Source organism: Delphinapterus leucas, chromosome 16 (assembly GCF_059928025.1).
Source record: "Delphinapterus leucas isolate spDelLeu-1000000601 "Yukka" chromosome 16, BTC_Dleu_Yukka2, whole genome shotgun sequence".
Lineage (NCBI taxonomy): Eukaryota > Metazoa > Chordata > Mammalia > Artiodactyla > Monodontidae > Delphinapterus > Delphinapterus leucas.
In genome coordinates this window covers 25,292,416-25,436,212 of record NC_143144.1, presented here as the reverse complement: position 1 = coordinate 25,436,212, position 143,797 = coordinate 25,292,416, and the positions used below count along the sequence as shown (strand labels likewise).

The window sequence follows — 143,797 nt, the reverse complement described above, 5'->3', positions numbered from 1 at the left end:
AAAAGATGCTCTTTTATATACAGGCTGGATCTTCTCTTCCATACCTATCATTTTCTCTCATATCTTTTCTCCCCCCATTCTCCAGTTTATTTTTATTTCTTTTTCCTTCTTTTCATCTTCTATTTCTCTTATGATATTATTTGTGTTATTTATTCACTCTGGTATTCACTCTAGTTTTCATTTCTGAGATCGTTTTTCTTTTTAGAAAAGAAAAATAGTTTCTCCTTACTAAATTCTACATGAACTCTTTTCAAGTCTTCCTTTTGTCCAATTATCTCATTTATGAATTTTTTTTTTTTTTTTGCGGTACACGGGCCTCTCACTGTTGTGGCCTCTCCCGTTGCGGAGCAAAGGCTCCGGACGCACAGACTCAGCAGCCATGGCTCACGGGCCCAGCCGCTCCGCGGCATGTGGGATCTTCCCGGACCGGGGCACGAACCCATGTCCCCTGCATCAGCAGGCAGACTCTCAACCACTGCGCCACCAGGGAAGCCCCTCATTTATGAATTTTTATGTTCCTGTGTTATGCTTTAATTTCATACCTTCAGTCATTTTTCAAAAAAATTCTTTTAGCTCATTTTGAAATATTAAAGTAAAAATGTCATTTGTTTTGTAGGCATGCCTTTTCCAGAGAACCTCATTGTCTGAGGACCTGTTTATGCTCATTAGTCCCTTTTCTTATTAGAACCCTGAGTGGGGCTGGGTTCCTTCCCTCAGCTCTTTTCTGTTGCCCGTGTTTAAGTGAGGTAGGTTTCCCTGTACTCCTGAATGGGAAGAATGGGCAGATTTCTTGGCCAAGATTCATGGCTCTAGGGCTCCCCCTTTTGTTGTACTGGAAAATGGCTTTAAGATGTGGCTTCGGAGGAGTTTGAGAACTGCTTCCTGTTACACTCCCCTACTTTCATCTGGATCTTCTCTTTACTTGGTTCCTCACTGTCCTGTTTGGTTTGGATTCCACTCCCAGCCATTTCTCCTCAGTGTAGGGCTTTGTCCTAAAAAGGATATTTGGCTGGCAACTTTCAACGTTTCATGGGGAGATTTCATGTGCTACTGGGAGGATTAATTTACATCATAATTTTAAAGCACTTCTCATGGTGCCTGGCAGATAGTGTTAAATATGGGATATTTATAATAATTATAATCATTAATACCTACCCATTTTTCCTACATACTAGTCCTACTCATAAACACAAGCTATTTCCTTGATGTGGGTCTCTCTCTTTCCTGCCTCCATGCCATTGCTCCTGCTATCCTGCCCCCTGAAAACCATGTCTGCCACCTACCAATCCGTCAAGAGCGTCTGAGTCCTGTGACATCAGTGGGTTAACGGAACCTAAAACCACTACTCTGGACCACTGAAGCTCCTCATTTCTAAGCCACATATCCCAAACCCCCTTTAAAATTTTATGCCAATGACCTACCTTCTATTTAGATCTTTTACTCTGTGCTAAGCCCTGTACATACATTACCTTTCAATCTCCACAGCAATACTTTGAGTTATAGGCATAGTGGGATAGGTACAATTATTGGCCTTATTTTACATATGAGGACACTGAGGCTTAAAGAGATTAGATACTTATCCAAGGTTGACTGTTAGTTGGCATACAGCAGTGATTTTGACCAGGCAGTCTGGCTCCCAAGACTATGAACTCAGCCACGGTGCTAAAACTTCTCTGGACTGTTGTCCGCATTAAAGATAGAATCCTACCTTGTGTGGCTCTGTAATCATCAGCACCCAGCGTATAGTAGGTGCTCAGTAAAGACTTCATGGGTGAGTTACAATAGATGAATGTGCACAGTACTTTGTGCTGGTCAAATGCATAAGGCTTCAGGGTTTTAAGACAAAACTTTTCTAGCTGAAAGGCACACGGAAAAGTCTCTGACACTGCTCTATTTCTTCCAAAGAGCCATTAGTCAGACTCTTACTCAGAGCTTCTTTTTTTTTTTTTTTTTTCCATTCAGCTTTAAGCTCAGTGAGACGTTTAAATTTTCACAAGCCCTTGGCCACTAGTAACCCATTACAAAACTCCCAAACATGGCCAAGCATGGCCCTCAAGACATTCACAAAACCCACATCAATTTTCTAAACTCTATAGTCTGAGGCCACCACTCTCACAGAGAAATCCCAGACCTACTGTTCTTTAATAGAAATATCAGAAAATTGGGAGCTCACTGATCAGTTAGAAATCCAATTTTTCCAGACGTTGGAATTTCACTTGGATGTGGACTTACTAGGCAGCTGTATGTGAACTGGGCTTCTGAGAAAGACCCAGCCTTGAGCCAGAAAACCTGGGTTTGGTCCCTGCTCTGTCACTTGTTGGCTGTGTAATGCTGGGCAAGTACTTCTTCCTGGGTCTCAGTCTTTCATTAAATAAAATAATTAGGAATAACAACATTCTGCTTATGTCACAACATTGTTAGGGGTACATTCAATAACGTATGTGACAGTCTTTGTAAACTGTAAAGTCCATGCTATACAAAATCAAAAGAGTGAGCCATGGGAGCCAACCGGGAAGGCTGGGCTGCCATGTTTAAACAGCCATGAAGGGACCATTGAAGCAAATGAGTGACCCAAGAAGGCACCTAGTGAAAAGTGAAGAACGGAGCAGAGAAAGAAGAGGAGATGAAAGACTGCAAAGTCTGAAAGAGAAATACAGAAAGGACAGGAGAGAGGGAGGAGCCTGATGTCTTTGTAGTTCCAGCACTCTGAAAGATTCCCACAGTAATATATCCTTACAGCGACCCTCATTATCTCTATTGATAAAAAAAAAAAAAGCAGGAGATTCTACTTCTACTACTCATTTCTATGATATACACAATAGCATTCTAGATTCCTGTTTTATTAATAGAGACTTCTCAGTAGATATTAATGTGGTGGGGTGAACCTCAAAGCAAGGGTGTTACAAATGCCCTCTCAGTGCTGTCCAAGTTGGGTTGATTTCACATGAAAATGTCAGCATCCACCATGCTTAGATCTCTTTGTTAAAACAGGAAAAACTTTCCATTAATTTAATGGTGTATGAGTTCGCTGGTGGTTGCTATACCTATCAGAGGCTTTTGAATCTTTTGGAATAAAATAGAAAAAATAGAATAAAATAGTCTAGCACATAGTAGTTGCTATTTTATTTGAATAATAGGAATATTTGAATAAATATGAATAAAACATTTATTGAATGAATAATATTTGTGAGATCAAATACTATAGAATAATTATCCTTAAAATCTCCCCTGCTGCAAAACACCTAGAAAGGTCAAATTAAATATAGTGACATGTATCAGAAAACATAGATGAGATTTAAAATAAGTAAGAGAAATCCCAAGGAGCCAAAACCAAAGAAGTAATAACTAGGGAGAAAAGCAGGCAGACCAGCCATGGATGCCCTGAGGGCATGTGCCTATCCAGGAAAACCAGAGCCCAAGTTATAATGACCAGAGGAGTAAAAGGCAATCATGTCTTAAGGATGGGGGTGGGGTAGGGGAAATGAAGCTGAGATCATCCCACATAAAACCTAAATAAATGCTCAAAGGGCTAATAATGTCAATGAAAGGGGAGACTAGAAAAAGAAAGTATTTATTGGGAAAGGGAGTCAAGAAAGATATTTGTTTGTCTCACTCTCAAATCTGAGTGGAAGGACAAAATCTCTCCTAAAACATCATAACCACAGACCTACCCCTCCCCCTTCATTTGAGGTTCAAATTTACACCACATGTATGGGTTAGAATATGCCAAGCCAAAAAATTAATACAAATAGATGGGTTGGTAAAACCGGGAGGTGCCTCATAAAACCAAAGCAAACCTACTTTGGAGGAATTTCTCAACCCAGGCTTTGTGGGATTCCCGCAGATAAAGGCAATCAAGCATGAGCTCACAATCTAAACTTACAAGCAAAACGCTCAAGGATACAAGCCACTAAGAGGGAAGAGTCAGCTGATATAACAACATAAAGGATTTGATACACCAAGGGTTACAGGTATTGGCATGACTAGACATAAAATTTTAAATGAGTATGTTTGAATGTTTTTAAACTTTTTTAAAGGAATAGAAAACATAATCACAAAAGTTGGAACAGAATGAAACAGAGAGTTTATAAGTAAATAATAAATCATTGGAAGTAAAAATGAACTAGACAAAAATCTGGAAGTTTGACCACATACTCTGTAGATAAGGCTAAGGAAAACAGGTCCACTCATGCATTGCTGTAGGAGTGAAAACGGATGCCAGCCCTATGGAGGGTATATATATGTATATATGTACATATGTATGTATATATATATTCTATATGTATATGTGTAACATATGTATATATATATGTATATGTGTATGCATGTGTGCATGTATACATGTAGTTTATAACAAAATTGAACATATATAAGGTTCTGACCCAGCAATTCAACCTCTGGAAATTTATACACAGATACACCTGCACATATCCAAAATAAGATATGTACAAGGTTATTCACTGCAGCATTGTTTGTAAGAGAAAAAGACTGTAAACAACTCAAATGTCCATCAATAGGAGGCTGGTCAAATAAGTTATTGTTCATCCATATAATAAAATACTATGCAAGTGTTTAAAAATAAAAGAATGAGGAAACTATGTGCTGATATGTAAATATCTCCAAACTATACTATTTAATAACAAAATCAAAGTACAAAGCAAGACGTATAACATGCTTCCTTTTGTGTGAGAAAGGGAGAAAATAAGAAAACATTTCTACTAGTATTTGCTTGTATCAGTGTGAAAAAATTCTGAGAAGACACCAAAGAAACTAAAAATAAGAAAAAAGAAAAGGAAAAAAGTGGCACCTGTGGAGGTAAGTTAGAGCGGGGGCAGGTGGGTAAAGGAGCAGGAAGGAGTTTAATCACTATATATCTTTTTATATTGTTTTGATTTTTGAATCTTGGTAAATGTATTATCTAATTTAAAAACTCAATGGATGGATTAAATAGCACATTAGACAAAGCTAAAGCAAGAATCAGTGAACTGAAACAAAGAACTAGAGAAAAATAATGAGAACACAGTACAGAGAGACAAAAAGTAGACAAGGAAGAGTATAACAGACCAGGAAGACAGAATGAGAAGGCCTATTATATTGCTAATTGCAAAAGTCAAAAATAGAGAGAATGGGGGCTTCCCTGGTGGCACAGTGGTTGAGAGTCCGCCTGCCGATGCAAGGGACACGGGTTTGTGCCCCAGTCTGGGAAGATCCCACATGCCGCGAAGCGGCTGGGCCCGTGAGCCATGGCCGCTGAGCCTGCGCGTCCGGAGCCTTTGCTCCGCAACGGAAGAGGCCACAACAGTGAGAGACCCGCGTACCGCAAAAAAAAAAAAAAGAGAGAGAGAATGAGGGAGATATGAAGGGATAATGGCCAAGATGTTTTCATCATTTTCCAGAATGATGAAAGATGTGAATCCTCAGGTACAGGAAGAACAAATCCCAAACAAGATAAATTAAAAGCAATTCATATCTGGATACATACTTTGTTGTACAATTTCAGAAAATCAAAAATGAAAAGATCTTAAAAACAGTGCTTCCCCAACCCAAAACCACAAATTCTCAATAAAAGTAATGACAATTAAACAACAGCAACAATGGAAGCCAGAAACAGTGAAGTAACTTCAAAGTGTTGAGAGATGTCAACCAGCAATAACTTCAAAGTGTCAGTCAGCTGAAATTATGATTCAAAAACAAGGGCGCAACAAAGACGTTTCAGGCAAACAGAAACTGAGAGTGTGTGCCACCAGAGACACCCACTGACGCCCTTCTAATGCGTGCACCTTAAGAAAAAGGAGAATTATCCCCAAAGGAAGCCCAGAGAATAATGAGAAAAGAAATTGGTAAATGTGTAGGTAAATATAAACAAACATTGACTGTATCAAGTAATAGTACCAATGACTAATTTAGTAGAGGAAAAGTAAGCTAGAACTAAAATACCAGAAAAAATAACCCTCAGAAAGAGAAAAGGTGATTTTAGATAACAGCATACTAAGTATCCCTGGAAAGGAGAATAACAGTAAAGAATGTTAGATCTTGAGAAGAATGCATGTTAGCATTTTTATGGGTAACCACTAGAGAATCAGAAAGATTCTAAGATCTAAGCCATGAGAGGGAAAAGAATGTACTTTTTAAAAAGTTTAGTCAATCTACCATAAAAGAAGGCAGGAAAGGAGTGCAGAAAGGGAAGCAAAGAAGAAGCAGGACAATGAAAAAACATAACACATGATGGCAGAAATAAACTCTAACAGAACAATAATCACAATAAATGTAAATGGACTTAATGCAGTTATGTAGTTACTCAGATTGGATGACAAAACAAAATCTAATTATGTTTAACAGAGACCCACTTAAAACATAAGAACACAAGGAGTTTGAAAGTAAGATAGATCCCCACAGTGAGTATTAATCAAAAGAAAGTCGGTACAGTTAAAAATGATTAAGATAGTAAATTTTATGTTATGTGTAATCTACCACAGTCTAAAATAGCAATAGTAAAAAAAAGTTGGGATAGCTCTATTAATATGAGACAAAATTGATACTGTGGCTAAAAACATTACTTGGAATTCAAAGGGTCACTACACAAACAGTTCAATTCACCAAGAAGGCAAAATGATACTACACTTGTTTCATAAAACAGCCTCAAAACCTAAAGCAAAAGTTGACAGAACTCTAGCTGCAGGGAGGAATCTACAGATGTTGAATGTCTTCACAGTGGGAGATTTTAATGATTCTCTCAGTAATTAATATATCGACAAACCATAGATTTGAACATAGAACCCTGCAACCAAAAATTAGCAAATAGATATTCTTCTCAAATACATAGGAACGTTTACAAAAACTTAACATTTAGTAGACCACAGAGAAAATTTCAACAACCATCAAAGAATGGCTGTCATATAGGCAACATGTTCTGACTACAATGCAACTACGTTAGAAATCAATAACCGAAAGATAGCATTTAAAACTCCATTTTCGGACTTCCCTGGTGGTGCAGTGGTTAAGAATCTGCCTGCCAATGCAGGGGACACGGGTTCGAGCCCTGGTCTGGGATGATCCCACGTGCCACAGAGCAAATAAGCCCGTGTGCTACAACTACTGAAGCCTGTGTGCCAGGAGCCCATGCTCTGCCACAAGAGAAGCCACCACAATGAGAAGCCCACGCACTGCAAAGAAGAGTAGCCCCTGCTCACTGCAACCAGAAAGCCCGCGTGCAGCAACAAAGACCCAACACAGCCAAAAATTAAATAAATAAATAAAACTCCATTTTCTTCAAAATGTAAAAAGCACACTTAAAAAAATAACTCAAGGGCTTCCCTGGTGGCGCAGTGGTTGAGAGTCTGCCTGCCGATGCAGGGGATGCGGGTTCGTGCCCCGGTCCAGGAAGATCCCACATGCCGCGGAGCGGCTGGGCCCGTGAGCCATGGCCGCTGAGCCTGCGCGTCCGGAGCCTGTGCTCCGCAACGGGAGAGGCCACAACAGTGAGAGGCCCGCGTACCGCAAAAAATAAAAATTAAAAAAAAATAACTCACAGGTCAAAGAAAAATCATAAGGAAATTTAGAAAATATGAAGAAACTAGGCAATAATGAAAATACTTCATACCAAAACTTTAGAGATGCAGTTAGAAAGATTGTTAGAGAAATGGAGAAGCTTAAATGCTTACATTAAAAAAGAAGAAAGTCTAATCCAGTAATTCCACTTCTGGGTATTTGTCCAAAGAAAACAAAAACACTGACTTGAAAAGGTATCTGCACCCCCATGTTCACTGCAGCATTATTTACAAGAGCCAAGATACAGAAACAACCTAAGTGTCCATTGATGGATGAATGGATAAAGAAAATTAAGAAAATTATAGATAGATGATAGATATACAAACATATATATATATATTTATAATTATTATTCAGCCATAAAGAAGAAGGAAATCTTGCCATTTGCAACAGCATGGATGGACCTTAAGGATGTTATGGTAAGTGAAATAAGTCAGACAGAGAAAGACAAATACCATATGATCTTATTTATAGATGGACTCTTCTCGTTAAAAGCCAAACTCATAAATACAGAGAACAAATTGGCAGGGGTTGGGGGTCAGTGAGATGGGTGAAGGAGGCCAAAAGGTACAGACTTCCAGCCACAAATAAGTCATGGGGATGTAATCTACAGCATGGTGACTACAGTTAATCATTCTGTATTGCATATCTGAAAGCTGTTAAGAGAATAGATCTTTGAAGTTCTCACCACAAGTGAAAAAAAAGATTTTGTAACTAAGTAAGGTGATGGATGTTAACTAGACTTTTTGTAGTAATAATTTCACAATATATACAAACATCAAATTGTTATGTTGTGCACCAGAAACTAATAATAATGTTATACGTCAGTTATACATCAGTTCAAAAAAGAAGAGTGAAAGTTAATGAACTAAGGATTCATCTCAAGACATTAGAAAAAGAACAATAGAAGAAACCCAAAGAATACAGGAAAAAGGAAGGAAATAAAAATATAAGAATGAAATGAACAAAATGGAAAATAATGGTACAATGTAGAGGATGAATAAAGCCAAGAGCAGATTCTTTGAGAAAAGTAACAAAACTACATAAAAATCTTTAACAAGAATGATCTGGAAAAAAGAGAAAAACCATAATAAAAATTATAATCTAAAAAAGGGGTATCACTACTGATTAAGAAAAAAAAACTTTTAAGAGAAAGAGAGAGACTGTTGTAAATAACTTCATGACCACAAGTGTGAAATTTTACAGACAAGAAGGTTTCATAGAAAAATGTAACTTGCCAAAACCGATACCAGAAAAACAGCTGGAGAACCTGAACAGAGCTATTGAAGGCATGGACCCTGCAGTTACAAATCTACCCAACTACAAAAACTGAGCCTTCTACAAACTCTGCCACAGCAGGGAGAAAGTGGAAAAACTCTTCAACTTATTTCATGTGACTGAAGGTGATAACTCAAGAATAACTATGGATAACTCATTTGAGGGGCGAGGAAGAATCCCAAAGTTTCACAAATCTGTAAAGAAAAGGGAACAAAGAGTGATCACAGGACGAAGGGAACAACGCCTGGGACTGCATTTTGGATCTCTAAAATATGCACAGTAAGTACAATCTAAACACAGGATTTGTTAAAGGATCTCCTTCCTTTCATTACAGTTCGTGTTTGCAGCAGGTATAGTTTATATAAGTAGATGTCCTCAGGATCAGTATCTTTCTCATGCATTCTGTGTGGAGTATCCATGGAGCTTTTCTGTCAAGAGTAAACATTTTGTAACCTCAAAAAAATATATATCAAAACTATATCCACGTGCATAAGAATGAAGGTGGACCCCTTTCCATACACAATATAAACGCCAAGTAGATCACAGGCCTAAATGTAAGAGCTATCTATAAGACTCTTAGAAGAAAATATAGGGTTTTTCATGACCTTGGGTTAAGCAAAGACTTTTAGATAGGACACTAAAAGTATAACCAACAAAAGAAAAAAATAGATAAATTGGGCTTCATCAAAATTAACATCATTCATGCTTCGAAGGACACCATCAAGTGAGTGAAAAAACAACTCAGAGAATAGGAGAAAACATTTGCAAATCATATACCTGATAAGGGTCTAGAATCTGAAATAAAGAACTATTATAAATCAATAATAAGAAGACAAATAACCCAATTCAAAAATGGGCAAAGGACTCAAATAGACATTGCTCCAAAAAAGATATACAAGTGACCAATAAGCAAATGAAAAGATGCTCAACATCATTAGCCACTGGGGAATCAAATCAAAACCACAATGAGACAACACTTCACACACATAAGAATGGCTATAATCAAAAAGTCAGATAATGACAAGGATGTGGAGAACTTGGAACCCTCACGCACTGCTGGTGGCAATGTACAACGATGCAGCCACGTAGGAAAACAGTTCCTAAAGAGTTACTGTAGACCCACCAATTCCACTCCTACATATAGATCCAAGAGAAATGAAAACATATGCACACACAAAGAATTTGTACACAAATGTTCATAGCAGCATTATTCACAATAGCCAGAAAGTGAAAACAACCAAAATGTCCATCAACTGATAAATGGATAAACAAATGTGGTATGTCCATACAATGGAATATTATTCGGCCATAGAAGGAATACAGTATTGATACATACTACAGCTTGGATGAACCTTGACAATATTATGTTACTTGGAATAAGCCAGATACAAAAAGTCACATCTTGTATGATTCAATTAACAGGAAAATCCATAGAGACAGAAAGTAGATTGGTGTCGGGGGAAGGAGGCGTGACTGCTAACGGGTACCCGGTTTCTTTGCGGGAGTGATGAAAACGTTCTAAAACTGAGCACAACTCTGCAAATATACTAAAACCCACTGAACTGTACACTTTAAACGGGTGAATTGTGTGGCATGTGAACTATGTCTCAACAAAGTTGTTAATAATAAACCCTACAGACGGTGTCGGAAAATTGCATCTTACGTCTCTGCGGAAAAACCGTGATTAAAACACATTTCATGTGCTAAGTTTCAGTCGGAGAGGACAGCTGTCATCAGCTACGCAGGCCAGAATCAGCAGTTGTAAACTTCAACGTCATCACTGCTCTTTCATGGACCACCCCCCACCAGCATCTCTTGGACATTCGCCACTTCATACGCCGAGTGAAAACTACTAAATGCACATTTCAGCATTAGGATCCTTAGAAATCCCAAAGTCCTCCCTTTGGTTTTATAGATGAGGAAACGAACCTAGAAAGGGGTTAAAACTCTACTGCCAAGAGTCACAAGGCAAGTTTGCATCGAAGCTGGGATTAGAACCTGTCTCCCCTACCTCACCTTTCTCTTCCTACAGATTTTCTGCAGGGTTCCACGCCCCTCAAACTGGTCTTCTGAGCACGGTCAAAACCAAACTCCTCACAGCCTGGATATCTGACTTAGGCCGCGGGCGGGAGCTAGAAGGGGGTCAGGAGGCCGCAAATTCTAGGACAGGGAGGGGGACATTGTGGGGAGGAGATGGGGCTGGGTTTCGAGAAGACAGTTTAAACCCCAGTTCCCGTAAGAGCAGGGGACACAGTGGGGGACATAAACTCAAGGGATGAGCCATCCCATGGTGTCACATGTGGTCTGAGGCCTGTGGCTACTTCTTCCTGTCGCTAACGTGGTTAGAGGGTAAACTCACAAGAACGGTTCCCCACTTACCCAGCTATCTCCACCTCAGACCAGTATGACTTTGCCCCCCAGAAGTTGTCCTGTGAGTCACTCAACCCATGGAAATCTCATGTAAGACAAAGGTTGGAGAAGGCCCCAGGCCTCTGGCCTCACCCAAGTCTCTCTTCCCCGCAGTGTCGCACAGCTGCCCGCCCACCTGCACTATGGGGTCAATCACAGACCAGGGCTAGGGAGGAGGCTGGAGACCGGCACGGCCACTGGTTCCCCTCACAAAGTGAGGAACAGGAGACCCTGTCCTGAGGTCTGCGTTTGGGGCCCAGAACCTGGCCTGGGCTGGGGTGCAAGTGTGGGCAGGAAGTGGGCAAGCAGATGTGAACAACATTTATTTTCTCCCCACTGCCCTGGGAGGAGGGAATGGTCACGTGCTTTAACACTCACAGAGGGCCAGGCACTGTTCTGAGCACTTCACACGTAGAAACTCCCCAGTTCTTCACAACCCATGGGGTGGAGATGAGGAAACTGAGGCACAGAGCGGCTAAAGAAGCTGATCAGGCCACACAGTTAGTGCGCACCCGAGCTGGCCCAAGTCCAGGCGGACTGGCTCCCGAGCTCCTACTCTGTACTGCCTCTGACAGCCCACACGTGCGATGCTGCGGGGAGAAGCAGGGAAGCTGTCCCTGCCGGCCCGTCATCAGCACCAGAGCTGAATCTCAAAGCTCTCAGCCCCCTGTGTTCTTGCTCCACCCACTAAACCTCACCTGTTGGCCCCGGGGTTCCCATGCCCTGCTTGGCAGATGAGCCTCTGGCCCTCTCGGCTTGCTTCCTGAGGGCTGTCAGCAGGCCGGATGAGAAGGTGAGGGCAGGGTGGGTGCTGGAGGGCGGGGCAGAGCAAAGGGGACCCATAACTAGAGCTGGGGGGCGGGGCAGGAAGCAGAAGCGATGTGAACTGTGGCCTGCGTGATGAGCTGTGATGAGCTGTGAACTGTGGCCTGGGGGGCTGCACCACCATTTCAGGAGCCTCCCGTGGGGAGAGAGGGTGTCTCTCTCGTAGGAGCATCTCAACACAGGACTCCAGGTAGGGAGGAAGCAGGGGGTCAGGGAGGCTGGGAGCCTCTGAGTGGGGACAGAGGGGCACAAGAGTAGGGCTGCTCTGTCTGGGGAAGAGGCTGATGGAGGAGGAAATGCTGTAGCCCATGAGGCAAAAGACTCGGGTCCAGACTGTGCCGTGTCACTAACTCGCTGGGCAGCCTCATGCCCACCCTGGGCTTCAGTTTTCTCTTATACAAAATGAAGAGGTTGGAGTACACAGTCTTTAAGGCCCCTTCAAAGGCTGACAGTTAAAACTAAGAAAGCTGGAAACGGGCTCCCCGGGAAATAACATGACGAGGGTCAGGATGGAGACTGAGTTCTTTAGACTAAGGTTATGAACTATGCTGGCTGCCTAAGCAAGATGATCGGAGGGCCTTCAGCAGACTCCCCTTCTCCTATTTACCTCCCTGGGGCCTGCCATTTTGCCTAGAATTCCACCATTCAAGCCACTCCTTTAGGTAAGGCACGGAAGGTTCCAGCTGGGATACAGGGGAAGTTCCTGCTCTCCGTAATCCCCCGGGCCTCAGACAAGCTGCTGTCCGTCCCTGGCAGGTGCCAGAGTGGAGAGGCCTCTGAGGAGCTCAGTCTGGACGGGGTAGAGAGAGGAGATTCCAGATCATAAGCAGGCCCAGTGAAGCTTCAGAGCCGCCTCAAAGTGAGGAAGAACCTTTCAGCTAAGCACTGTCCGAGAGTCGGCAGTAGGCAGCTTGCAGACGCGGCCAGAATCCCGAGGAGCGCGGCAGGGAATGCCAAAGGGGAGACGAGCGAACCGAACGGCCCCTCCCCACACAGGATCTAGGGGCACAGGTGCATAGGCCGCTTTTATTCTAGAATTCAGGCTGATGTTCTTCCATGAGCTCAGAGAGAAGGCCCCAAAGGGGAAATGGGGAGAATGAGGGTGATGCACAACCTCATTTCTTTTCCAATTCTGTTAAGGGCTTAATGGGGGTGGGGGGAGATAATGAGAGAGGTGAGGTAGGGAAAGAAAGCATGGCTTGGTCTTGGGTCCACAATAATACCTCTCCAGAATCCAGGCTTCCCTAGAGTTCCCAGATTCCCCAGATTCCTCCCCAAATCTTCTATGGCTACTCTCCGTCCCCTCCTCTGCACGCAGAGCCCCCTCTCCACCAGCAGTAGCTGTGGTCCTGGGGACAAAACCATCCATCTGGATTCCCATTTGGCCTTAAATAGTGAAATCCTAGCAAGGGTCTCCTCCTGGCTGTGTGACCTTGGGCAAGTCCACTCCCCTCTTTGGGTCCATCTGTACAATGTAGGGGGTGGACCAGGTTTGTAAAGGCCATGCCAGCTCTGACATCCCATGACTTAGGAGATATCTCATTCCCTCCCCATCCCATAAGGCCTGATAAGCTCCAGTTGGAGGGGTTGGCCCTCCTCCATGCCCCTGCCCACAGCTTCTGCCCTCTGTCTCCGCAGCTCCATGGCCTCCCGAGCGCTCCTCCCCAGCGTCCTCCTCCTGCTTCTGCCCGTGCCCACCCCTGCCCCCTGCTACACGGCCGCACGCTCTGAGTGCCGGCGCAACCTCAAGTTCGTGCCCGGCTCCTGGCTGGCAGGGGAGGGCGTGGATGTGACCAGCCTCCGGCGCTCAGGCTCCTTCCCGGTGGACACACAGCGCTTCCTGCGGCCCGACGGCACCTGCACCCTCTGCCGCAACGCCCTGCAGCAGGGCGCCGTCCAGCGACTGCCCCTGGCGCTCACTGACTGGCGCACCCAGGGCTCGGGCTGCAACCGCAAAGTGGTCAAGGGTGAGGGTCGCTCCACCGAGGAGGTGGCTGGGGCGGCGGCCAACAGCATCCGTAACGACTGGCAGGTGGGGCTGGACGTGACTCCCAAGCCCAGCAGCAACGTGCACGTGACCGTGGCGGGCTCGCACTCTCGGGAAGCCAACTTCGCGGCCCAGAAGACTCACCAGGACCAGTACCGCTTCAGCCTGGACTCAGTGGAGTGTCGCTTCTACAGGTGAGCGCCGGGGTGGGGGGAGTGGAGGGTGGACGGGACTTGGAAAAGGCGTGGGAAACTCGGGGTGGTCTGGGAGCCCTGGAATGGCAGCGTGGGGAGCTGGAGGCCGCTTCCGCCAGGAGGAGATGGCAGTCTTGGTTCTCATGTACCCCCTTCCCTGAGGCCCTGATCTGGAAGAACCCAGGGAGAGAACAGGTGGAGGGCAAGCCAGCAAGGCTATGCTCAGAGCCCCAGGTGGTGCCAGTCTGGTCTACTGAGCACCCAACCGCCACTTCCCTGGGCATTGCTAGCTTCCTGCGGGCAGGAGGCCTGGCTGGGGCCCTCCTATCCCTGGGCCTCTTTCATCCGTTCAAGCGCTCTTCATTTCTGCCTTGCCAAGCTCTGTGCTAGGAACTCGGGCTACAGGTTGAACAAGAGCAGCCATGCCCTGAGCCCTCAGGGACCTACTCACCCTAAGAAATGCATGGGACCCAGAGTCACCCACCCTGACTTCTCTCACGGGAGGCCATGTTTCCCACACAGTGAGACAGGGCGCTCCTGCCTGCGTGGCCAGAGTTGTCAGGAGCCCAGGTATACAAGGCCCAACCCGGGGGACAGACAGACAAAGGCCACAGGACTAGGTTCCAAAGCCAGAGAGATACCATCGGTGTCACACCATCACTTGTAAAATTAGAAAAGAAAAAGAAAAGAAAAAACTTTTTTTGAAAAAGAGAGACAAAAATACCTATACGAAGTCCCTAGGTCACCAAGGGGCAACGGGCAGGGGGGGTTTCCCTGCTGGCTTGGTGGTTCAGAGCTTGAGCTTTGGAGCCAGGCCACCTGGGTCCAAGTCCTAGTTCCGCCATTTAATGGGAGCTTGGGCAATCTCACAGGAGTTATTCAGGGGAAAACACTACCCACCACTGGGTCCACCTGATGTTTTTCTCTCCCCTCAGTTTCCACCTGGTGCACACTCCCCCACTGCACCCTGAGTTCAAGAGGGCCCTCAAGTCCCTGCCCCCCCACTTCAACATCTCCACCGAGCCTGACTACCGGAGGCTCATCTCCAGCTATGGCACCCACTTCATCCGGTCCATGGAGCTGGGAGGCCGCATCTCGGCCCTCACCGCCCTGCGCACCTGCGAGCTGGCCCTGGAAGGGCTCACGGCCCAGGAGGTTGAGGACTGCCTGGCCGTCGAGGCCGAGGTCAGCATAAGAAGCCACGCCAGTGCCTCGTCGGCATTCAAGGCGTGTGAGGAGAAGAAGAAACAGCACAAGATGGGGACCTCCTTCCACCAGGCCTACCAGGAACGCTGTTCTGAGGTCGTTGGCGGCCACCACACGTCCATGCACGACCTGCTGTTCGGGAACCAGGCTGGGCCCGAGCAGTTCTCAGCCTGGGTGAGCTCATTGCAGGACAGCCCCGGCCTGGTGGACTACACGCTAGAGCCTCTCCACGTGCTCCTGGACAGCCATGACCCGCGGCGGGAGGCGCTCAGGCAGGCTGTGAGCAAGTACGTGACGGACAGGGCACGCTGGAGGGACTGCAGCCGCCCGTGCCCCCCGGGGCAGCGCAAGAACCCTAAGGACCCGTGCCAGTGCCTGTGCCATGGCTCGGCGGCCACCAACCAGGACTGCTGTCCCAGGAAGAGGGGCCTGGCCCGCCTGGAGGTCATGAACTTCGTGGCGACGGGTCTGTGGGGAGACTGGACCACTGCCACGGACGCCTACCTGAAGGTCTTCTTCGGCGGCCAGGAGCTGAGGACCGACACAGTGCGGAACAATAACGACCCCAGGTGGATGACACGGCTGGACTTCGGGGATGTGGTTCTGACCACAGGGGGCCCCCTGAGGGTGCAGGTCTGGGATGCAGACTATGGCTGGGACGATGACCTTCTCGGTACCTGTGACAAGACTCCAAAGTCTGGCTCACACGAGGTGAAGTGCCATCTGAAGCACGGTCACCTGAGATTCTCCTACCACGCTAAGTGCTTGCCTCACCTGGCAGGGGGGACATGCCTGGAGTATGCCCCCCAAGGGCTTCTGGGGGAGCGTCCAGGAAACCGGAGTGGGCCAGTGTGGTGAGAGCAGTGGGCCCTGAGAGGACCAGTGTGCCGAATTGGAGGGGTCTCACGAAGGGACCCAGAGGACCTATCTCCATATCCCCATTAGACAGTTGGAAAACTGAGGCTTTTTTTTTTTCAGTGAGGTGGCTGAATTTACAGGCCAGCCCTGAGTCACCCTGTCCAAACTACCTTAGCTCTTTGATATTCTCAAGCCCCAGAAATGAGCTGGAGTTGGGCCACTGCTACACAGGTCCCAGCTCAGGTCAGGAGCCGGGCAGAAGGCCAGGAGGCTGTTCCCACCAGGCTGCCTGGTGTCATTTGTACCATTCCCTTACAACCCCTCTTCTAGCGTGGTGAATTCTTCATCATATTAGATCTAACCCCTTTGGCCCCAGCTGCTCTGTTTGCTCTGTTTCCTTTGCCCACCAAGCTTTGCCTCTCAGACAAATCCAGAGCTCTTTTGACCTGTCTCATTGTGTACACAGCCTGACAGAGGACCAATAAATGTGATGTGACGGTGAGCGTGATGGTGTTGGTTGTGGCAGAGGAGAGGATGGAGACCAAACACAGCCTTGGAGATAAACTTCTACATTAGCAACCCTACCCAACAGAATGGGTGGTTGACCCCAGGGGTAGGCAAATAATGTAAATAAACTATTTTTCCACTTTGGCTGGAAATGGGGGGACCCAAAATATTTTACTTTCCTCCTAACTCTCTGATTTGAGTAACAGCAGCATAAACAGTGATCAATGCCAATGGGCATTCAGCTCTGAGCTGAGAAACAAGAGGGAATGGTGAGGATTCTGGTGAACCAAAGGGCACGTCTTATCCAGGGAGGGGGTGGGGGGATGGACAGCTCTGCACCAGCCAAACATTCCCAGGCAGGAATGTGAGCCCAGTGCTGCCAGGTTTTCTAATTTCTTAAAGTAACCAGAAATCCCAGCGTGACTTATAAGTGTTGGCAATTCATTTCACTTTGTAAAAATAAACCTATATGGGCAAGCACAGTACAAACCAAAGAGGACATGTATGCAGGCCATGACTGATCCGGAGCAACCAGTTTGGAAACTCTAATTTCAGCAGAACCCATCTGGCAGACTAACAGCTCTCCCCTGTCCCACAGTTCGAGGAGAGAAGGCAGTGGTTTCAACCAGGTAGCGTCTGAGGGCCTCCTGGGCTTGGCATGCAGGAATCCCCAGAGCCTCAGGCTGTGATATAAAATGAACTGGTCCTTGTTTCATGTGCCTGGGACACAGGCCTCAGAACACAGGCCCATGGGGTGGGTGGCAAGATTCAGGGTAGCCTCCTAGACCTGGTAGGATTCGGCTGTGAAGGGCCGTTGTCAGTGGGGTTCAGAGTTGCTGACACAGCCCTCCTGACTCTCTTTGAAACTCCCTATAAATTAAGCCCTTTGAGGTCCGCGTGGACCCATAGGCTCAAAAGCCCAGCAGTGACATTGCACTGACCCTGAATCCCCAAGTTGGGCGGGGGGATTGCCAAGCTCTAGAAGCCTGGTTGAAACCACCGTTCTTACACCTTTCCCTTCACAGCCACATGCACAAACAAGAGCACAAGAGAAATCACACAGCTTCATGCTGCCTGCTGCACTCATTGAAAATAAACACGGGTATGGGCCGTACCCTCAAGGAAAGCAGGGCCAGGGCAGGCCTGGCTCCGGAAACAACTCTGACAAGAGATGGCAGGCTTGTTCTAGTCCCCACGTGGTCAGTGACCTCCAGCAAGTCTCCCTGAGCCTTGGTTTCCCCAAAAGGACAATCCGTGTTTTACTCCCTTCCCAGGACTGTTTGGAAGGGGGCCATGAGCCTTTCTAGAAGGTCAGTGCTACAGAAGCAGTCCTGGAAGTTCATCTGCTTAACCCTCCTGGTTTTGCATTTAAGGAAACTGAGGCTCAGAAGGGATTTGACCGTGGTTGCCGAGGTTAGTGACCGAGCCAGGTCTCCGTGAGTCGTGGGCACTCCACTCTGAGCACAGCTCTGGAGAGACCAGTGGGACCCCGACAGGAGGGCCCTTGGGGGAAATGGGTGGTATTACCGAGGAAAAGGAATGGCTGATGTTGAGGGGCAGCTATGGAGCTCTCAGCCCTAACGAGGTATTTTCATTGACATTTCGCTGACATTTCGCCACACTTGGGGCCCCTTGTTTGTTCGGGATGTTCCCTGCTGTGCCTGGTGTCTTCCATCTGCCCTCAGGTCTCATCCGTACCCTGCTCCACCCAGCTCTGGCCCCGAGGCTGGCCGATCTGAGCCCGCCTGTCAGTGAGCATGATATGGGAGGAAGGGAGAAGGGGAGAGCACAGTGACAGGCCATGGACTCCCCTCAGTGCCTCTCAGTGAGGTGGCCTTGGGTTGACTGTGTCCCTGTATCACTGCTCCTCTCTGGGAAGTCTCTGCATGTCTCTCTCTTTCTGGGTTCCAGCCACTGCTCCCTCCTCTCATCCCTTCAGACCTAGGGATGGTAACCACTTCACCACTACTAATCCCGAGCTATTGTACTACCCCTTCTGCTTCTCTACAGCCCCCTACACCTTTGTAAACAGGCTCTTTATAAAAATAAATAAATAAAAACCCTCCTCAAATTACCATAATTTGAACATGCCATTTAGGCTGTGGTCTAAATGTTCGTGTCTCCCCACAATTCATATATTGAAATAGTAATCCTCAGGGTGATTGTGTTAGGAGGTGAGGCCTTTGGAGGTGATTAGGTCATGAGGGTGGTGCCCTCATAATGTAGGTTACTGCCCTTATAAAAGAGGCCCCAGAGAGATCCCTGGTCCCTTCCCCTATGTGAGGACACAGTGAGAAAATGCCTTCTATGAACCAGAAAGCAGGCCCACTGAATCTGCCAGCACCTTGATCTTGGACTTCCAGCCTCTAGAACTATAAGAAATAAATTTCTGTTGTTTAAAAACCACGCATTTTGGGGCTTCCCTGGTGGCGCAGTGGTTGAGAGTCCACCTGCTAATGCAGGGGACACGGGTTCGTGCCCCGGTCCGGGAGGATCCCACATGCCGCGGAGCGGCTGGGCCCGTGAGCCGTGGCCGCTGAGCCTGCGCGTCCGGAGCCTGTGCTCCGCAATGGGAGAGGCCACAGCAGTGAGAGGCCCACGTACCGCAAAAAAAAAAAACAAAACAAAACAGAACAAAAAAGAACCACCAGTTTGGAGTATTTTGTTCTAGCAGCCTGAACAGATTAGGACAGCTTCCTATAGGGGTGCTGATGACATAGCACCAATGAGTCTGGTGGGAAGCAGAGCCACCTGCCCTCAGAAGCTGAAAATGCCCTATTCTTGCTTCTCCAACCTCCCCTGCAACTAGGAAATGACATGTGACTGGACCTGCCAGTCAGATGCAGCTGCCCGGGCACGGGGTCCCTTCAGAAGCTGAGTCTGAGACCAGATTAGAGTACAGGTAATCATGTTGGAAGCGACCCCAGGAAGCCCACTAGGGGAGAGGGGAAGTGACCCATAAAAGGGGCTTTATCCAGCAAATCACCATATGGGCAACCAGAGCCAATGAAGAGTTATCCCAGCTGGGATGGAGGGAGCTGGGCATCCATACAGCACTTCCCATGCGTCACTGGTTAGGGCTGAATTATTTTTCTACTTATTTCATCCAGACTTGGCTTCTATTTCTGGCAACTAATAACGCTGGTGATGACACCATTCCACCTTTCCCCTTGCTGCTTCAACACCCCCATCCCCTTTCCCAACCATCCTCCCACCCCACCCTGGCGGCCACCATTCAATTGCCACCAGCACTTCCCTCCCCAGGGCACGGAGCACAGAAGGGCAGGGACCTTTCGTGGGTTCCATCATTCACCGATGGTTACCGATCACCTTCTGTCAACCAGGTCCTGGCGCCAGTGAACAAGCCATGCAGAGCATCTGTCTTCTTGTGGCCTGTGTCTGATGGGATGATGTGGGCCCGGAGGAGATTCAGGGAGCAGGGTGGCACTCAGGCTGCGGGCTGGGCTGGATTGCTTGTTTTTTCCTCTCTCTCTCTCCCCGCCCAAGTGATCTCTTCCAAGACTTCGGGCTGGGGTTGACAACAGCCCGGTTTTTGTTTTTTAAGCAGTTGCCACAGCTCCTTCATCTCCCTTCAAACACACTTCGTGGTCTCCGAGGTGCGGCCCCCAGCTGCTGTGGCGGCGGCGTCAGTGTCTCTGACATGTGTGAGCGTTGGATCTGCTGGAGGACAGCAGTCTGGGGGGGGTAGAGAGCCTGGGGGGAGGTGTAGGGGGCCCCTTGCAGCTTTGATAGGCTGTGAGTCCTCTCTGCAGTGATCTTTGTTCCCCCACATCCGTCACCAAGGCCAGCCAGTTCAGCCTCTTCTGCTCATAACCACAGCCTCTCTGGCCCAGGCCATCAACATCTCTTGGTTGGACGAGTCTTCCTGTGGCCTCCTCACTGATCACTAGGCTCCTGTCTCCCCCTCACTGTCCCTCCAACTCACAGCCACAGTGGTGCTGGCACCCTCCCCGTACCCCCTCAGCCCCGCTCCATGCTGGCCCTCCATCTCTGCCTGAGGGTCCTACGGGGAGGCCAGAAGTGCTGGGGAACAGTGTCCATGCCCGACCCAGCCCAGAAGAGCCCTCAACCGATGGCTAATGGGAAGTGGTGTATAAATAGCCCAGCTCCCTCCACCTGGGCGGTGGGGGGTAACTCTGAGGGGCATATTCTGCAGTGGCTCCCAGAGTTTCCCAACAGGGTTAAGCTCCAGTACCCACAATGGTGACCTGCTTGACCCCAAGTGCTCTCTTGGCTGTCTCCCTTCCCTGTCTCAATTCCCCACTTCCCTACTGGTATTATCTGGAATCACCTCCCACATAAACTACCTGTTTGCAAATGCCTGTCTTGAGGTCTGTCTCTGGGGAAACCAGCTAAGATGCACATCTGACCACATCATTGCCTCGCTTGAAACTCTTCATTGGTTCCCTGTGGCTCTTGGGATACAGTCCAAAGCCCCTAGTGTGATTCACACGCTGACCTTACTCTCAACTCTGCCGTTCCCGCCCCTACCCCGCCCACCGCCCAAGCCCTGCCTCACTGAGCATGTTCATTCCTCTGTCGGCCACGCTCTCTCTAGCTCTTCACATGTGCTGCCTCCTCTTTCTGGAAGTTTTCTCCTCTACCCGGACTAAGTCCTCCTCGGCTTCCAGGCTTCAGCTTCAAAGGTGGCTTCCTCTGGGAAGTCTTCCCTGGCTTGCAGGTCTAGGTCATGGCCCCCCGTACCCTGCTCCCACAGTCCTCATTATTTCCCCATCACAGTGCCATGAGGCCAAGGGCCATTTCTATCTTATTCACAGTTGAATCAACTAGTCCAGCACCTAACATAAGTTTGATCCTTGAAAAATATTGGATGGGTGATTAGATGGATAAATGAATGAATGAATAAAACCTACCAAAGAATCTTCCAGCCTCTGCTTGAGCTCTCCCAGAGACAGAGAACTCATTACCTCCAAAGGCAGCTGTTCTACACAGAAGGAAGAAGGTTCTAACCATGAACCATCATGTGACACAGAAACCGACCTCTTTATAACGTCCAGTCCTGGTCGTGGATCGGGGATTCTGTGTCTAGATCTCTGGTCCCGTCTCTGACTTGGTTGGGGTGAAGCACCACTAAGCTGATTCCAGTCCAGGCAACGGCTGTCCCTCACTCCTCTTTGTGTGAAGGAGCCACAGAAGGGCCACACACTGCCTGGGTCAAGGTGGACATGGGACTGAGTCAGCCACCCTCCTCTCTGTTACTGACAGTAGAAGCAAGAATCTCTCATGGGAAGGAGACCTTCAAGATGGTGGAGGAGTGAGACATGGAGATTGCCTTCCTCCCCACAAATACATCAGAAATACATGTACATGTGGAACAACTCCTATAGAACACCTACTGAACGCTAGCAGAAGACCTCAGACCTCCCAAAAGGCAAGAAACTCCCCACGTACCTGGGTAGAGCAAAAGAAAATAGAAAAAACAGAAACAAAAGAATAGGGATGGGACCTGCACCAGGGGGAGGGAGCTGTGAAGGAGGAAAGGTTTCCACACACTAGGAAGCCCCTTCGTGGGCAAAGACTCCAGTGGCGGAGGGGGGAAGCTTCGGAGCCACGGAGGAGAGCACAGCAACAGGGGTGCGGAGGGCAAAGCAGAGAGATTCCCACACAGAGGATTGGTGCCGACCAGCACTCACCAGCCCGAGAGGCTTGTCTGCTCACCCGCCAGGGCAGGCAGGGCTGGGAGCTGAGGATCAGGCTTCGGAGGTCAGATCCCAGGGAGAGGACTGGGGTTGGCCGCGTGAACACAGCCTGAAGGGGGCTAGTGCGCCCCAGCTAGCCAGGAGGGAGTCGGGGAGAAAGTCTGCACCTCCCTAAGAGGCAAGAGCCCATTGTTCCGGGTTGTGCGAGGTGAGGGGATTCAGAGCACCGCCTAACCGAGCTCCAGAGAAGGGCGCGAGCCGCGGCTATCAGCGCGGACCCCAGAGACGGGCAGGAGACGCTAAGGCTGCTGCTGCCGCCACCAAGAAGCCTGTGTGCGAGTAAAGGTCACGATCCACACCTCCCCTCCTAGAAGCCTGTGCAGCCTGCCACTGCCAGGGTCCCGTGATCCAGGGACAACTTCCCCAGGAGAACACACGGCACACCTCAGGCTGGTGCAACGTCACGCTGGCCTCTGCCACCGCAGGCTAGCCCCGGACTCCGTACCCCTCCCTCCCCCGGGCCTGAGTGAGCCACAGCCCCCGGAATCAGCTGCTCCTTTAACCCCACCCTGTCTGGGCGGGAACAGACACCCTCAGGCGACCTACACGCAGAGGCAGGGCCACATCCAAAGCTGAACCCCAGGAGCTGTGTGAACAAAGAAGAGAAAGGGGAATTGCTCCCAGCAGCCTCGGGAGCAGCGGATTGAATCTCCACAATCAACTTGATGAACCCTGCATCTGTGGAACACCTGAATAGACAACAAATCATCCCAAAATTGAGGAGGTGGACTTTGGGAGCAACGATATATATTTTCTTTTCCTTTTTCTCTTTATTTATTTATTTATTTTTATTTTTTTGCGGTACGTCGACCTCTCACTGTTGTGGCCTCTCCCGTTGCGGAGCACAGACTCCGGACGCGCAGGCTCAGCGGCCATGGCCCACGGGCCCAGCCGCTCTGCGGCATGTGGAATCCTCCCGGACCGGGGCACGAACCTGTGTCCCCTGCATCGGCAGGCGGACTCTCAACCACTGCGTCACCAGGGAAGCCCCTTTTTCTCTTTTCGTGAGTGTGTATGTGTGTGCTTCTTTATGTGATTTTTATCTGTATAGCTTTCCTTTGGCCATTCGTCCTAGGGTTCTGTCCGTCCGTTTTCTTTTTGTTGATGTTTTGCTTTTTGGGTTTTTTTAGTATAGTTTTTAGCGATTGTTATCATTGGTGGATTTGTTTTTTGGTTTGGATGCTCTCTTTGTTTTCCTTTTCTTTTTATTATTTTTAATTTTTTAAATAATTGTTTTTATTTTAATAACTTTATTTTATTTTATTTCTTTATTTATTTTATTTCTCCCTTTTCTTTTGAGCCGTGGGGCTGACACAGTCTTGGTGCTCCGACCGGGTGTCAGGCCTGTGCCTCTGAGGTGGGAGAGCCGAGTTCAGGACACTGGTCCATCAGAGACCTCCCGGCACCATGTAATATTAAACAGTGAGAGCTCTCCCAGAGATCTCCATCTCAACGCAAACACCCAGCTCCACTCAACAACCAGCAAATTCCAGTGCTGGACATCCTATGACAAACAACTAGCAAGACAGAAACACAACCTCACCCATTAGCAGAGAGGCCGCCTAAAATCATAATAAGGTCACAGACACCCCAAAACACACCACCAGACATGGACCTGCCCACCAGAAAGACAAGATCCAGCCTCATCCTCCAGAACACAGGCACCAGTCCCCTCCACCAGGAAGCCTACAAAAGCCACTGAACCAAGCTTACCCACTGGGGGAAGATACCAAAAACAATGGGAACTACAAACCTGCAGCCTGTGAAAAGGAGACCCCAAACACAGTAAGATAAGCAAAATGAGAAGACAGAGAAATACACAGCAGGTGAAGGAGTAAGGTAAAAACCCACCAGACCAAACAAATGAAGAGGAAACAGGCAGCCTACCTGAAAAAGAATTCAGAGTAATGGTAAAGATGATCCAAACTCTTAGAAACAGAATGGAGAAAATACAAGAAAGCTTTAACAAGAACCTAGAAGAACTAAAGAGCAAACAAACAACGATGAACACCACAGTAAATGAAATTAAAAATTCTCTAGAAAGAATCAATAGCAGAATAACTGAGGCAGAAGAACGGATAAGTGACCTGGAAGATAAAATAGTGGAAATAACTACTGCAGAGCAGAATAAAGAAAAAAGAATGAAAAGAATTGAGGACAGTCTCAGAGACCTCGGGGACAACATTAAACACACCAACATTCAATTATAGGGGTCCCAGAAGAAGAAGAGAAAAAGAAAGGGACTGAGAAAATATTTGAAGACATTATAGCTGAAAACTTCCCTAATATGGGAAAGGAAAGAGTTAATCAAGTCCAGGAAGCACAGAGAGTCCCATACAGGATAAATCCAAGGAGAAACACGCCAAGACACATATTAATCAAACGAACAAAAATTAAATACAAAGAAAAAGTATTAAAAGCAGCAAGGGAAAACAAACAAATAACATAGAAGGGAATCCCCATAAGGTTAACAGCTGATCTTTCAGCAGAAACTCTGCAAGCCAGAAGGGAGAGGCAGGACATATTTAAAGTGATGAAAGGGAAAAACCTACAAACAAGATTATGCTACCCAGCAAGGATCTCATTCAGATTCGATGGAGAAGTTAAAACCTTTACAGACAAGCAAAAGCTAAGAGAGTTCAGCACCACCAAGCCAGCTTTACAATAAATGCTAAAGGAACTTCTCTAGGCAGGAAACACAAGAGAAGGAAGAGACCTACAAAAACAAACCCAAAACAATTAAGAAAATGGTAATAGGAGCATACATATCAATAATTACCTTAAATGTAAATGGATTAAATGCTCCAACCAAAAGACACAAACTGGTTGAATGGATACAAAAACAAGATCCATATATATGCTGTCTACAAGAGACCCACTTCAGACCTAGGGACACATACAGATTAAAAGTGAGGGGATGGAAAAAGATATTCCATGCAAATGGAAATCAAAAGAAAGCTGGAGTAGCAATTCTCATATCAGACAAAATAGACTTTAAGAACTATTACAAGAGGCAAAGAAGGATACTACATAAGGATCAAGGGATCAATCCAAGAAGGACATATAACAATTGTAAATATTTACACACCCAACATAGGAGCACCTCAATACATACGGCAAATGGTAACAGCCACAAAATGGGAAATCGACAGTAACACAAGCATAGGAGGGGACTTTAACACCCCACTTTCACCAATGCACAGGTCATCAAGATGAAAATAAACAGGGAAACACAAGCATTAAATGACACATTAAACAAGATGGACTTAATTGATATTTATAGGACATTCCATCTGAAAACAACAGAATACACTTTCTTCTCAAGTGCTCATGGAACATTCTCCAGGATAGATCACATGTTGGGTCACAAATCAAGCCTTGGTAAATTTAAGAAAATGAAATCGTGTCAAGTATCTTTTCCGACCACAATGGTATGAGACTAGATATCAATTACAGGAAAAAATCTGTAAAAAATACAAATACATGGAGGTTAAACAATACACTACTTCATAACCAAGAGATCACTGAAGAAATCAAAGAGGAAATCAAAAAATACCTAGAAACAAATGACAATGAAAATACGACGAACCAAAACCTATAGGATGCAGCAAAAGCACTTCTAAGATGGAAGTTATAGCAATACAATCCTACCTCAAGAAACAAGAAAAATCTCAAATAAACAACCTAACCTTACACCTAAAGCAATTAGAGAAAGAAGAACAAAAAAGCCCCAAAGTTAGCAGAAGGAAAGAAATCATAAAGATCAGATCAGAAATAAATAAAAAGAAATGAAGGAAACAGTAGCAAAGATCAAAAAAACTAAAAGCTGGTTCTTTGAGAAGATATAAAAATTGATAAGCCATTAGCGAGACTCATCAAGAAAAAAATGGAGAAGACTCAAATCAACAGAATTAGAAATACAAAAGAGAAGTAACAACTGACATTGCAGAAATACAGAGGATCATGAGAGATTACTACAAGCAACTATATGCCAATAAAATGGACAACCTGTAAGAAATGGACACATTCTCAGAGAAGCACAACCTTCCAAGACTAAAGCAGGAAGAAATAGAAAATATAAGCAGACAAATTACAAGCACTGAAATTGAGACTGTGATTAAAAATCTTCCAACAGACAAAACCCCAGGATCAGATGGCTTCACAAGCAAATTCTATCAAACATTTAGAGAAGACCTAACACCTATCCTTCTCAAACTCTTCCAAAATATAGCAGAGGGAGGACCACTCCCAAACTCATTCTACGAGGCCACCATCACCCTGATACCAAAACCAGACAAAGATTCTACAAAAAAAGAAAACTACAGGCCAATACCACTGATGAAAATACATGCAAAAATCCTCAACAAAATACTAGCAAACAGAATCCAACAGCACATTAAAAGGATCATACACCATGATCAAGTAGGATTTATCCCATGAATGCAAGGATTCTTCAATATACACAAGTCAGTCAATGTGATACACCATATTAACAAACTGAAGGATAAAAATCATATGATCATCTCAGTAGATGCAGGAAAAGCTTTCGACAAGATTCAACACCCATTTATGACAAAAACCCTCCAGAAAGTAGGCATAGAGGGAACTTCCCTCAACATAATAAAGGTCATATATGACAATCCCACAGCCAACATCATTCTCAGTGGTGAAAAACTGAAACCACTTCCACTAAGATCAGGAACAAGACAAGGTTGCCCACTCTCACCACTATTATTCAACATAGTTTTGGAAGTTTTAGTCACAGCAATCAGAGAAGAAAAAGAAATAAAAGGAATCCAAATCGGAAAAGAAGTAAAGCTGTCACTGTTTGCAGATGACATGATACATAGAGAATCCTAAAGATGCTACCAGAAAACTACTAGAGCTAATCAATGAATCTGGTAAAGTAGCAGGATACAAAATTAATGCACAGAAATCTCTTGTGTTCCTATACACTAATGATGAAAAATCTGAAAGAGAAATTAAGGAAACACTCCCATATACCACTGCAAGAAAAAGAATAAAATATCTAGGAATAAACCTACCTAAGGAGACAAAAGACCTATATGCAGAAAAGTATAAGACACTGATGAAAGAAATTAAAGATGATACAAACAGATAGAGAAATATACCACATTCTTGGATTGGAAGAATCAACATTGTGAAAAGGACTATACTACCCAAAGCAATCTACAGATTCATGAAGTCCCTATCAAAGTATCAATGGCATTTTTCACAGAACTAGAACAAGAAATTTCACAATCTGTATGGAAACAGAAAAGACCCCGAATAGCCAAAGCAATCTTGAGAAAGAAAGATGGAGCTGGAGAAATCAGGCTCCCAGACTTCAGACTATACTAAAAATCTACAGTAATTAAGACAGTATGGTACTGGCACAAAAACAGAAATATAGATCAATGGAGCAGGATAGATGGCCCAGAGATAAACCCATGCACATATGGTCACCTTATCTTTGATAAAGGAGGCAAGAATATACAGTGGAGAAAAGACAGCCTCTTCAATAAGTGGTGCTGGGAAAACTGGACAGCTACATGTAAAAGAATGAAATTAGAACACTCCCTAACACCATACACAAAAATAAACTCAAAATGGATTAAAGACCTAAACGTAAGGCCAGACACTATAAAACCCTTAGAGGAAAACATAGGCAGAACACTCTATGACATAAATCACAGCAAGATTCTTTTGACCCACCTCTTAGAGAAATGGAAATAAAAACAAAAATAAACAAGTGGGACCTAATGAAACTTAAAAGCTTTTGCACAGCAAAGGAAACCATAAACGAGATGAAAAGACAACCCTCATAATGGGAGAAAATATTTTCAAATGGAGCAACTGACAAAGGATTAATCTCCAAAATATACAAGTAGCTCACGCAGCTCAATATCAAAAAAACAAACAACCCAATCCAAAAATGGGCAGAAGACCTAAATAGACATTTCTCCAAAGAAGATATACAGATTGCCAACAAACACATGAAAGGATGCTCAACATCACTGATCTTTAGAGAAATGCAAACCAAAACTACAATGAGGTATCACCTCACACCAGTCAGAATGGCCATCATCAAAAAATCTACAAACAATAAATGCTGGAGAGGGTGTGGAGAAAAGGGAACCCTCTTGCACTGTTGGTGGGAATGTAAATTGATACAGCCACTATGCAGAACAGTATGGAGGTTCCTTAAAAAACTAAAATTAGAACTACCATACGACCCAGCAATCCCACTACTGGGCATATACCCTGAGAAAACCATAATTCAAAAAGAGTCATGTACCCCAATGTTCATTGCAGCTCTATTTACAATAGCCAGGACATGGAAGCAATCTAAATGTCCATCAACAGATGAATGGTTAAAGAAGATGTGGCACATATATACAATGGAATATTACTCAGCCATAAAAAGAAACGAAATTGAGTTATTTGTAGTGAGGTGGATAGACCTAGAGTGTGTCATACAGAGTGAAGTAAGTCAGAAAGAGAAAAACAAATACCGCATGCTAACACCTATATATGGAATCTAAAAAAAATTTTTAAATGGTTATGAAGAACCTAGGGGCAGGACAGGAATAAAGACGCAGATGTAGAGAATGGACTTGAGGACACGGGGAGGGGGAAGGGTAAGCTGGGACGAAGTGTGAGGGTGACATGGACATACATACACTACCAAATGTAAAATAGATAGTGGGAAGCAGCCGCATAGCACAGGGAGATCAGCTCGGTGCTTTGTGACCACCTAGAGGGGTGGGATAGGGAGGGTAGGAGGGAGACGCAGGAGGGAGGAGATATGGGGATGTATGTATATGTATAGCTAATTCATTTTGCTATAAAGCAGAAACTAACACACCATTGTAAAGCAATTATACTCCAATAAAGATGTTTTTAAAAAAAATACTGGGTTTCCCTGGTGGCGCAGTGGTTGAGAGTCCGCCTGCCGATGCAGGGGACGCGGGTTCGTGCCCTGGTCTGGGAGGATCCCACATGCCACAGAGCGGCTGGGCCCATGGGCCATGGCTGCTGGGCCTTCACTTCCAGAGCCTGTGCCCCGCAACGGGAGAGGCCACAGCAGTGAGAGGCACGCATACCGCAAAAAAAAATACAATGGGAAAGTAGAACGAACATTTGATGTATCTAAAGCTGTATATTCAAACTCAGATAACAACAAACTACTGAGCTTTATACGGGGATTCAATTTGCAAAATACCATTAGAACACTTTGAATTGAGGGTCAAACAGTTTCAGTATAATTGAAATCTTCTCAATATGCATTTATGCATAATAATGGATTTCTAAATCCCCAAGTATTTCTTACTGTGAAGACTTTAAGTATGTAAATTATAGTCTAATATAATTTAGCAGTTCAGTCAAATGAATAAATAATTGATAAATTAACATGTTCAGTTTTCAGGGTTCCAGTGGAATGTCTGTAACTCTTAGTTTTCAAACTGCCTGATTCTTTCTCCCCGACAGTTCCAAATTATTCTGTTGTTGTTCTTTAGTTTGAAGATCTATTTGACCAATTTAAGTAGTATAATTTCAGTTTAAGTGTATACATCTAAAATTATAAACCAGAAACCAAAGATAATTTCTTATAAGAGTTGTTGAAATGTGTTTGTAGCCTGTGCTATGACCACAGCAGAAACTCAAAATCTGTTTGCTATGGGCTTCCCTGGTGGCGCAGTGGTTGAGAATCTGCCTGCCAATGGAGGGGACACGGGTTCAAAGCCCTGGTCTGGGAAGATCCCACATGCCGCAGAGCAACCCGTGAGCCACAACTACCGAGCCTGCGCGCCTGGAGCTTGTGCTCTGCAACAATAGAGGCCGTGACAGTAAGAGGCCCGTGGCACGATGAAGAGTGGCCCCCGCTCGCCGCAACTAGAGAAAGCCCACGCACAGAAACGAAGACCCAATACATTCGAAAATAAATAAATAATTTTTTTAAAAAAATCTGTTTGCTACGGCTTCCCTGGTGGCACAGTGGTTAAGAATCCGCCTGCCAGTGCAGGGGTCACGGGTTCAAGCCCTGGTCCGGGAAGATTTCCACATGCCGTGGAGCAACTAAGCCTGTGTGCCACAACTACTGAGCCCATGTGCCACAACTACTGAAGCCTGAGCGCCTAGAGCCCATGCTCCGCAACAAGAGAAGCCACGTCAATGAGAAGCCCGTGCACCACAATGAAGAGTAGCCCCCACTCGCTGCAACTAGAGAAGGCCCGCGCACAGCAACGAAGACCCAACACAGCCATAAATAAATAAATAAATAAATAAATTTTTAAAAATCTGATTGCTAAATAAATGAATAAATAAATGAGTAAATCTGAAAGAAAAAAAAAAAAAGAACCTCTCATGGAAGGCGAGGGATGGCTCTTGATTGTTACCTACCCAGACCTGTTGTTTCACAATGGGCTCAGTCACCAACTGAATCAGTTCCAGCTGGGGCAGCTCTTTCTCTGGGCACAGCTGGTATCCACTTGGCCTAGGCAAGTTGTGACCCCAAAAGGGCCAGGCCTACCACCCTAACCTGCTCGTGGGGCTCCCCTCCCCCACCCACCGCCTGCCAGACAATGTCCTTTCCAGCCAAGACTTCCACAGCCCAGGCGGCCAAACACCAGGCAGGGGCAGACTGGGCATCTGCCTGGCTTTTATCTTTTAGGGAGGGGGTGATGGGGTGGCAGGTTGGTCTGGTACGGCTAAGACCAGGGTCACTGGTGAGATTCTCATGGGGTGGTTAGGGTTACTGCCACACAGAAAGAGACCAACCTCCATCACAGACAGGACCCTCAAGAGCAGCTAAGGACTGACAGCCAACCCAGGCCGCAGATGAAATGACCATGGCCACACGCTCACCCCAGACTAGCCACAGAGACTTACCACATGAACCTTGACTTTGATCCAAGACTGAGCTCAAACCCCAACCAGTTCTCTTTAGTACGTCACAATCACATAAAACTCCCTGCAGACCCTGGGCTGTAAAAGGAGGATGCATGCTCTTTCAGCTGACAGGGACTGGGCCCTGATTCCTCAAGCCAGCTGGTCCCTGACACTCAGTGGACGGACATGGCCGAAGGACCTGACAGCCCTGTCACCCCGAATCTGCTGGGTGGGCAAACCCCAGAAGCACCACTCTCCCAATGCTTGGAAGACGTCCTGCTCCACGAGCCCTTCTCTTCCCAAAAGCCAGATACGCAATGCCGGATGGCCAGAACTAGAACAGCTGCTATTGCTTTACAGGTTATAATGGCGATTTGTTTACTCTGGGGCTCAACTGCACATCTGGGCTCACAGTTAGTCTCCACAACAGCTGGTTCCCTGCTTCTTCTGAAAAGGGCCATGACGTCAACCTGCTGGCAGGACACTGACTTTTCCCCTGGGAAACCCAAACGCCCCATGAGATCAACCACCATGAAAGGAAAACATCTTTGTCTCCATCTCCTTTTTCTTAAACATCTTTATTGGAGTATAATTGCTTTATAATGTGTTAGTTTCTTCTGTATAACAAAGTGAATCAGCCATATGTATATATGTATCCCCATATCCCCTCCCTCTTGCGTCTCCCTCCCACCCTCCCTATCCCACCCCTCTAGGTGGTCACAAAGCACAGAGCTGATCTCCCTGGGCTATGTGGCTGCTTCCACTAGCTATCTATTTTACATCTGGTAGTGTATGTATGTCTGGCCACTCTCTCACTTCGTCCCAGCTTACCCTTCCCCCTCCACGTGTCCTCAAGTCCATTCTCTACATCTGCATCTTTATTGCTCTCCTGCCCCTAGGTTCTTCAGAACCATTATTATTTTTTTTTAGATTCCACATATATGTGTCAGCGTACAGTATTTGTTTTTCTCTTTCTGACATACTTCACTCTGTATGACAGTCTCTAGATTCATCCATGTCTCTACAAATGACCCAATTTCGTTCCTTTTTATGGCTGAGTAATATTCCATTGGTATATATGTACCACATCTTCTTCATCCATTTGTCTGTCTACGGGCATTTAGGTTGCTTCCATGACCTGGCTATTGTAAATAGTGCTGCAATGAACATTGTGGTACATGACTCTTTTTGAATTATGGTTTTCTCAGGGTATATGCCCAGTAGTGGGATTGCTGGGTCATATGGTAGTTCTATTTGTAGTTTTTTAAGGAACCTCCATACTGTTCTGCATAGTGGCTGTATCAATTTACATTCCCACTAACAGTGCAAGAGGGTTCCCTTTTCTCCACACCCTCTCCAGCATTTATTGTTTGTAGATTTTTTGATGATGGCCATTCTGACCGGTGTGAGGTGATACCTCATTGTGGTTTTGATTTGCATTTCTCTAATGATTAGTGATGTTGAGCATCCTTTCACGTGTTTCTTGGCAATCTGTATATCTTCTTTGGGGAAATGTCTAGGTCTTCTGCCCATTTTTGGATTGGATGTTTTTTTCATATTGAGCTGCATAAGCTACTAGTATATTTTATACATTAAGCCTTTGTCAGTTGCTTCGTTTGCAAATATTTTCTCCCATTCTGAGGGCTGTGTTTTCGTCTCATTTACGGTTTCCTTCGCTGTGCAAAAGCTTTTAAGTTTCATTAAGTTCCCTTTGTTTACTTTTGTTTTTATTTCCATTTCTCTAGGAGGTGGGTCAAAAAAGATCTTGCTGTGATTCATGTCATAGAGTGTTCTGCCTATGTCTTCCTCTAAGAGTTTTATAGTGTCTGGCCTTACATTTAGGTCTTTAATCCATTTTGAGCTTTTTTTGGGTATGGTGTTAGGGAGTGTTCTAACTTCATTCTTTTCCATGTAGCTGTCCAGTTTTCCCAGCACTACCTATGGAAGAGGCTGTCTTTTCTCCATTGTATATTCTTGCCTCCTTTAACAGGTGACCTCCTTTATAAGGTGACCATATGTGCATGGGCTTATCTCTGGGCTTTCTATCCTGTTCTGTTTCTATCCTGTTCCACTGATCTATAGTTCTGTTTTTGTGCCAGTACCATATTGTCTTGATTACTGTAGCTTTTTAGCACAGTACAGATTACTTTAGTCTGAAGTCTGGGACCCTGATTCCTCCAGCTCTGTTTTTCTTTCTCTAGATTGCTTTGGCTATTCGGGGTCTTTTCTGTTTCCATACAGATTGTGAAATTTCTTGTTCTAGTTCTGTGAAAAATGCCATTGGTAGTTTGATAGGGACTTCATGAATCTGTAGACTGCTTTGGGTATTATACTCCTTTTCACAATGTTGATTCTTCCAATCCAAGAATGTGGTATATTTCTCCATCTGTTTGTATCATCTTTCATTTCTTTCATCAGTGTCTTATACTTTTCTGCATATAGGCCTTTTGTCTCCTTAGGTAGGTTTATTCCTAGATATTTTATTCTTTTTCTTGCAGTGGTATATGGGAGTGTTTCCTTAATTTCTCTTTCAGATTTTTCATCATTAGTGTATAGGAACGCAAGAGATTTCTGTGCATTAATTTTGTATCCTGCTACTTTACCAGATTCATTGATTAGCTCTAGTAGTTTTCTAGTAGCATCTTTAGGATTCTCTATGTATAGTATCATGTCATCTGTAAACAGTGACAGCGTTACTTCTTCTTTTCCAATTTGGATTCCTTTTATTTTTCTTCTCTGATTGCTGTGGCTAAAACTTCCAAAACTATGTTGAATAACAGCGGTGAGAGTGGGTAACTTTGTCTTGTGCCTGATCTTAGTGGAAATGGTTTCAGTTTTTCACCATTGAGAATGATGTTGGCTGTGGGTTTGTCATATACAGCCTTTATTATGTTGAGGGAAGTTCCCTCTATGCCTACTTTCTGGAGGGTTTTTGTCATAAGTGGGTGTTGAATCTTGCCGAAAGCTTTTTCTGCATCTATTGAGATGATCATATGGTTTTTATCCTTCAATTTATTAATACGGTGTATCACATTGACTGACTTGTGTATATTGAAGAATCCTTGCATTGCTGGGATAAATCCCACTTGATCATGGTGTATGATCCTTTTAATGTGCTGTTGGATTCTGTTTGCTAGTATTTTGTTGAGGATTTTTGCTTCTATGTTTATCAGTGATATTGGCCTGTAGTTTTCTTTTTTTGTAACATATTTGTCTGGTTTTGGTATCAGGGTGATGGTGGCCTCGTAGAATGAGTTTGGAAGTGGTCCTCCCTCTGCTATATTTTGGAAGAGTTTGAGAAGGATAGGTGTTAGGTCTTCCCTAATGTTTGATAGAATTTGCTTGTGAAGCCATCCGGTCCTGGGCTTTTGTTTTTTGGAAGATTTTTAAAACAGTCTCAATTTCAATGCTTGTGATTGGTCTGCTTATATTTTCTATTTCTTCCTGCTTCAGTCTCGGAAGGTTGCGCTTCTCTGAGAATGTGTCCATTTCTTCCAGGTTGTCCATTTTATTGGTACATATTTGCTTGTAGTAATCTCTCATGATCCTCTGTATTTCTGCAGTGTCAGTTGTTACATCTCCTTTTTCATTTCTAATTCTGTTGATTTGAGTCTTCTCCATTTTTTTCTTGATGAGTCTGGCTAATGGTTTATCAATTTTGTTTATCTTCTCAAAGAACCAGCTTTTAGTTTTATTGATCTTTGCTACTGTTTCCTTCATTTCTTTTTATTTATTTCTGATCTGATCTTTATGATTTCTTTCCTTCTGCTAACTTTGGGGCTTTTTTGTTCTTCTTTCTCTAATTGCTTTAGGCGTAAGGTTAGGTTGTTTATTTGAGATTTTTCTTGTTTCTTGAGGTAGGATTGTATTGCTATAAACTTCCATCTTAGAAGTGCTTTTGCTGCATCCCATAGGTTTTGGTTCGTCGTATTTTCGTTGTCATTTGTTTCTAGGTATTTTTTGATTTCTTCAGTGATCTCTTGGTTATGAAGTAGTGTATTGTTTAACCTCCATGTATTTGTATTTTTTACAGATTTTTTCCTGTAATTGATATCTAGTCTCATACCGTTGTGGTCGGAAAAGATACTTGATATGATTTCATTTTCTTAAATTTACCAAGGCTTGATTTGTGACCCAACATGTGATCTATCCTGGAGAATGTTCCATGAGCACTTGAGAAGAAAGTGTATTCTGTTGTTTTCAGATGGTATGTCCTATAAATATCAATTAAGTCCATCTTGTTTAATGTGTCATTTAATGCTTGTGTTTCCCTGTTTATTTTCATCTTGATGATCTGTGCATTGGTGAAAGTGGGGTGTTAAAGTCCTCTACTATGCTTGTGTTACTGTTGATTTCCCCTTTTGTAGCTGTTACCATTTGCCTTATGTACTGAGGTGCTCCTATGTTGGGTGCGTAAATATTTACAATTGTTATATGTCCTTCTTGGATTGATCCCTTGATCCTTATGTAGTATCCTTCTTTGCCTCTTGTAATAGTCTTCATTTTAAAGTCTATTTTGTCTGATATGAGAATTGCTGCTCCAGCTTTCTTTTGATTTCCATTTGCATGGAATATCTTTTTCCATCCCCTCACTTTTAGTCTGTGTGTGTCCCTAGGTCTGAAGTGGGTCCCTTGTAGACAGCATATATACGGGTCTTGTTTTTGTATCCATTCAACCAGTTTGTGTCTTTTGGTTGGAGCATTTAATCCATTTACATTTAAGGTAATTATTGATATGTATGCTCCTATTACCATTTTCTTAATTGTTTTGGGTTTGTTTTTGTAGGTCTCTTCCTTCTCTTGTGTTTCCTGCCTAGAGAAGTTCCTTTAGCATTTATTGTAAAGCTGGCTTGGTGGTGCTGAACTCTCTTAGCTTTTGCTTGTCTGTAAAGGTTTTAACTTCTCCATCGAATCTGAATGAGATCCTTGCTGGGTAGCATAATCTTGTTTGTAGGTTTTTCCCTTTCATCACTTTAAATATGTCCTGCCTCTCCCTTCTGGCTTGCAGAGTTTCTGCTGAAAGATCAGCTGTTAACCTTATGGGGATTCCCTTCTATGTTATTTGTTTGTTTTCCCTTGCTGCTTTTAATACTTTTTCTTTGTATTTAATTTTTGTTCGTTTGATTAATATGTGTCTTGGCGTGTTTCTCCTTGGATTTATCCTGTATGGGACTCTCTGTGCTTCCTGGACTTGATTAACTCTTTCCTTTCCCATATTAGGGAAGTTTTCAGCTATAATGTCTTCAAATATTTTCTCAGTCCCTTTCTTTTTCTCTTCTTCTTCTGGGACCCCTATAATTGAATGTTGGTGTGTTTAATGTTGTCCCCGAGGTCTCTGAGACTGTCCTCAATTCTTTTCATTCTTTTTTCTTTATTCTGCTCTGCAGTAGTTATTTCCACTATTTTATCTTCCAGGTCACTTATCCGTTCTTCTGCCTCAGTTATTCTGCTATTGATTCTTTCTAGAGAATTTTTAATTTCATTTATTGTGTTGTTTGACATTGTTTATTTGCTCTTTAGTTCTTCTAGGTCCTTGTTTAATGCTTCTTGTATTTTCTCCATTCTATTTCCAAGATTTGGATCATCTTTTCTATCATTACTCTGAATTCCTTTTCAGGTAGACTGCCTATTTCCTCTTCATTTGTTTGGTCTGGTGGGTTTTTGCCTTGCTCCTTCATCTGCTGTGTATTTCTCTGTCTTCTCATTTGGCTTAATTTACTGTATTTGGGGTCTCCTTTTCACAGGCTGCAGGTTCATAATTCCCATAGTTTATGGTGTCTGCCCCCAGTGGGTAACGTTGGTCCAGTGGCTTTTGTAGGCTTCCTGGTGGAGGGGACTGGTGCTTGTGTTGTGGTGGATAAGGCTGGGTCTTGTCTTTCTGGTAGGCAGGAATGCGTCCAGTGGTGTGTTTTGGGGTGTCTGTGAACTTAGTATGATTTTAGGCAGCCTGTCTGCTAATGGGTGGGGTTGTGTTCCTGTCTGGCTAGTTGTTTGGCATGGGGTGTCCAGCTCTGGAGCTTTCTGGTTGTTGAGTGGAGCTGGGCCTTAGCGTTGAGATGGAGATCTCTGGGACAGCTCTTGCTGATTGATATTACGTGGGGCCGGGAGGTCACTGGTGGACCAGTGTCCTGAACTGGGCTCTCCCACCTCTGAGGCTCAGGCCTGACACCTGGCTGGAGTACCAAGACCCTGTCAGCCACACAGTTCAGAAGAAAAGGGAGAAAAAAAAAGAAAGGAAGAGAAAATAAAATGAAATAAAGTTATTAAAATAAAAAATTTTTAATATATTATTAAAATTAAAAAATTTAAAAAGTAATAAAAAAAGAAGAGAGCAGCCAAACCAATAAACAAATCCACCAGTGATAACAAGCACTAAAAACTATACTACAATAAACATAAAAATCAGAAACTAGGGCTTCCCTGGTTGTGCAGTTGTTGAGAGTCTGCCTGCCAATGCAGGGGATACAGGTTCGTGCCCTGGTCTGGGAAGATTCCACATGCCGCGGAGCGGCTGGTCCCGTGAGCCATGGCCGCTGAGCCTGCGCGGCCAGAGCCTGTGCTCTGCAATGGGAGAGGCTGCAACAGTGAGAGGCCCGTGTTCCACAAAAAAAAAAAAATCAGAAACTAGTCCGTCGCAGACAGCAAACTCCAAGTCTACAGTTGCTCCCAAAGTCTACCACCTCAGTTTTGGGATGATTCATTATCTATTCAGGTATTCCACAGATGCAGGTACATCAAGTTGATTGTGGAGATTTAATCCACTGCTCCTGAGGCTGCTGGAAGAAGTTTCCCTTTCTCTTCTTTGTTTGCACAGCTCCCGGGGCTCAGCTTTCGATTTGGCCCCGCCTCTGCATGCAGGTTGCCCTCCGGTGTCTGTTCTTCGCTCAGACAGGAGGGGTTGAAGGAGAAGCTGATTAGGGGGCTCTGGCTCACTCAGGCCAGGGGGTGGGAGCGGTTCGGAATGCGGGGCCAGCCTGTGGTGCGAGAGGCCAGTGTGACGTTGCAACAGCCTGAGGCACGCCGTGTGTTCTCCCGGGGAAGTCGTCCCTGGATCACAGAACCCTGTCAGTGGCAGGCTGCACAGGCTCCCAGGAGGGGAGGTGTGGATAGTGACCTGTGCTTGCACACAGGCTTCTTGGCTGAAGCAGCAGCCTTAGCGTTTCATGCCCATCTCTTGTGTCTGCACTGATAGCTGCGGCTCGCGCCCGTCTCTGAAGCTCTTTTAGGCGGTGCTCTGCCTTCTGTGGGCAGACAGGGAAGGAATCACCTCTCCTCGTGCACCCCAAAACCTCTCCTCGTGCACCTCTTAGGCAGGTGCAGACTTTTTCCCGGACTCCCTCCCGGCTAGCTGGGGCGCACTAGCCCCCTTCAGGCTGTGTTCACGTGGCCAACCCCAGTCCCCTCCCTGGGATCCGACCTCCGAAGCCCAAGCCTCAGCTCCCAGCCCCGTCCCCCCCGGCGGGTGAGCAGACAAGCTTCTCGGGCTGGTGAATGCTGCTCGGCACCGATCCTCTCTGTGCAGGAAGCTCTCCACTCTGCCCTCTGCACCACTGTTGCTGTGCTCTCCTCCGTGGCTCCGAAGCTTTCCCCCTCTCACCACCCCGTCTCCGCCAGTGAAGGGCCTTCCTAGTGTGTGGAAACTTTTCCTCCTTCACAGCTCCCTCCCACTGGTGCAGGTCCCATCCCTATTCTTTTGTGTCTGTTTTTTCTTTTTTCTTTTGCCCTACCCAGGTACGTGGGGAGTTTCTTGCCTTTTGGGAGGTCTGAGGTCTTCTGCCAGCGTTCAGTAGGTGTTCAGTAGGTGTTGTTGTTCCACGTGTAGACGTATTTCTGATATATCTGTGGGGAGGAAGGCGATCTCCATGTCTCACTCCTCCGCCATCTTGAAGGTCCCCCCGTCTCCCTGTCCTTTTTATTCACAGGAGTCATCGCCTGGGGGGCTGGGACCTTCACCCAAGGTCCTGCCTCCACTGGGAGGCAGTCAGTGAGGACGTCATTCCCACCTCCACCAGATCCCTGTCTCTCGGGAATGTGGGGCTTCATGGGACTTCATTGCATAAGGCATTTTTCCAAGTTGCAGTAATTCAGAGACCTCACTGCCTCTCCTTTGTCTCTTCACTCCCCTTACTTTTCTCTCACTAACATCACAAGTGAAATACTAATAAATAACATTTCTTGAGTGCTTACTGCAGTGTTTTGAAGGCTGTACATGCATCGTCCCAGCAGCCCTACGTGGTGGATGTACTCATCCCTGCTTTAGAAACGAGGTCTCCCAAAAAGCCGAGGAGCTTGTTTCTCCAGCCGTCCCACGGGGTGACCCCTGAGGTGTCGAGAGTGTATTTTGCACCTTCTCCCCTAGTGTCTTGTCTGCATAGTCTCTCCAACCATCTCAACACAAAGCCCTCGAGTGGCTGAAGAGGACCCGCTTTAGGGGGGTGTTCTCAGGAAGAGCAATCTCCTCATGTCATCTGCCACTCGCCTTTTTTAAAATTTGATAAAAACATACAGAGCATAATATTTATCATTTTAACCATTTGAAAGCATACAGTTCAGTAGCATTAAATACATTCACAGTGTTGTGTAAGCATCACCCCTAACTACACCTGAATCTTTTTCATCTTCTCCAACAAAAACTCTGTACCCATCAACAACAAACACCCCCCACCCAGCCTCTGGTAACCTCTATTCTATTTTCTGTCTCTGAATTTGCCTACTCTAGGTAGGCGAGTGGAATCGTAACAGTATTTGTCCTATGTGTCTCGCTTCTTTCACTCCACATAGTGTTTTCAAGGTCCATTCATGTTGTCGGATGTGTCAGGACTTTATTCATTCTATGGCTGAATAATATTCCACTGTATGGATATATCACTTTGTTTATCCATTCGTCCATAGATGGACACTTGCATTGTTTCTACCTTTTGGCTATGGTAAATAATGCTGCTATGAGCATTGGGGCACACGTTTCTGCTTGAGTCCCTGCTTGCACTTCTTTTAGATAAACACCGAGGAGTGGAATTTCTGGGTCATACGGTAGTTCTATGTATAACCTCTTGAGAAACCACCAAATTGTTTCCTGCAGCCTGCCACTGGCTTCTAGGCTAGCCTCTGCCTTGACCTTCCTGTGCCTATCTTCCTACCTGTCAAATCAGGACTTAAACAAGATGCAGCCCAGCTCTCCAGAACTGGAGAGACCAACCTCACACTTATGACAGGGCCATGGCGACTCCAAGCCCTCTAGGCCCCAAGGAACTAGCCCTGCCCACCACTCCGCCCTCCCCCTAGAGCTCCCCGCTACAGCAGTGGCCCTGGGGTGGGGTGGGGGGCAGTGAAGAAAGCCAAATAGGTGGGCACCGTCACTAGGCCTCAGGATTCTCTTGCCTGGAACTGTCCCACTCTGTCTTGATCATCACGGCCTCCATGCCCCTAGCAAGACCTGGCACGTAGCAGGTGCTCCAAAAACACTGTTGAATGAATGAATGTTGGCATACATTTCCCCCTGCCTCACAGGACGATGAGCTTGTTGGGTGAGGGGGAGACAAGGAGACTGGGGAGGGTGGGAGAGCAAGCACTGGAGCTGGGAAGAAGAGCCGAGGCTAGGCTGCAGGGAAGGCCTCAGCTCCTGCCTCCCCACTGCCCCCCACGGCCCTGCCCCCACCCAGAAAGGCCAACTCTTCCCCCTTTCACCTTGAAACAGTTTGAGACCCAGTGTGGGGAGCCACTATTTGGGAGGAAGGGACTTCCAACCAGAGCCAACCAAGGTGGCCCTGCCCTCATACACAGGTGCACAAACTCATGATAGATGCCAAGAGGACGATGAGATCTCAAGGTTTCTAGTTTGTTTTTACCTTTATCACCCATTTCTTAAGTGCCTACTGTGAGACATGCCCTGTGTAAATATGCATGATTCCATTTACTTTTCCTAAGAGCCCTACTTTGTAAGTGAGGAAACTGAGGCTAAGAAAGGTTTGATGACTAGTCCAAAGTCTCCCAGTTACTCAGTGCTGGGAAAGGTAAAGATTCGAACCAGGGGTTCTGCTGCCAATGGCCCCGGATATGTCCTGCTCCTGCCTCCAGTCCACACCCCACCCCACCTGTCTTCCCTGGGCATCCACCCCTCAGCTACTGCAGACCTGGGGCGGTGCCCAGGCGCCCTCAGTCACTCTTCCTGTCCTGGCCAGGCCACAGGGCTCTCACTAGGGCTCCCTCCCCTCTGGTTCCTCGCTCCTCCACTCTGGTCCACCTTACACTGGAGGCTCCTAGCCCACCCTGGCTGTCCCTTTCTGTCCTCCTCAACATTGGGAAATGACTCCTGCAGGTTGTACATCGTTCTCCAGGGGCTAGAATGAGGGGTGCACTTGGTTCCCCTCCCTGGGACACTCACTGAGCCCAGCTCCCATGCCCACCCTCTGGACCAGAAGAGGGTGGGGAAGGCTGGCTGGGAATTCCAGGGAGCCTGAAGGGAAAGTAGAGGGCACACATTTACTGGGCATCCCTGACACATTTACTGGGGTCAGGCAGCACGCTTCTCTGTCACTCTAACTCCCTCAGCTGCCAGGCAAGGACCCCACAGGCAGGACAGGAGGGGCACTGGCTCAAGGCCATGCAGACTGGCCCCGAAGGACCCACTCCTTAGCAGCCGCTCCCTTCCGTCCCCAAGGGCCCTCTCCTCTCTCAGGAGGCCGGCTGCTAAGGGAGCAGCCCGTTGCTGGAGGCAGCTCAGGGGAGGGGCCCGGGGACAGGACTCCAGCCTGGCCAGAACCCCTCCCTGCCCCTTAAAGAGCAAACTGGGAAGAGGAGAGACAGAAAGCCTGTGTTTAAGCTGGAGTCGGCAGCCTAAACATAAACATCTGTTTCTCATTTCAAAAACAAAACAGAAGTATGGTTTGCTGAACCAGTTCACAGGGCAAATGACATGGCAGGGGATTCTATAACTTTGTGAAGAACCCAAACTGCTTTCAAGTCCTTTGGAAACCAATAAGACCACGCAAACGTGCTTATTAAGCAAACCGTGCAAATTAGCTTATAAACCATGAGCATCCCTCATGCTTCTGATCTGGTATGTGAGCAGGTGCTGCAGGGGCCGCCACTGGGCCCAGAAGGTGCCTTACTCTTGGTTTTCATCCATAGTGTATCTGAAAATAATACTAGGGCTTTCCTTGAAAAGGTTCAGTGATGTAGACGTTCTGGTCAATTCTTCCCTAATTATGTCCCCCAACTGTTTCCAAAAAGCAGTTGTTTGTTTATTGTTTCGTTGTATCAACAAACTGAGCAAAAGGGCCTTTATTGGTACCATCTGGAGTGAAGAGCATTCCCACAGCCCTCCCAGACCAGATGTGGGCAGTGGGCTACACCCTTGCTTGCTACGTGACCTAGAGCAAATGGGTTCCCCTCCGAGTCCTCTGTTCCTCACATCGCCTGGACACACTAACACCTCAGTCAGAGTTTAAGATCACACGTGGGCTCCTGTGTGGTAAAGGACCGGATGCGGAAGCACCTACAAACACGTCAGGTGTAGCGGCGTCGGGAAGGGGCCCCACTTAATGGGTTGATGCCTGTCCTGCCCCAGATCCCGTAGACAGCTGGGGAATCCTGCCTGCACTGCAGGATGGGGTCTGGGCCGGGAGAGCATTGTCAGCTCCTTTTAGAGATGTAGAAACCGGGGCTGGGAGAGTTGCAGCAATTTGTCAGGCACATGTTAGATGCTCAGAAGTACCTGTCACTCAAGAAACACTCACGGAGGTGTTACTGTGTGCAGAACCACAAAGACACGCCAGCCACAGCCTGCTGTGCTGGTCTGCTGCTCTCACCTCCCCACCCAGAGACCCGCTCCCTGCTGGGGCCAACGCCCCTCCTCAGCAAACCTTCCCTAGCAAACCTCTTTACAAAGCTGCGATCCTGCCTGTCCTCAGCCAAGGAGAGGGTGGGCCTAGCCAGCCAGAGAGAATGCCAGCCAGTGCCCTGACGGGGGAATCCAAGGCAGGAAGGACAAGGGCCTGTCTCCTGCATTGGCAGGAGAGAGGGACGCAGGGATCTGGGCAACCCAAAGGGAGTGGGGTCATCTCACACGGCCACAGCTCCCCTCCACCCAGTGCCTTCATGGTCCCCACAGCCCTGCACCCCCAGGGCTCCCACAGACGCCCACCACGCAGTGCTTCCTTTCCATAGGAGTTGGGGACGGCAGGTTGCTTTGGCCACTCAGAGCCTGGATTCTTCAGATTCTCGCCCAAAACCCTCGTGAGGAAACTTAAGCCAACGGACAATGGTATAACCTCCCCATGTGACCAAAGTTCATGCCCAGTTACTGGCAGCCACCCTGGTGGAAATGGCACCCAGGGATCCAACAGAACCCACGCGCAGCCACCTCCACAGGGGGCACCTTTCAAGAGAACTCTCCACAGAGAGTTCTCACACAGGACACAGCTCTAAGCGGAAGCTTCTCCATGGAGAGCAAGGCTCCCAAAGGCTGGTCCACACTAACATTTTCAGTTGAGAGCAAAGTGAGCAAAATAAGGACCATGTAGCATGTTAAAGCTATCTCACCTAATTGGAAAGCCTGTCACTTTTATCCCCCAGAGAATTTGTCCTTCTTGTTTGGAGGGGTTAAAAATATCCTTTTATGATACGATAGCATTGTAAGGGGGGTTCATTTCTTTTTAATGGGCCAACTTCGCAAAAATCTGCATCCTAATATTCTTTTAAAAATTCTGTTTGTGGGCTTCCCTGGTGGCGCAGTAGTTGAGAGTCCACCTGCCGATGCAGGGGACGCGGGTTCGTACCCGGGTCTGGGAGGATCCCACATGCCGCGGAGCGGCTGGGCCCGTGAGCCATGGCCGCTGAGCCTGCACGTCCAGAGCCTGTGCTCCGCAACGGGAGAGGCCACAGCAGTGAGAGGCCCACGTACCACAAAAAAAAAAAAAAAAAATTCTGTCTGTCTGCACAATCAAGAATTTGGGGAACCACTGGAGAGAACACGTAAAGGAGCCCTCACCCGCTTTGGGGGGGGGCACGGTTTTTGTATTTGTTTTGAGAGCCTGATGCAAACACTGGATGCTCTCCTGAGCAGAGTATATAAACACAATTTCACACACAACTTCAAGCGTCTGAAGCCCATGGCACCCTCAGTGAAGAAGAAGGAAGACGGGCACCATGAGCTAGTGCTTGGGCAGGCACCCACCCACACAGCCTTAGGAAACGCGGTTTGTGTGGGTCTCCAGGCTCTGGGTTAGTGACTGGTACCAATCCGGATGCTCGGATGGATCTGAAGAGGAAGGGAAAAGAAAGAGCGCTGGGCAGGAAGTCAGCACACGGAGTCTGCCCTTGGCTCCCTGCATGACCTTGGATGTCATTGCCCCTCCAGCCTCAGATCCCTCCTTTGCTTAGTGAAGAGGTGTATGAGCTCCCTTCGGGTATCATATTCCCGTAGTGAATGAATTTCCAGCAGTGAATGCCATATTCCAGTAGTATGGAAATACTCACTAAAGGTTCATTCACTCATTCTTGCCAAAAATATTTACTGTACCTGCTAGTTGTGAGATCCTGGGACATTCAGAAATGCATAAAGCACAGTCCCCAGCACCCAGTAGCCTCCAGTCTACAGAGAAGGCACTGGGTCACCAGCATGGGTTTGAGGGCAGCTTGACGATCTGAATCCCAGATCCCTTAGGGATACAATGTGAGCCTTGAGTAAATTATGAAACTTCTCTTCGTCTTGTAAAAGAGAGATCATAATCCCAGACTCATCTGACCTGCAAGGCTTTGGTGAAATAATGAACGCAATGCCCCACACAATGTATGAAAACCACCCGTAGACACTCAAGAAATAAAACTCTCCTTCCCCTTTCCTGGGAAACACCAAATGCCTTGTGAATTATCAAGTCATCAAATATTTACTGACTGCATTCTGTGTGCCAGGCCACCAGAGACCCTGAGATGCAAAGACTGATCACCGGTAGCCCTTCCTTTAAGGAATTCACAAGTTAGTGGAGGTCTAGAGAAGTCGATGGACAATAGTGTGAAAGTGTTTTTGAGAAGTGGGCCCCGGAGTATGGGGCTGTTCTTCATACAATACTTCCAACCTTCCTGTAGTTTTGAAATTTTCATAATGAAATGCTGGAGGAAATGTGGGCACAGCATCTTGAGAAGTCAGAACCCTTTCTCTAAGTATCTTGAGGACACTTAGATCGCAGTGGTGAGGAGACCTGAATCAAGCTGAACTTGAAGCACAGGAGCAGTGGGCTAGGAAGGGAGGGAAGGCACACCAGGCAGAGGGAGGAACAGAGGGAAATTCTGGAGGTGTCACTGGATCAAGGTGCCTGGGCTTCCTCCTTTGTAAAATAAGGAGAACAGGCCTACCTCGTCGGGCTGTCGTGGAACTACTGGAGGTGATGACATACATGAAGCACCTGGGAGAAGGAAGGCTGTGCTGGTTATCCTGTTTGTCTCTCTCTCCGTTCCCCATCTCCGGAGGCGGACCCACCCCGTGGACCATGTTACTGGCATCTCCTGCAATCAAAGGGAGGCACTGACGGGAGATCAGAGGACAAGACGAGGGAGGAGTCGAGGCATTTGCTCCTCCTCCCTCAGCCCCAGGCTCAGTGATGCTGCTCTGGCCACAGTTACCCCCTTCTCAACTCAGTTTCTGCTGGATGGTCCCCAGAGTCCCCTGAAGATACCTGTGGCAGGCTCAGGTAACGCTGTGTTGTCCCCTTGCCCCCTCAAATCTAGGGGAGGTTACTGCTTCCCCCTGTACCTAGTTCCTGAGTGCCTCTCACCATTCCAAGCTGGTTCCCTTAACCCTGCCCACACCTCTGCAAATGGCCCTTTCATTAAATTGTCTTTGAACTTGGAGCTAAGGCTGCCATCCGTTCTTTGCCAGGATCCTAACTGCTACAGGGCCTAGTGCATAGTATGAGCTATTTTCATATACAAATTATGATTAAGCATATGCTCTAGTTTCCCCTTCCCAACCCACAGCCCTCAAAATGTATTTATTTTTAAAATTCTATGCCAGTGCTAGAATAACAAGAGGTCAGAAATTGTGAGGAATCCCTGAAAGACAGAGATTGATGGAACTGGATGGACAGGGGAAATGACAGCCCACAAGCCACGCAGCTGTAAGCCTCTGAGAGAGGAGGGACCAGCTTTAAGGAAGCTTTCAGCTCACAGATGCCAAGCCAGGAGGCAGGAGGAAGCCTGGACCCCCATCAGGACAAGGTTGGAGAATTCCAGCAGAAGCAGCTGGAGAATGTGGCTCTCCCCGTGCCCCCCTCAGCAGCACAGGTCAAGTCTGGGTAGCAGTGGAGTCTGCCAGGTAGTAGCAGCGAGTGGGGCACTTGGGGCAGCATCCTAGGGCTGATATCCACCTAGCGGCGAGGGGGCACCCTCATCCAGAAGGGCAGCCACCGGCACGCGCTGTCGCCAGCAAGTCCCACCCCTCCCCAGTAGTCACCAGTCCAGGCTATGTGCAACAGTCACAAGCCTTACCAACAGGATAACCTGAAATCTCAAGACAAAGTTGAGCGCACAACCAAATTCACCAACCACTGAGGAAAACCAACAACGTGAAAAACAAACACCAAATTCAATAAAGAGAAGAACTAAACTAACATCCACGGAAACAGAACTAACTGAATAAGCCCTCAAATAATGAATATCTTCAAAGAGATGAGCCTTCTAACGCTTTTAGGCTTGCCCTAACAAAGACTGAACTGGAAATCTTATCAATTAAAAATGTGACCTGGGAGGGTGGTGGTAGGAAATACATCCACTACACACCAATTAGAATGGCTAAAGTCAAAACAGATCGACAATTCCAAGGCTGGTAAGAATGTGGAGGGACTAGAACTCCCGTAAGCTGCTGGTGGGGATGAAACCATCTGGAAAACAGCTGGGCAGTTTCTTAAAAATTTAGACATACACATGCCACACCGTGCAGCCATTCTCCTCCTAGGTATTTATCCAAAAGAAATGAAAACATATGTCCATACGAAGACTTGCACGTGTTCATAACAGTTTTATTTGGAATAGCCAAAACTTGGAAACAACCCAAATATCCAGTAACAATTTGGATTAACCAACGGAGGGTATGGCCGTACGATGGAATACCGCTCAGCAATATAAAGGAATGACCAAATGATGTACATTAAACATGGATGACCTGGAAATAAATACGCTGAGTGAAAGAAGCCAGAAAATAAAGAGTCCACACTGGTGATTCCAGTTATATAAAACCCTAGAAAATGCACACGAATCTATGATGACAAAAAGCAGATCAAAGTGTCCCTGCGGAGAGGGATGGGGGAGGGAAGGTCAGGAAGGAGAAATTATAAAGCGATATAAGCAAACTTTCAGAGATGATGGATATGGTCATTATCTTGATTACGATAATTTCACAGGTGTATACCTATGTCAAAACTTAACAAATTATACACTTCAAATATGTACAGTTTATTGTATGTCAATTATACCTCAATAAAGTTGTTTATAAAAAACTTTTTGGAACTGTAAAAAAAAGAAAAGTTTGTATTGGAAAAGGAGAGTTAAAATGAACAATATTTTCCTCATCTATTTTTGTGCATGTTAGTTTTTACAGGGTACCTCTGAGTGAAAGAGTAAGAGATATAATTAGTAGTCACTTGACAAATCTTAATAAACATTTGGGGGCATATTTTCCAGAAAGTGAGAGAGTTAATGACTCCAATATCCAGGTAATACATCCTTTTGCAATTCCAGTGTTTTCCAATTCTCAAAGCTTATAACAAAATTACACGAGTACCCACTTGACTGACAGCTAATAGAAAAAAAAATTTTTAATGCTTTGATGAGAGATCATGATGTGACTTTTGGCATATTACTCAGAAGAGGTTCATAGAATCAAGCAGCATTACTATAGCAAAAAGTCACCTCTACTAGTTTATGTGATCACAGATTCTCAATGTTTACATTTATAAGAACAAAAATAGGTTATCTGAAGATAACAAACAGAAAAACTTGCAAATGTGACCATGGAAAATATGTAAGATATTCATTAAGATTGAGAAAGAAGACAGGCACAGATGCACAGGAGCCTTCTAAATACTTAAGAGAATATTACAAGGTTCTCCCTGGAGTCCCAGTGCTTAGGACTCCGCCTTTCCAATGCAGGGGGTGTATGGGTTTGATCCCTGGTCGGGGAACTAAGATCCTGCATGCCGCTGGGCGCAGCCAAAAGAAAAGAGAGAATATTACATATGATTTTACATTAATAAATTTGAAAATCTTGACAGATGCCCATGTGTTATTCTGGGAAAACGTTGGTATTTTACCAAAATTGACCCAAGGAAAACGAAAAGTCCAGAAAAGAGTAATAAAGATTTAAAAAATTAAAAATCCACTCGAGATTTTTTAAACTTAGGATGGAAAGTCAGAGATGGTTGTTGGAAGATGAATGGATGCTAGAGGCAATGGCGATCACATGTCTACTGTACGGACCCATGTACACACAGGGACCTAACATATGACAAGGGCTGCAGTTCAAGAAGTAGAGAAACTTGGCTACTCGATAAATAACATAGGCCAACTGGATATGCATTTGGAAAAAAATAAATTATATTCTCTACCACATGTCATTCACAAACATTTATTCCAGGTGAATTAAAGAAAGAAACATAAAGGACAAGACTGTACAAGCAATCAAAAATAACCAGGAAATAGATAAGTAACCTTGGGTAGAGAAGGTCTGCTGACACAAGACACAAAATATCAAAGGCAAAAATTTGACAAAATACACTCCAAAACAATTACAGATAAACTGGAAGAAAGAACTGGCTGTATATCTATCTACCTACAAATGAAACAGACTGTATTAAAATTTTTACACCTATTAGTTTAAAAGAGACAACCCAGTAGAAAAATAAGCAAACATATGAGAGCAAATCCAAATGGCCAATAAACCTATAAAAAGATGTTTCATCTCATTAGTAATTGGGAAAATCATATTAAAATAAAAACAGAAGACTCTTTCCTAATCAGATGGGCAAAAATTAAAAGACTGGTGACTTCAAATGTTGCAGTGGGAATGGGGAAATGTGTGTTTTCATAAACTATTGATGTTTTAATTCAGGGTGAGGTGGGCAGATGGTAGGAAAAGAAAGAATATACTAAGGGGAGGCGCAAAATGAAACTCAAAAGCCCCCATCATAGATAATCTATCAGAGTGACGCATAGGAAACAAGTACTTCTTGTGGGTGTTGAGGGGAACCTCTTGAAAGAACACAGGGGTTTGAAAAGCGTTGAGCGTAAGAACCACAGGACCTTGCAGGAGGGTTTTCAAAGTAATCATGCTTTCCCCTCACCCCGCTCCCAACCCGCCCCAGCGAAGGCACACTTCCAGAAGGATTGACACCTCTCTCTCCATCACTGAAAATGTCAGAGAGGATTCCAGTACCCAGAGCTGGCACCGACATCCACCTTTGAAATGAGCACGGGCTTGGAGTCAGACACTCTCTCGGCACACAGATCAATGGAACAGAATAGAGAGCCCAGAAATAAACCCATGCACTTATGGTCAATTAATCTTTGACAACGGAGGCAAGAATATATACAACGGAGAAAAGACAGTCTCTTCAATAACAGTATGGAGGGTCCTCAAAAAACTAGAAAGAGAACTGTCATATGATCCAGCAATTCCACTCCGGTATATCCAGAAAAAACAAAAACACTAATTCAAAAAAGGCACCCCAATGTTCACAGCAGTACTATTTACAATAGCCAAGACATGGAAGCAACCCATTGCCCATCAGCAGACACACAGATAAAGAAGATGTGGTATTATATGTGTGTGTGTGTGTGTGTGTATATATATATACACACATACACACACACACACACACACACACACACACACACATTACTCGGCCTTAAAAAAAGAATGAAATTCTGCCATTTGCAGAAACAAGAATGGACCTAGAGAATATCATGCTTTGTGAAATAAGTCAGAGAAAGACAAATACTATAGGATATCACTTATATGTGGACTCTAAAAAATTCAACAAACCAGTGAATACAACCAAAAAGAAGCTGACTCACAGATACAGAGAACAAATTATTGGTTACCAGTGGGGAGAGGGAAGGGGGGATGGGTAATACAGGGGTAGGGAAGTAAAAGGTACAAACTATTAGGTATAAAATAAGCTACGAGGATATACTGTACAACATGGAGAATATAGCCAATATTTTATAAGAACTATAAATGGAGTATTACCTTTAAAAACTGTGAATCACTATATTACATACCTGTAACATATACTGTATAGCAACTATACTTCAATAAAAAATAAGTAAATAAATAAAATATAAAATTAAACACATATGAGATTCTATTGTGAGCCACAAAACTAGCGAGAAGTTTTTAAAAAGTGGAATAGGCAGTGCTGGCCAGGCATGATAAACAGTGAGCTCATTAATTGCTATTTGAGACTATCCAATAGGACATTTCTGGAGGACAAATTGAAAACCTTTCTAATGGTTTACTTAGGAAATATTCCCTTTATTTAGGAAATAATCAGAGGTTGGCACTGCCATTCGCAGATTTAAGGGTATCCACCCAGATAACTCTTAAGCGCCTCAGTCCTGCCTTCCCCACCCCACCCCATCCACAGAGAAGGTGAGCAACGATTTCCTTCCACACGGGCCCCAGTCCACAGGCCCCGCAGCCCCACACTCGAGATGGAAGGGCAGGGCGGTGCGAGAGAGAGAAAGACAACTGAGTCTGGCTGGAACTGTAACATATGAAGCTGGAAACCAGGCTGATGGTGTCCCTACGCAGTGCCAGAGAAGGCTGCCTTAACCAGCAAGAGGGACAAGGAAGCTGCCCAGAGAGGCCAAGGAGAGGGTGAGGGTGTGTCATTCAGGTCCTCAGAGTGGCAGGCACCACGATGGGATCAGATGTGCAAGAGATTTATTTGTGGAAACCCGTGAAGGATAAAGGAGGAGGTGGCAGAAGGCAGGAAGACCACGATGCGGGTCTGACGCCCATGAAAGGAGAGAGGGAGCGAGAGCCCCACGCTGCAGGGTGGGTCTGGGGAACCTCCAGCCAGACCAATGGGGAGGCCCCGGGCAAGGCTGCCACAGGTAGAAACAGAGTGGCTAGTGGCTCGAGAGCCCTGCCGGCCTCAGTCATCGTCTGGGAGAGCTTGAGCGGGGAAAGGGCTGGAGACAGAGGGCGGCCTTGGTGCGTGTTGGATCGAAGCTGCAGTGGCTGGAGTTGTGCCATCTGCTCTTGCAGCGGGTTCTCCTGAGGGGGGATTGGAGCGGCACACCCCCGGTGATGCTGCAGAGGACGTCCAGGGCTCGCTGGACAGTATTCCAGTTGCCAGGCCTGGTCGTCCCAAGACCCTGCCGCACCTCCATCAGGGTCCCAGGAGATCCTTGTACTGATCATAGCTTTACAATCCCCTCATCCCTGGCAGAGAAGTGCTGAACCACCGCACATACGGACACACGTGCACACTGGTGTATACACCACTGCACTCGCATTCAGAAGCCACACAGAGCATGCCTGGACTCTGCTGTGCTGGGAAATAACCTCAGGAGGCCTCCCCTCCAAGGCTGGCGAGGTCACCAACCCTATGCGGTCGGAGCTCTGGATTCCATTCTCACCACCCCCAGCTGACCTTGGAACTACAACCCAGAGGGTCTGATTCCCCTAATCCTGGAAGAGCTTAGAGAGAAGCCTCAGGTCAGCACTCTCTCTGCCTCACTCTCCCTACTGCCTCTTTACACACCAATTTCTCAACACAAGTGTGTTCAAGCCTTCAGGGGCCTAAAGGGACCAAGGGGAGCCTGCAGGGATAAGAAAAGGAAATAGAGGTTGAGGACCACCCTCCTTCATAGCCCTTGAAATTCCATTTTGTTCCATTTCCCTGGATGTAACAGTCCTTCACACTTTAGCGTGAATTAGCCTGTTATGTTGCCTTCTTCAGGAAGGGGCTCAGCACGTCAGCCGTGGGCATCCAGAGTGAGATGGTCAAACATGGTTGGGGATGTGAAGGAAGGACAGAGACATCCAGGAAAATCCACCTTCTCTGAGAATCAGGTGCACTACGGGCAGATGCTCTTGGCTCTCCCTGCCCTCCCACCCTTACTCTGAAGTAGCAGGGACCCCAGCTTGCATCAGTTCTGTAACACCTGATCCACAATGAAGACACAGGCAGCCAACCGCACTTCACATTTAGTCACTTTTAATGCTCAAAAGCTCTGTACAAAAAAAAAAAAAAAAAAAAAAATCACGAATGAATCCTCACAACACCCCTGTGAGGTAGGTAGGCAAGTATTATTCTCCCATTTTACAGATAGGGAAACTGAGGCAGAGAGGTGATGTGACCAGCCAGTAGTCCCTGCACAGCTGAAAGTCAGGGCCAACCGTGAGAATGCAAAGGATCCCTCCCAGTTCAGCCCCGATCTCTGACCCCTCATCTAGGCCTTGTCTGCAACAAAATTAACACTTTTTACTACATGCAAAAATAAAACCAAAACCAACAAAAAATCTGAAAAGGTAGTGAACAGACATACAGTAGATTTGCAAAAGAATTCAGCCAAAATGGTCATAAATTTTCCAACACTAGGTAGATGTGAACAACTCTGGCCTCTTCCCCCTTTTCAAAACACCATGACCGGTGACACATCACCTGTTTCTCCGCACAAGTGCTGGTATCCAACCAAGAGAGACCCCTCTGGCCCCAACAAGCCAGGCCAGGAGGACAGCGTCCACACCACTCAGCCCCTGTGCTTCGGGGGACACCAGCCCCAAGAGGGAGAGCCGCAGACTCAGCTCAACACCGCCTGCCTCTCCGAGCAACCCTCCCACTGTCTGCACAGAGCTGGTCCCGGCAGCTGCTAATTCAGCAGCACTTGGCCCCTTCTGCCCCCACTGGAAGGCAGCTCAAGGATGCTCAGCAAGGATGGCCTGGAATCCAAGTGCCCCCTCGCGCCATCCTTGGCCCACTCTCACACGCCCCACTGCTCACTCAGGGTCACCCGGCAGTCTCCAGGGCTCCTGCCACAGCAGGTCGGGGCACAGGCCACTCTGGATGGCACGGCAGGGAGGTAGTGCTTCCCTAGACCTCCTGCCCATGGTTCCAGAGAAATGGAGCTGGCCTCTTCCACAGGGCCGCATGCACCTTCTGGAAGCTCTTTCTTCCCCCGAGAGGGACTCCATTTCATTTTCAGCTCCCTGGAAACCTCCAAAGTCCTGCCAGCCCAGAGGAGGGGAGAGGGCAAAGGAAGGAGAGGCAGAGGCCCCTGCGGGACCCACTGGGCATGTGGTTGTCCTTCAAGTCTCCAGGTTGAGACAAGGCATGAGAGGCAAGAAAACTGGGTAAAGCTGCCTTTAGGCTAACAAATCAGCCAGCACACAGTCCACTCCCCAGGGAGCCCGGGGTCCCCAGGGCGGTGCTCAGGCAGCGAAACGGGAGAAGCTGCATGGGAGAGCCACGAGAGAGGGCAAGAGGGAAACCAACACTGGCTAGGGCCGCTCCGCCAGGGCCCGTCAGAGCCGCTCAGGGGACAGCGGAGGGCGAAGCGGCGAGGGGCTTCGCTTGGCAACTTGGGGAGTGAGCTCCTTGCAGATGTGATGCCACACCGGCCTTCCTGCAGGCCCTCCGCACGCCTGCCATTCACAAAGTATCACTGTGCGCCAACTGTCCTATAAAAACTCTTTCAGAAAAGGGGTACCCACCCATGCCAGTCTCTCTGCTAAGCTGAAGGATCATTTCTCAGGGCCGCTGTCGGTGAGCAGCACCGGCACCCCCAGCCTGCGAGGGTAGGAGGTGGCCCCGTGGGAGGCGACGGTAGCAGGGGCGGGGGAGCACGTCCTACAGGAAGTCCCATTCCTACAGGACGTCCCCTGCGGCGGAGGGCTCGGGGCTGTGGCTCTGCTCCTGCCACCGGCAGCGCAGCCTCGAGAAGGGCTGGTCCTCCACGCTCTCAAGCTCGGGGAAGCCCAGCTGGTTGAGGATCTCGTAGATGCCGGCCTTTGCTGCCACCTGGGGAGGACAGCAGAGATGGGGGCAGAGCTCCAGGGAAGCGGGGGTAATCATTCAGGTCCCCCATCCCCCTCTGTCACACCGTCCTCCCCTCCCTGGGCTCCGCAGATACAGGCGAGTCTGGGGCTCAGTGCTGCCTCCCCCCAGCTCAGTGACCTGCACACGTTTGCGTCTCGATTACTATGAACTGCTGTGCGCTTCCCTTCCTTACAGTGGGACTGCACAGTGTGGAGGGCAACACTGCACAGAGAGCGCCCGGCAGGTAGTGAACAAGCGGGGAGCAGCACGGGAGGCCAAGCACGCCCCATGCCTGCGTAGCCCCGACGCTCCCATGGGGACCTCGGGAGCAGAGGCCAGCTGCTCCCGGTATTACAGCCAGGCCCTCAGGGAGCGCTGGGGAAGGCAGTGTGGATGCAGCAGCCAGCAAGGGCCCTTTGGCCGTGAGTTCCAGCTGTGGAGCAGGCAGGCCCACCAAGGGCCTCAGCTCAGGCGGGTTAACTGGGGCCTCCCTGGACACTCTCCACACAGCCCTATGGCCCAGACCCTGGCACTAGACTCAAACCACTCAACGACCAGCCTCCTTCTCGCCCCACTGTCCCGGGGGATGGAGAGGATGCAGGCTCCACTCCAAACAGAGGCCCCTGCCCTCTGTTCATCCCGAGGCTGGAACCCACGCTAGGGGGCTGGACCAGCAGTTCTCGCCCTCCTTGACGTCCCCAAACACCCACTACCCAGGTTCAGCTGGTGAGCTCCCCAGCCCCTGGTCCCCCTGATTTCAGCTCTCCGAGCAGAACCCAAGCAGAAGTGTCCTAGGTCCCCCACCACCTTCACCTCCACCTCCAAGAGGAAGCTGAGCCGAAGGCCTGCTCAAGAGGGTAGCCCCAAGGTGGCCTTGGTGTGACCCACGCCCTATCAGGACCACCCGGAAGGCTCACCTTCAGCAGAAACGCCCGGCAGCCACCACTCCCGCCACCAGGCCCTGTGGTGGCCTCCCTGCCTCTGTTCCCTCACAGCTCTGACCCCACGTGCACATAGACCTAAGCCCCCCTACCCTTCCTATACCCATCACAGCCTCCCATCCTCCTGCACACCTGCCCCACGAGAGCTAATTCCAGCCCTGAGTCCTGATTAGAACTGTCAGGACAGTCTGGTGAGGTCAGTAGGGGCCAGTGTCCTGGCGGAGGGGTAATTACAGGCCCCTCTGCCAAGGAGGGAAGGAGGCCTTTCTCCTGCCCTAGAGGTGCCGAGGCAGCGGCTCTTCCTCTAAAAGCAGCCGAGCTGGGGGAAGAAACAGGAAGAGGCAAGCAGAGAGGGAGGGTGGAGGCGGCAAGAGAGGGCAGCGTCTTAGGCCAGACATGGTGGGCTTTGGAGCCAAACAACCTGCTCTAACGCTGACCGTGAACATGGCACCTAACTTCTGTGCTCAGTCTCCTCCTCTGTAGAATGGGAGCATACAGTCGCCACGTAAGGCAGACCCGCTCACACGAGCTCTGGCACGTGGCACTGTATACATCTCATGGAATCCCCACCGCAGCCTCCTGAGGTGGTGCTGACGTTGTAACACCGAGGACAGCAGCTCAGAGGGGCTAACTAACTTGTCCGAGGTCACGGTTGCAAGGCAGCAGGGGCCGAGCCACAGCGGGAAGCCAGAAGGGCATAACAGTGGGCAGGCATGTAGCACCCAGGTGACGCTGGCCTGGGGGACGCAGGCAGGGAGCAGGGGCCCAGCCCAGCACCCGCCCTGCTGTGTCCCCAGGCGCCTCGTCTCCTCCCTCCCCCGCCTCACCCATCCACTCACTGCCTGCTGAGCGCGGAGGCCGTGCTGGGGACCCAGAGCTGAACGAGACAGCCACAGGGAAGCGTCCTGTACGGTGAGATGAGAACTCTGCCCGCTCAACTCTGTCCGCCTGTCCCTGGGCCCGGGGAAGACGCACAGGGTGGTCCCGGCCCCCACCCCCGCCCTCACCTCCCGCATCCAGGCGCTGAAGGGCCTCTGCCAGGAGCCGGCCTTCTCCAGGTGGAGGTACGCGTTGAAGAGCACCAGGCAGACGTAGCGTTCCAGGTACTGCAGGCTCCGCAGCTGCAGCCTCCGGGCCTCCCGCTCTGACTTGGCCGCTTTCGCCTGGAGGACGGACGGCACGGGGCGGGAGTCAGAGTGGGTGCTCACCCCCAGCCGGGGACACTCCACACACGCTCTACACACATACACCCGACTCACACACTCACAGACTCTCACAATCGTACACACCACACACACACCTCACTCACACACCACATGCCCTCGGTCACACACACCCCACACACAACACAGTCACATACACACACACGCACTGCACACACTCCACACTCACACACAAACCATACACACACACACCGACATACTCACACACATACAGACACACTCTCACACAACACACACACTCTCCAAGGCTGGGGACGGACACAGAAAGACCACAGAAGCAGGGTCAGCAACAGGGGCGGGAGCTCAGGGAGGGACAGGCTGGGATGGAGGGTGGGGCATCGGTCTTTTGAACGGTAATCCTGAGCACCTTCTAGGAGAACAGGCCACGCTAGGGAGGGAAGGGACAGCCAAGTGACTAAAGGTAGCTTCCCAGAGAGCACACGATGCAGCTGGGCCTTGAGGGCCTGCGTGGACTCGGATAAAGACAGTGAACACCAGACGGGGCGGCCAGAGGTGAGGATGGTGCCCAGCAGGTAGGGAGACCGGGAAGGGGCTGGCCTGGCTGAAACAAGGGTGTGAAGGGACAAGACGGGAACTGGGTTGGCCCCCAACTGTGGAAGCCACCCTGGCGCCAAGAAGTCTACCCTCTAAGCCAGCTTCCCAACCCTGGCGTGCAGATGCCTGGGCCCCACCCCGGACCAATCAGACAGGAACCTCCGGGGGGTGGGCCTGGGCACAGGGACAGTGAAAAGTCCCCGGGGCCATTCTAGGGAGCCAGGGTTGAGCTCTGTGGCTTTAGCACCGGGGAGCCACTGAAGCTTTGAGAATAGGAGGGACCTGTTAACGGAAGACTCGCGGGAGACTAACGCTCAGAAGGAAGAGGCCTTACATGGGGTCCCCTCCAGGTCCTCCTCCGTGTCGGGCCCAGTGGGAAGGCGGGGGGACAAGGCCCAGGACACACAGAGCCAGCTCTCCCCCTGCCAGGTGTCTGCCACCATATCTGAGCGTGCTCCTCCAACCCACCGCAGATGGACCGTCACCCTAGGGGGGAGCCCGGGGGACTGAACGCCACACCTCACCTTGCACTTGCACCCTCCTCCTGCTCACCCACACCCACACCTACCCTGGCCTCCAGCCAGAGCCCACGGCAGCTCTCTCTGCTCCAAGAAGAGGATGTGGCATAGCGGCCATACCTTCAGGCAGCACGAACACCCAGGGGAGGGCACAGCCAGCCCCCGGGCCTCTGGGAACCAGGAAGGGCAGTCTCCCAACAACTGGGCCACAGCTGGAAGCCCTCCCACGTAGGCACACATCAGCCTACACGAGTCTCCTCCAGGCCGCTTCAGGAAGGCTCCTGGGTGGGCCCCCGCCCCAGACACGACATGACCCACAGCCCTAAGAACCGCGAGCTGGAGTGGGCTTGCTTGTGGGACCTGGAGTCCCGCACCTCCCACTTCTGCCTCGGGTGACTCAGCCTCTGATGCCTCTGCCGTCTTTGCCCCCAGGGTCGTGGGAGTGGGCGGTTGGCCCAACATACCGTCCAGAAGGAGCTCTGGAACCTTGGGGACAGCGAACAGGGCCAGCTGGGGCAAGGGGACCACAGCCAGCGCCCTGACTCCCTGGGAGACAAGACTGGGGTCTGGTCCCAGCTCTGCCATTTAAACTCTCAGCCCCACGTTGCTGGAGGTCACATTGCTCAGTAAAGTATGGCATGAGGAAGCACCTATAAACACTGGGGGGCCACACGGGTCCAGCCATTCACAGAACGGGGGCCACAGCCATGGCACAAAGGTGGGGCACACACAGGCCCTGCCCGCAGACACTCGTGGTCTGGCGGAGACAGGGAACAAACACCCTGTGTTTGCACTGGGGCCAAACACCCAGTGCAGCCGGACCACGGGATCGAGGCAAGGCAGGTAGTGGACGAGGGAGGGGCTCCAAGACGAGGAGGATTTGAGGTGCCCTGACAGGGGGAGGAAAGGGTCAAAGAGGGAGGTGGGTCCAAGGGAGGCAGAGGGGGAGGGGCTTGTAGCAGCAGGGGGCCCAGAGCCAGGCAAGCCCTGACCCTACAGACAAAGGGGCCAGCGAGGGCTTCTGGATGTGAGGGTAGGAATGGCCCCAAGGCCACTGGTGCGGGAAGTTGACTGGGGCCGGTAGGGGCAGGACGCCTACTGTTTTAAGGATGGCTCAACCAACCAACTGCTCAAAGAAAAAAGCAGTTTTGCTTAGAAATTAGGCAGTGGACCAAAAAAAAAGATTTTACCTAAATACAAACTGCGGCCAATACAGCATGACTCTGCCTGTTTCATGCCGCGCGGCGCTGGGCATTCACCACCCGATCCCTTACACTGCTCCCCAGTCTCCATCCAAAGGCCGGGAGCCTAGTTAAACACATTTTCTTAGAAAGAAGGAAAGGAATTCACCCACAGTGCCACCAGGCAGAGTCATTTTAAACTACTTTCAAGAGCTCAGAAGTAACTTCCTGTTGGGTGTGAAGAGGCCTCAGCTCAGGACTTGGCCCTGGGGGCAGAGCCACGGCAGCTCTATCCTCTTGGTGCCCCTGCTCCAGAGGGGACAGAAGCCTGCTGCCCCCAGAGATTCCAGCAAGGATTCTGAGGAACATCTTGGGTGGAGAGGTCAAGTGATTCCTTCCGAGACCCTACTGGCAAGGTAGGGTGGAATTATCTCTAAATTCAGACCACTGGGTCAAGGTGACGCCTGACACCCACCGGAAGGTTCCGTGGGTGCTTCCTGCCCGACCGCAGTCTGTGATTTGAGACAATGACCCATCTTCCTAGCAAAGCCCTGGTTTCCTTAAAATCACCCCAGGTTGGCACTGTCTGGGGAAGAGGACAGGCCAGCCACCTCCAGTAGATAAAAATAGTGGAACTGTTTTTAGATGGCCTGGCAGGCCAGGCTGTCATTAGCTGTGGTGGAGCGGACAGGGCTTCCTCGTCCATTGGGGGCTAAGCACTAAAACAGACGGGGCCCAGGGAAGGTGGGCAGGGCCCTGGGTTCGTCAGGCCTCTCAAGCCTCCAGTCTGCCCAGCATCAACGCGGGCCCCGAGGTGCGCTGCTCCTTGCTGGGCCACTTGGGAGAGGCCCATGGAGGCAAGGCTGGAAAGCCTCCCCGGGTGTGCCTAGGCCCCCTGCATGCAGGTGCCAGGCTGAGCACAACGCACGTAGATCTGATGAGGAGATTCTAATATGCCCTCCAGCAAACCCATGAAGCAAGAGGGACACTTCATGGTGCAGATGGGGCTCAGCAAGGTCACAGAGTTCCAAGCTGGGACATGAACTCCAAAACCCCAGCTCTCCTAACACCCTAGGCCTTTCCACCACAGTCAAGTTCAAGTGCTCCCTGCCTCACTCTTGCTTCTGTACCTTTACCCTCTCTCTTCCTCCTGCCTGGAATGCCCTCCCCTCCGCCGGGGCTGGCTGCGTTCAGCTTTCCCTCCAGGCCCTGGACAAGCCACTGCTCTCCCGAGGCTCTGAAGCATTCAGCCCCACCGCGGGCTTCTCAGCCTCCTCTGCTCTGCGCCAGTTCACTAACTACTGCATTACATTCCATCGTGAGGGCTTCTAATTGCTTCTCCAAGGCATGACTGGTCTCCTCAAGACAGCGATAGGCCGGGGCAGCAGGCACCAGATTACAGCCAGGTTTCCATCTCCGCCTCCTTCCCGCCGCCCTGAGCGTCTGACTAGGACCCAGCGTGCAGAGGGTGCTCAGCTGGTCAATGGGCACTCACTCCCTGGGTCATGTTGCCCTTTCAGTGTCATACTCTCAGTGTCATCTAGAACCGAGCTTCCAGATTCCCTGGGGACCCCCACGTGTGCACCTGTGCCGGGGGCTCCGGACTCAGACGTGCAAGCGCTGCTCAAGAGCTCCGCATGGACAAGGTTCGGGCTCCTCAAATTCCACAACACACTCCACATGGGCCTCGGGACCGCTCCCCAAACCTGCCCTGCCCACAAGCTTGCCATCTCACAGGCAACTCCTGCTGCTAAGGCCCAAACCGACATCCCTCCTCCACTTCTCCCTTTCTCAGCCCCACATCCAGCCAATCAGGGAATCCTGTCAACTCTATGTCAACACACCCCCAGAAGCTGCCCCCTCTCACGCCCCAGTCAAGCCACCTCATCTCAGTGACGGCGTCTGACTGGCCTCCCTGCCACCGCCCTCAACCCCACCCCTGCTGTCTATTCCCCGTGTGGCACCAGAGTGACCCTGTGGGAACCTGCGGTCATTACTGGAACCTCCCTGCTGCCCTCTCCCCACCCGCTCCCCAGGAACAAGCATGGCCTGGCGACCACCGCCCTCCAGCTGAGGCGGGGTCCAGACTGGGCGGGCAGCCCACAGCCCTCAAAGATGGTCAGTTTCTAAGGGGCAGGGTCCCAGAGCTCAGACCCCACCCTTCTTCTCAAAATTGAACGCCACCCCTCTCCTTGGGGGCTTTGCATGGGTCCCTGCAGACTCCATCCTCAGGCCTGCGAGGGCTTGAGGGGCCTCACGCCCAAGGATGCTTTCCACGCCTAGTCCCCAGAAGGGAGAAAGGGGCCCTTGCCCCAGAGGCGGGTAACTGATTTTCCAAAGATGTCATATTTTGATCAGCACTTTCAAAGCATGAAGGGGCTAAACCTGGCACCATGTGCTTCTCTGATGTTCGTCCAACAAACACCGGTCACCCTTAGACCAGGCTCTGGGATTCAGTGCTGACCAGACACGGTCCTGGCCTCAGGATCCCACTGTCCCTACACATAACCAAGGGAGTCAGCCTGGTGTCCCGGCCACCGTACACCCCACTCCCACCTCACCGGTACCCAGGCAGGTGCTCACCGCCACCCCTCAAGGCAGGCGGGGCAGCAGTAGTGACCCCGGGTGACAGATGGAAAAGCAGAGGCCCAGGCAGGTCAAAGTGATTTGCCCAAGGTTGTGCCAGAAGTTACTAGCAGAGCCTGGGCTAGAACCAGGGTTTCCGACCCCCTCCCAGGGCTCTTCTGGTTGCTGGAGAAGAGCGCCCTCTCCTGGAGACCAACGATGTGGACAAAGAACCCAAAGATACAGAGGTGGTAGAGGGGGCGGCTTTCCTATTTAATCACACAATGACTTATGCAACTGTCCGCTTTCCATCCGCTCACAGGCAGACATCTGTGAAGCCCTACTTGTGCCAGGCAGGGTCTGAGTCAGGGTTTCAGGGATGAGTCCTTGTACGTGGAACAGAGATGAGCAGCAGAAAGAGGCACCTTTAGTGACGACCACGAACTTGACAATGACAGCAATGAGCACAGAGGCAGGGTCTCAGGAGACGGAGAGGGTGCGGGGGGAAGGGGGGAGGCAGGGAGAGGGTGGGGTTGAGATCTGAACCCCTCCCAAACCACTGAAAATCCCAAGCCTGATGGCGCACATTCAGAAACCACGCCTGGCACCCTGTCAGTGTTCCCCTGATGGATGCCATTGAACAAACCAGCATAGTCCCCCTGGAGGGTGGAAGTGGTTCCAGCTCAGCCGTATGATGGGAACGAAGGGAAAGCAAGGGAGGTCTCAACTACTGAGAACATGAGCCTACTCACACACTCACACACTCTCACACTCACACACACACACACACACACACACAGACCCACACCCACACACTCCATCTGAATGAAAGCTGCTCACCAATCCACTGGCTCTATTTTGGCCTGGTGTGAAAGAGCCTTGGGAAGCAACCCTTTCCTTCCATCATATTTTACGCGACAGCTCACAGCATACCAGAGTTGCTCTAATTGCAGGGGCTGAGACACTTTACCTACCAGAATGAGGTCTCCAGGGAACAACTTTGCCCATGCCGGAGTCTTGGAGAGACAGAGAGAGACCCCACTTGGGGCTCAGGGCCAGAGCTCTCTCTCTCTACATTTCTCTTAAGAAATAATCTTCGGGACTTCCCTGGTGGTGCAGTGGTTAAGAATCTACCTCCCAATGCAGGGGACACGTGTTCAATCCCTGGACCGGGAAGATCCCACATGCTGCAGAGCAACTAAGCCCGTGCGCCACAACAACAGAGCCTGTGCTCTAGAGCCCGCGAGCCACAACTACTGAGACTGTGTGCCACAACTACTGAAGCCCGCGCACCTAGAGCCCGTGCTCCACAACAAGAGAAGCCACCACGGTGAGAAGCCCGCGCACTGCAATGAAGAGTAGCCCCCGCTCACCGCAACTAGAGAAAGCCCGCACAGCAACGAAGACCCAACGCAGCCAAAAATAAATAAATAAATAAATTTATTTTTAAAAAAGAAATAATCTTCGCCCTTGCAGTGCTGAGCTGGATCTCTTTGACCTCTTAGCAACTCTGCACCAACCCAGGGCAGTGCAACCAGGAAGGGCTGGTGGCTTCCTTGCCAGCCCTTTTTTTTCTGCCACAAGAGAACTGTCCCCTGGGTCATGGCCATCACAGTGAAGGAAAGGAATGCAGGCCAAGGAGTTGGGAGACTGGTGCTAACCCTGCCTCCAGCTGGTCACAAAACTTCATTAGGCCTCAGTGTCTTCCTCAGGAAAATGGGTCTAATAAAACACACCCTCACCTCCTCACCAGCTGCTCTGAGGACCAGAGGAAAGAGAGGGAAGTTCTTAGAAAACTCAAAAAGCATGGCTCAAAGTTAAAGCATCACAGTCTATAAAATAAATCTCAAATTGAGACCAAAGGACGTTTTACTTCACTCCGTGTGGTACCTTCACCTCAGATTTTCCTCAAACTCCTTCTGAAGGGACAGACGGGAGACACATCAGACTGTCTCAAACACAGAACTAACACAGAATTAATGTCACTAGCCAAGGCTAAGGAAAAATGCCCTTGGCATTAATGATTCTAACAGGACTTCCTTCAGGAGCCCTGACCTTGGCTTCTGTCACAAATATTTTCCCTTTCCAGGCCCAGCAAGAAACACACTCATTCACCCGATGGTGTCACCCCTGTGGGCTGGGGGCCCCCTGGATTCTCCTCAGTCGGGGGCCCAGTCTTCTCACCTCTATTCCAAACTCATGGAGTGGCTTAGTTCAAAGGATTTTCTCTTTCTTTTTTCCTATTGAGGCATTTTAAAAAATACCCTGAGCACTGTGGCCCCCTCACACACATGGGGTGATCAGGCCCTGAGCCAAACTCACTGCCTCTATAGGAATGGAGGAGGCATCACGGGCTGCAGCCCCCAAAGGCCAGGCAGCCTGAGACAGGCCTCAGCAAAGAGAGGCGTCCAGACTGCTACACCGGGGAAGGTCTGTCTCCACGGAAAATGTGTGTGCAGGTTTGGCCCCATGCCCTTCTACAGCCATGACCCAAGTGTGGGACGTCTTCTTGTCCTCTGGGTTCCTCCCCTTACTTAGGCGGGGAATACAAGGACAAGGCCCATGGCTTCCAGGCCTTATGCTTTCCCCCAGTGGGGCTGCAGATGGGCAAGGGAGGTGAAACTGCCCCCTCTTCCTTGGGCGGCAGTGTGGCACAGTGGAGAGGGTCTGATCTGGGAGTCGGGGGCTGGAGTCGTGCTCTCCTCCTGCCATCATCTACCAGCTGTGTGTCCTCGGACAAGCCCAGGACCTCCCTTCCTCAAATGGAGGTAATGTTACAAGCTGCCTTGGTCAGGCACAGGCACACAGGGAGGACTGAGCCAGACTGTGGATGTGAAAATGTACAGTCAGCCTGGCGTGGACACCTCCCGGGCTGGTTCTGAGCCTGGCGTGGACACCACCCAGGCCCCATGTGTCCTTGGCCCCGTGGCCTCCAGCAATGGCCTCCAGCAACTCCCAGCCTCCCCTCATGAGCCCCTCCATCTGCCCTCTCCCGGCCCACCCCCACCCAGTCACCCCCAGACCCTCATCACAGACTCCAGTGCCATCCGAGTCTGGAGGAACATTAGGGCTTACTGAGTACCTCCACTCGGCTAGAGAGAAGTGTCTCCCAAACCTCCCATGGGGACGGGTAAATCCAAGGGCCTGCCTTCCTGCCCTCACTGCATCTCGGGGACGGCTCTTTCTGGAAGTACAGCAGTTAATTAATGCAGAGGGAATGAGAGAGCCGGTGTGTCAGCATTTTGCAAACCCCCCATGAAATGAGGAATCCAGGATATGAGCGCCAGCAGCCGCCAGGTCACAGCAGAGGCCACAGGACCTTCCAGGCCCCCGCGGCGGCACACGGCACCACCCGTGACCGCACCGGCCAAGCACCAAGCCAAGTCCGATCAAGCCTCTGCTCTACCCATTTACAGGAAGCACGGGAACTGCAACACAGGCTCAACTAAACCCACAGGTGCAATCGGCAAGATCCAGACTGTGGGACGCCCGGGAAGATAACCTGGTTACCTCATCACATTCACTTCAGGGGAGGAAAGGAGGAGAAATGTTCTAGATTCATTGAGACTTAAGGGCCTCATGAGCCAAATGCCACCCGTGGATCTTGTTTGGGTCCTGTTCCAACTGCAGAAATACATCGTGAGATCAGTAAGAAAATCTAACACTGACTAGGTATTGGAGGACGAGAAATCACTGTTGTTTTAGGTGTGATAATGGCGTTATGATGGTCTTTTTTTTTGGCCACACCGCAGCTTGCGGGATCTTAGCTGCCCAACCAGGAATCGAACCCGTGACCCCTGCAGTGGAAGCACAGCGTCCTAACCCCTGGACCACCAGGGAAGTCCCTATGATGGTCTTTTTTTAAAAGATCCCTTCTTTGATGGATATGCTGAAATATTTATAGAGGAAGTAATATGAGGTCTGGGACTTGTCTCAAAATAATCCAGTTGGGGCAGTGGGTGGCACTGGTAGGGCTTCAGATGAAATAAGACTGGCCCTGATTCCTGAAGCTGGGAGGTGGGCACACAAGGGTCTGTGAAAATTATTCTCCCTACTTTGAATTGTTCTGTGTGAAATTTTCCAAAATAATTTGAAAAAATAAGTTCCTATTTTTCAACTCAGTCAATAATCCTACTTCTAAGAATCAGCCTCAGAAACAAGCCACATGGATGAAAGAGCCGCATGTGCTGTGAGGCTCACGGTACCATCACCTGCCCAGAGAACAACAGGAAGTGATCTCACGGGCCACCTCCACAGGAAGAGCAGGTGATGCCGCAGTACATCCACTCAACCAGGTATTATGCCGACATTACATAGGATGATGTAGAGGCTCTTCAACAGACAGGCTAAAGTGTCCACGAGCTCAAACCATCGATTAATGAGCCTCTCCTCATTCTACTAGAATCTAAGCTCAGGGAAGCTTCACTCTGCTCCATCCCCAGACACAGGACAGGCGCTCAGTAAGCGCGTGCTGACTGAGCACACGTCTAAGTGGAAGAACGCCATCCAGGTGAGTGAGCAGGCCAGCTCGTGTACCCAGTGCGATCACCCCTGTGAGAGGAAGTGAGCGCACAGGCACAAAGACCAGAAAGAGAAGGCAAAACTGAAACCGTCCCTGGGAGGCTGGGTAATGGTCTAATATCATTTCCAAAACCACAAACAAGCTACAAAGAGTCCTCATCGCTGTTGTGTGACTTCGCCGTGCAGACAGATACTTGCACACACCCTGAGCCCTCCTTTCTGCTCCACGACAGAGCAGCAACCCCCACATTCTCCTGCTCTTCTCCACCAAGGGCCCTGAAATAGGTTTACTGCTGGCAGAAGTGCACTCACCAAGCTCCAGGAGCCGTTTTCTTAATTGCTTGTGATTAAGGTGTAAGCTGACTGCTGGACCTGGCGGGGCCAGGGAAGGGAAATGCACTGTTTGGGGGATCTGGGGTGCAGGGCAGGAAGCTGAGGAGCGCGTGCTGCTGACAGTCTCAGAACCCCAAGGCTGTGGGATCCTGGGAGGAAACCTTCTGATGGGCAGAATGTGGACAGGACCTGGCATGCTCCCAGGCAAATGGAGCCCATGTAGGCGATACACCCCCAACCTGAGCCTGGGCTCAGGTCCATTTCCATTCAGAGGTCCTGGGTGTCCAACCAGGCGAACGAGAGTCACTGCACATGCAGCACCTGGCTTGCTCTGAGCAGACAACTGCAGGCTCCACCGGAGAGCAGCCGGGGGCTTCCGGCTTGAAACCAGAGGGCAGGGGTCTAAATAAACAGCCAGGTACCAGGGGTGAGACATGGCTGCCAATTTCCAGAGGAGTCAGTCCATCAGAGGGAAAGGGTAGAGGAAGCAACTGCCTCTGGAGCCTCAGCAAGCCCACCACAGCCCACCAGGGCAACATGGACTGAGGCCTGGGGTCAAGGGCATCGTGGTCAGGGGAGGGGCTCGGGGCTGGGAGTGAGGATCTTTGCCTCTCATCCCTGATCTGCCATCAACTCACGTGGGGCCCTGGGCAGTCCGCTCTCCTGCTCATCTGTAAACAGAGAGGTCACACGCTCTCTAAGTCCCCTTGGCACTAAAATCTGAGAGTCTGTTCAGGGGGTTTGAAGCTAAGAAGAACATCACAGGACACTGTGCCCTACAATGATCCTTGGGACCTCCCATTTTCGAACATTTACTGTGTCCTTCCCACACACAGCGCTGCGAGGAAGCACCATTAATCCGCCTGTAGGCGCGGGGACAAAGGTAGTCAGAGAGGATGAAGATGGCCCTGTAGGAACCCAGCGCCTTCCAGCGCCCACATCCTCGTTCCTTCTACCAGTCAACCCAGGACAATCTAACCTGCTTCCTTCCCATCCACACGGGGATTGACAGTCATAATTAAATCCATTCCAGGGTCCACACACACACACCTAGCTGGCCAGATGCCCCTTCAAATCTGGAGGCAGCTGGGACAGCTCAGATCACCCTGACCTCAGGCAGGACAGGGGCTCTGGGTCCAGTCAGGCCTGGGCGAGTGCAGGGTGACCCTGAAGGGGGCATTCTGCCTTTCTGACTAAAGTAAACAGTGGCCTCGTCGCAATTCCCAAATCTAGGTCTATGACCAGTCTCACAGCTCCACAGGAATTTAGAAATATAAATCTTTTCAAGGACTGTCCTCTATTCTGAGAACACCCACCCTACTTTTCTGGTACTAAAATAACCTTTCTTTTCTAAAATGCCAACCATGTTAGATGGTAGTTGGGTTTTTTAAATTTTTGCTTCTTTACTTCCTTCCTTCCTTTAAAATGAACACATTTAACAAGGCTACATATTGGCAACCCTTGAAAGATCCTTCCCTTTGTTAACACTGGTCTGTGAAACCTGGGCTAGGAATAAGGTCTTTGGATTCTTTCTTTGTTCTCTAACAGCACCTCCAGGCTGGAAGGCGTCTATGATTAGATGACCTCTGAGATTAGTGTCCTTATAAGAAGAAATACCAGAGAGCCCCCTCCCTCCCTTCCCTTCTCTCCGTACACACAAAACACACACACACACACACACACACACACACACAGAGGCCATGTGAGGACACAGTGAGAAGGCGGCTGTATATAAGCCAGGATGAGAGCCCTCACTAGAAACTCAATCGGCCAGAACCTTGATCTTGGATTTGCCAGCCTCCAGAACTGTGAGAAAATAAAGTTCTGTTGGTTAAGCCACGCAGTCTGTGGCACTCTGGTATGCCAACCCAAGCTGACTAACACACTTGTGATACCCTCTCTCCCTCCCTAGGTTTCTGTCTCCCCGTGACAGGGTAACACTGTATGAGGCCAATATTACCCTGATGCCAAACCAAACACGTCACAAGAAAAGAACTCTGCAGATCAATAGCTTTTATGAATTTGATGCAAAAATCCTCCACAAACCAAACGCAGCAACATGTAAAGAAGATCGTACACCAAGACCAAGTAGGATTTATCCCAGGGATGCAAGCTTGGTTTAATTTCCAAAAATCAATTCCAACAATATACTATACCAACAGAATAAAGGGCAAAAACCAGAGAATCATCTCAACGGACAGAGAAAAAGCATTTGACAATATTTAACATCTCTTCATTAAAAAACACAATAAACCAAGAATGGAAGAGAACTTCCTCAAAGGATATCTGTGACAAACCCACGGCTGATATCACACTTAACGGTGAGAGACTGAAAGCTTTCCTCTTAAGATCAGGAACAAGACAAAGATGTCTGCTCTTGCCACTTCTAGTCGACATTGTACAGGAAGATTTTGCCAGGGCAATCAGACAAGAAAATCAAATAAAAGACATGCATATTGGAAAGAAAAAAATAAAATATCTCTACTTGCAGATGACATGACCTTGTATACAGAAAATTCTAAGGAATTCACTAAAAAAGTAAAAGTATTAGAACTAATAAACGAGTTCTACAAGGTTGCAAGATAGAAGACCCACATACAAATATCAGTTGTATTTCTATACAGTAGCAATGAACAAACTAAAAAAATAAAACTAAGAAATCAATTCCATTTATAATAGCATAAAAATAACAAAATACTTAGGAATAAATTTAACAAAACAAGTACAAAACTTACACTCCAGAAACTACAAAACATCATGTAAGAAATTAAAGAAGACCAATATAAATGGAAACATACCTCATTTCTTCATGGATCAGAAGAGTGACTATTGTTAAGATGGCAATCCCTGGGACCTCCCTGGTGGCAGAGTGGTTAAGAACCCTCCTGCCAATGCAGGGGACATGGGTTTGAGCCCTGGTCCGGGAAGATCCCACATGCCGCGGAGCAACTAAGCCCATGCGCCACAACTACTGAGCCTGAGCTCTAGAGCCCACAAGCCACAACTACTGAAGACCGCATGCCACAACTACTGAAGCCCGCATGCCTAGAGCCCGTGCTCCGCAACAAGAGAAACCACTGCAATGAGAAGCCGGCACACCTCAGCGAGGAGTGGCCCCCGCTCGCCACAACTAGAGCAAGCACCTGTGCAGCAACGAAGACCCAACGCAGCCAAAAATAAATTAATTAATTAAATTGTTTTTAAAAAATGGCAATCCCCAAACTGATTCCCTGCCTCTTCATAGCTGACTCTGACAGCAAGAGCGCCCTGCACGCTCTCCCCTCCCTCTTGGATCTGCTTGACCCCCACTCAGGGACCTTAGGGACCCCCATCCACTCCACTCTCTGCCAGAGCACCCAGACACGACCTCCTAGAGGGGCAGAGAGACGCACAGTCTCCCATGCAGGGAGCGAGGACTCCATACTCCATTTCACCCACGAAAGGCCTCAGTGACCAGCTAAGAAGCCACAGAATCATCTGGGCTACAGCTATAATGGATGGCTAAAATCAAAAAGGACAATCACCAGAGACTTCCCTGGCGGTCCAGTGGTTAGGACTCTGCACTTTCACTGCCGAGGGTGTGGGTTCAATCCCTGGTCAGGGACCTAAGATCCCACAAGCCACGCAGCCTGGCCTAAAAAATAAATAAAATTTTTTAAAAAGGACAATCACCAGTGTTAGCGAGGATGTGGAGAAATTGGAATCTTCACACACTGCTGATGGGAATATAAAATGGTGCGGCCACTTTGGAAAACAGTCTGGCAGTTCCCCAAAAGATTAAACCTAAAGTTATAAAATGACCCAGCAATTCCACTCCCGTGTATATTAAAAACACGTCCACACAAATACTTATACATGAATGCTCATAGCAGCTCTATATTCATAATAGCGAGAAAACGGAAACAACCCAATGTCCGTCAACTGATGAAGAGATAAGCAAAATGTGATATATCCACACAACAGAATAGTATTCAGTCATAAAAAGGAGTGAAATACTGATGCACGCTACAATGTGGATAAACCTCAAAAATACTATGCTAAGTGAAAGAAGCCAGTCACAAAGGTCCAAATATTGTATAATTCCATTTATATGAAACGTCCAGAATAGGCGAATCCCCAGAGACCGAAAGTAGGTCGGCGGTCGCCCAGGGCTTGGAGAGGGGGAAACGGGGAACGACTACTAGTGGGTACAAGAGGTTTCTTTTTGGGTTGATGAAAATGTTCTAAAGTTGATGTGGCAGCGATGGTTACACAACTCTGTGAATATACTAAAAACCACTGCCTTGCACACTTTAAACAAGTGACTTGTGTGGTGTGTGAGCTACATCTCAATAAAGCTGTTATAAAAGGAGCGAGCAAGAGGGCCAGACACTCCAGCGGCGGAACCCGCAGTGCGGGCCCCGCCCAGGGGCACCAGCATCATGTAGGAGCTTGCTAGACGCCCAGATCTACAGAATCAAAAGCCGGGGGGTGGGCCCAGCAATATGCATTTTAACAAGTCCTCCAGGTGATCATGAACCTCACTAAAGTTGGGGACCCCTGCTTAGAGTACGTGGTACTTAACCTTGACTGTACTTTGGAATCACCTAAGTTACTTTAAGGAAAACTCCATGCCCCGGCCCCCATAACAGACCAACTAAATCAGACTCTCTGCGGATGGAGCTCAGGCATGGGCCTGTTTTAAAGCTCCGAGGTGAATCGACTGCGCAGCCAGGGTGAGAAGAACTGGATTAGAGGGTGTCTCAGGCCCCCCTCCTCTTCAGCTCTTTTGAGAGTTTGACCCCAGCTCGCTGGTGCCACCTGGTGGCCACATTGGGGAATGACTCTACATCTTGCTTCTGCCCCGGACCCTTATCCCTCCATCACCAACACCAGGAAGCCCAGGAATGGGGCTCAGGGATTCCCCTCCTCCCACTGCAGAGGTTAGCACCATCCTAGCCTTTGGAACGGAGATGAGGGGGCTGGCCTGGCGGGGAGGGGGCGAGAGTCCTCCGCTGGCTCTGCTTCCATTAAAACACCCCACACCCCAAAGGCAGCCAGAGCATCTACCGCTGAACATAGCCCCAACCACACCACCCTTCCCTCCCGCTGCCAGCAGAGTACAGCTAACTCACCCACCCAGCCTCATCTCTGACAACTTCCAACACAACTGTGTTCGCGGGCATCGAAGCACCTTCACTGCTTCTGAACTCGCTTTGCACCTTTCAGCCTCCTGGCCTTCGCCCAGGCGCTCCCTCCCGCCTGAAGTGCCTTCGCCTGGCTCTCATTACTTCGGGATTGTTCAAGGCCAGCTCTGTGGGACCTCTCCTCTCTTCCCAAGGCTCACGTCCCCATGATGCTCCCTGCTGCACCCTCGGTGTGCCCCACAATGAACATCCATGGCTGCAGAGCTCAGAGGAGGGGAGAGCCTATCACCTTTGGCGGGGGCGGTCCCTAAATTGCCTAAAGGCAGTGAAGAGCTAGCAGGGCCGGAAGGAAGGGGCTGTGGAGAAGGGGACTCTGACAGAGTGTGGTCAGTGTGGGGAGAGGGCCTATGCGTGCTCTGAAGCAGGGCTAGGCATCCTTTTTCAACTACTTGGGTCTCCAGCTACAGAGAGAAATGGAAGCGTCAGTTCTCCGCCCTCTCAGGGTGTCCTGAAAGGAGGAGCTCAGGCTCTCAGTTCACTGCTGCCACCTGGTGGCAGAATACGAGACCACCATGAGTGACACCCACAGGCAACTCCAAAGGGGATATACAATGGAGCTGCTGGCCCTGGGGAAAATGAGCCCATCTTCCAAAGCTCAGCAAAGTCCATTTTCTGAAACTCCTTAACCCCTTTCCCCACCCCAAATTTGGTGGCCCTTCCAAGTGACCTCTGACCTTGGGCACAGTCTGACCCCAGATGGCCTGTCTCTAGCCCAACACCCTTTTTCCCAACCATGGTCTGATCGATGACCCTAAGCAAAGGTTGGCCTGGATCAGCCATTCACATGTGCCAGATGCAGGCTGCGCGTGGGGCTGGCTTGGAGCTGCCTCTTCTCTGCAGGGGCCACAGGCAGAAGCTGACCTTGGGGACTGCTGCCCACAGCAGAGAGCACAAGGTCGGCACCCAGAGGGGTGCTCCCTCACTTCAGGCTCAGTCTCCTTGGCTCCCCCCACAGCTGCTCCCTCCCACTCCAGCACCCTCTTCTTCTCCAGCAGCCAAGCAAGTTCACTGGGCCAGAGAAGAACAAGAACAGGTCAGCGTGCTCCACACAGGGGCCAGAGGCCACAGAGTCTGATGCCCAGAGCGGCCCGGCGGGTTACATGGCCGCACCAGCTGGGCCCCATGTGACAGAGCACGGGGAACCACAGCTGACTGGAGGGCACGTTTTTTCTAGATAGGCTAAAAATCTGAATGTTTATATGAAGTCTGGACTTCTTTAGAAAACTGTTGGTTTGTATTACTGAATGCCCAGTCCCTCAGGCAGCATCCGCTGTGAAAACACTGACCGGCTTCCCCGCCGGATATTAAACAGCCACTCTCCAGGACCCATCTACCAACCTGCCTCTTGCCCAGGGCCCCGAAACCGGAGAGTGAATGCCTGGCACCACAGGGATCTAGGACAGGGTGCTCCTCTGACCGGTCACATCCTTGACGGGTCCCAGAGCCGCAGAAGCTGCTAAATACCCTGAACCTCACCCCCGCACACACCCCAGCGAGCGCTCTAGAGCGCAGCCGGGACGAGCCGGGGCTGGCCGTACTTCCCTGTCAGGGATCCCCTCCGCCTCCAGAAGGCGAAGAAGCGGCCGGGGCCCGCCCTCACACCGGCGGTGGCCGCCTCCCGGGCCGTGCGCGTGGGGACGGCAGCCGGGCCGGGCCGGGGCTCACCTGGCGGTGCGTACAGATGATGACCTCCCGCAGGTGGTAGTGCATGGGCGTCATGGTCTCACTGACCGTGTCCAGGGCCGCGTCCACCTCCTTCTTCACGCGGTGCCCCTCAGGCAGCAGCTGCACCACCTTCATCACCACCTGGGACCAGAGGAGGGCAATGAGCAGAGAGAAGACCAAGGTGGGGGGGGGCTCTCTAGCCCCGGCAACAGGTTCACCCACGCCAAGGGCCGCACTGGCCTCAAGGCCCAGGCCCTGACCACTCCTTGCTTCTCAGACGGGGGCGGGGAGCAAGGGCGTTCCTCCGTATCTCTGAGGCCAGGGCTCCAGAGGTGCTTATTTTTTAAGCAGCAGGAACCTTGCTTCAAACGAAGCCTTACCCAGGACTCTAACCCATAAAACAGATAGCTGTCATGTAACTGGGGCTGGCGGGGCGAGGCGGGGATACAGGACAGGCCTAAGCTGGGGCCTCGCTGGCTCGCCCTCCACCCGGCAGCAGCCCCCAGACACTTCGGAAACACCCAGCTCTGGGGAACCCAGTGTGGACACCGCTCATCTGAAGTAAGCCCCCCTTTACTTGGGGAAACTGAGGCCCGTTAAGATCACTCCACAGGGCAGGGCTTCTCCCCACAGTCACCCTCCCGACCACGCCCCTGCGGACCCCCCTCTGGATGTGCCTACCCTGCAACCCCTGCGCCAGCACCAACCCAAGCCTCCAGCACCTCCCACCCCCACTGCAGCAGCCCCTCCTTCTCCTCGCTGGTAGCCAGAGAGGCCATAGGAAAGTGTAAGTGTGAGCACGTCCTGTTTGTGTAATTCCTGGGCTTCAGTCTCCTCCTGGCTCCCTTGCACTCAACATAAAAACCAAAAGCTTCCCCACGTCTACAAGGTCCCCCAGTGCCTGACCCCACCTGCCTCCCAGCCTCCCTCATAACCCACCCCCCCAGGGCTCCAACGCCTTCCTGGAGCCCCCTCAGTCACCCCACGAGCCCGCTCGGTCCTTTCACAGCCCCGAAGTCGACCTCCACCTACTCATCCATCCCATCCATCCGTGTCCCCACTTGTTCACATCTGCTCCCCACCAGACAAGAAGCTCCCTAATCCCTGAGAGCAATAGCTTTTCCACCTAGGAGGTGCCCCGTAGACGATGCTAAATGAACAAAAGACCAAAACCCTACCCAACTCAGCTCTTCTCTCAATCTGACCCATCTCCACAACTGGGCCCTAGCGGGATCGTGGCAGGCAGGGTGCTCCCTCACCCCTGCGTTTCTCAGAAGGAACTGGCCCAGGGCCGGCACACCGGCAGGGGTGGAGCTACAGCCCAGTGGGAAAAGAGGATCCATCACCTGGGAGGACCCTCGGCTAATCCGGCTCAGGCCACACCCGGATCCCAAGCTCTGGGTCGGACATCTCATTTGAGAGGAGTGTGGACCACAGGTAGGTCCCCAGGATGGCCCAGGGGCAGTTCCCCAGGCAGAGGGCTACAGCTTTTTCAAATGCAACAAACCAAACTCCTAGCCTCTCCCCCTAAATTGCTCCTCCCCTTTAATTCTTCATCTCCTTGGCTGTCACCAGCGCCAGCCAGAAACCTGAGGTCATCCTGGGTGTCTTCCCTCTTTGCCTCACAACCAATGGCCCCCAAGACCAGCCAATAGTCACTGGACTCCTGTTCACCAGGCGGCCCCCGCCTCACTCAGGCCCCAGGCTCTCCTCTCCACACCCTCCTCCACACACTGGCCTCCAGAATGAGAATCTGATCACGACCTCCCCTACTTCTCTGCTGGCCCCAAGGTTAAGGTCAAACACACAGTGTGGTCTTCCAGGGCCCTCACAGTCAGGGCCCCCACCTCAGCCCTGCCTCCTTCCATTCTGGCCAACTGCAGCCTTCCACAGGTCCTGCCCCTTCCAGACTCCCTCCTTTGCACGTTTGATCCCCTCTGCACACTATCCCTCCCCCCAGCCCCAGGAGACTCACTCATCTTTCTAAAATGCACTCAAATGTCACCTCCTCCACGAAGCCCTCTTGGGCTCCCCCAGCTGCACCTTTGGCGCTCAGAACCAATGTCTATTTCAGCACTCTTCACAGTCCATTGAATGTTCCCCACTGGACTGTGGGCTCCACAGGCCTGAATTAATTACAAAGGAAGCTGGTCTAGACATGAGCATGTCTTGGGGTGGCTAAGGATGGGGATACAGGGGCATCCTTGGGTCACATGATGTAACTTTAGAACACAGATTCAGAGGTCAACTACCTGGCTTGTGCCCTGACCCCATCACCTCTCTGACGTGGTTCTGGGGTGATGAGCTTGGCTCCCAGCACCTCAGTTTCCTCATCTATCAACTGGGAGTAGTAAGGGCACCTAACCCTTGGGAGCTGTGAAGGGTGAAGAAGGGAGCACACACAGAGCTCCTGGCACAGGACTGGGTGTGAGTAGAGAGAGTTCTAACTATCACATCTGAGGGACCGACGTGTAGACTTGGAAATAAACCCTCGTGTATACGGTCAAATGATTTTTGCAAAACCATTCGATGGGGAAGGGACATTCTTTTCAACAAATGGTGCTGGGAAAACTGGATATCCACATGCAAAAGAATGAACTTGGACCCTTACCTTATACCATATACAAAAATTAATTCAGACAGAAAGATAGACAAGAACAAAAGGCAGAGGGCTGCGTACCAGATGAATGAACAAGATAAAACCCCAGAAAAAACAACTAAATGAAGTGGAGATAGGCAACCTTCCAGAAAAAGTATTCAGAATAATGATAGTGAAGATGATCCAGGACCTCGGAAAAAGAACGGAGGCAAAGATCAAGATGATGCAAGAAATGTTTAACAAAGACCTAGAAGAATTAAAGAACAAACAAACAGAGATGAAAATACAATAACTGAAATGAAAAATACACAGAAGGAATCAATAGCAGAATAACTGAGGCAGAAGAACGGACAAGTGACCTGGAAGACAGAATGGTGGAATTCACTGCCGTGGAACAGAATAAAGAAAAAAGAATCAAAAGAAATTAAGACAGCCTAAGAGACCTCTCAGACAACATTAAACGCAACAACATTCGCATTATAGGGGTCCCAGGAGAAGACAGCGAGAAAGGACCCGAGAAAATATTTGAAGAGATTATAGTCAAAAACGTGCCTAACATGGGAAAGGAAATAGCCACCCAAATCCACAAAGCGCAGAGAGTCCCAGGCAGGATAAACCCAAGGAGAAACACACCGAGACACACAGTAGTAATCAAACTGACAAAAATTAAAGACAAAGAAAAATTATTGAAAGGAGCAAGGGAAAAAAGACAAATAACATACAAGGGAACTCCCATAAGGTTAACAGCTGATTTCTCAGCAGAAACTCTACAAGCCAGAAGGGAGTGGCATGACACATTTAAAGTGATGAAAGGGAAGAACCTACAACCAAGATTACTCTACCCGGCAAGGATCTCATTCAGATTCAATGGAGAAATCAAAAACTTTACAGATAAGCAAAAGCTAAGAGAATTCAGCACCACCAAACCAGCTCTACAACAAATGCTAAAGGAACTTCTCTAAGTGGGAAACACGGAGAAGAAAAGGACCTACGAAAACAAACCCAATGGGCTTCCCTGGTGGCGCAGTGGTTGAGAGTCCGCCTGCCGATGCAGGGGACGCAGGTTCGTGCCCCGGTCTGGGAGGATCCCACATGCCGCGGAGCAGCTGGGCCCGTGAGCCATGGCCGCTGAGCCTGCGCGTCCGGAGCCTGTGCCCCACAACGGGAGAGGCCACAGAGGTGAGAGGCCCACGTACCACAAAAATAAACAAAAAAAAAACCCCGAAACAATTATGAAAATGGTAATAGGAACATACATATCAATAATTACCTTAAACGTGAATGCATTAAATGTCCAACCAAAAGACACAGGCTCACTGAATGGATACAAAAACATGACCCATATATATGCTGTCTACAAGAGACCCACTTCAGACCTAGGGACACATACAGACTGAAAATGAGAGGATGGAAAAAGATATTCCATGCAAATGGAAATCAAAAGAGAGCTGGAGTAGCAATACTCATATCAGATAAAAGACCTTAAAAAAAGAACGTTACAAGAGGCAAGGAAGGACACTACATAATGATCAAGGGATCAATCCAAGAAGAAGATATAACAATTGTAAATATATATGCACCCAACATAGGAGCACCTCAATACATAAGGCAACTGCTAACAGCTATAAAAGAGGAAATCGACAGTAACACAATAATAGTGGGGGACTTTAACACCTCACTTACATCAACAGACAGATCATCCAAACAGAAAATTAATAAGGAAACACAAGCTTTAAATGACACAACAGACCAGATAGATTTAATTGATATTCATAGGACATTCCATCCAAAAACAGATTGCACTTTCTTCTCAAGTGTACACGGAACATTCTCCAAGATAGATCACATCTTGGGTCACAAATCAAGCCTCAGTAAATTTAAGAAAATTGAAATCATATCAAGCATCTTTTCTGACCATAATGCTATGAGATTAGAAATCAATTACAGGGAAAAAAACATAAAAAACACAAACACATGGAGGCTAAACAATACGTTACTAAATAGGATCACTGAAGAAATCAAACAGGAAATCAAAAAATACCTAGAGACAAATTACAACGAAAACATGATGATCCAAAACCTACGTGACCTATGGGATGCAGCAAAAGCAGTTCTAAGAGGGAAAAAGAAACAAGAAAAATCTCAAATAAACAATCTAACCTTACACCTAAAGGAACTAGAGAAAGAAGAACAAATAAAACTCAAAGTTAGTAGAAGGAAAGAAATCATAAAAATCAGAGCAGAAATAAATGAAATAGAAACAAAGAAAACAACAGCAAAGATCAATAAAACTAAAAGCTGGTTCTTTGAGAAGATAAACAAAATTGATAAACCATTAGCCAGACTCATCAAGAAAAGGAAGGAGAGGACTCAAATCAATAAAATTAGAAATGAAATAGGAGAAGTTAAAACAGACACCAGAGAAATACAAAGCATCCTAAGAGACTACTACAAGCGACTCTATGCCAACAAAATGGACAACCTGGAAGAAATGGACACATTCTTAGAAAAGCACAACGTTCCGAGACTGAACCAGGAAGAGACAGAAAATATGAACAGGCCAATCACAAACACTGAAATTGAAACTGTGATTAAAAATCTTCCAACAAACAAAAGCCCAGGACCAGATGGCTTCACAGGCGAATTCTGTCAAACATTTAGAGAAGCGCTAACACCCGTCCTTCTCAAACTCTTTCAAAAAATTGCAGAGGAAGGAACACTCCCAAACTCATTCTATGAGGCCACCATCACCCTGATACCAAAACCAGACAAAGATAATACAAAAAAATTACAGACCAATATCACTGATGAATATAGACACAAAAATCCTCAACAAAATACTAGCAAACAGAGTCCAACAACATATTAAAAGGATCATACACCATGATCAAGTGGGATTTATCCCAGGGATGCAAGGACTCTTCAATATATGCAAATCAATCAATGTGATACACCATATTAACAAACTGAAGAATAAAAACCATATGATCATCTCAGTAGATGCAGAAAAAGCTTTTGACAAAATTCAACACTCATTTACGATAAAAGCTCTCCAGAAAGTGGGCATAGAGGGAACCTACCTCAACATAATAAAGGCCATATACGACAAACCCACAGCAAACATCATTCTCAATGGTGAAAACCTGAAAGCATCTCCTCTAATATCAGGAACAAGACAAGGACGTCCATTCTCACCGCTATTACTCAACATAGTTTTAGAAATCCTAGCCATGGCAATCAGAGAAGAAAAAGAAACAAAAGGAATACAAGTGGAAAAGAAGAAGTAAAACTGTCACTGTTTGCAGATGACATGATACTATACATAGAGAATCCTAAAGATGCCACCAGAAAACTACTAGACCCAATCAATGAATTTGGTAAGGTTGCAGGATACAAAATTAACGCACAGAAATCTCGTGCATTCCTGTACACTAATGATGAAAAATCTGAAAGAGAAATTAAGGAAACACTCTCATATACCATTGCAGCAAAAGGAAAAAAATACCTAGGAGTAAACCTACCTAAGGAGACAAAAGACCTGTATGCAGAAAACTATAAGACACTGATGAAAGAAATTAAAGATGATACAAATAGAGGGAGAGATATACCATGTTTTTGGATTGGAAGAGTCAATATTGTGAAAATGACTATACTACCCAAAGCAATCTATAGATTCAATGCAATCCCTGTCAAATTACCAATGGCATTTTTTTACAGAACTAGAACAAAAAATCTTAAAATCTGTATGGAGACACAAAAGACCCCGAATAGCCAAAGCAGTCTTGAGGGAAAAAAACGGAGCTGGAGGAATCAGACTCCCTGACTTCAGACTATACTACAAAGCTACACTAATCAAGACAATAATGGTATGGCACAAAAACAGAACTATAGATCAATGGAACGGGATAGAAAGCCCAGAGATAAACCCATGCACCTATGGTCAACTAATCTATGACAAAGGAGGCAAGGACATACAATGGAGAAAAGACAGTCTCTTCAATAACTGGTGCTGGGAAAACTGGACAGCTACATGTAAAAGAATGAAATTAGAACACTCCCTAATACCATACACAAAAATAAACTCAAAATGGACCTAAATGTTAAGACTGGACACTATAAAAGTCTTAGAGGAAAACATAGGAAGAACACTCTGTGACATAAATCACAGCAAGATCTTTTTTGATCCACCTTCTAGAGTAATGGAAATAAAAACAAAAATAAACAAATGGGACCTAATGAAACTTAAAAGCTTTTGCAAAGCAACGGAAACTGCAAACAAGATGAAAAGACAACCCTCAGAATGGGAGAAAATATTTGCAAACAAATCAACAGACAAAGGATTAATCTCCAAAATATATAAATAGCTCACGCAGCTCAATATTAAGAAAAGAAACAACCCAATCCAAAAATGGGCAGAAGACCTAAATAGACATTTCTTCAAAGAAGACATACAGGTGGCCAAGAAACACATGAAAAGCTGCTCAACATCACTAATTATTAGAGAAATGCAAATCAAAACTACAATGAGGTATCACATCACACCAGTTAGAATGGGCAACATCAGAAAATCTACAAACAACAAATGCTGGAGAGGGTGTGGACAAAAGGGAACCCTCTTGCACTGTTGGTGGGAATGTAAATTGAGACTGCCGCTATGGAGAACAGTATGTGGGTTCCTTAAAAAACTAAAAATAGAATTAACATATGACCTAGCAATCCCACTACTGGGCATATACCCAGAGAAAACCATAATTCAAAAAGACACATGGGGGCTTCCCTGGTGGCGCAGTGGTTGAGAGTTCGCCTGCTGATGCAGGGGACACGGGTTCGTGTCCCGGTCCAGGAAGATCCCACATGCCGCGGAGCGGCTGGGCCCATGAGCCATGGCCGCTGAGCCTGCGCGTCCGGAGCCTGTGCTCCACGACAGGAGGCCACAACAGTGAGACACCTGCGTACTGCAAATAAAAAAAAAATAAAAGAAAAAGACACATGCACCCCAATGTTCACTGCAGCACTATTTACAATAGCCAGGTCATGGAAGCAACCTAAATGCCCACCGACAGACAAATGGATAAAGAAGATGTGGTACATATATTCAATGGAATATTACTCAGCCATATAAAGGACCGAAATTGGGTCATTTGTAGAGACGTGGATGGATCTAGAGACTGTCATACAGAGTGAAGTAAGTCAGAAAGAGAAAAACAAATATTGTAATATTAACACATATATGTGGAACCTAGAAAAATGGCACAGATGAACCAGTTTGCAGGGCAGACATAGAGACACAGATGGAGAGAACAAACGTATGGACACCAAGGGGGGAAAGTGGCGGTGGTGGGGTGGTGGTGTGATGAATTGGGAGACTGGGATTGACATATATACACTAATATGTATAAAATGGATAACTAATAAGAGCCTGCTATATAAAAAAATAAAATTAAACTAAAAAAATAAAATTAATTCAAAATGGATCAAAGACCTCAATGTAAGAGCTAAAACCATAAAATTCTTAGAAGAAAAGCTTCATAACGTTGCATTTAGCAATGACTTCTTGGATATGACACCAAAAGCACAGGAAACAAGAAAAAACAGACAAACTGATTTTCATCAAAATTAAAAATTTTTGCATGAAAGGACACTATCAATAGAGTAAAAAGGCAACCCACTGAACTATCACGTATCTAACAAGGGATTGATATCCAGAATATATAAAGAGTTCCTACAACTCAACAATAACAAAACAACGCAAATCAAAAATGGGCAAAGAATTCAGATAGGAATTTCTCCAAGAAAGATACAAAAATGGCCATAAAACAAATGAAACAATGTTCAACATCACTAGTCGGTGGGGAAATTCAAATCAACACCACAGTGAGATGTCACTTCATACATACTAGGAAGGCTATTATCAAAAAAAAAAAAAAAAAAACAGAAAACAACAAGTGTTGGCAAGAATGTGGAGGAATTGGAACCCTTGTGCTTTGCTGGCAGGAATGTATAAGGTGCAGCTGCTGTGGAAAACAATATGGCAGTTCCTCAAAATTTAAACAGTGAATTACCAGTTGATCCAGTGATTCCACTTCTGGAACTGAAAGCAAAGACTCAAACAGATATGTGTACACCCATGTTCACAGCAGCATGATTCACAGTAGCCCAAAGGTGAAGACAACGTAAGTGCCCACGGACAGGTGAATGGATAAACAAACTGTGGTCGATACTTACAATGGAATGCTACTCAGCCTTTTAAAAATGCAAATTGTGACACGTGCTACACCACGGATGAAACTGGATGCTATTATGCTAAGTGCAATAAACCAGTCACAAAAGGACAAACGCTGTATGATTCTCCTCACATGAGGTACGTAAAATAGTCAAATTCATAGAGATAGAAAGCGGAATGGTGGCTGCCAGGGGCTGGGGGAGGGGAGATGGGCAGTTAGTGTTTAATGGATACGGTCAATTTGGCCTAAGGAAAAAGTTCTGGAGATGGTGGTGATGGTTGCACAATAATGTGAATGTACTTAATGCCACAGAGCTGTACACTGAAAAATGGTTAAAATGGTAAATTTTGTGTTATGTACGTTTTACCACAATAAGAAATTAAAAAGAAAAGAATCAGTGAATCAGCCAGAAGAAGGAAGAGAGAAGTGGTCCAGGGCAAGGGAAAAGCATATGCAAAGGCCCAGAAGCTGAAAGCGCTTGGTGAGTTTGAGGAGCTGCATGGAGGCCAGGGTGTCAGGACAGTAGGGAGGGCAGGGAAGGGGCACTGGCCAGGCCGGCCAGGTAGGCAGGAGTCGACCACAACACCGACACCGGGCAGCCACGTGCCAACTCTGAGTTCCACTTGCCCCATGTGTAAGACGGGGACACTGCCACCTACTTACAGGGTGTCAGGGAACATGACATGAGGCACGTGAGGTGCAATACATGGATGGCTAAATGTGAGACGTTAGCACTGTCCATCCAGTGTCCTGAATTGAAATGGGGGTGGGGTGGGGTGGTCCAGGGCCCGGCACCAGGGTCACCAACCGCAGCTGGGTCCCAGGTGCCCGTGAGGTGGTCGTCAGTGTTACCCAGACAAGATGGTGGCCAGGAGCCCAGCAGCAGGGCCAGGAGGAGTGGGGGGGATCCGCCCCCTCTTCTCCAAACACTATCTGCCAGGGCCCAGAGCCAAGCTACCCTGTGCCCTGTTTGCTCATCTGTGAAATGGGGACAGGGAAGGACTGATACGATGAGGTAGAATAAGGTAATGGCCTTAGGAGGAGCTTTGAAGATCTCCCCCCAACCTGCCAGCAAGACTCACCCCTCCCCTCCCCCAGGTGTCCCCTGGGGACCCCACGGGGCATGCTCACCTCAAACTCGCCCTTGGTGAACTTGGCATCGGGCACGCTCACGAGCTCCTCCTCGCCCACCTCGGGGAAGCCCTAAGGGAGGACAGCTGCTGGGACCGGAAGCATGGCTACCAGACCGCACCCTCCCCCAGCTCTGCCCACAGCTGGAGCCCGTGCCGGGGGTCTGCCAGCCCACGCGCCGTCTCTCCAGGGCTGATGAGAGGGGGCTCTGGGACCACACCTTCCTGCCACAGCCAGGGTCCCCAGGGACCAAATGCCCACCCTGCCTGGGCAGAGCCCTGTCCTCACACAGGAGGCCACACATACTCGGATGTGCCAGAAGGCAAGCACGGCCACCACCATGGCGGTCGTGGTCCGGCCCTGGCCGCTGAGGCAGCTGAACACGAAGCCGGAACCCGGGTCCTTGGCGAGGGCAGCCTGCAGGGTCCCCAGCAGCCGGTCAAAATCCTGCACAGGAAGACCGAGGTCTGAGTCAGTGGGTACTCCCAGCTGCACAGACTCCCAAGATGGCCCATCCCTCCAAATGGCAACCCCGGCAGCTGTCCTGGGAGTGTCTGCCCGGAGCCTGGCTGTGTCAGGCTCACAACCTTGTATGCACATACACTCAGCTCACTGCAGTACACACAAGACCACGTGCATGTAAACAGCCACACTCCCATATAACCAGGCACTAGACGTATGAGCAGACACGGGCACACACCTGAGGTTCCTGGTGCCCACCATCTGCCAGGTAGAACAAGCACATTCCTATGTGCTGCGCCCCCGGGCTGCACGTGGGCCCCGCCCCCCCCAACTGCCCTCCTGAGGTGGACCCAACCCAGATCCCAGTTTGAGGGCAGTCCCAACCTCAGCCAATCACTGCAGCGTGAGACCACCAGAGGGCAACAAACTACGGGCAGCCAGACCCACAGAGCAAAGTGAGGGGGCCATACAAGCCCCGTCACCACCCGTCTCACAGACAGACAGACACAGGCGCATCACCCAAAGAATTGACACATCACACAGGCACACAGCGACCCCACACAATACATGCCAGGCACACACACCACACAAACCTTAAAGACCCACAGACCGTACAGACATTCACGGGCATAAACCTACAGATACCACATGCACACAGAACTCCCTCAGTCACACACAGCATTTCCCAGCACCCTCCTCCACAAACCCCCTACACACACACCACACAGCTCCCCACCAGACACGCTCTCCACGCGTCCCACAGTAAAGACAAGTGGCGCAGCACAGCCTCCATAGACACAGACACACCACACACACTCTCCACAACCACACCCACTCTGAACACACACAGACATGCTCACCCACCCCACACATACCTACAACACATAATACACACACAAACAGGCACGCGCACGCACGCAAACACGAAGCTTGGCAGGCATGTGAATAAACCACCTAGGCCGACCTGAAACCCTGCAGAACAAGCTCTTAGTCCCTCTGGGGAGCTGTGCCCACAGCCAAGGCCCAGGCCTGAGGGAGGCGGGGGGGGGGCGTCCTCTCCCTCCCCAGAGGCCTCAGCCACGCAGCCCCCTCACCTCCTCGCGGGGGGCACAGAAGTCTGGCATGGGGACGCGGTGGTAGGTAAGGCCGGGGCAGGCCCCACGGTGCTGGCTGAAGACCTCCTGTGTCGTGAGGCATGTCTGGAACCTGCGGGTCCGTGGGCCCTGGGTGCCTGCGGGAGGCATGCTCAGGTGGGCCTTCAGCTGGGTCTCCAGGTTCTAGGGGAGGGTGGGACAGAGGGCTCAGGCCACGCGGCAGCCCCCAGGCCAGCCCTGAAAGACCAGCACCTCTGCGGCCAGGACAGTTCTGGCTTCCGGGCCCATCCCTCCCCCTTCTCAAGCCTCAAGGTTTATAACCAGACCCAGGGCTGCAAGGGAGTCCTGAGTCAGCCACTCCCTGAGACCGCTCCTCTCGGGGCCTCAGTTTCTTCATCTGTACAAAAGGAGCACAGACGCTTCTGAAGACCCTTTCAGGCCAAGTCCCCAGGAGGCCTCCAAGGCAGGGGTGCGTACAAGGCAGGAGGGCCTCACCTCCACCTGGCTAGGGGCCGTGGGGGGCCCAGGCCACCGCAGGCTGTGGGTGCGCCCGTCACACTCCAGCACAGCCTCCTCTCTCAGGTTGACCCACACGACCTGCTGCAGCTTCCTCTTAGTGTCGGTCAAGTAGGCCAAGATACTCCCCAGGGCCTGGGGGGACAGATGGCCGTCAGTGAAAGAGCTCAACCCCCCTTCTCCTCACCCCACAAGTGGGCCCCCTGGCTGGTCACCTTGGCACTGGGCTGGGCCGTGCCATAGATGGGCAAACGGGGCACCCGCCGAAAGTTGGCCACGTCCATCTCTCTGACAGTGCTGAGTGCGTCCGGGGAGACGAGGTCATCTGCCCCCTGTTGGGAGAGAAGCAAGCCTGGGGCCCTCAGCGGCCGACTGAGGTTCAGAACCTGGCCCCAGGTGGGCATGGGGAGCGGGGGGTGAGACCAGCACTTGACAGTTCAGAAAGCACTTCTGCACACTTGGAGCCTCATAACCACCCTGGCAAGGGCAAGTGCAACGGTGCCCACTCTCCAGATTAGGAAGCTGAGGCTCAAAGATGAGAGGCTGGTGGCAAAGATACCAGAACCAGGTCTCCTGACTCCCAGCCCAGAGCGCTTGGGGTTCAGAATGAGGAGTGGGTACTGGAACGTATCCAGAGCTGCAAATGCTTCTTAGGGCCTGAGAATGGCCCCATTTTGTTCACAGGAGGATCCCATCACCGCACGGGCCATCCACCCTTTGCTTCCTGTGAGGGCAATGCTTAGCCCAACCCCACAGGAACCAAGGCTGTAATCAACCCCGGGGCCAGCCCACACCCACGCCCACTTCCCCAGCCAGCCAGGCACACTCACCAGGGAGCCGGTGGTGATGAGGTCCCCAGGGGCCACAGGCCCCGCTGAGCTTAGTGTCACAGGCAGGCGGTACAGTTCGGGATGGGCACACAGCCAGCGGCTGAAACTGAGGGCAAAAGCCAACGGGTACTGCAGCCCGAGGCAGGGAGAGACGGGAGCTCAGGGTCACATGGCCATCCCAAACTCTCCCTGCCTGCCCTCTGGTCGGGGGACCCCAAGAGATACCCATCACGGCCCAGAGCAGGGATGAGGGGCTGGGGAGAGAGGACCAGGATATCCGAAGCGAGATCCCTCCAGGCCCCGATGCCCTGGCTAAGGGTTCAGAGATGGGCCCAGAGGAAAGAGACGTGGGGCCTCCCTTTGCCTGACCTGCTCAGGGACCATCCCTCTATCTGGGTCTCTCCTTGCCTCCCCCAAACCCGCCTTCCTCTGGAACCAACACACATGTCCCCACTCCCCTCCCCGGCTCCACAGGGGTCCCCATCAACCCCATGCCAGCCACTGGGTGGGGAGTCTGGAGGGGCCCCAGGAGAAAGGGGGATGGGTCCGCTCATCCCCCTGCCCCACCTGTTCATGGAGATAGTAGTTAAACAGGACCAGGTAGAAGTATCGCTCCAGGCTCTGCAGCGCCCTCTGCCGGACACCGCGCTGGCTGCCGCTTTCCTGAGAGGAAGGGACCAGGAAGGAGGGCGGGCAGTAAAGATGGGGCTGCTAAGCCACCCATCCCCATCCCCAGAAGGGCAGGAGTTAAGCCTCAGAAATTCCCATTAGACAATCTACCCCCACCCTTCATAACCCTGTTTCGCCAGGTTGGAAGTTCTTCCAACCCTATCCCATTTGCTGTGGTTTATCCGTGGTGCAGGAAGAGCTACTGGTGACCCCAGGAGGCACTACAGCTCTCGGTGAGGCTCTGTGCCCAGAGACAGGCTGGGCCTCGCCGCTTTGCTCCGATGCCACCCACCATGCAGGGTCGCCCACAATCCGTGTTGAAGCAGCAAGTGTATAAACACCCTTCCCTGAACCAGAGGCCCTCGCTTAAGAGCTGCGACCCTCCCCACCCCAGCGTCCTCTGGGCAGGGGGCTGTCACAGAAAATTCCAAGGGTCCCTCTCTTCACCTTCGGATCTCAGGCTTCCCCTGCTGAGTCAGCACCACCTTCTAGAGGGCAAGTGAGATTCGTACAGGCCCGAAAAAAAGGTCATGCCCTTGGATGAAATTTAACCCCCCATCTTTGGGAATCCAGGCCAGAGGTCAGCAAACTTTTATTTCTATAAAAGGCCAGACAGTAAATTTTCTAGGCTTGTGGGCGACACGATCTGCCTTGCAACAGCTGGACTCTGTCACGGCGGCATAAGAGAGCCAGAGACGGTACATAAATGGATGGGCAAGACCTCGTTCCAACAAAACTTATTTATCAAAACAGGTGGTGGGTTGGATTTGGCCCGTGGGCCATCGTCTGTCAACCCCTAATCTAGACCTTATAAGGGGAAAAATCCTAAATACACAAAAGCCTCATCTTCATGAAGTAGTTCAATGCGAAGTACTCACTTTGACCCCACTGCACAACTAGATGGGGCCTGAGGATCACAGCAGGTGACGGCCAGGAGGAACACCTGCTCTGCCAGGCGCCCTTCTGAGGCCTTATGACCTGAGCTCACCTAATCCTCACAACCACCCTATGGGGTAGTTATTGTGAGTGGCCTCATTTTACGAGTGGGGAAACTGAGGCACAGAGCAGTGAAGCAGGTTGCCCAGGTCCACACGCCTCTAGGTGGCAGAGCCAGGAACAGAAAGAACTCAGGCAATCGGGCCAGAGCTCTGCTCCTAAACTATCGGGCCAATGATGGCTGAGCCTCGCAATGGCTTTGGTTCCACAGCCAGTAAACCTCAACAACGATAAGCAGGTATGACATGGAAGAGATGGGGTTACGTGAAATAAGCAGGACATAGACGTGCCCTAGGCAACCTACAAAAGAACATCAGAGATATGAAAACTGAAGGAAGGCAGCCAAAATGCTCACGGCAGCTGGGCTTGGATGACGGGCAGTTTTATTCCTTCTCTAATTTCTCAATTTTCTATGATACAATATTGCTTTTAAAACACTTTTTTAAGTGTTAAAGAAGAAAAAGACTCTGCGGGCTTTAGATTCTTTCCATGCGCTGTGTGCGAACAAGCCAACCTCCTCTCCCCAGAGCACAGGGACAGGCCTGCTGAGACAGCCCAGAGCCCATCACTCTTGCAGAATCAGCGGCTGGACCAAACCTTGGCCTTCCCAAAGAACAGCGAGGGTTTTTATTTGCGGGGGGAGCCGGGAGCAGCCTGGGAAGTATCTGGAGCCAGAGGCCCCCAGCACCTTGCCAGCAGCCCCTTCCTCCATCCTGTTTATTCTGCAGCAAGGGGTCCTGGTCAGGGAAAGTAAACTTCCTCTCTTCCTGCAGGCCCAGCTCCCCATCTCCCCTTCCTCTGAAAACTGCTCTGCTCATGGGAGAAGCAGCAATTAGGAAAAGCCAGTCTGAAGGGGGCCAGTCAACAGGCCCAACCAAACAAGGCTGCCGGGCTCAGGCAAAAGCAGCGGCTCTCGATGCCTCACCTGAGCCGGGGTCTCCGGCGGGCTGCCTTCCAGCTCCCTCCGGTGTTCCAGGACTACTTCCTTCAGGTCGTGCAACTCTGCACAGGCGGTGATGGCTCTGTCCACCTGGTGCCAGAGACCAGGGCAGGGAAGAGGGGACGGCAGCAGGGATGGAGCAGGGCCATGGAAAGATGGCAGGAGGTAGAAGAGAAGAGAGGAGGAAAGAGAATGACTGGCCAGGAAGGGAAGGAGCGGGCAGGGGAGGAAGAGGCCCCCCAGTGAGGGGAGCGAGTGCCCCTCCACGGCCCCGCCCCCAGCTCCTTGCCCAGCCCCCTAGCTCACCTCCTCCACCATCCTCCTCCCCTGGGGCACCACGTGGAGAAAGCTCTGGACCACCTGGAGCTGCTCCATGGGCAGTGGCTTGGTCTTCGTAGGGGCAGCCCTGACAGGGAGGGGCAGTAGCCTCGTCAGCGCCCCCGCAGGCCTGGAGGATGCCCCGCTGTCGACACCCTCCCATTCACCTGGCCGATGAGAGGCACCGGACTACATGCTCCAAGTTTTCCTTCCAAATCAGTTGGGGAGACAAGAGGCGTTTGTTCCACTGGGGAAACTGGGGCCCAGAAAGGCCAAGTGACTTTCTCCAGGTCAGCCAGTGAAGTCTGCAGCAAACTGGGAAGTGAACCCCAGCTGCCCAACTTCCAGCTGTAGCTCTGGGCTTCTGACGTGTCCCCGGCAACGTGGGGCAGCCCCGCCCTCCCCTCTCCTTATCCCCACAGTCCCCTGGGGCACTGGGTCCCACTAGCCACTCACTCCGGCCTCGAGGCAGTCCCACTGTGGTGAAGCAGGATGAGGGTGCCCAGAACCATGCCCAGGTTGGTCCTGCCCACGCCCGTCTGGCAGCTGAAGAGGAGAGCAGGGGGAGGCCCATGGGCCTCTCGGAGCAGCAGCAGGCTGGGGGTCTCCTGGGGAAGGGTCATGAAGAGCAGGTAACAGCGTGACCAGAAAGCCCTCGGCTGAGGACCAAATTGGGGCTGGGGAATCATGACATGGGCCGCCCAGCCCCACGGCCCGATCTGCTCCACCTGCCCCAGGAGCACGGGCCCTGCCTCCTTCCCAGGGCCCTGGAGCTGAGAACTACTCAGAGGGGACAGGGCCACAGTTACTCTTTGTGAGAGGCAAATTAAATAAGGTGACCTCCCAAGGGGGTTGGGACAGAAACACCGATACTCAGGAGATATCAGCGGAAGCCTGGAAGGTAAGAATTTTTAGTTCCAATATAGAAATGAGGAACTTGAGGCCTAGAAGTTAGGAGATCTGTCCAGGATCACACAGCAAGTTAGCAGCCAAGCCACAGCCAGAGTCCAGTCCTCCAGACGGTCAGCGCTGGGCTCTGTCATTAGAGAATGTACAAATACACACCCACACCAGACACACACACAGCCCACACACTCACGCCCTCAGCCTTCTTCCAGAAGCCACACCCACCAGGGCATCTCCATGGAGACGGGGCCTTGACACAGACCCACTCTCCAAGCACCTGCCCACCCTCCATGCTCCCAGCACCCCTCTTGCCCCCACTTACCCGGAGGACACTGATAAAGGCATCAAACTGGGCTTCCAGGGGGGCTCCTTGCTCTGGCAGGGGCAGACGGTGGTACCTGCCGGGTGAGGGGGAGCGGCCCATCAGGCAGGCCACACACGCCGGACCCCCATATTCCCATGGGAGACACAGGCGTGGGGAACTCAGCCCAACCTGCAGATGGTGAGACTGAGGCCGCAGCTGGAGAGCAGGCCTAGAGAGCACCCACACCCAGCACACTGGGGGCCTGTGCAGGCCCTCGGTACCTGTAGGTGGGCCGCAGGAAGAGGGGCCGCTTGTACACCTCCTGGGTCACGTGCACATCATCCTCGCCCTTGACGGCCACGGCGTGGGGCTCCCCCCGCAGGTCTTCGGTGTTGTGGTACACGTAGTACTTGTTCTCGCTCAGCTGGGCAAAGTCGTGGATCTAGAGATGGTAGGGGGTCAGAGGGCCATGATGGACTTTCCTGACTGAGCTCTGGAGTGCCTAGGCCACACCGAGGCCATGGACAGGCTGCTTTCCCTCCAGGGAGAGCTACACACCAGAGGTCCTCTCTGTGCCCTGGGAGCCCTGACGGGACCAGGGTGGCCACTGGCCCGAGGGCAGCCACCCATGCCTGAGCTGATATGGCCCACACTGGGGCCAGGCTGGAAGGGCTTGGCCCGGTGGGCAGCAGGAATTGGCTAAACCGCCAGACTGAAGGACAGGAGGAAGCTCGGTCAGCTGGGAGCTAGAGGGGAGGAAGCCTGAGCTGCGGCCTCCGTTCCTGCCCGGGATGTCCCAGGGGAGGTAGGGGACGCCATGACCCCCACACACTATTTACACACCTCTGGGTGCATCAACAGCCTCAGAGACCCTGACAAACCTCCCAGCTGTGAAGGAGGAGGACAGAGGAACCTCAGAAACAGAGGCCCATGGAGAGAAGTGACCCAGCCCAGGCCTCACAGCTCACAGGAGGCTGAACTTGTCCTGGGGCTTTCAGTCTAGAGCTCTTTCTCCTCCACCAGACCCTTTTCTAAATAATGGTGCTGAGTTTGGAGGAGAAAAGCAGGGTGGGAAAGGGGCAGAGGCAAGCAGAGCCGAGAAGAAAAGTCCTTCCCCAGGCTGCCCGGAGCCAGCGATGCAGCAGCCATTCACCCAAGCAGGGCAGAAAAGTGAGCGAGTGTGTGCCAGTAAGAGCAAAGCGGGGCTGGGGCTCAACTCAGCTGTCCAAGGCCTACGAGGGGGGCGGCCTCCCACCCACACCGGTGGCCCTCACCTCCTTCCGGATGGCCAGCTCCAAGCGCTCCACCTGGACCCCGGGTCCGAGGCCCTGGAGGTTCTCGTGAAGACTCTGCTTGTCTCGAGGCGTGTAGGGCACAAAGTCCTCATCATCACGCAGGAACAGCACGGGCTCCTCCCGCACACAGAAGATGACGCACTCCTGCCGGGAACCCAAGGAGGAAGGAGGCATCACCGCTACCCCACCTCGGGGCCTCCGAGCTAGCCGCTCCCCCTCATCGCGGGCCCATCACCCCACTCTGCCCCTGCAACCTGAATCCTACCCCAGAAGCAAAGCTCAGTCCCAATGCCACCGGCTCCTGACCCTCCCTCCTCTCAGGGCCAAGAGCCCTTCATCTGAATCTTGTGGTGTTAACTCCTGCTCTGGATTAACGTTATCAATGAATACATCTTTCTCCCTTTGTGGACTACGTTCCTTGCAGGTAGAATCATGTCCTTGTCATTTTCATGTCCCCACAATTCCTAGCGCAGAGCCCTAGGTAAATCAAGCGCTTGATAAACATCCGCTGAAGAAGTGAATGCCCACCACCATCACGTAATCATTCATTCACTGGGCACCGTACAGACAGCGGGAGATGTGTGGGCAGGCCCCGCCCTGCAGAACTTGCTGGGAAGGTGGGATCCGTGCTCAGCTAACACCCCCTCCCCACTCTGGTTCACTAAGGCCTCTCCATCTTAACCCAGGTCAAATCACACTCGGCTGCCCGCCATAAGCCCACGATCACAGTGGCCACTCATCCCCTGTCCTGGAGACACTCAAAGCCCCACCTCCACATCAGGCAGGAGAGAGGAGGCATGTAAAGCAGGTGCGTGGAGTCCAGGGGTCTAGGTTTGTGTCTTGGGACACCACTCAGGGGCTGTGTCACTTATCCTCTCTGGGCCTCAGTTTCCTCCTCTGTAAAATGGGTGAATAACTGCCTCATAGGATTGACATGAGGACCTAAGTGTTAGCTGTGATCATCATCCTGTGGGGTGTATAAGGAGCTTCTGACCTTGGGGCTCCCATGTCCACACAGGACACTGCAATAAACATTTACCCAGAATTTCCCAGTCATGCTGACCACAGTGACCATAATGGCATTGAAGGCCTGGCAGGGCCTGGGCCTGGTCACCAGTCACCCTCCTTATGATATGGCCAGGCCCCTCCAGAGCCTCTGAAGTTGCCCCTCCTGGAACCCCTTTCCCCAGATTTGGGGGCTAGCCCCTGCATGGGAAATGGCCATGCTTACCCTGTGTCCGTCCTTCTGGAGTTTCTGAAGAACCCGCCTGAATCCTGAGAGGCTGGGCTGCCCCATGCCGAACACAGTGAGCCCGCCCCGCACCTGCCGGAAGTTGGGGGCCCCACAGCTCTGCAAAGTGCCCAGCATGTCCATCTTCTCTGCAACATCCCGCACCAGGAAGTAGCGGCCCTGGCAGGCGGAGAGCCACAGGGGGTCACTCAGATGACTCAGGGACGTCTTCCACAAACAGGGCTCTGTCCCAGGCCCCAGGGGATGGGGAGCAGGGAGAGGGGGTGGGGGACATGGTCCTCAAGTTGTCTGCTGACTCGTGGAAAAAGCAGACAAAATACGTGACTATCCGTGATGCCAGGAGGAGTGTCGTACAGTGTGGGAAAAGGAAAGGCAACTCCTCCTGACGGGGAATCCAAAAAGGCTTCATGCAGGAAGTGGCATCTGAGCCTGGCCTTGAAGAAGGAGAGCAGGGAGAGGTACTCCAGGGACATGAAACAGAAGACCAAAGCTGCCTCTAGGGTGAGCCTGCAGCTCCCCGGGCACACAGCAAACATCTCTCATACCCAGAGGAAGCTCATGGAAAAGGGGCTCGAGTAGGGAGTCACAGCTGGGGCACCAAGAACCAACCAGGAGAAAACTGCTAGCCACTTCCTAGAGGCCTGCGGCTCTGGGAATGGGCAGGTTTCTCCCCTCCCCAGCTGGGGAGGCAGTGACTACAGAGAAAAGAGGAAAACACTACTCAGGGATCAGGTGAAAGCAGGAGGAACCAGAAGACACATTCCTGGGCAAAAAGGAACCATGAGGTCATCTTATGTACCTGTTCACCCATCTACCCGTCCACTGCCACCTCCTACCCGGACCCTCTTTCAACAAATACAGTTTAATCATCATGATTATCATTCATTCATTCATTCGTTCACTATTTATTGAGCACCTACATTATACCCAAGCACTGTTCTAGGGCCTGGGGCTACAGCAGTGAACAAGACACATGAAAAGTCATCTGCCCTTGTAGACTTTACTTTCCAGAGGATATTTAAGACAAAAAAAAAAAAAAAGATACAAAGACAGATAGATAGATGTACATGTACATCTACATATCTCTACATTCCAGAGAAGTTCTGAAACTTCAAAAGAGAATGGGATGGAGAGCCTGCAGGGAGCCGTCTGGGGTCCCAGGTCTTTCAGGCTCCCTTCTCTGTTCTCCCTGGTGCTCCGAGAGAGAGGTGTGGGCAGGCTGGGGGCCAGGCAGGGGACAGATGGGGACAGAAGAGCAGGGGGCTCCACAGGGCAGGAGGAACGGGGCTCAGGAAACCAGGGGGTGAGAGGAAGTGGGATCAGGACCCCAGAGGGTGGGGTGAGGCAGTGAAGCAGAGAAGGGGGACAGTGTGGAAAGCAGGAGGAGATTAGGGAGGGAGCCTGTGAGGAAGGAGGGCAAGAGGGTGGGAGAGGCTGCAAGGGGGAGAGAGGGACAGGCCCAACCTCACCTGCACCAGGTAGTGCTCTGGGGTGGCATCTGAGAGCCGGCCCAGCGTGTAATGGGCTTTGAGCAGCTCATCGTGGATCTGGAACTCCTCCTTGCAGTTGTACCTGCCAGGGGCAGAACAGAGACTGAGTCAGGCAACCTCCGCGGCCAGTTTCCGCTCCACCCTCACCAGGCCTACGGCAGGGCCACCCCGTCCCACCCACGCATTTATGATAGAGGCTGCCCACTGTCCCCCAATAGCCACTCTCTCCTTCTTCCTCAGCAATAATACCCTGGAATTGTGACTGGGACATCCAGCTGAAGACTACATGTCCCAGCCTCCCTTGCAGCTAGTATGATCATGTGATTCAGTTTGGGCCAATGGGATGTGAGGAGAAGTGATGTGTGCAACTTCTGGGCCATCCCCTTAAAGAGAAGATGTGTGCCCTCTACCCTTCCCTCCTTCTCCCTGTCTAGCATCCAGAAATGATGGCTGATGATGGTGGGGCAACAAGAGAAGAGGAGCCTGACTGATCATGGAGCAGCCACGTCAGCCTGGAGCACCTCCTGGACTTTTGTGTAGACAGAAGCTTCTGTCTTGTTTAAGGCCTCCTTAAACAAGGCTTAACGAGGACCATCCCAGACGGTCCCTCCATCAGATTGTCTCTGAGAACAACCCCACACTGACAACCCCCAGCACAGTGCAGTGGTTCAGGACCCAGGCTTTGGGGCCACGTGGCCTGGGTATGACTCCAACTCCGCCGCTCAGTAACTCCATGGCTTTGGAGTTACTTGCTCTATAGCTCCGTTTCCAGTCATTGCAACCTCCTAAGGGCTGCTGTGAGAAGACAATGCGCCAATGAAGTAAGTGCTTAGCCCAGTGCCTCGAAGACTGTGATCATTTAGTGATCTAACTACAATTACTAGCAGTAGTTCTGCCTCCACACAGGGCCATTTCAAACAAAACCCACAGCTTTCTGTAGATGCTAAACCAGGCGGAGCGCTGTGCACTCAAGACCCAACAAGCTTCTGTGCTGATTATAACAATGAATAAGACACAGCCTCCCAGAGCTCATGATCTGGGGTCTGAGCCTCTTTACAAAAGGAAAGGCAGGGTGGGGGAATGACTGGGGTGGGGAGCACTAGACAGCAGTCCAGAGACCTGGGCTCCCTCGGCCAGCTCTGCCTCCATCACACGGGACCCGTGGCGAGCAAACCCTTCTGCCTCCCGAGACTCAGTTTCTGTGTCGAGATCAGTTTTCACATCTGATCTAAGAGCTGTCAGATCAGGAGTGAGCAAACCTTTCCTGTAAAGGACCAGATAGTAAATACTTCAGGCTTTGTGGGCCACGCAGTCAGGGGCAACCACTCAACTCTGCTGTTGCAGTCTTAAGCGCCTGCTGACAACATGCAAGTGAGCGGGGGCGGCAGTGTCCCAACGAACTCTTATTTCCCGAAACAGGAGATGGGCCTGAAGGATATGGTTTGCCAGCCGCTGTACTGGATGATCTTCTAAGGTCCCTTGAACCTCAAACAAGCTACAACCCAAGGATCACTGGGTCACGGCTGGCTCCAGGGAGCACACAGTCTCACTTCAGTGGATTTTTGCAGCAGACCGGTGACTGTCCTGAGCCACACCACACTTAAATATTTTGAATGTCATCCCCACATATCCTGATAAGGAAACTGAGGCCCCGAGAGGGAAAAGTACCTGCCCACGGTCACAGAGCAGGACAGAGGCAGAGCCAGGCCCAGGACATGAGGTTCCAACACTGTGCTCAAGACCCGGACCTAGTTTTGTCATCTGCTAGTCAAAAGACTATATATCAAGTCCCTTTTTTCTTTTTTTAATAAATTTATTTTATTTTTTTTTTATTGCTGGCTGTGTTGGGTCTTCATTGCTTCGTGCAGACTTTCTCTACTTGTGGCGAGCGGGAGCTGCTCTTCGTTGTGGTGCGCAGGCTTCTCATTGCGGTGGCTTCTCTTGTTGTGGAGCACGGGCTCCAGGCACGCGGGCTTCAGTAGTTGTGGCACATGGGCTTCAGTAGTTGTGGCTCGTGGGCTCTAGAGCGCAGGCTCAGTAGCTGTGGCGCACGGGCTTAGTTGCTCCGCGGCATGTGGGATCTTCCCGGACCAGGGCTCGAACCCATGTCCCCTGCATTGGCAGGCAGCTTCTTAACCACTGAGCCACCAGGAAAGCCCTAAACTCCCTTTTATTTAACATCTCTTTTCCTCCCCTTATCATGAGCACAGTAACGTATTATGACTACAATTTTCCTGTCAGGCCTCAAAGGCAGCAGGCCGGATTTATCATTCCCACTCCTCAGGTTTCCTTATACAGAAGGCCCCATCTGCTAAGTCTCTGCCAAATGTCTCTGCATGGAACACATTTAATTCTTAGCTCATCATGTCCCACTTCCTCCATCCTGGAGGGGTCCAGAGGCAGGGAAGCTCGGTGGGCAGATATGATGTAAGACAAGGCTTCCTGACTCACCAGGAGACGCAGCCAATGCCCCTTCTGTCTCCCTGGCCTCAGGCTCCTAGCACCCACTCCTTCCCTGGGCCCACATGACGCATGCAGTGTGTCCAGGTCTCTCAAAATATGGGGCCAGAACAAACCCGCAGCCCCCTCTGGGAATGTCCTTGAAGGGCCTAATTAGGAGAGTTGACCAACAGCTTCCAGCTTTTTCAGCCCGGCCCTTTAATGGCCTGGTGTTAACCTCAGCTTCGAACCATAATTACAGGTTGTGGGGGGGTGAAAAAAATCGACATTTTACGCAACTAAGAATATAAACTTCCTTTGAAAACATCAGCCAAAAATTACTCTCAAAAGGGTGTCCCCCCCTCCCCCAGCCACTCTTCCCTCTCCACACTCCCTGGCACTGAGACATGGCAAGTAATATGGGCTAAGAGACCCGCGACAGACGCTGGCTCTGCCACCCACTTCCTGTGTGACTCCAGACAAACTGCTTAACCTCTCTGGGCCTCAGTATCTTCATCTACGAAAGCAGTTTGGAGACGTGAAGTGCTGTATGCCACCACCCCTCCAGGCAGCTCCCCCCAGCCATGTCTTCCGGGGACACGGTCACACTCGTCCTGCCACTCACGTGATCACGACGGGGGCCACCTTGTTGGGGATGATGGACTTGGCCTTACTGTTGTGCAAGCCCGTGGTCTGGAAGGAGTGGACACTGAGTGAGTGCCGACCATCCATCGTGCCACCGTTCTGGAGGCCCTCAAAGGGGGCGCTGGCTGAGACTGTCTGCTGGGCTGTGCTGGCCGTTGTACCCATAGTCTGCCGGCAGCCTCAGGACCCAAGACCTGTGGGGTAAGAGGTCAAGGAGTGGGTAGGAAAAGCCACAGCAGGAAGGGACCCAGCCCACCCACCATCCCTACCCTGTGAACAAATACACAGTCTGAGGCCCATGAGAGGGCCAGCTCACCCTGCAGCTGGAGACAGAGGGTGGGTTTGCTGCCTCCAAGCCGGTGCCCAGCAAAGCACATGTTCGCGGAGCACCTACTGTGTGCCTGGCCCCCTGCTGCTGCCTTGGGGGGAGTTATGGACATGGAGAGTCAAGAAGATGTAGCCCCCTGACCCCTTACAGCTTACACTCCCTTAGTGAAGATAAGACAGTTAGGAAGGGGTTAACCATCCCCATCAGGGCAGGACCTAGGGCTCCAAGTAATTGGGCCAGGCCACATGGAGGCCACGCCCTCTAGACTGAGAGAGGGAGGAGGCCTTCACCAGAGGGAGAACCAGACCAGAGGCAGAGGGAAGTCTGGAGACAGATTTGAAGGATTTGGATGGGAACAGGACGCAGGAGGATATTCTAGCCGTGAAGGTCACAAAATGAGGCCAGGGAAGTCCAGATTGGGTGAGTTCTCAGAAGATCAAGGGTTCAACAAAAGCACCAGGCCCCTGAACTCTACATCAATAACCTCAACACCATCAACATCGCAACAGCCAAAGCTTTTGCCCAACTTCCGGCATGCCAGGCATCCTCGTGGACTCCCAATTCCTCTCACAGGGCTCTCTCCTAGGGAAATATTGATAGTTAAGGATGCACATAACTGAGTGGGCTACAAGGGTGTTTTGTTGATCGCAATGTTACTTATAGTAACAAAACACTGGAAACAGCCTGCAACGGGATTTGCTGAATAAATTACGGGGTATCTCTAAGGTGGAATGTTAAACAGCCTTAAAAATACCTTATTGACTGCTGTGGAAAGATATCTAGGAACCAGGAATGGAAGGAGCAGGCTGCAAAGCAAGTACAGGCTATAATCTCATTTTAATGCATGAACATGTAGCAGGAGAAAAATCCGGGAGGAGGCACATGAAGATGTTAACCGAGTCATCACCTGGTGATGAGATTATAGACAATGTTTATTTTCTCCTTTTTCCTTATCTGCGTTTTCTGATTTTTCTCCTCTGAACACTGGGTAATAACATCTATTTAAAACAAATAAAAAGAATGGCTGGGGAAGCAGGCCAGGAGAGCTGCTAAGAGCCGGTAGAGGGTGTGGGGAGGACTGGCTCAGGCGTCCAAGAACCAGGCCCGCTGGGAAGGGAAGGGGCTGGGAATTCCACACAGACCCAAGAGAGGGGGCGACAGACGTGGGAGACAGAGGCTCAAAGAACTTTCTGAGAGCCCAGCAGCAGCTGGCCCCATGTGGCGCTGACGGACCAGGATCTGGAGGGGGAGGGATCGACCTGCCCGGCCAGCCCCCACCCCCGACCCGCACCCTGAGATACTTCCCCTCTGAGAACAAAGAAGCCATAAGCAGTCTTTAGAACCTGAGGACTCCCCTCCGCTCCCCAAGCTGCCCTCAGCCTGGCATGGGCTGTCCCCCCTCAGGCAGCGGGGACTACCTGTCCCCCACCATCCACGCTCCGCCCACGCCCTCTCATAAGCAGCAGCGGCACCTCAGGCAGTGGATGGTGGGGTCAGGGGTCAGCATGAAACCGGGGCAGCAGGTCAGTCTGAAGGCTGAGCTCACTGCGCCCTCTCCCGAGTCAGAGCTCCTGGTCCCAAGGCAGGCGCTTTCAGGGCCTCCCCCGGCTGTGCCCTCAGGCTCCGCCTTCCCAGAGCCACCTAGACAGAATGGCTACTCATTCCATCCCTCCCAGCACGCCAAACCACCCCCTCTCCCTCTCCAGTCTGGAAAGGGTTCCCCACCTCTCTCGGCCCAGCCTTGTCACCTCTGACAACTCCCAGCAGCTGTGTGACAGCTCTGCTAACACGCTAACCGAATGTTTTGTAAGAGCCTCATCATGACTCTCCACACCCGGTCCAATCTCTCACTCTCTTTTTTTTTTTTCTTGGTAGAAGGTGGAAGGAATGAGCCTCTGTTTCCAAACAGAAACAGAGGCGCTCAGAGCGGGTGAGGGGCTCCACAGCTGACCATCAGCAGAGCCAGAACCTTCTCTCCGCTTCGCCTGCCACAGCAGGCTCCCAACATGGCTCACCAAGACCCCTAGACCCCTCTTCAGCAGCCTGGGCCAAGGAGGCACGGGTGGAAACAGCCTCCTCCAAGAACAGGACTCGGGAGGCTGTCCCAAAGGAGGGAGTGACGGACAGGACATGGGAAGGGCCTGCAGGAGGCAACAGCTGGCTACAGCTGCCAGGCCAAGGCCGGGCCCTGCTCCCACGGGCTGGGCCAGGCCTGGCACCTCCATCTCGCCTGCCCCTTGCCTCCCCTAAAGCTCCAGCTCCTGCCTTCTTCATCTCTCGAGGGCTCCACAGGCGGTGACAGGCCCCAGCAGGTCCCTATAAGGACAGCCTGGAGACAATACAGATGTGCACAGCTGCAGGCGTGGGGGAAAGGCCGTATCGTCTGAAAGTTGGCCTGTCTCCAAAATGTCTAGAGGAGGGGGAAAACCTGGGATTCCCAGGCTTCTCACTCTGCAACTCTCCCCCTGAAGCCTCTCCACCCCACCTAGAGTGAGCCTCGCCAGCAAAGGACCCTTCATCCTGATGGCCACATGCTGTGGGACCTTGGGCAACTTACTTCTCCCCTCTGGGCCTCAGCAGCCCCAGCCATAAAGTGACAGTGAAGGATGGAACAGTCTGAAGGCCCCTTCCAAATGGATCTGGCTCCTAAGATTGGCAGTCCTAGTGGTGATACCACTGCTGTCCACTGCCAGGGCCAGGGGTCAGCAACAGCACACATGTAGGTGGGGTCCCTAGTGCTCAAACCTCCGCTGCAGGGAGAATCGGGGTAGACTAGGATGAGACTAGATAGTAAGATGGGAACGGGGGTTGTCTATGAGCCTGGATGGTTTTGCAAACAATTAGGCCTTATTTTCCTAACTTCTAACTAAAAGCTAACATCTCCTTAACCACAAGTGAAGGCCACTCCTGCAGGGTCGCAAAGCCCAGGACATAGTCACCACTGAGCTCAGAGACGTGTTCACATCACACAGCAGCCGTGCAGTTATCTGGAAACATGGCTTGCGCTCATCACTCCCTTCACACCACTGTAATTATCAGACCTGGGTCCCCTGCCCCCCCTGGTCTCGGGTGACAGGACCGGCCAACTCTGGGCAACTCTGCGCCTCGTGGTCTTGATCCCCCAGAGCGGGATCCAGATTCTCACAACCGCCTTTCACTCACCAAGCGTGGAGAATGTGACGATCCAAGCGAGAAGCCTAGCCTCACCTTACGAAGCCAGCTGTAAAGAAGCTGCCGTGCCATTTGCAAAATGGGGTTCTCCACACTTGGGACCATCGAACCAATCGCAAATGCCTGCATGTCCATCATGCTGGCCACATGCCCTCAAAGGCACACCCCAGATGAATGTCCCCATCAAGGCCAAGCAACAGCAGCCTTGACGCTGGTGTGTCTTTAAAAAAATAAAATTTAACCTTAACTCACTTAATGGATTATCTTGTTAGCGCAAGAATATCTAAGGACACGTATTACTACATCACAAGTTTGTTTTTTAGTATTTTGATAGCACTCTCAATAAAATTTACTCCCCCTGTAATCCCAACTATTTAATTTGTGCATTTAAAAACATCATTCCGAGAAGGGATCTGTGAGCTTCTGCCATTCTGCTACAGGGGCTCTTGGCAAATAAAAAAGGGAACCACTGCTTTAAGGGAACACCAAGCCCCACCAAATACAGGCCCCTTCCACGTCTCTCCTTTGCCTCTGTCTGTTAACATTTCAAAGCACCTACTAAGTGCCAGGCACCATGCTGGGTGCTTTACAACATACGGTGCCCCCTACACACAACCCTGTAAGGTTCAGGCCTCACTGTGTCCATTTCAGGTGAGGACAGCTGGCCTTTGCTAAGTGGCTGCATAAGCTTGCCTCCCTGCCTCTTCACAGCTGACCCTGACAGCAAGAACACCCCACACACTCTCCCCTCCCTCTTGGACCTGCTTGACCGCCACTCAGGGACCTTAGGGACGCCCATCCACTCCACTCTCTGCCAGGGCACCCAGACACGACCTCCTAGAGGGACGGAGAGATGCACAGTCTCCCATGCAGGGAGCGAGGACTCCAGGCCCCATTTCACCCACAAAAGGCCTCAGTGACCAGCTAAGAAGCCACAGAATCATCTGGGCTGCAGTTACAACAGCATTTGAGAAAGTTCCACACGTGGACATGCCACCCTCCTGCCTCTGGGCAATCACACAGCAGTCAGTCCCGAGAGAAAAGCAACCACCCTATGGAACCTTTCACAGAGAGGTGACCTCATTTCTCCAAGAAGAACCAAACTTCAGGAGCTGGAATCTTAGCTCCAAGTCATCAACTAACTGCCCGATGCTACAGCATAAACGTCCAGCTTGCCGGAGCAGTGAGCCTCTCGTCAATGGCTGTATTCAAGCCAAGGGGATGCTGCAGACAACCACTCTGGGTCCTAGGGTGGGGATGACAGACAAGAGGTGCAACAGCTGACTCCTAAGGCCCTGGACCTACACATCGCAGGAGCCCAAGTCCATTTCTTTTCATGTGATTCTTGGTAGAAGTGAGTGATGATTCCATCACCATTCTGGCGTCAGTTTCCCCATCTCTGATCCAAAGCTCACAGTCCCCCCTCTCCCACGTCTTCTGTCCTGGCCATGGAACAGCAGCCATGACCTCCAGCTTGTCAAACCCTATGGACTTGGAAACGATGAATGGTGGCTTTTCCAAAGCAGAGTCTGGCTCCTGCAACTGAAGCAGAAAGCTGGACATCTGCTCCTGACCCAGCCACCACCCTGCCCCCTCCCTTTCTCCTGCCATTCCTGCCTGCCAGACCCTCTTGCAAAATCCCAAGTCCTGCCTTAGGGAATGCTGTGATCACAGGAACTTCCACAAATGGCCGTCACCAAGGCCCCCAAAAGCAGAGATTCAGAGCTGGCTACACCCCTGGAGGTCACCTAGTCCAACTTTCTCTTTCTACAGATGAGGAAACTGAGGTCCAGAGAGGGAAAGTGATGAGCTCCAAATCATAAGGGAAGAGGTCATAAGGACGAAACTGGGACGCAGGGCTCCTGCCTCCCAACTCCAGGCCCCTGGCTGGGCCATGCTGACTCTGGCCTGAGGCAAGGGGAAGCTTTTGCTGAGAGTGCAGGAAGATCGATTTGAGCAGACATTGTACCGCTGGCCAAATCAGGGGGTGTTGGTCAAGTATGCGATTCCTATGCCTACCTTGGGTGAGCAGGAAGCGGAGGGTCTAAACAGGATGCCTGAGATAGCCAGTGACCCTGAGTGTTGACCCAGAGGGACGCCAGGAGGGCCAGTGGGTGGACCTCTGATTGCAAAGCTTGTGACATATATTATCTCATTTAATCCCGACCAAAAAAAGAGATGCCAACTCTTACAACTCAATATTAAGTTAACCAAAAATCCAATTTACAATGGCATAAGATTTAAAGGTACATACGGATGCCAAATAAGCATATAAAAGATGTTCAGCATCTTATGTCATCAGCAAAATGCACTAGAATGACAATTTTGTTTTCCTCTTTTCGGCTGCACCGCGCAGCATGTGGGATCTTAGTTCCCTGACCAGGGATTGAACCCGTACCCCCTGCAGTAGAAGCACAGAGTCTTAATCACTAGACTGCCAGGAAAGTCCCATAGAATGACAAATTTTAAAAGACCAGCAACATCAAGTGTTGGTAAGGTTGTGGAGGAACTGGAGACCCGGTGCTTACGTGTAACATCGCACAGCCACTTTGGAAGACAGCTTTGTAGTTTCTTACAAATTTAAACATACAATTACCATATGACTCAGCAATTCTACTCTCAGGCAACTAACTACTCAAGAGAAATGAAACCATGTCCAGAAAAAGGCTTGTACACAGCAGCATTATTCATTGTAGCCCCAAACTGAAATCAACTCACGTGTCCATCAACTGGTGAAGAGATGAAAACAATGTGAAAAACGTGAACACTTATATAATGAAATACTACTCAGCAATAAAAAAGGAACAAGTTACTGATATACACATGACATGGGACGAACCTCAGAAACATCATACTAAGAGAAACAAGCAGGTCCCAGACACTTCAAACTGTATGGCTCCATTTGTATGACATCTGAGAAAAGGCAAAACTACAGGGGCAGAAAACAGATCAATGGCTGTCAGGGACAGGGGAGTCGACCGCACAGGGGCTCGAGGGCACCTTTAGGGGACAGAATTGCTCTATGTATTGAATGTGGTGATTACACAACTACATACATTTGCCAGTGGTGAACCGTACACTGAAAATGGGTGAATTCTGTCGTATGAAGTTTGCCTAAATAAATCTGTAAAAAACAAAAGGAGCTCGCCCCCCCCATCACACCTTCCTCCTTAGCTCCACAACTCACCCACTGTGCAACCTCAGCCAAGCTACCTCTCTAGACTTCAGCTGCCACATCAATGAAATGGGGACAACAGCAGTACCTCCCCTGAGGGGTTGCTATGAAGGTTCAACAATACAGTTGACCCTTGAACAACACGGGGGTTAGGGGTGTTGACCCTCCGGGGAGTCTAAGATCCATACCCGCAGTTCCGTGTACCTGGATCCAACCAACCACAGATCATGCAGTAGCTATCTATTGAAAAACACTCACGTATAAGTGGACCCGCACAGTTCAAACCTGTGTTGTTCGAGGGTCCACTGTGTAACTATAAAAGTCCTCAGAACAGGGCCTGATCAGTGAGTCCTCCTTAAAAATCAGCTGTTATCATGCACTGCAGAGGTGGGGGCAGGGATCGATCAGACTCTGGAGCTGGGCTGTGCAATACAGTAACCACCACTGCACTGGCTACTGAGCCCTTGCAACGTGGCTGGTCCACAATGGGATGTGCTGCAAGTGTAAAATACACACTGGATTCAAAGACGTAGTACAAAACAAAGTGAAATATCTCATGAACAATTTATTATGTGGATTATATGTCAAAATGATCAGATTTTGATATACTGGGATTAAATAATACATGCTACTAAAATTAAGTTCACCTATTTCTTTTTTACTTTTTTATGTGGCCAGTTAAAATGACACGTGGTGAAACTAACACAACATTGCAAACCAACTATACTTCAATTAAAGAAAACACGTGGCTCACTTTATACAGGTATCCCCCATTTTTTGAAAGTTCGCTTTATGCCACTTTGCTTTTATGAAAGACCTACATTAGTAAGTGTTTCCGCTAACCAAGAGAAATCTGAAGAGGATTTTGCTTTTACCACAAAAAAAAAGGGGAAAAGAAAAATAGTGTTGAGCGTTTGTTTTGCAGGAGCCGTTACAGGGCCCACACACCCCTCGCCAAGCTCCTTCCCAGGAACTGCTCTCAACGTCTCAGCAGCAAGCCCAGAGGTTTGAACTGCGCCTGTGAGCGTCTGTGCTTTATCCAACCTATTCTGTGCATTGTTAGCAAGTGCACTTGTCCTAAGGCAACTGTTTCTCCGCTGGATGCCATTTCAGCTAACAAAGCTTCCACAGGAATGCTCTACCTTCGGATAGCGGGGAAACCTGTACTCCTGTCGGACAGTGATGCTGAGTCTCAAGTCCTCCGTGGTCCTTGAGGGCCGCTCTCGGCAGCTCAGGGTCCTCAGAGTTGAGCCCAATGCCTGCTGCAGGCAAGGACTTAAAACCCTCTGTTTGAGGAGTGAAGAAATCCCAGGAAGGCAGTGGTAGCATTTCCATGTAACAGATAGAAAGTGAGAACTCCCCCAACACCCTCACACCTAGTTGGGGGATCCAGTGGTTTCGACTCTATGTGAAGCATGGACTCTGGGGCCGAAATCTGGCTGATCCTGATCTTCTCATCTCTACCACGTATTAGTTGTGTGGCACATGCTTAACTTCTCTGAGCCTCAGTTTCCCCAACTATAAACCGAGGACCATAAATCTACCTCCCTAATTGGATCGTACGGGAATTAAACAAATGAATGTGTGTTTAAGGCAACACCCACCCAGCCCAAACACAGCGAGGGCGCGACTCACCAGCAGCCCTTCATATCCCCCCAGGCCCCACTCTGCCTGCACTCTCTCCCCACCTTCTCCACATCCCCTCCCTGCAACCACGGACTGGTACCAGATCTAAACCTCCCAGACACTCCCAGGCCAGGGCCAGGGCCGTGCCCAAACACTGCCTATAAAAGGAACGGTCTGAGGGAATAAGTGGGCTCAGCAATCCCCTGGCTCTCATCCCGGGCAAACAACAGGGCCGAGTGGGGCTGGGCCGCAGCAGCTGTCCCACTGTGGTAACACAGAATAGAATTCCAAGTCTCCCCGTTTCACTCTGCCCGGTGAGCCACCTAGGGAGATTTCCGTCTGCTTCTGGTCTTAATCAAGAACCAAGAGAGCCTAGCTCTGCTCTGGGGCCTTGGGCAAGTCCTCTGCCTGCTCTGAAAGCCCACCTACAGATGAACGGGTTCGGTCCAACTGCTCTGCCACCACTGGTCACTGGCCCCTGCCTAGAGTGACTGCAGCAGCCTCCAGGAGTCTCTCTCCTTCCCTCCGGAAGGATGGATGACCCCTGCAATCCATCCTCCATGCAGCAGCCAGAAGCATCTCTGAAGTCCTAAATCACATCGTTGGCCCTGCTTAGCTGTTTCCTCTTCTGCAAAGTGGGAGCCATAAACCCTGTCTCGCCTCCCTCGAGGGCTGTTGTCAGTTGCAGAGACAGAAAAACCACAAAGACACAAAAAGCCCCACCAGACTGTAGGAATGGAAGGATTATCACGGGAACACGGACGATCACGGGCAGAGGGCGCTCGGGCGGAGGTCATGTCATTTCCTTCCATCACACTGTAACATGCAAACCCCTCAGCCCGGCGGACAGGCCCCCACCCCTCCCTTTGCTATGATGCCCCAGCCACTGGCCACGTCCTCCTCCTATTTCCAACGCCCCAGACCCTCTCCTACTCATGAAAGCTTCTTACCCACCACCCCTCCCCCTGGAGCACTCTGCAGCTTGCTCACGTGGCTGCCCCTTCCCCTAGTCTTGGCTCAAACGTCCTTCCCCAGAAGCCTCTCTGAGGTCCTGGCGATGCAGTCTGTCCACACACACCCCTCAAATCTTCTCCAGCTTATGACCTCCTTTTATTTTTCAGTTGCCTCATTGATGGGATTACGTCTGTAGCAGCAGCCTCCCCGACTCCCCAAGAGCAGGACGGTGCCTAATTTGTCCACGCCATGGCCCCAGCACCAGAACAGTGACCGGGTCCCAGTAGATGCTCAGGAAATATTTCTGAGATGAACAGATGACAACCTGGGGGCATCTGCAGCTTTCAGGACTCACAGAAGAGCAAGCACCCGGCATCAAGGAGCAGGTCTCAGTGCACACGAGAGGGTGGGGGGGAAGATGCTCCCACCCCGCACTTTCTCACCTGGACTGCCCTCCTCCCCCACATTCTACCCGCCCTTGGAAGTTAAAGCCCAGCTCCTCCAGGAAGCTCTCCCTGACTGACTACACACCCACCCCCATCCCTCAACTCCCACAGCACATTGTAAGCATCACAAAATGGGACATTCCATTCCCTTCCACTGCATGCTGTTCCCAGCAGGGGCCATGCTGTGTCCTTCCTGGCTCTGTCCCACTGAGGGAGCCAGACACACAATTGCTGATGGAACAAATCAGCTCCATCGCTTCACCTTCCCACCCTGCCCAGCTCCTTTTTGATGGGACCAAGGATGGCACCCAACAACAAGCAGGTACAAAAGGGGGAAGATGTTTAAACATAATGGTACTCATTCCTGACTGGGGGACTGAGTACGGTATTTATTTTCTTTTTTGCTTATCCATCACTTCTAAATTTCCTACAACGAACATGATTATTTTGGGAATGTTTTTAAGTGCGGTTATGTGTAATAGTTTCAAAGCTGGACAAAGGTCACAGCTCTTCACCCAGTGCATCCCCCACCTTACCCTCCCCCAAGTCCCCCCGTGCTCCCTCGGCTCAGTGCCTTGGCCACCCTCTGCCTGTGGTCATCCATGTTCCCATGATAATCATTCCATTCCTGCAGCCTGGTGGCGCTTTTTGTGTCTTTGTGGTTTCTCTGTCTTTGCTGCTGACAACCACCTTCAAGGGAGGCGAGACAGGGTTTACGGCTCCCACTTTGCAGAGAGGAAACAGCTAAGCAGGGTCAACGACGTGAATTTCCCCAGGCTACCTGGCTTAGTAGAAGCAGAGTTCTGGTTTCTGCACGTAGCCCCTCACCTCATGTCTCTGGTGGTCACCCAGACCAATCCCTTCGCAACCGTTGCCCCTTAGCCTCCTTCTTTTTAAAATTAGCACAAGATCAATTTTTAAAAAATAAAGCCGTCTGGGGTCTGAGATTGCAGGAGACCTTCACGAGCTACATTATATGTTTCTGAAGTGTTTCTAGTTTTTCTAAACCAAAAAAAAAAAAAAAAAAGGTTAAAAATTAAAAACAGAAGGTGGATGAATGTTTGGAAATAGTGCCATGTGTTCATCAGGTGGGCTGCCTCTGTGAGGTGGGTCTTGTGTTCCGGGCTTCAGCCTGCAAACCAGGGGGAGCCTCTGGAGGTGGGACGAAGGTGGGCAGAGTGACCGGGCGGCCAACCGAGGAGCTGTAGAGAGTGGGGGCCAGTGTGGGGCAGCAGCAGAGCCGGGGGATCACCCTCCAGATGGACCCCTGGGCTGGGAGAAGCTGCAGGTGGCACAGCAGGCCCCGCCCTCAGTGAAGGGGCAACAAGCCTCCCTCTCGGCTCACCTGACAGGCGGAGGGCAGAGAGGGGGCTCCTGCCTGCCCCACGGCCAGCAAAGACCCTGGAACTTGTTATCAGGTGCTCCAGTGGGGCTGGGGGTTCCTGGAATTCAGGACCCTCGGGAAAGAAAAGGGCCCTTTCCAGCACCCCTAGTTACCTGCTCCCAGGCCTGGGGAACCCCCCATCTCTGGAGCTCCCCATGGTGGGTCAGCTGTGCCTGATAGGAAGCTCTGCTTATATGGGATCTTGGACTGGGGACAGCACTTTCTCAGCACACCCCGACCCTCTGAGAAGAGGGTGGCCCACCTCCCTCATTCTGACCATGCCACGGGGCTGGCTCCAGCCCCCTGAAAGCCTTTCTCCCTCAGGCTCAGCCCCTGCTTCCCTTCCTGGCCTGAGGCGTGTGGCTTTCTGGTCCCAAGGCAGGACTGGCCTCCTCCTGAGGAATCTCCCTGGGTGAGACTCTGCTGCCCCCGAACCGCTGGCCCAGTTTCTCAGCCTGGGAACATCCTCAGGTTTGATCAAAATGCCCACAATGCCTTCATCCCCTCCCTCCCTCCGTCTCCACTAAACAAACCAGAGGAGGGACAGGGCAGCTAGCTGAGCACATGGCTGCCCACGGCCAGGACCACACTCCTTACCTCCCTTGCAGCTACCTGGGGCCAGATGACTAATTCTAGCCAATGGGACATAAGGGGCAGTACGTGCCCTTGGCAAATTCCAGATCCTTCCTTATGAGCCCCCTTTGCCCCCTTCCTCCATCCCGCTGCCTGGAACATCAGCGCGATGGCTGACGGTTCAGAGCCGTCTTGAACTGCCAGCATGTGAAGCCACACCCCGGGAATCTGTGGAGCCGAACCACCACACCAGGCCTGGACCGCGAGACTCTGGGCTCGGACAGGACAGAGGAATGAACTTCCATCTCGTGTAAACCACTGTTATTTGGCTCTTCCTGTTATTCACAGGCAAATCTAATCCTGACTAATGCACTCCGTCATATTTAGGGTTGGCCCTCAATGACCATACACCACAAGGCACAACTTCCTTCTTTCCCCTTTCACGGCAGAACACTGGGTTCCCTGCTGGTCATGCTCGAGCAGCTCGATGCCAGGATCCTGTGAGCCCAGCCCTTGCTGGGGCCACAGCGGCTCACAAATACAGAAGACGCTATCCCTGGCCACCAGGGCCCACAGGGCGACTGAGGAGACGCCCACGCGTCACAGGATCATCAACTGACGGGCCGTGTGGTGTGGGAGCTTTCCCCGAGTCAGCTGTATAAATCTAGAAGGTTCCAAGCTGCTAAATGTTTGTTCTCCAGTGTAGGTAGACCCTTGGGCTCCATTCCTCCAAAAAGGTAGAGAGAAATTGCCAGAGTCTCCCCATCTGGTGTCTCTCTGTGTCCCTCTTGGGGGCCTTTCTGAGCAGGGGAACTCCCTGGAAAACAAGAAGGCATTATCTGGCTGGGAGGGACCCTGCCTGTAGGTTCTTTCAAGGACGAGCAGGAGGGGAGTGTGGAAACCCCCAGGGAGGCGCCAGTCAACTCTGGGCAGGACATTCATCCCGTGCCTGAAAAAGCCTAAAGCCTGTGTCCATCTCAGATTGGGAGCAGGCGGAGGGCCCTGCGGACAGCAGGGCTGAAAGAGCCTAAAGCCCGTGTCCATCTCAGATTGGGAGTAGGCGGAGGGCCCTGCGGAGAGCAGGGTTCAAAGAGCCTAAAGCCCGTGTCCATCTCAGATTGGGAGTAGGCGGAGGGCCCTGCGGAGAGCAGGGTTCAAAGAGCCTAAAGCCCGTGTCCATCTCAGATTGGGAGTAGGCGGAGGGCCCTGCGGAGAGCAGGGCTGAAAGAGCCTAAAGCCCGTGTCCATCTCAGATTGGGAGTAGGCGGAGGGCCCTGCGGAGAGCAGGGTTGAAAGAGCCTAAAGCCCGTGTCCATCTCAGATTGGGAGTAGGCGGAGGGCCCTGCGGAGAGCAGGGTTCAAAGAGCCTAAAGCCCGTGTCCATCTCAGATTGGGAGTAGGCGGAGGGCCCTGCGGAGAGCAGGGTTGAAAGAGCCTAAAGCCCGTGTCCATCTCAGATTGGGAGTAGGCGGAGGGCCCTGCGGAGAGCAGGGTTCAAAGTATATGGACATGCTCACGTGCTCAGTGAGGGTGCTCCAAGAAGCTGGGCATCTGGGCATTTTCAAGGTCAGCAGAAACCTAGCGCCTCCTGACACCACACCCAGGACCCTGACCCTGCTGACACTCTCCTGGCTGCTTCCAGGGACTGGGCCCCAAAAGGCCAGCGGGAACTTGCACTTGAACCCCAATTCTGACCTCCAGCAACGCCACAGGGACCCAATGTATCATTTTAAGGAGCTGGGAAGAACCATGACCCAATTCTGGGATTTGTCCCCATCCCTCCCACCCCTGCGGCCTCCAGTCCAGACTCCCTTGCCTGGCCTTCAAGACCCCCGTTCCCACCCTCATGATCCCCTATTTACCCTCCACACCTCTGACGTTCCAGGCAAAGCCAGGTCACAGCTGCCCTACGGTGTGGAGTAGGAAAAGCCCCAGGAGATGTTTCCCTCCACACAGGCTCTCTGAGAGGCCTCAAGTTCAACACAGCCCTCTCTGGGCCACACTTGAGATTTCCACCTGGAAAGTGAGGGAGCTGGACAAGATGGGTAGGACAACATTTGAGCAGCTCAATCCTTCGCACAAAATCAATCCTTCATGGAAGTCCAGTGTGTAAAACAGCCAGAAGCGGAGCTGCTGTGCTGGCTGCCAGGTCAGGAAGGGGGTTGCTGGGCTTCTTGCCCCCAGACCCACCGTGGGGCCCCTTCCTAGGGGAGCAGCTCCAGAGCTGCCGGCCAGAAATGCTCAAGGCCCTTTACTGCTTCGATCTCCCAGGACACATCCGGCCCTTCCCTGCCTCCATGTCTCTGCCCTCCTGGTCCAACAACCAGGAACACCATCCCCACCCTCACCCCGTCACCCCATCCATCAACGTCCAGTGGAAATGTCCCCCTCCCCTCCAAACCTTCCAAAACGCAGCCTGTACCCCGCACGACCCTGACCTTGCGCCCACTGGCCCAGTGTTTGGAAAGTACATGCCTCATCTCCCCACTCTGGATCTGATGCTCCTTCGGGGCCCCCACAGGGTTGAACCCACAATAGTTGTAGGTTCCTAATGTCATTTTGCTAAACAAATTTCACATCTACTATCTCATTTCAGCTTCAGAATGACCCTATGAGAAAGGCGGAAGTGCAAGCTATTATGCCATTTAGCAGATGGAAAAACTGAGGCATGGAGAGTTTATTACATGACATAACAACACAGCCACGCCTCTGGTTTGCAGCCTGGGCCCTTTGTACTGCATCATCCACGCATCCATCTACTCTTCCATTTTTCCCAAAGCCACCCTCACTTTCCCAAAAGACACCGGGAAGCTTAACCCAGGGACCCAGCAGAAGGCAGAGAATAAGCCCAACCCAGGGAAGAGTGCCCCTTCCAGGACCACAGCCTCTCACACACCCCTGGCAGCCAGATGCCTGGGGTGGGTAACAATGGAGCTAAAAATAGGGCAGGAGGCTGAGTGGCCAGCTGCAGGAAACATCTGCCTCAGCTGCAGAACAAACACAGAGGAAGTCACCATGCTCCAGGGCTCCCCTGCTCCGGGGCCAGGATGTTAGAGAGGAAGGGGGCATCACACTTTCAGTCTGTACCCAGGGTAGGGGCTCAGACCAGCCCACTGCCAGCCCTGGGCGTCATCCCCCAACACCCAACACACACACACACACACACACACACACACACACACTCGCAAACACAAGACAGGGTCTAAATTCCCCTTAGGCACCAACGTGTATCTTAGAGTCATAGCCACCTCTGAGACCCTAGTCTGTCCCTCTCATTCTATAGAAGAGGAAACTAAGGTATAGATAGAGTAGGCCAGAGACCTGCCCAGTCACAGAGACAGTGGCCAGCAGGGCCAGGACCAGGGGCCTCCTACCCCTCTCCCTGCACCTCCCTGCTGTTCTGCTTCACTTTACTGAGCAGGGAAGACCCTGACCAGGAAGAGCTCTCTTGCTCCAGAGAACGAAGCACAAGGTCAAAGTGCTCTCAGGACAGTACTGAGACATCGTTGCCTTTCTCACCATGAGGAGCAAAGGCCACGGTGGGTGAAACTGCTGGAGGCTCAGCAGGAGGCCCGGAACTGGGCTGGTCATCACTTGCGGTGACAAAATACACCAGTGTCACTTAAGAATGTCCTTGATGGAGCAGTGAAACCGATTAATTTCACTGACTCTCAGCCCTTGAGTACATGTCTCTTCAATATTCTGTGTGCTGACCTGGGAAGAGCACGTGGGCTAGTTGCTGGCAGACGACAGATGTCTGCAGGACAAGCCCTTGTGAGCTGCTCTGCGCTGTCCGCAGAACCAGCCTCTTTGTCCGTGCAGCACCACTTTCATGTGAAAGAATGGCTGACAAACAAATGATGGTTATTCACAATTGGATATTTGGTAGACATTTTCTCAAAAATGAACAAAGTGAGCCTGTCCCTTCAAGGAAAACAACTGAGAGCATTTATTGTCAGTGATAAAGTTTGAACTTTTAAGGAAAAATTAGAATTCTCGAAAACTTGCATCAGCAACCAGGAATTTAAAAGCTTCGTAAAACACAAAGGCTTTGCAATGATGTGGTTAACATATGTAATTTTTGGATATGATGAAATCAACTGTGCCATATTTGGAACATCTGAACAACTCAGTGAACCAATATGTTCCCAATGACTGATACATGGTGTTACAAAATCACACCTGGTCAAAGAGCCATTCATAGGAGAAGAGAGTCCAATGCATTTTAATGTAACAAAATATGAAAAGTTCATTAATATGTTTTCAGAGTCTACATTCCCTTTAAGAAACTGTCACTTGTTGAACTTTTATGTAGTATCAAAGGAAAATACCCACAGGCTGACAAAATACTCCTCCCTTTTCCAAAAACCTACCTGTGTGAAGCTGGATTTTCTTCCTATACTTCAATTGAAACAACATATCACAACAGATTGAACGCAGGAACAGATATGAGAATCTAGCTGTCTTCTATTAAACCAGACATTAAAGAGATTTGCAAAATGGCAGAACAATGCTACTCTTCCTACCGTATTTAAAACATAGTTATTTTTCAGGAAAAAATTTATTTAATTTATAATGGGTTTGCTATCATTATTTTTTAAATGAATGTATAAATATATGCTTTTAAATATACTGTTTTAATTTCTAATATTGTAAATATCAAGTTATAAATATATCACCCACATAAACAAGAGCTCTTTGGGGTCTTCAATTTTTAAGAGTGTAAAGGAAGGAGTATTGAGACTAAAAAGTTTGCAAATAGCCGTGATTTAACCCCCACCATAAGCCCTTGGTTATTGTGTCCTAGCATTATTCCCATTTTACAGCTACAGACACTGAGGCACAGAGGGTCTCTGTAATCTGCTCAAGGGTACACTGGTGGCTGAAAGCCTCTGAGTGCATGCTCTAAACCTCTAAGCTGTCCCTCACTTAACATCATTCTCCCAAGGTAAGTACAGAAGGATGAACAATGACACACTACAATGGGAACCAGAGAAGCGAAAGAACATAAGTAAATATTTATATAATCTTGGGGCATAACAACTTTCTATGCAAATGCTAGAGGAGACATAAAGTTATATATCAATAGACCAGACTACATTAAAAAATGGTCAGCTTTTAACCAACACAGAAGAACCACAAAGTTATAAGGCAAATTACAAATTGGATAAAAATATTTTCAACAGGGCTTCCCTGGTGGCGCAGTGGTTGAGTCCGCCTGCCAATGCAGGGGACGCGGGTTCGTGCCCCGGTCTGGGAAGATCCCACATGCCACGGAGCAGCTAGGCCCGTGAGCCATGGCCACTGAGCCTTCGCGTCCGGAGCCTGTGCTCCGCAACGGGAGAGGGCCACAACAGTGAGAGGCCCGCGTAACGCAAAAAAAAAAAAAAAAAAAATTCAACCTATTTTTATTATTTATCATATTTAATATAGAGGGGTTTTTTAAAATGAGAAAACAAGTACGTCTTAAAAGTAAAGCATACCAGGGACTTCCCTGGCAGTCCAGTGGTTAAGACTCCGAGCTTCCAATGCAGGGGGCGCAGGTTCGATCCCTGGTCAGGGAACTAAGATCTCGCATGCCGCGCAGCGTGGACAAAAACTTTAAAAAGAAATTTTTTTAAAGTAAAGCATACCAAAAAAACAAAACCAAAAACTCAGCAAAGAAGAAATACAAATGACCACTACTGTGAGAAAAGATATTCACCTAATTTAAAAATTGGGAACAAGGAGCCGCCACGTGTTGCCTTTCATGGCATCATAAGCACAGCAGGATGAAAACAACAGGTCTCTGCATGGGTGCCAGGGATGCGCTCCCTCCTAAGCACCTGGCAGGATGTAAATTGGCACAGCTCCCTGGAGGACAATCTGGCAATACTCCTAAAATATCTTAACAATTTACAACACTTTGATCCAGCAATTCGTCAGCTGAGTCAAAGGAAATAATCAAAGATACGGCCACGAAGGTGTTGGGTACAGCTTTGTTTATATTAGTCAAAGACTGGAAACATCATTCACATCAACAGTGGTCAAAGTTGAACGTATCATGGACATCATCACATCGTCATTAAAATGGACAGAGCATCAGATGACCGTCCCTAACAGAATGTGGAGCCAAAGACGCCAACATAAGCAAATACTATATGATAGCATTTATCTAAAACTCAAAATCAGGCCAAAGTAGTGTATGGTGTTGGAAATCAGGCACAAAGTCACGTCTGGAGCAGGAAGGAGGTAGGGACAGTGATGGGGTACAGGGTCGGGGTGCTGGAGGAATTCTGTTTCTTGACTTGGTGAGGCTCCGATGGCTGTGCTCACTTTGTACAATCATCGAGCTGTATACTTGTGATGTGTGTTAAATTTCAACTAAAAAGTTTCCTTCAAAAGAAGCAAGGAGCAGTTTATTTACTGACATAGGAAAATATCTATTGTATGTTGAGTTTGGAAAAAAAAAAAAAAAAGACACTACACAGTAATTTACAGCTTCATCCCACTGAAAAGGAGAGAGGGTTCCTGTACACAAGCACAAACACTCACACACAATCACACACACACACCACAAAAAACGTCTGGAAGGACAAATCTCAAAACATTAATGATAAACTGTGATTATCACTGAGAAGTGGGATCACAGATGATTTTTCTAATCTTCCTGCATATCTTTATTTACTCTGATTTTCCTATATAAATATATACTATTTATAGAAAAAAGAAGGGGGAAAAAGGAACTACACGGTATGCACACTACACTGATGCCAGGGACCAGGGTTCTCCATCAACTTTACAGCCCGAGGAGACCCTGATCCCACAGGAAAAGAGCAGAGGAGTGGGGATGTTCCTGAGTTGCCACTGAGGAAAAGCTAAATACCTTCCCGCGGAATAAACCAGGACATTGGGGTCAGAGAGGCCTGGGTAGGCTCCCAGCACCATCCCCCCACCAGAGACCCAGGTCAGTTCCTGAGCTTCTATGAGCCTCAGGGTCCCTGCAGTGAAGTGAGGATTAAATGAAGTCAAGGATGTCCTGGGCTGACCAGCTCAGTTCTTGAGGCAGATCTGACACACAGGCTCCCCCAGGTTCCACAGAAGAAGAAAAGGAGGCCCAGGGAGGCTGAATGACCTCCTCACCTTACCCTACAGGCCTGCGACCCCGGGGGACACCCACAGAGGCCCCACAATTGCAGTGTGGTCCAGAGGCCTGACCTCGAGAAGTGCCCTGCCCTCCCTGGGCCCCAGTGCCCCCAGAATAAAAGGTGTCAGTTGGGCATTGAACTTGACCTCGGGAAGCCTCCCTTGGACCCCACACCCACGATTCCCATGAAACCCGCATGTGGAAGGCTGTGGCAGGAAAGGTGGCCAGATTATCCAGACAGGAAGTGACCTCGCCGGATGAAGGACAGGCCAACATTCCATGGGGAGCCCCACCTGCTGGTGACCTTCAGGGTCATGGGAGCCAGGAGCGGGTGGGCACACAGTGGCCAAGGAGGAAACAGGATTTACTGCAGAAGGCCAGGCACATGGCAGACCCCCAGGCAGGGAAGTGACTTCATTTCACACTCTGTCCTCCTCGCTTCCGCCCCTGGCATGGCAGGGAGTTAACCCTGAAGGGGCCAAGCTTCACCAGCCCTGGCGAACTCTACACAGGCCAGGGCCTGAGAATCCAGGCTTTCTCCTCTCCCTCGTCCAATGATCCCCAATCCACAGATGAGGAAACTGAGGCTTAGAGAGGCTGACAACACTGCAGGAACTCCAGGACTTTTCCCATTACCCTGAGCTGCAGAGAGGAGGTAGATGCTAATTCAGGGTTGGGAACTCCAAGAAGGCTTCCTGGAAGAGGAGGCCACTGAACTTTTCCTGGAAGAGGAGGCCACTGAGCTGGGCCTTGTACGATGAGCAACATTTGACAGACAAGAAAGTCATTCTGGGGGCTTCCCTAGTGGCGCAGTGGTTAAGAATCTGCCTGCCAATGCAGGGGACACGGGTTCGAGCCCTGGTCCAGGAAGATCCCACACGCCGCGAAGCAACCAAGCCCGTGCGCCACAACTACTGAGCCTGCGCTCTAGAGCCCACGTGCTACAACCACTGAAGCCCATGCACCCTAGAGCCCGTGCTCTGCAACAAGAGAAGCCACTGCAATGAGAAGCCCGCGCACCACAACGAAGAGTAGCCCCCGCTCACCGCAACAAGAGAAAGCCCGTGCGCAGCAACGAAGACCCAACACAGCCAATAAATAAATAAATAAAGTAAATAAAATAAATTTTTAAAAAAAGAAAGAAAGTCATTCTGAACAGAGGGAACAGCATAGAGAGAGAGATGCTTGGTACTGTGCAAAGCCTCCTAGGAATTATTATTATTATGGCATTGTGAGGCTAGAATACAGGATGGGGTAAGGTTGGTTTAAGCCCCAAGTGCCTTGGGGACCATGTCAGAGAGTTAGGATGTTGCTCTGTGGGGTGAGATGTGCTGTCCAGGCCGGGGCAATTGGAGAGAGCCATGACAACACCCTGTGTCAACCTAAGATGGCTGCATGGAGGAGGCAGCCTGTGGGAAGCCAACTCAGAAAGGGCTAAATATTGCTCTGGGACTGCTGGGGCCCAGAGCTCAGCAGGCCTCACCCCACCATGACATTACCCCCAACTAAACTTGGTTTCTCTGTAAAAGAGAAGGGAAAGGAATTAAGAGTACCAACAGTCCAGTGTGCCAAGGTCTCTGCCAGATGCCAAACTGATAAAATAGAAGGGCACTAAGTACACAGCTGCCTAGGTTCAAGCCCAAGCTCCACCACCACCAGCTGTGTGACCTTGACAGAAACACTTAACCTCTCTGTGTTTCAACAGCTGTCAAATAAAGACAAAAACCCTGCCCACCTTTGAGGGCTGTGAGGATTAACTGACATGATAATCCTTGTATATGCCCACTTGAGCACCCACAGCCAGTATTCAATGAATATTCACTACGTTATTTCTCCATTCTGACCCACACTGAGGCTGAATTAATTAGCTTAGATCACACGGCAAAGAAACAGCAGAGCCAAGATTCAAACTGGGGCCTCTGTGGCCCCAGCGCCCAGGCTTATCCCAGCCCATCAGGCAAAACAAAGCCTGAAACCCTAAAACCTAAAACTCGCCAGCCATGGCTCCCCAGGCCTCAGGGCGGTTTCTGACAGGCGAAGCGCTCCACCACCTCAAACCTCCAGTGGCTAAGGGGAGAGCAGGGAGAAATCTCCAGGGCACAGGAGGGAAAGAAAAATATTTCTAACTTCTCCCTCTTCCTGTTTATCTATCCTCTCAACCCCAAAACTCCTGGTAGTTATTTGTTCAGAGAAAGTTCTGCCAAGAGTGACATCCTGCTGCTGCCTGCCCTGCCAGCCTGTGCTGGACGAAGTGGCCCCTGCCAGCCTGTGCTGGTGGGGGTGGGGGGGCACTGAGGCCCACATTCCTGCAGACCCCTGCCCAGCCCAAGGAGGCTGCTTCACAAAGGGGCTTTCAACAGAAACCACGGCCCAGGAAGGGGGACCTGGGCCAGGGAGGAGGAGCCACTGCCCTTGTCTCCTCGGAGCCAGCTGGCACCCATGGGCTCCACACTCAGCTCCAATCAGCTGATGAGAAGAATTCGAGGAAATGACTCTCAGTCTGAGCGGGGCACTGCCCTGGGTGGCAGCGGCAACTCGGATCACAGGCTTTGCAGGCCGGCAGACCCAGCGTCCAATCCTGGCTGACCAATGACTTGCTGTGTGACCTTGGCCAAGTTACTGAGCCTAGTACCCTTATCTGTAAAATGAGGATAATATTAGTACCTACTTCATAAGGAGGTGGTGAGGATTACACGAGACAACATAGGGGAAGGGCTGGCGCCTAGGAGATGTTAATAAATGTTATTTATTTCCCACTCCCACAGACAAGTTGATCCCCTCACTCAATCCTGTAGATTTGAGGTTCCTTTAAAATGTGCTCCAAAGAACAATTACAGCCTTCAAAAGGAATGAAATTCTGACACATGCTATGACCTGGATGAACCCTGAAGACATTATGCTAAGTGTTTACATAAGCCAGACACAAAAGGACAATCACAATGATTCCACTTATATGAGGTACCTAGAGTAGTCAAATTCACGGAGACAGAAAGAAGAAGGGGGGTTACCAGGGGCTGGGGGTGATGGGGAGTTAGCATTTAATAAGCACAAAGTTTCCGTTTGGGAAAATTTTAAAGTTCTGGAGCTGGATGGTGGTGATGGTTGCACAACAATGTGAATGTACTTAATGCCACTTAGTTGTACAATTAAAAATGGTTGGGCTTCCCTGGTGGCGCAGTGGTTGAGAGTCCGCCTGCCGATGCAGGGGACACGGGTTCGTGCCCCGGTCCGGGAAGATCCCACATGCTGTGGAGCGCCTGGGCCCGTGAGCCATGGCCGCTGAGCCTGCGCGTCCGGAGCCTGTGCTCCGCTATGGGAGAGGCCACAACAGTGAGAGGCCCGCGTACCGCAAAAAAAAAAAAAAAAAAAATGGTTAAAAGGGTAAATCGTATGGTATGTATATTTTACCTCAATAAGCACAGGGAGCTCAGCTCAGTGCTCTGTGATGACCTAGATGGGAAAGGGGAGGGGGGAAGGGGAGGGAGGGAGGTCCAAGAAGGAGGAGATATAGGTATACATATAGTTGATTCACTTCCTTGTACAGCAGAAACTAACACAACACTGTAAAGCAATTTTACTCCAATAAAAAAAAAAACGCCCATATTCCTTTCTGTCCCCACCCTTGGAGAGTTCAGGGTGGAGAGGTGGGACAGGTATGTAAATAGCTAAAGGCACCACCTCCCGAGGAGCTGGTGCCACAGAACTGAGTGGAGGGAGCTGAGGAAAGAGACCCGAGGCTGCCTCTGAAGCCTGGGAGGGCTGCTGGAGAAGGCGGTCCCAGCCAGGCGTGCGCCAGCCCCAGACGAAGCCGCTCAGTGAGGCTCTTTCCAGTACGAGGAGGGGTCTGACCCTCCACAAGGCTGGGGTGAGAAGAAGCAGGCCAGGGGTGGAAAGTGTTGGTAAGAGCAGGGTGAGAGGGCTTGGGGGTGGGGTAGATAGGCTGATTTTACCCATGAGTCATCATGTGACCTTGAGCAAGTACTTCCCCTTCTGGATCTACACTGGATCTACTTCTGGGTTCTATCCCAGCACCCAGCAAGCACCCCTGGATCTACATCCTAGAGAAGTGAGTGTTTGTGTCCACAGGCAAGAGTGTTCAGCAGCTTTTCTCATAATCCCCCCAAAACTGGAAACTAGGCAAAAGTCCATCTACAGGGGAAAAAAAAAAAAAAAATATATATATATATATATATATATATATAGTGATACATCCACACAATGGAATACTACACAGCAATGAAAAAGACAGGCTGTAGCATCACATATGAATCGCAGAGTTCATGTTGAGAGGAAGAAGCCAGAAGAAGCCAGATTAAAATAGCTCATACCATATGGTTCCAATCACATCCAATCAAGAACAGGCAAGACTCATCCTTGAAAGGCATTCAGAAGCATGGCCACTTGAGAGGATGGGGGCGTCTGGTAACTGACTGGGAAAGGACCCCAGGGAATCTCCCAGGCCACGGATAATGTTCTATATCTTGACCTGGGTATGGGTTACACAGGTGATATACCTGTAACAATTCATCAAACCACACCCTGGTTTACTGTCTGAAAATTCGACCTCAATTTACAAAATAAAATACAAACAGCTAATAACTCATACTCTGTCCTCCTCTGAGGGCTGCAGTGAGGTGACACTGCGAAGCTGGATGTGGAAAGGTTATGGAAGGTGTTGGGTGGCGGGTAAGAACACAGGCTGGGAGTCACAAGGACCAGGGTTCAAGTCCTCATGCTCCCTCTGACTGGATATGATCTTTTCTTCTGTGATTTTTTTTGTTGCTGTTGGCCACATTTTTTATTACGAAATGTGTACTTAATGCCACAAGTCAAACAAGGATGTATAAAGAAAAAGTTTATGCCTGTCCCATCCCCCTCCGAGCCCACCAGTTAAGCTTCCTTCTACAACAAGCTTTCTTTCCTTAGCAAGACAACACAAACAGCCCCTCCCAGTTAATTACATATAACTCCAACCCTGTCTGTTTAATAGTGGTGTGTCATTTCATTGTATCACTACTCATTCAACAAAAAGCTACTAAGTATTAACCATGTCAACCAGATAGGAACCTGGGAGCAGACGTTCCCACAACAGAGAGAAAGAGAGGGAGGGAGTCAACAAACAAATACAATAGTGGAGCTTCCCTGGTGGTGCAGTGGTTAAGAATCCGCCTGCCAATGCAGGGGACACGGGTTTAAGCCCTGGTCCGGGAAGATCCCACATCCCGCGGAGCAACTAAGCCCAGGTGCCACAACTACTGAGCCTGCGCTCTAGAGCCCACGTGCCACAACTACTGAAGCCCGCCTGCCTAGAGCCCATGCTCCACAACAAGAAGCCACAGCAATGAGAAACCCGTGCACCGCAACGAAGAGTAGCCCCCGCTCGCCGCAACTAGAGAAAGCCCACATGCAGCAACAAAGACCCAACGCAGCCAAAAATAAAATAAATAAATTTAGTTTTTAAAAAAAAAGAAATACAATAGTGACACATTGCATACACTGTGATGAGGGCTCCAAGGGCTGAGATGCTGAGATAGAAAATGAGGAAGGTAGGAAAAGGACATACAGATCTTCAACTTATGACGGGGTTACCTCCTAATAAACCCATCATAAATTGAACATATCGCAAGTCAAAAATGCATTTAACACACCTCACCTACTGAACAACTTGGCTAGCCCACCTTAAACATGCTCAGAACACTTACATTAGCCTACGGTTGGGCAAAATCATCTAACAAGAAGCCTATTTTATAATACAGTGTTGAATCCCTCGTGTAATTTATTGAATACTATATCAAAAGTGAAAAGAACGGTTGTATGGGTGCAGAATGGTTATACGTGTATCGGTTGTTTACCCTCGTGACCACGTTGCTGACAGAGCTGTGGCTACTGCTGCCCAGCATCACGGGAGAGGAGCGCACCGCACATCACTAGCCCAAGAAACGATCCAAATGCAAAATTCCAAGTACGGTTCCTACTGACTGCATATCTCTTTCACGCCATCTTAAAATCAACAAGTCATACGTCGAACCACTGTAAGTTGGGGACCGTCTATATTGTAGATAAGATGGTCACGGAAGGCCTATGCTGACATCTAAAGAACAGGAAGGTTTGGGCCACGTGAAAAGCAGGCCAGGAAGAGGAACACAGCCCATGCCAGGGTGCTGCATGGGGAGAACGCAGAAGTGAAAGGAGACAGTGTGGTCTCTGGGGCACGGCCACTCAATCCCTGTGCACAAAGCCTTATGTCCTGATAATCTGACTTCTTTAGGACAGGCTCCCAAAATTTGGACTGCTTAGATGAAAAGGCATGTGCGTTTTAAAAACTAGAGTAACTAAGTGCCATGTTACTTTTCCAAACGGTTGTAGCACATCCTACAGCAACCAGAATTGCTTAAGACACACCCTCATTGGTTCAGGAAGTTATGGATCCTTTCCATTTTTGCCCACATGAAAGCTCTCTATGTTTCCACACAAAAGCTCTCCACACCCAATTCACAGAATGGGGTAAATGACAGCTCTTCCTCCTCAGGATGCGGCGAGGTTTAACTGAGAAATAAATCCACCTAAGCTGCTGAGCCCAGCGCCTAGCACAGAGTGAGCGCTCAACAAACGGGGCAGGCTGTTCCATCACCTGCATGAATGCCACCTCCGTAGTTACCATTTTAACAAAGGGAGCTTCCTAAGGGGAGCTTGGAAGCCTCAAACCCACGAGGTTTAGCATGGCTGTCCCTAGACACAGGGCCATAGAGAGAAGGAGGTGGAACTATGGCTCAGCACAAGGGCACTGGGAGTCAAGAGACTAGGTTCAAGTGAACCTTTCTGAGACTCAGCTTCCTCATCTATAAAATGGCCCAATTCACTCCCTCTTGATGCAGCCATTCTACAAACGTTTCCGGGGCATCTGCTATGTGCAGGGCATTGTTCTAGGAGCTAACAGTACAGAATAAAACTTCCTGCCTCATACATGCTAGCTAGAGACACAGAAATAAATTATATAAATTAGTAAAATATATGGTATATCAGGAGGTGATAACTGATAAGAAAGAAAAGGGTTATGGAGATGAGGCACGGAATTTTAGGGTATCCAAGGGAGGCTTCACATTTGAGTAAAGACCTGAAGGAAGTTACATGGCAAGCTATGTGACTCTGGGGAGGAAAAGCATCCCTGGTCAAGGGATCAGTTGTGCAAATGCCCTGAGGTGGGGGGTGTTCCCAATGTTTTGCAGAAGCCATGAGGCAGCCGGTTTGGCTGGAGCAGGGTGAGAGCGAGCGGGTGGGTACTAGATGGAGGCCACAGTAAGGACACTAGCCTTCTCTGTAGGTAAATGAGGAACTACTTGGGTGGGGGGGGGGGCCTGGGGCAGAGAAGTGCCCTGGGCTGACTTTCACATTCCAACAAGGTCACCCTGCTGCTGTGCTAGAAGAGGCTGTCGGGGGCCAAGCACGGAAGCCAACAGCCTGTTAGGAGTCTTCCGCAACCGTGCAAGTGATGCTAGCGGCTTGGGCCCGCAGCATGGCTCGTCCTGGACCCATTTTGAAGGTAAGCCAAGAGGACCTGCTGACACGTTTCTGAGGTGTGAGAGACACAGAGGAACCACGGATGACTTCAGGTTTGGCCTGAACAACTAAGGGACGGGGCTGCCACTCACTGAGATGGGACAAAGGGGGGAAGCATGTGCAGTGAGGGCTGAGCAGACAGACAGGGCAGCCATGGTCTCCATTCCAAGCAATCTCAGAAGGAAGCAGCAGGCCCTGGAGACCTGAAAAGAAAGAGGAGCTGGTCCTGAGGCCTGTGCGGCTCCCTCTGGAAAGCAATACGAAAGCCAGAGAGGGGAAGGTGGCGTCGGAGGTCTGACCTGCCACACGTCTGACCCACTACAGGCCTTGCTGCCCACAGAGCCCGGGCCACGGCCACGGCTGGCTGCTCATGGGCGCACATCACAGGTGGGGAAACTGAGGGCACTGAGTTCTACAGTGAGCACCTCTCATTTAGAAGCCAGAAAGGGCCAGGGCGATTTAAGGCTGGGAGGCAGACAGCTCCCACCTACCACCCTAAACAGGGACAATGGGGCTGAAGCCCATAGTCCTCACCACCCAGGAAGTCCACAGGATCCCAAGAGGTGATGAGGACTCTGGGTTGCCCAGAGCTGAGAATATGACTCGATCCAGACTCCAAGGATGTCTGCTTCGGGGTCCGTGAGCTCTCCCCTGTCCCCCTCACCACTGGGATTTAATTCACATAACCATGAAGTTCACCCTTATAAAATATACAATTCGGTGGCATTTAATACATTCACATTGTTGTACAACCATCACTACAACCTAATTCCAGAATATCAAACCCAAAAAGTTAAACATGGAATTATCGTATGACCCAGCAATTCCATTCCTAGGTACATACCCAAGAGAACTGAAAACAGGTACATGAATGTTCTAGTCACAACAGCCAAAAGGTAGGAACAATCCAAATGTCCATCAAATGATAAATGGATAAACAAAACGTGGTATAGTCACACAATGGATTATTATTCAGCCACAAAAAGAAATGAAGCACTGATACACACTACAATGTAGTCGAACTTTGATAACATTACACCAAGTGAAAGAAGCCCAGACACAAAAAGTCACGTATTGTATGATTCCATTTCTATGAAATACCCAAAAGAGGTAAATCCAGAGAGACAAGAGCGTAGATTAGTGGTGCCAGGGGCTGGGGAGAGGGGGGAATCAGGAGTGACTGCTTTATAGATACAGAGTTTCCTTTGGGGTGATGAGAATGTTTTGGATACTGAACATTACTAATCATCGAGGAAATGCAGATCAAAAGCACAATGAGATATCACCTCACACCTGTCAGGATGGCTATTATCAAAAAAACAAAAGACAAGTGTTGGCAAAGGATGTGGAGAAATTGGACCCCTTGCACGCTGTTGGTGGGAACGTAGTATGGTGCAGCCACTGTGGAAAACTGCACAGAGGTTCCTAAAAATTAAAAATAGAACTTCCAGATGATCCAGCAATCCCACTTCTGGGTATTTATCCAAAAGAACTGAAATCAGGATCTCAAAAGAGGTATTAGCGTACCCATGTTCACTACAGCATGAGACACAACAGCCAAGAGGTGGAAGCAACCCAAACGTCCATCGATGGATGAATGGATAAAGAAAATGCGGTACATACGCACGATGGAATATTATTCAGTCTTTAAAAAGAAGGAAATTCTGCAGTATGCGACCACATGGACGAACCTTGAGGACATTACGCTAAGTGAAATAAGCCAGTCACAGAAGGACAAGTACTGCGTGATTCCACTTACATGAGGGATCTAAAGTAGTCAAATTCATAAATGGAATGGTGGTTGCCAGGGGCTGGGCGAAGGGAGAAATGGGGAGTTACTAATCAACAGGCACAAAGTTTCGGTTAAGCAAGGTGAATCAGCTCTAGAGATCTGCTGTACAGCATTGTCCTTATAGTCAAAAATAAGATATTATGGGCTTCCCTGGTGGCGCAGTGGTTGAGAGTCTGCCTGCCGATGCAGGGGACACGGGTTCGTGCCACGGTCCGGGAAGATCCCACATGCCGCGGAGCGGCTGGGCCCGTGAGCCATGGCCGCTGATCCTGTGCGTCCGGAGCCTGTGCTCCGCAACGGGAGAGGCCACAACAGTGAGGGGCCCGCGTACCGCAAAAAAAAAAAAAAAAAAATTTGTTAAGAGGGTAGTTCTCATGTTAAGTGTTCTTACCACAATAAAATAAAAATTTTTTCAATGTTTTGGAATTAGGTAGACGTGATGGTTGCACAATTTTGTGAATGTGCTAAATACCACTGAATTGCACACTTTGAAACAGTTAATTTTATGTTATATGAATTTCACCTCAATTTAAAAAAAAAAGTCTCCTGGCTTCCCTGGTGGCGCAGTGGTTGAGAGTCCGCCTGCCAATGCAGGGGACAAGGGTTCGTGCCCTGGTCCGGGAAGATCCCATGTGCCACAGAGCGGATGGGCCCGTGAGCCATGGCCGCTGAGCCTGCGCGTCCGGAGCCTGTACTCCGCAATGGGAGAGGCCACAGCAGTGAGAGGCCTGCATACCACAAAAAAAAAAAAAAGTCTCCAATAAAAATGTTAAAAAATAATAATAAAAAAAATTTTTAAAGTAATGAGAGCATGCCCTGGGACATCCAAATGACCATCTCACAAGCAAGTGCTGCTGTGCAATTTGGGGCTCCGGCCTGCTCCTGTGTTTATGATTCAGTTCCTTCTTTGTGAAGGCCAAATGACATCACTGCGCACAACACAAAGTTTGTGCTTCAAAGAAGAGAAGGGGGTGGGGTGGAGAACTGAGCCACCCTGTAGCCCATGGCAGCCTGGATGTGCCCAGTTCAAAGGCCCAATCTCTTAGCAGTCAGGACTGTGTTCATGTTGAGAGCAGCCGTGTGAATAGAGCAAAGCCCATCTCTGTGCCAAATTCCTGATTCCCACGAGAAGTGGGCTTAAGAGCCACTATATGCAGATTTCAATAACGCCATTATTACACCCGTATCTTTGATCAAATGAGCCAGCTTTCCAGGTTATCAAGTGGTATACTATTAAAACAGCCATTTGGGGATTACTCATTGGCAGTTCAGGCTCAAATGTGGGTATAGTCGGCCAGCCACATCTTTGGGTTCTGTAACCCTCGGATTCAACCAACCTCAGATTGAAAAAATTTGAAAAAAATTCCAGAAAGTTCCAAAAAGCAAAACTTGAATTTGCCGTGTGCTGGCAACTATTTACATAGCATTTACATTGTATTTGCAACTATCAACATAACATTTACATTACACTAGGTATTATAAGTAATCTAGAGGCGATTTAAAAGATAGGGGAGGATGTGTATAGGTTATACTGTGCCATTTTATATAAGGGACTTGAGCATCTTGACTTTGGAATCCGTGAGGGTCCTGAAACCAATCCCCCCACCCAGGATGCTGCCGAGGGACAACCCCAAACCAGCCAGCCAGCCCAGCAGGCACAAGTGACAGAAGCAGGGGAAACAAGGGGCCAGCTCTCTGCTATCAACCCAACGAGGGCAATTTCGTTTCAGTTCACATCCTTCCAATTAAATTAACATTGCTCATTTGAAATGGGCCGGCTTTCTGGTTTTATTAGTTTTATTCTGGCTTCATTTCATGTTTGCTTTATACTTATGTAAAAACTACATAAGTCTGAGGCACTTACACCTAGTTTTATATTTGTACATTTAAGTTATATTCTAATAAGAAAATTTAAATCAACAGGTGAGGCTTTTTCTTTCCTTTAAAAGGGAGTCCAGACATACTTATGATTCCATTCATATGAAATGTCAAATCAAGCAAATCTATAGAGACAGAAAGTAGACTTGTGGGGTGGGGACTGATGACAAATGAGTACAGGGTATTTTTCTGGTTTAATGAAAATGTTGTAAAATTAGACTATAGTGACAGACGTACAACTCTTTGAATACACTAAAAGCTATTAAACTGTACACTTTACAAACTGAACTGTATGGCTTGTGAGTTAAATCTCAATAAAGCTATTTTTTAAAGTGGGGGGAGGGTCGACCTATTACCCAGGTTTGAGCTGAATTACGCTGTAAAAATCACAGGGAAATCAACAAACCCACCTATTCGGGGCTTCCCTTCCAGGCCTACTCTACTCTTCCTCGCCCTATACTGTGCCCAAGGGCTCAGGAGACAGAGGCTAAGATGAAACCCTAAGTCACAAGCCAAGCCCACCCTGGGTGAGCAGGTGGCTGCCCTCAGACACCACAACACAGGATTCCTATCTCTTGGAATCCACTTCATACAACAGTATTAAGGCACTATTTGAATTATTAAATTCGGAAGAACTTAAAAACAATGAAAACGACCAATGTCAGTAAGTATGCAGGGAATGTGATTCATACATCAGAGGCAGCCTCAAGGAAAGAAGCATGACAATAAAGGTTCAGCACCTCAGTGACCCAGCTGGCTGGGGATGGCGTAGAGCCAGGAGCCAGCACATCTGAGCACAGGCAGTCCCCATCCTGGGGAGGCAGCCGACATCCCCACCCTTCACCCACACTCGCCCAGCACAGCCTGCCCGCAGGACAGGGTCCCTATCCAAGCACGCTGCTTGCCTCCAGCCTCAGCAAGGGGCAACTCCGCGGCAACAAGAAGGGAGGCCTCAAGGGCCCATCTTCTGTCGACCCAGCAAATCTCCCTCTCCTTGGGACTATTCCTTCCAGCGGCACTTTACAGAGACAGGAAGAGGAAGCCCCTGCCGGCAGCTGCTGGGTGGGAGGCGCTGGTGAAGCCAGCAGGAGTGCACGTCCACCCCTGACAGACGGACCCCTTTTGTCCCAATGCCTCCCTCCCTCCACAAACCTCTTGGAACTGACCACCTCCAGGAAGCCGCCTTCTGTCTCCCCAAAGGTTCACTGAGCCCCAGCTCGGAGCCGGGGGAGGGGGAGGGAGTGGACACCTTTTCATCTGGCCCAGGCCCCCACCTCTGGGCCCTCAGCTCAGGGCTGGCTCCCAGGGAACACGGAGAACTCATATGGCTGTGCTGGGAACACCCCCAAGACCAAGGGCTAAGTGAAGAAGTGGGCCCCAGAACCGTGGACCAAGTGCCATCCCATCTATATCCCCAAATCAAAACTACACAAACTCACACAGAGGCACAGAAAAGAAGACGGTGGGATATTCACAAATTGCTGAGAGGGATGCCTTGGGGGAAGAGAGTAAGTCAGGAGGGGGAAGTGGCTTTCAGATTTTACTTTCTCTCTCTCTCTCTCTGAAGCTACTACCTGAATCCTTCATAAAGATAACTACTTAATTTTGTTTTAACTGAAAACATTTTCAAAAGCAGGGTAGACGTCCATCAACTGGAAACTCGGTAAGCAAGCTATGCTCCCCGCACACATTGGGATGAAAAAGGAAAGCACTCCTGGAACACAAGACAACGTGGACGAGACTCGAGAACATTACGCTTAGTAGAATAGGCAGAAATAAAAAATACCTATTATCTACCTGAGTCCACTTATGTGAAAATCTAGAAAAAAGCAAAACCAGAGTGACAGGAGATAAGCGGCCTGGGACCAGGCGTGGGAGTGGCTACTGACGGCAGGGGAGCCCCAGGAAAGCTTCTGGGTGATGGAAGCGTTTGCACACTCCACTGGAGTGGGGCTGCATGCCCATGACCTTCACCGACACTCAGCCAGCTGCCCCCTAGGCTGGGTGACTGTTATGGTATGTGTACCTCAATAAAACTTCCTTTCTAAGTGAGGTAGAAGGAATGGAGTCAGTGCTTAATGAGAAAGGGGTCTTCTTCCTTTGGGGTGATGAAAATGTTCTGGAACTTGATGGAAGTGGTGGTCCCACAACACTGCAAATGTGCTCAATGCCACTCGACTGTGTACTTCAACATGGTCAATTTTACGCCAAGTGAATTTCACCTCAATTTTTTTTTTTTAATTTTAAGTAGACGTAAAAATTTATTACGCCCATTTTGCAGATGAGAAAACTGGGCTCAGAGGAAGCAGTCAACTGCTGGTCCCGGGCTTATCCACCGATGCCTCAGACCCAGTTCAGAGCATCTACACCCAGCAGAAGAGAGAGACCTGCTCTGTACTTCCCCGGAAGGCTCTGCGGCACCGGGGCCGATCTCCAGGGAGGCCCTTGGCTCTGGGGCATTTGAAAACCAGAGCTTCCCGACAGGCCTCGGAGCAAGCCAGCACAGCACCTGCAGGAGACTCCCAAAGTCTGCGAGCTCCATCAACAGACAGGTCTGCCACGGGGGCAGGGAGTGAGCACCACCAAGCGGGTGGTCTAACTAAGGCTAAAGCAAGGATGCGGGTGGGGGGGTTCCGATCAGATCCAGGGTGGATGAGGTCTTCTAGGCCCTGCCAGTCAGGGCCCTGGGGAGTTGAGGGGTCGGCACCAACGTCAGGGACTCAGGAGAAGGACTCAGTAACTAGAGGACAGCAGTCGAAGTGGACATGTCCACCAGCCACTTTGTGACTGGCAGGAGAGGGCTGAACTCCTTCCTGGGGTCTGCAGTTCCAAGAAAAGGAAAAGGAAAAGGGGAGAAGTTCCCCTCTGTGCTTTCTAAACAGAATCTTCAAAAATGCCCAGTGTCCCGGTCCTCCACTCTGGGGAGGGCCAGGACAGAAGACACACCGCCTGCAGATAGGCAGGGCCTGGGGCACAGCAGGATGCAGAGTCTGGCAAAGCCCAAGGTCATCTGAGGGCACTCACTTCTCTCCTCCCCCGCCCCCCGACATGCCCCCGACCCAGCCTCTTGGCAGTGGGGCTGTTTCTCATGGGCGAGGGAGAGAAGCCAAGCCGTGCACCCACAACTGTCCCAGCACCACACCCTCCCTCCTCCTGGAATTTCTGAAAGCCCTGCTCCCTGGGAGCCTGCAGGGTCAGGAGCGGCACACCCAGTTCCAAGATGCTTTCTACTGCCTGCCATGGGCATGGAGGTAACCCCAGATGCCCCATGTCTCTCCCTCATCAGTGTGCCCCAGCTCCAGCCCAAGCAGGGGCATCCTTCAGAGCTAAAGCCAGTCCACATGTCAGTTACAGGAAATAAAACACCTTCTAATTCTACTATTAGACATTCACTCCTTAGGAGAGGTTTCAAAGGCTTCAGTTCATTCCTGAGGAAGGGGACCTGTTAACCTATAGGCATCTCAGCTAAGAGCAAAAACAGGCATGTTGATGCTGGGGTGAGAGCAGTCTGGAGTCCCCAGCTCAATAATGAGGGGTCCCAGGAAGGGCTGGCAGGCATTTATAAGAGGGTGGGAAGGTCCCCTGGAGAATGGGGGGACAGTGAATGTGATTCTTTAAAAGAAAGGGGGAGGTCAGAATTCCGGGGGACCTCTAGCTTATGTCCTAAGAGGCACACCAGGGCTGCCTCTGAGCCCAGTGTGGGAGGGACAGCAGGTCGCAGAAAGGTCTCTCCTGACAGGCCAGGAGTGCTGAGCATGGGTCCCACCCCAGGTCCGTGGATCTTCTCACGTTCCCTAAACACGCCAAGCTGTCACATCTCTGCATGGGCTGCTCATTCTGCTTGGGAAGCCTTTCTCATCCTTGCAAACTCTTGGCCATCCTTCAAAGTCCACCTGAAGCACCACCCCGTCCCCAGGCAAGCCCTTCCCCCCCTCTGGCTCCAATCACAGCTGGCACAGGCCCTGGGAAGGTACCAGTGGGAGAAGGTAGACATGTGCCTCTCTCATCTGGCAGGGACTGAGTCTCACTCACCTTTGGTCCCCTGCACCTCATACTGAACCTGGGGGCAGGAAAGCCCAGGAATTGGAACCAAGAAGCCATCCTGTTGCCTTTCCACCATAAGGCACTGTGCAAACAGCCTGGCCTCTGTGGCCTCACAGGTCTCTCCCTCTGCTGAGATTAACTGGAACCATGGTAATAGAAGCACCTAATGTTTACTGAGCACTTACTATGAGCCACACACTACCCCAAGGGCTCTCCATGTGCTACCTCCTTTCACCCTTATGACATTCTCATAAGGGAGTTACTATTATTAATCCTGCTACACAAGGGAATCAGGCACAGAGAGGTTAAGTGAATTTTCTGGTGCCATACAGCTAACAAGAGAGGAAGCCGAAATTCAGACCATAGTGGTCTGGTTCCGGGCCCGGTATTCTTTTTTTGTTTTTTTTGCGGTATGCGGGCCTCTCACTGTTGTGGCCTCTCCCGTTGCGGAGCACAGGCTCCGGACGCGCAGGCTCAGCAGCAATGGCTCACGGGCCCAGCCACTCCGCGGCATGTGGGATCTTCCCGGACCAAGGCACGAACCTGTGTCCCCTGCATCTGCAGGCGGACTCTCAACCACTGCGCCACCAGGGAAGCCCCCGGTATTCTTAATCGCTACAGGTCTGTTGAGGGGTAGGAAGATGGGTCACTTGTCAGGACAAGCTCTAAGTGGAAGAGGAACTCAGAGATTTTAAAGGCTAGTTCTCCCCGGACCTTCTCTTTCCCCAGGTCCCAGCCAAACACCTAGGAAGAACAGCAGGGCCTCCTCCCAGATCCGGCCTGCTGCTCCCAAGCTCATCCCGGTGCTGAGCACCAGTTCCAGGAAACACAAAAGGCCCATCTGCAAGCCCCCTGGCCCAGGCTGGGAAGATGAACGGCTGCCCGCTGAGAGGCAGAGCCATAATTTGGGGCTATTCTTAGCAAACCACTGGCTCCCCTCCCAGAGGCCCAGCAGGAGGCAGACCCAAGCTTCATACATCCTGCCTGCAGGCGTGCAGAGGTCCCACAGGGCTAAGGAGCGACTGGTGGGCAGGAGGTGAGGACAAAGGCCTCCATCTTTCAAACCAGAGGTGCCTGGCCTGCTAGCCTTCCTTCCCAGGGCCAGGCACCTGGCTGCTGAAGCAGCTCTGGAGAGTCCTGGCCACGGGGGAAGGCTGGTCACCAAGGCTCCACTGACAGTGCTCGCTCTGTGCCAGACCCTGGGCCACACACTTTCCACTGATTATCTCACATTTAACCCTCACCACACCCCAAGGGCAAGGGGTTACTGGAACCATTTTAAAGATGAGACGTTTCACTTTAAAGATGAGTTAATTAAGACATTAAGTAACTTGCCCAGGTAACAGGGTGAGTTAGTGTCAAGCTGTATCTCCCAATCTCCAGGTTGAGCCATAGCCAGATTGGGGGCAGGGGGGCCTTCCCTGTCCAAGGGTTTGGGGGAGGGGCAGTCCATACCAGAAAGCAAAGGTCTCATCAAAGACCCAACTGCATGTCTACTCTTTCTCTTTCCCAGGGATTGTCCCTTCCCTGCCAAAAACCCTCAGGCCTGGGCTCAGAAGGAGAGTCCCCAGCCAGGTACCTCCCCTACCCTGACCACACGACCTCACTTCAGGAAGCTCTGGAGACCCAGGGGAGATGAGCCTCAAAGTTCAAGAAGTCCCTGTTGGTGTTTAAGGCATGCACCCAGCCCTGTAGCTTAGGGAGGAGGGAGGTCAAAGAACTCTCAGGGTGAAACAGAGGATACTGAGCCCTTTGGGGTCTTCAAACTCCAAAGCGGGAGTCCAGAAATGAAGCCACACCACACAGCACCTGTACCCCCTCCACCCCAAACAGGTCAGCTTTCAGGCACTGCTGCCACGCAGAGTCACAGGGATAACTGAGCAGCACTTGCCTCGGACTATATCTCGGTACCTACCTCCGACTGTGTTCTGCCCTCTGCTGCCGGAAGACTCAGCAGGTATGAGTGTCTGTGTTGTCTGTGTCCCAGGTGCCCAGAGCCAACTCCATGTCTGCCCAGGATTCAAGCCACGTCCATGTGGCTCCATGTCTCGCGTTGGTGAATGTCAGCTCACGTCCCTGTCTGTGCTTCCGTGAGCCCACCCATATGTCTGTCCACTTCCATCAGCCAAATCTCCATGATAGCACAGGTGCATCTATAGAGTGCCTGCGGCCTGTGCGTAGTCCACACTTGTGTGTTCACCGTCTGCCCCTGCACATATCTGTGCCTTGGGTTGCTTGCCCACCTCCATTGCCTTCGTGTCCATCTGTATCCAGTTCCTCACTGCCCTTGCCCACACAGTTATAAACCTGAGCATGCACGCACATCTCTTCTCATGCCAGCATTCCCCACCTGTGCCCAGGTGACCCTGTGTGTGCCACCTGTTTGGAGGCAGGTGGGTGTGTTCACCCAAGTACTCACAGTGCCGGCCAAGGGCTAAAGGGTGAGTTCAGCAACACGAACCCCCAGAACAGCTCCCAAGGCCACAGGCACGAGCACACTGCCACCTCTGCAAAGTGTTCCAGAAAACAGAAACTTGCCAGGGATGATGCGGGAGAGGGCAGAGCCCTAGACAAAGCAGAACCTCAGAAGTGAGGTCAGGATGCCCCAGGTACCACTCACCTCAAACCAGCCCTGCCAGGCCTGCCGACCTCCAACACCCCAACTCCAACCCCCGATGGCCAGCGAGGGGAAGATTGTCTGCACTCACAGGAAACAGTGTCTGGCTCAGGGCCTCCAGCCTGACAAACTCATCCCCAGCCCCCAGCGATAGAGGCTCTTCCGAAAGGAAGAGAGGACTTCCTCCTGTAAGGCTGGATCTAGACCCTAAACCTCAAGAGCCCCAAGGAGGCTGGGAGAGTCCTATGGTTAGCCTGACCCCAGAAACCAAATATGCTTCTTCAGAAATCCACCAGCAGAAAAACAAAAAACACCTGGGAGTGGGGCTGGGGCACACTCCAGCTGCGCCCTGTCCATGGAAGTGGTGAGAGGGCCTAACCACTAGCACGGTAATCACAAAGGGTGGGTATGGAGACAGAACATTTTAAACATATTTGCACGGCTGCCTGAGAACTGCATCCCAGCTCCCCTAGCAACTGCAGACCGTATCACTCACTCAGCAATTAATCATGTGTATGCTCTTGATATTTCCACTAGTATTACTATTAGTCCAGAACTGAGATGGAAACCCTGTATTAGCCAACTTTCTTTGTGTTTATGTCTTGTCTCCCCCCGTGGGGCTGAGCCACCTAAGGGGAAAACCCTCCAACACCTTCCACCACTCTCACCCTCCCTGGCATTTAAGAAATGCTCAGTCACGGGTCCAGGTTGCTCTGCAGGAAGCCAAGGAGTCAGTGCCTGGAATTCTGGTCGAGAGAGTAGGGAAGCTGGGACACTTCCTGAAGTCAGGGAGCTTTTCTTCCATTTCTGACTCCCCAAGAGATAAGAACAGGTTCCAACCACCCCGGCCACTTTCGAAAGTCCAGGGCAACAGTCTCCCGCACACTGCACTCTGCTTTCTGACAGGCCTCTTGCCCCTTCAGGAAAAACCTCTTAAGATGAAAAGGGGGCTCCCCTCGGAGACCCAGGCCTACAGAAGGAAAGGATCAGATGAGGCCCAGCATCAAAGCTTGCACCCACTGGGTTCTCTGGACTCTTCCCGGTGCCGTGGGCCTCAAGCCCCTAAAGACGAGCCCAGCGACCCCAAGTGTGGATCATGAAGCGTCCTGCCTCGCCGCAGCTGCACAGGAAGCCCAGCTCTTGGGCCTTGCCCCAGGCCTAGCCATTACGAGTGGAGGTGTCGCCAGCTCACATCTACCCCAGTCCAAGGGAAACCTCCTCGAGGAAGTCGGTAGCCCAGAGCCGGACAGACAGAACGACTCAGTAACTCCTCACTGTTTAATATGTGAGGTTCCGCTTCTCTCCCAGGCAATGATCCCGCGCGGGTTTGGGTGGGGGCCCGGGACCTCTCTTCTCCGCGGAGCCCAGGGAGGCGTGCGATCTGGGGGATGGGGAGTGGGTGGTCGGAGCAGCCCCGGCCCGGGAGTGCCCAGAGAACTCCTGAATCAGCCCTCCCTCGCCAGCCCGGGTTCGGACGCATCGGTACCTGTCAGCCCGCGACTCCGAGGCATCCGCGCTCCTGCGGCTGGCGCGCTGCGCCCGAACGGCGGGCGCCGAGTCAGGCAGCGGCGGGTCGCGCCCGGCGCGGGCTCCGGCTGGCTCCTCCCAACTTCCCCAGCCCATCCGTGGGCAGAGGCGGTTCCGGAGGCTGGCAGGACGGGCGCGACGAGGCGAGGCCAAGAGAGAAGGAGCCCCCGCTCGCCGGCGAAGAGACCTGCCCGCCCCAGCCCGAGCGCGCCGCGCCGCTCCGCTCCGCGTGCCCCACGACCCCCAAGCCGAGGGGCGGATCCGGCCAGGCCGCCAATCACCGAGCCCGCCGCCGCCCGGCCAGCCCGAGCCCCGGCCCCAGCCGCCAAGGGGGCGGGGGTCTCGGATTTAAAGACACACTCACCAAGCAGCGTCCCGATTGGCATTCCAGAGCCGCGGCAGCCTGGCGGGGAGGGAACGGCTGGCCCCACCTTTCCCGGCCCCGCTTCCTCCCTTCGCCCATCCACCCTCCGCGTGCGAGGAAAAGTTTGGGACGGGGGAGACGGCCTGGGAAGCCAGCTTCTCTTCCCTTGTCGTTAGTTCGTCTAGTTCTGGAAGAAGCCCAAAGCCTACATCCAGCCTCCCTGGCAGGAGAAAGAAGCAAAAGCTCTCGGCGCCACACCCCCTCCCAGACTCCAGCTCCCCGGGAAATCGGCTGGCCCTCGCCGCTCTCTGCTTTTTAAAGCCAGGCCAAGCCTCGGCGGGACCGAGACAAGCAGCTGGGCACCGGAAGAATCCTCGCTGTGCTGTGCAACCTGAGCTAGGCGATTGCCCTCTCTGGACCTCAGCCACCACAGGAGTCAACGGTTGAGCCCTTAAAAAGCAGACTGTCCGGGCTTCCCTGGTGGCACAGTGGTTGAGAGTCCGCCTGCCGACGCAGAGGACGCGGGTTCGTGCCCCGGTCCGGGAAGATCCCACATGCCGCGGAGCGGCTGGGCCCGTGAGCCATGGCCGCTGAGCCTGCGCGTCCGGAGTCTGTGCTCCGCAATGGGAGAGGCCACAGCAATGAGAGGCCCGCGTACCGCAAAATAAAAAAAAAAAAGCAGACTGTCCACTCAATCGTGGGCTTCTCGCAAGCCCTAGACACCCTCAGTCCCCGGAGGCGAAAAGGGAAGAATGAGGCAGAAACTTTGGAAGGGGAGGGGTCCCTCTGCCCCCACCCCATGGCTCCCTACAGTGATACGTACAATCCCCACCCCCAAGGGGCCCTATCCCCGCCTCCCACTGATCCCACTGACCGGGCACGGTAGCCCAACCAGGCGCACCTCGATGCCCCAGCAGCCCACGCCAGCCCTCCGCTGGCGCGTGCCCCCAAACTCACCCAAGTGCATTCGCTCTCTCGCCACTGTTTCCTCTGGGGGAGATGGGCTTTGCTGTGGTTGGTGAGTCACTTCTTCCTTCACTCTGCTCCACACTGGGGAAATCGGTCTTCCTCACCTGTCACTACCGGCCTCACCACAATCAGGGCTGCAGCAGGAGTCGGTGAAGTCCGAGTCTCCCCAGGATGAAGGCAGCGCAGGCCTCGCCTCTCTCCAAAGTCAGGCCAGAGGCGCTGGGCTAGGAGCCTGGCTGGCAGGCCGGGCAGTCCATGGGAGCCCTAAGGACAAATAAAGACAAGCGGAATGGCTGTTATCTGTGGTGCTCTTACCAAGTCTCCAGCACCCAGGTCTCAAGTGCCTCACTGGATGATTCTATGAGATAACTACTTTTATTATCCCTCTTTTAGTGGATGAGGAAACTGAGGCCCAGGGGACACTCGCCCTCAGCTCCAGGCCTCCTCCTGTAACAACCAAGATGTGCGAGGAGGAGAGGAGCGGAGAGGACCCAGGAGTGGCCTTGGGAAGCGGACCTGACCTTCAGAGACCAGTAGAGCTAGGCTCAGGTTGGCTCGTAGTTTACTGCCTGTGTGGTCTGTGACATAACCTGTCTGATATTCAAGTGCCTCAGCCAGAATATGGCCTGTCCTCCTTCAAAGAGGTGTTGACAAGCCAGGAAGCTGGGGCATGTGATGCCTTGGCGGGGCATGTGGCACATGGTAGGCACCATCTTTGGGCACTGCTCCCTCCCTTCCTCCCTCCTCTTTGTACAACCTCATAAACCACTCCACCCCGTGTCAGATTCCCCAACTGAAGCCCCTGCCATAATGAGGATACTGACAATGCATCCTCATTATCCTGCATTACCAGGATAATGCCCCCTTGCAGCCAGGACTAAGGTGGGGTACGTATGTGCACTGAGACTGTGCTCGAGCACACACATCATACACACATGCACACACACACTACTCTTCCTCCCTGGGATCTGTGGCTAGCTGCCTCTCTAGACTGAGCTCCTGGGGACCTGTCTTTTGGTCCCCAGCACAGTGTCTGGTACATTGGTCGTTCATTCATTCATTCGTGTTCACCATGCACACAGTAGGTGTTCTTGTTGAATCAAGCAGAAAAGCCCAGGGCAGAGATGTCCCCAGAAGAACCAGAATCACTGCCCTTCTGGCTCCAACAGACAGCCTCGGGGCTCAGCTGGTAGACCCCAGAAGTAGAGGGTTGGGGGTTTAGAGGTATCTCAGAGACAGGGTACAGATGGCATCCAGATCACAGTGTCCGGCCTCACCAGCCCGCCCCCAGCCCCTGAGGTTCTAACAAGTCCTTGCTCAGAGCAGCAAATGCTGGGGGTTCCCCCCACCACAAGAAAGCCTGCAGGACCAGATCCTGCCCCCCACCGGACCCAGCGGCCTGGAAGGGGGAAGGGGACTGAATGTTGAGGAAGAGACGAAGGAAGGGACACAGCAGCCCTGGGTATACCCCAAAGAAGGCACTCTGCCCTCTCTCTCCAACCCCAGGCAGAATGGAAGAATCAATTGGGCCAACTCGCTCAGCGCAAACTGCCGCAGAAGCTCCCCAAGAAGTCTGTAAGCTCAGAGCAGAAGCCCAAAAGCCACTGAGAAAGGATCAGTGGTCCCCGAACAGGATCTCAGAAACTAGAGGGCTCAGGACCCACCCCTACTGACCCAGCACCTCCACCAGAACTACCGCCACCACCCCACATCCCAGTTGCACAAGCACCCGAGACGCCACCGTATCATCTAGAGAATGCCAGGGCCCTGCGGGTGGCCCTGCAGTACAACTGTGTGCTCGTGTGTGAACACGTGTATGTACACATATGTGCTTGTGTTGCTCATGTATGTTTGCAGAGATGTGAATGAGAGTGTGCATGTTTGTGCGAGTGTCTAGTGGGTGTGAGTGTGGATGTAGGAGTGAGCATGTGTGTATATGTGGGCATGTGTCGCACACACACAAACTAACCCACCAACCACCGTCCAAAACCAGGCGAGCCGCTACTGCAAAGGGTAGTGAACCACCCCATTACTCACGCTTCCAAGAGAATTGCCAGTGGCCATCCACAGCCCCCTCTGCCCAGGCAAGCAAGTCCCAAGTTCAATCCCTGCGAAGAACCATAAGCTGTGCGAATCCCCGTTTCCCTCGTAGGAACGCTCAGACCAAGAATTATTTCCTGACAGGTGGAGACGACTCGCCGGAAGGCAGAGGAGCTGGGCTCAAACCAGCAAAGATGAGACTTGACAAAAGATGAGAAACAGGCTCCACTGCTCTTCTCTGCTCCTCGTTGCACGCCAAGCCCACCACAGGCTGGGGGACACTGGGCCCGAGGAATAGACATCAGGGCAGGAAGCCGATCTGGCGCTGCTCCCCGTGGCCACGTTATTGCCAAGACTGGGACCCACGTGGGCCCTCCATGGTGGGTGTCTTGGAGCCTGCAGTCTTCCCTGTGAGCCAGGTGGTCTCTGAGGCCCAACACAGACCCGTCCCCACCTGCCCCAGCTGCCTCAGGGTCCTGCTCTGGCTGTCTGCCCCTCCAGGCCCACCGCCCCACCACCAGGACCCAGCAGCCCCCGCTTGTCGGGCCTTGCTGTGTGCAGCCCAGGGCTGAAAGACACGGGCTCTGAGTAGGGCCAACTTGCCCTGGATCTAACCTCAGCAATTTTACCACTATGTGACCCTTACCCTAAAAGTCACCACATTTCTCCAAGTCTTTTTTTCCTCATTCGTAAAATGGTATGAAGAGCAGTTTATGCCTCCAGGAAATGTCTGGAGGATTGAAGGAGAGCCTAGCACTTGGCCAGAGCTCACTGACCGAAGCTATTGTTATTGTTACTATTATTGCCACCTGAGCTCACACCCTCACCCAGCCCTGAACCTGCCAGGGCAGAGGGGTTCTTCCAGGCTGAGTTCAGTTCAGGCTCCACCGCCTCTAGGCAGTCTTCCCTGCTCAAAGGATCTCTGTCTGCCCTGCACTCCTTCCCCCTCACCTCTGTGCAGGGCCCTAGTACTTGAGCACTCCTGCCTGGCACAGAATACATGTTCAATAATTGACGTTATAATTATCAGCTGGATCATTAATTTCATTGGTTGGCCCTCCTTTGGGTCTAGGTCCAAGGATAGCATCTCCCACCTCCCAAATTCACACACTAGGTTCAAACTTTTTTGACGAAACTCAAAGTAAAAAATACATTTTAGGAACTTCCCTGGTGGTGCAGGGGATAAGACTTCACGCTTCCTAATGCCGAGGGCCCGGGTTCGATCCCTGGTCAGGGAACTAGATCCCACATGCATGCCACAGCTAAGACTTTGCATGCCTCAACTAAGGAGCTCGCAAGCTGCAACTAAGGAACACGCCTGCTGCGACAAAGACCCCACACAACCAAATAAATAAATAAATAAATTTTTTAGTAATTTTATTTATTTATTTATGTATTTATTTTTTGGCTGAGTTGGGTCTTCGTTGCTGCGTGTGGGATTTTTCTCTAGTTGCGGCGTGCATGGGCTTCTCGTTGTGGTGGCTTCTCATGTTGTGGAGCACAGCCTCTAGGCGCTTGGGCTTCAGTAGTTGCAGTGCGTGGGCTCAGTGGTTGTGGCTCGCAGGCTCTAGAGCACAGGCTCAGTAGTGGTGCGTGGGCTTAGCTGCTCTGCGGCATGTGGGATCTTCTCAGACCAGGGATCAAACCCATGTCCCCTGTGTTGGCAAGCAGATTCTTAACCACTGCGCCACCAGGGAAGTCCCATAACTAAATATTAAAAAAAAAAAAAGAAATATATTTTAGGGTATATATCTGGAAAAATTAAAACTCTAATTCAAAAAGATACATACACCCCAATGTGCACAACAGCACTATTTACAATAGCCAAGACGTGGAAACCACCAAAGTGCCTATCAACAGACATTTGGCTTAAGAAGATGTGGTATATTTATACAATGGAATGTCACTCAGCCATAAAAAAAGAAATATTGCCACTTGCAGCAACATGAATGGACCTAGAGAATATTATACTTAGTGAAGTCAGACAGAGAAAGACAAATACTGTATGATATCTCTTATATATGGAATCTGAAATGGGATTCAAATGAATCTATGTAAGAAACAGAATCACAGACATAGAAAACAAACTTATGGTTACCAAAGGGGGAGGGAGGGAGGGAGGGACAAATCAAGAACATGGATTTAACAGATTCAAACTACTATACATAAAATAGATAAGCAATAAGGATTTACTGCATAGCACAGAGAACTATATTCAACATCTTATAACCTATAATGGAATAGAATCTGCAAAATATATATTAGCTGAATCACTTAGCTATATTAACACAATATTATCATGGCCTGAAACTAACACAATATTGTAAATCAACTATATTATATATATATATATATTCTTCGTTGCTGCGTGCGGGCTTTCTCTAGTTGTGGTGCCTACTTTTTGTTGTGGTGTGCGGGCTTCTCATCACGGTGGCTTCTCTTGTTGTGGAGCATGGGCTCTAGGCGCACAGGCTCAGTAGTTGTGGCACACGGGCTTAGTTGCTCCACGGCATGTGGAATCTTCCTGGACCAGGGCTCAAACCCATGTCCCCTGCATTGGCGGGGGGATTCTTAACCACTGCACCACCAGGGAAGCCCCTATCCTATTTCTTTCTGTTTTTACTGATTGCAGTGCACAAAACTGATTTTACCTGTGACCTGCAGTTTGAAAATGCCTTGAAGAACAATGAAGTCCCCGAGGGCAAGGGGACCTCCCACCTACCCATCCCCCAGCATTTCTCAATGCCTGACTGAAGAGTGCCCAGGACATGTGGGATGAGGGTGATTCTATCTCCAGAACATTCCTCAAGTACTACAAGGAGACCCTCCATCAGAAGAAGAAGAGAGAAAAGGGAGAAGGAATCCTGGTTCATTCAGTCAACAGATACTCCATTCATTCATTGTCAGTCAGTCAATCAACAAACATTTACAGAGCCCCTTCTATCTTCCAAGCCCTGTTCTAGGCCTTGAGCAGTGAATGAGGCAGACAAGTTCCCTCATGGGGCAATGTCCCTTTATGGGGCTGACATTTTAGTAGGGTGGGGCAAAGGATACAATAAACAAGTAAATAATAACAGAGGCAACATCATTCCTGAGTGATTCATGCAATGAAGAAAATAATAGAATGGTAAAGAAAAGTGGGGATACTTTAGAAACAGTGGAGGTCTCTGAGCCTCAGGTAACTCAAGACACTTACCTCACTTACCTGAGCTGGTGGTTGTGGGACTTAAATGGGGTGATGACTTCAAAGTATGTAGCACAGGGTGGCCTTTACCGTCATCGCTATTCGATGGATAAGCGTGACTGAAGGCAGGTCGTGATAAAGTTCCGCAAAGCGTAAGGTTGTGCTGGGGTTCAGAGGATGATGAGGGGACACACTGATTACAGCACAAGCCCAGGACCCACGCACGTATTGGTTTCTTCCTCTGCACAGCTCACCTGGCATGTCTCTCCCCATTTCCCAAGCCACAGCTCCCTACTCCCACCCCACCCTACAATTCAGCCCAGCCCAGTTTGACCAGTCCTCTCTAAGAGCTGGGCCACTGAAGAGTTAAATTCCTTCTGGTGGGTGTCCTGAGCTGCACAGGGACAGATACCAGCAGCCTTCACCACCCCACCTGCGCCTCTGTGGACTCCCGCTGATCAGACGACACCTGCCCGGGAGCATGGGTGCTGACTCCCAGCAAGATAGCAAGAGGGTAGAGATCTGGAGCCCAGCCCCAGGAAATGCTGAAGGGTCTGGGTCTGTTCAATCGGAGCAGAGAAGGCTCAGAGGCAGGACACTGTCTTCTGGTCCCCGCAGGGCTGTCGGGAAGTGAGTGAGGATCCCCGTCTCAGGTGAGCTGCTCAAGCATCTGAGCTCCAAGCAGCAACATTAAGTACCTACTGTGTGCCTGACCCTGGTCTCAGGGTGCAGACCCCACCCTGCCCTAGATGCTCCCAGACCTGTGAGGCAGGCAGAGCAGTAAATTTTCAGAGAGACGTGTTCCCTGCAGGGTGGAGTGGGGACCAGGGTGCTGGGAGGGCAGTGATGAGGACAACAACACCACCTCCCAGGTCAGCTCAGAGTGGAAATGGATGTCCTGTGAGGGCCCTACCAGCTCAGGGATGTACATAGATTTGTTTCGGCTTTGGCATCAGACAGACCTGAGTTTGAATTCAGTTTCTGCCACTTCTTAGCTACATGACCTCAGGCAAGTTTCTGAGCTTCTCTGAGCCTCTGTTTCCGCATCTATAAAATGAGGATTAGGACCTCCCTGGCAGTCCAGTGATTGAGACTCTGCGCTTCCACTGCAAGGGGCGTGGGTTCGATTCCTAGTCTGGGAACTAAGATCCCACATGCCACACAGCCTGGCCAAAAAATAAATTAAATTAAATTTTTTAAAAGTGCTTATAAAATGAGGACAGTCACACATACTTTGACAGGATCTTGAGATTAAATGAACTAACAAATTTAAAGCCCTTAACAAACAGCTGTCCAAGAAGATGCTCAATAACATAATAGTAGTTGTGGCCGCTAGCATCATAGAAGATCCCCTCCTAGGGGTCCCCGTCTGCCCTCACCTCCTCCCTCCTCTCCTTCCCCTCTCATAACCTGCAGAGAATCCCCTGCCCCCACTGCTATGAGAAAGGAGCTCCAAGTGGCCTTCTGCTGGGTCTCACTGCAGAACCCCAGGCCCTGGACATTGAAAATAATGAGGCGGGGTGGGATGGGGGGTGTTGAGAGGGGGTCTGCCAAGCCCTGCAGCAGGAAGACCGTCCATCCCTGAATAAACAGGCTGTCACCCCTTCCCTCCCACTATCCTTCTCCCTTAAATAACCCAGATCTGTTGCCCAGTTGTATCTAAGCAACACTCCTCAGGCGCCCAAGGATGTCTCACTCTGACAGCGCCATTTATGAAGATGCTGCAAGGGAAAAGGGGGCGGGGTGGGGATCAAGGGAGC

General features: G+C 50.2%; 2 protein-coding genes across 5 annotated transcripts; one reads left to right on the top strand and one right to left on the bottom strand.

Moving 5' to 3' along the window:
• The first annotated feature begins 12,119 nt into the window (after window positions 1-12,119).
• Window positions 12,120-16,807, top strand: PRF1 (perforin 1). 3 transcript variants are annotated; one of them, XM_022590802.2, is made up of 3 exons: window positions 12,120-12,250; window positions 13,699-14,241; window positions 15,177-16,807. In XM_022590802.2, exons 2-3 carry the CDS (start codon window positions 13,703-13,705, stop codon window positions 16,303-16,305), a joined length of 1,668 nt encoding a protein of 555 aa, XP_022446510.1. In that variant the 5' UTR covers window positions 12,120-12,250; window positions 13,699-13,702; the 3' UTR covers window positions 16,306-16,807. The 3 variants fall into 3 exon arrangements, with proteins under 3 accessions (XP_022446510.1, XP_022446511.1, XP_089753742.1); XM_022590803.3 differs by lacking the exon at window positions 12,120-12,250 and adding an exon at window positions 12,853-13,071; XM_089897616.1 differs by lacking the exon at window positions 12,120-12,250 and having other exon boundaries at window positions 13,646-14,241.
• A 37,396-nt stretch (window positions 16,808-54,203) lies between these two features.
• On the bottom strand, window positions 54,204-139,105 carry PALD1 (phosphatase domain containing paladin 1). 2 transcript variants are annotated; one of them, XM_089897615.1, is made up of 20 exons: window positions 136,802-139,105; window positions 97,263-97,476; window positions 94,178-94,280; window positions 92,688-92,867; window positions 91,436-91,600; window positions 90,443-90,603; window positions 90,180-90,255; window positions 89,408-89,559; window positions 88,940-89,039; window positions 88,619-88,723; window positions 86,596-86,691; window positions 86,029-86,157; window positions 85,414-85,530; window positions 85,178-85,333; window positions 84,683-84,865; window positions 83,433-83,573; window positions 83,127-83,198; window positions 73,173-73,313; window positions 56,433-56,588; window positions 54,204-54,466 (listed from the first exon to the last, which is right to left on the bottom strand). In XM_089897615.1, exons 2-20 carry the CDS (start codon window positions 97,445-97,447, stop codon window positions 54,314-54,316), a joined length of 2,571 nt encoding a protein of 856 aa, XP_089753741.1. In that variant the 5' UTR covers window positions 97,448-97,476; window positions 136,802-139,105; the 3' UTR covers window positions 54,204-54,313. The 2 variants fall into 2 exon arrangements, with proteins under 2 accessions (XP_089753741.1, XP_022446504.1); XM_022590796.3 differs by lacking the exon at window positions 136,802-139,105 and adding an exon at window positions 135,440-136,773.
• Window positions 139,106-143,797: the final 4,692 nt, after the last annotated feature.

Excerpts from the sequence above, each read along its gene's own strand:
- PALD1 (XM_089897615.1), bottom strand. The coding sequence starts at position 97,447 with ATGGGTACAACGGCCAGCACAGCCCAGCAGACAGTCTCAGCCAGCGCC. Across the intron at positions 90,604-91,435 it reads AGCTGGCCATCCGGAAGGAG|ATCCACGACTTTGCCCAGCT; the intron begins GTGAGGGCCACC and ends TACCATCTCTAG. Across the intron at positions 89,040-89,407 it reads GGGACTGCCTCGAGGCCGGA|GGCTGCCCCTACGAAGACCA; the intron begins GTGAGTGGCTAG and ends CCTCCCTGTCAG.
- PRF1 (XM_089897616.1), top strand. The coding sequence starts at position 13,661 with ATGCCCCTGCCCACAGCTTCTGCCCTCTGTCTCCGCAGCTCCATGGCC. Across the intron at positions 14,242-15,176 it reads GTGGAGTGTCGCTTCTACAG|TTTCCACCTGGTGCACACTC; the intron begins GTGAGCGCCGGG and ends CTCTCCCCTCAG.